Raw genomic sequence first — 144,179 nt, forward strand, 5'->3', positions numbered from 1 at the left:
TTTTTACTTCAAAAATACTTTAATCGTATAAACGTTTTCGGGGTTACCTCCATCCTCAGACACATCAACAAAACACAACTTATCACCATTATATGTGCTCATCCCACACCTGTGTTCACAGATCTGCCCACATCCGGAAAAGTCTACGGCAAATACGCATGTGCAAGTGGTGTCATGGAGGTCCCTATGGGGCAATTGTCAAAATGCAAAACATAAAAACATATCTAAATCTATGCAGCTCATTGGGAATCCATCATATCACTGAGGTACAAAAATTCCACTTCTACATTATTGGAAACTCAATCAAGTATATCTAATAACCTTCTCAATGGCACACACAAAGCCATTTGACCTTAAACTGTGATCAGCTGTGGGCATATTGATTAGCTCAGCATGAAAATAGCTTTCCTGGAGCATCTCAGTCCATGGTAGTGCAACTGAATCAAACAATCAACTATGGGTGGAATGGCACTGTCAAAAGATCTCTGGGATAATGTTGTGGACAGGCACAAGTTAGGAGATTTATACAATACAATATCAAAGGTTTTATCAATGCTTAGAAGCACAGTGAATTGAATTCTATTATAAAGAAGTGTAAGGTATTTGGAACAACACAGACCCTCTCTGGATCAGGACATAGCTCCAAACTGGATGAAAGAGCCAGGAGGAAACTGGTCAGAGAGGCTACGAAGAGGCCAACAGCAACTCTGAAGCAGTTGCAGGAATTTATGACAAAGAGTGGTCATTGTGTGCATGTGACAACAATATCACAAATTCTCCACAAATGTGGCTTGTATGAGAGGGTTGCAAGATAAAAGCCACTCCTCAAGAAAGGCCACATGCAGTCACGACTGAACTTTGTCATAACACACCTAGGAGATTCTGAGGCCACTTAGAAAAAGGTGCTATGGTCAGATGAGACTAAAATTTAATTATATGGCCTTAAAACCAAACAATATGTCTGGAGGAAATCCAATACAGCTCACCATCCAAATAACACCATACCTACAGTAAAGCATGGAGGTGGTAATGTCCTGTTATGGGGGTGTTTCTCTGCAGCAGGCACTGGAGCACATGTCAGGATAGAAGGAATATTGGATAGGACAAAATACCATCACATTTTGGCAAAATCTGCTACCCTCTGCCAGGAAGTTGTCAATGGGAAGAAGGTTTACCTTCCAACATGACAATGACCCAAACCACACAGCAAAAATTACCACACAGTGGTTAAAGGAGAAAAAGGTGAATGTCCTTGCATGGCCTAGTCAGAGCCCAGACTTAAACCCCATTGAATATCTATGGCATGACTTGAAAACTGCAATCCACAAACGGTCACCATCAAATGTAACGGAACTGGAGCAGTTCTGCAAAGAAGATCGGGCAAATATTGCACAGTATAGATGTGCAAAGTTAGTAGAGACATATCACAACAGACTAAAGGCTGTAATTAAAGCAAAAGATGGTTCAACAAAATACTGACACCAGGGGATGATCCTTTTTGCAACTCAGTGATTATGTTTTTGAATTGTCTTTATTTTTGCCTGACATGTTGGTGTTATGTATTTCACTTGGATGTTATAAGTTGCACTGAGTAATTACAACTGGATAAACAAAAACTGTGTCTGTCTTTATTTCAGGCTGCAAAGCAACAAAATGTGATTATTTTCAAGGTGGTTGATTCTTTTCAATACTCACTGTATCACTTAAAGGGACACTAAACCCATTTTTTTTTTCTTTCATGATTCAGATAGAGCATGCAATTTTAAGCAACTTTGTAAATTACTTCTATTATCAAATTTTCTTTGTTCTCTTGCTATCTTTATTTGAAAAAGAAGGCATCCAAGCTAAGGAGCCAGCAAATTTTTGGTTCAGATCTCTGGACAGCAATTTTTATTGGTTCTGTCCAATCAGCAAGGACAACCCAGGTTGTTCACCAAAAAGGGGCCGGCATCTAAACTTACATTCTTGCTTTTCAAATAAACATACCAAGAGAATGAACAAAATTTGAAAATAGGAGTAAATTAGAAAGTTGCTTAAAATTGCATGCACTATCTGAATCATGAAAGAAAAAATGTGGGTTCAGTGTCCCTTTCACTAATTCCTACTATATCTCACAATAGGGATTTCATTCAACAATTTAATAATGAATTCTAATCTCATCTTTCATAGATAGCATTGAAGTTCTAGGGCTAGATTACAAGTGGAGCAATAATTTATCGGAAGCCTGTGGCTGGTTATTGCTACCACAAGCTTCTGGTAGTAATGAGCGCTTATAAAATTAACCAGAGATCAGATCTCTGTTTAATTTTGTAACTGTGCGCAAATGCCCCCAAACTACAGTTTAGTGTATTTTATTAAAAAAAATAAAGATAGTAGCATTTTTATTTTTTAATAAAAAAACTGCACAAGGTAATATTTTGTGGTAAAGTTAATGGGAGTGGGGTGTCACTGCACGACTTACCCCCTACACTGCGCTAGGTCTTATGCCATGTCCATTGGCATTAGAATGAGGCCCCCATTCGAGCCTATGGAAGCCAGCTCTCGTGCACTGGTGAAGCATGTGCGCTGGTATTACTCAGAGGAGAGCAAATACCACTTTCAAAAAAGTTATATTTAGCACTCCACTTGTAATCTGGCCCCTAATTGGGTATTTCATCCTTTAGGGACTAGTGTATCAAGGAAATAGATGCACTTACTCTCCCTCTGCAATAACATTTCCCCCCTATCTCCAGTAACTTTGATGTAAATACTGGAGCGTGCTTACTGAATTTAGAGTATATACAGTATATGTACAGTATATATCATGGGTTTAAAATTATCTCATAATACTACTAGTTCACGTTTACTAGTGCACTAAAAATTTTGAAGTCACTATATTGTAAACTTTTATAGAATTAATATTTTTTTTGGGGGGGGGGGGGGTTGTGATAAAATGAATGTTTTTATCCAGTCTCCTACTTTATAAATGAAAATAGAGGGAGCATATACATTTATTCATTTATTTTGAGCCATATTACAAGTGTAGTGCTATTTAACTTTAACTGCACTAGAAGTAAGTTTTTTGCACGTTCGTATTACAAGTTGAAAGTAAGCTGTTTGAGCTCACGCGCTAACTCGATGAGCGTAAATAGCTGAACTTAGAATATTGAACTTGCGATAACCTATTCCCCCATAAAAGTCAATAGAGCAAAAACAGTGGGAAAAAACTAACACCCTACTCATGCACAAACCCAATCATATATTCTCAAGTACTCTAACCCAACATGAAAATATTAATATTTCATCCTCCAAAGTTCTTCACGTAGAAAAATATGTTCTATTTATTCATAAATAGATATTTCTACAAATACAGTATCTGATATTATTTTGCTATAATATATATCTATACCTATATTTATAATTTTTATACATATATATATATATATATATATATATATATACTAGTCCTAAAGCCCGTTCACACGGGCCATTTTTTGCAGTACAGCAGTCCCACCTCTTGGGCTCTCTCCCTCCCCCTCTCTTTTGCTCTCTCTCTCCCCCTCTCTTTTGAGCTTTCTCTCTCCCCCCTCTCTTTTGCGCTCTCTCTCTCCCTCTCTCTTTTGCGCTCTCTCTCCCCCTCTCTTTTGCGTTCTCTCTCTCCCCCCTCTCTCTTTTGAGCTCTCTTCCCATTTCTTTTGAGCTCTCTCTCTCCCCCTTCTCTTTTGCGCTCTCTCTCTCCCCCCTCTCTTTTGCACTCTCTCTCTCCCCCTCTCTTTTGTGCTCTCTCTCCCCCTCTCTTTTGCGCCGTCTCTCCACCCCTCTCTTTTGCGCTCTCTCCACCCTCTCTTTTGCGCGCTCTCTCCCCTCTCTCTTTTGCGCTCTTCCCCCCCTCTCTTTTGCACTCTTCCCCCCTCTCTTTTGCGCGCTCTCTTCCCCCCTCTCTTTTGCGGTGTCTCCCCCCCTCTTTTGCGCTCTCTCCCCCTCTCTTTTGCTGTCTCTCTTCCCCTCTCTCTTTTGCTGTCTCTATCCCCCCTCTCTTTTGCTGTCTCTCCCCCCCTCTTTTTTGCTGTCTCTTCCCCCTCTCTTTTGCTGTCTCTCTCCCCCTCTCTCTTTTGCTGTCTCTCTCCCCCCTCTCTTTTGTGCTCTCTCCCCCCTCTCTTTTGCGCTCTTCCCCCCCTCTCTTTTGCGCTCTCTCTCCCCCCTCTCTTTTGTGCTCTTCCACCCCTCTCTTTTGCGCTCTCTCTCCCCCTCTCTTTTGCGCTCTCTCCCCCTCTCTTTTGCTGTCTCTCTCCCCCTCTCTTTTGCTGTCTCTCTCCCCCTCTCTCTTTTGCTGTCTTTATCCCCCTTTCTTTTGCTGTCTCTCTCCACCTCTCTATTTTGCTGTCTCTCTGCCCCTCTCTCTTTTGCTGTCTCTCTCCCCCCTCTCTTTTGCTGTCTCTCTCCCCCCTCTCTTTTGCTGTCTCTCTCCCCTTCTCTCTTTTGCTGTCTCTCTTCCCCCTCTCTTTTGCTGTCTCTCTCCCCCCTGTCTTTTGCTGTCTCTCTCCCCCTCTCTCTCTCCCCCCTCTCTATCTCTCTCCCCCTCTCTATCTCTCTCCCCTCTCTCTATCTCTCTCCCCTCTCTCTATCTCTCTCCCATCTTCCATCTATCACGCAACCGCGCCCAGCCACGCCCCCTTCACGCCCGTTCATGCCCCTTCGCGGCCATTCACTGCACAGCCACACCCCTTTCATGCCCCCCCACGCCCCACGCCATGTCCGGTCATGCCCACTTCTGCCGTGACGCAGATCTTCAGTTAGGGACTCAAAGGCCAGGTGTGTTTGTCCTCGTGCTGTCTCTACTGCGCATGACAGCTTTGGACAAACACACTTGGCCTTTTATTATATAGGATATACATAGATACATACATGATTATATATAGCTATAGATATTTACAGATATATATATATATATATATATACATATCTATTTATAAACACATATGTACAGAACATTGGAATGTGAAATATTTATAGTAAATAAACAGTATAACACTTTATTAAATATATATTGCATTAAATGTATTTTTACAATGTAAGTTTTCATCAACTTAACTGCAAAGGGCTTCAATGCATTACAAGGTGCATGCAAACATTTTAAAAGGTGTATAGAAATACTATCAAGGACTATGCGCCAAACATATGAAGGGTAATGTCTAGTCGGTAAACATATCTGGGATCTATGTCGTCCTGTAAGTATCTATAAATATATTCAAGGTACAAATATAAAGGCTTCAAGGGAACAGCATATGTAAACTCGCCACACCCCCACTGTAGCAAACACCACATCCACAAGGGATATGGTCCCTGTCTTCTCTGTACATTCAGGGATCTATGCAGGACTACAGCAGTGTCTTGTTACAATCAAGATACACATATAAAATAAACAGCATATAAAATAAGACCGTGTCCTAAAGTCCTCTACATAAATCAAAGGGAAATCATGATGATGAAGAAGAGGCCGTTTTCCATACTCTGCACAGTTAAAGAACCCACAGTCATATATGTGTATTAATTTAGTAGCAATACTTCCTCACTTCCTATATTAATGGTTATTCATTCGGTATTGTAACAAGAGTTTATACAAAGTTTCCAGAAAATATTTCCAATAATTCTTTGCCATAAATCACCATGCGACCAAAAAGTTACCATAAAGTGAACACTTTGAAGCAACCGTTGCACCTTGTATTGCAGAGATACCAGAAATCTTAGCATTCATTCAACATGCACCTCAAAGGCACTTGTAGGGTGATACAAAATCAACTGATGATGTGCATTTCACCCCGCAATAGGAGTCACTTTGGGCTTCTTCCCTGTCTTTTACGCAGTGTGTGTGTGTTGTGTTTTACACTGAGGGCCTTCTCCTTTCTATTGGAGTATTGATTTGGATAATAATGTGTTTATAAGGGTCTGCTCTTTAATGAATATATAAGATTAGAAATGAATAATATATTATATATGAAATTAAAAGGTATATTGCTAATCTTCACATAGAGACATAGGGGGGTAGTTATCAAGCCGTCTACTTTACCTGCCTTCGCCGGTTCAATACGCCCGCCTAAGCTCGCCTACCATCGCCACCGCGGACCTGCAAAATTTCGCCTAAGTTATCAAAAAAGCTGTCAAAAAGCCGTGCACCAAGTACGGGGCGATGAGCAGCGGACTGTGAGAGTTATCACTCATCCGATCTCGCTGCTCTTCGGCTTTTTGACAGCTTTATTGTTAGCCTGTCACTAAGCACCCACACTAAACTACACTGTTCTACCCCCTATACCAGCGCCCCCGGAGCCCCCCGCAACTCAATAAAGTTATTAACCCCTAATCCGCCGATCCTAGACCCCGCCGCAACTCTTATAAATGTATTAACCCCTAAACCGCCGCTCCCGGACACCGCCGCCACCTACATTATACCTAGTAACCCCTATCCTGCCCCCCCATACCACCGCACTCTATAATAAAGTTATTAACCCCTATCCTGCTGATCCTGGACCTCTCCGCAACTAAATAAATAGTTTAACCCCTAAACCGCCACTCCCGGACCCCCCCGCAACCTATATTAAACTTATTAACCCCTAATCTGCCCCCCCTACACCGTCGCCACCTATAATAAATTTATTAACCCCTATCCTGCCCCCCCTATACCGCCGCCCTCTATAATAAAGTTATTAACCCCCTATCCTGCTGATCCCGGACCTCGGCGCAACCTATATTAAACTTATTAACCCCTAATCTGCCCTCCCTACACCGTCGCCACCTATAATAAATTTATGAACCCCCATCCTGCCCCCCACTACACTGCCGCCACTGTAATAAAATTATTAACCCCTAAACCTAAGTCTAACACTAACCCTAACACCCCCTAACTTAAATATTAATTAAATAAATCTAAATAATATTTCTCTTATTAACTAAATTAATCCTATTTAAAACTAAATACTTACCTTTAAAATAAACCCTAATATAGCTACAATATAAATAATAATTATATTGTAGCTATCTTAGGATTTATTTTTATTTTACAGGCATCTTTCAATTTATTTTAACTAGGTACAATAGCTATTAAATAGTTATTAACTATTTAATAGCTACCTAGCTAAAATAAAGAGAAATTTACCTGTAAAATAAAAACTATCCTAAGTTACAATTACACCTAACACTACACTATACTTTAATAAATTATTCCTATTTAAAACTAAATACTTATCTGTAAAATAAACCCTAAGATAGCTACAATGTAATTAATAATTACATTGTAGCTATTTTAGGATTTATATTTATTTTACAGGTAACTTTGTATTTATTTTAGCTAGTTAGAATAGTTTTAAAATGTATATTTAATAACTACCTAGCTAAAAGAAATACAAAATTACCTGTAAAATAAATCCTAACCTAAGTTACAATTAAACCTAACACTACACTATCATTAAATTAATTAAATAAATTAGCTACAAATAACTACAATTAAATACAATTAAATAAACTAACTAAAGTGCAAAAAATAAAAAAAGCTAAGTTACAAAAAATAAAAAAAATAAGTTACAAACATTTAAAAAATATTACAACAATTTTAAGCTACTTACACCTACTCTAAGCCCCCTAATAAAATAACAAAGCCCCCCAGAATAAAAAAATGCCCTACCCTATTCTAAATTAAAAAAGTTCAAAGCTCTTTTACCTTACCAACCCTTAAAAGGGCCTTTTGCGGGGCATGCCCCAAAGAATTCTGCTCTTTTGCCTGTATAAGAAAAATACAACACCCCCCAACATTAAAACCCACCACCCAAATACCCCTAATCTAACCCAAACCCCCCTTAAATAAACCTAACACTACCCCCCTGAAGATCATCCTACCTTGAGTCGTCTTCAGCCAGCCGATCACCGATGGAACCGAAGAGGAGATCCGGAGCGGCAGAAGTCATCATCCATGGCGCGCTGAAGAAGTCTTCCATCCGATGAAGTCATCATCCAGGCGGCGCTGAAGAAGTCTTCCATCCGGGAGATGTCATCTTCCAAGCGGCGTCTTCAATCTTCTTTCTTCCGGATCCATCTTCATCCCGCCGACGCGGAACATCCTTCTTCCCCGACGGCCGATGACTGAATGAAGGTTCCTTTAAGGGACGTCATCCAAGATGGCGTCCCTTCAATTTCGATTGGCTGATAGGATTCTATCAGCCAATCGGAATTAGGGTAGGAAAAATCTGATTGGCTGATTGAATCAGCCAATCAGATTGAGCTCGCATTTTATTGGCTGTTCCGATCAGCCAATAGAATGCGAGCTCAATCTGATTGGCTGATTGGATCAGCCAATCGGATTGAACTTCAATCTGATTGGCTGATTCAATCAGCCAATCAGATTTTTCCTACCTTAAGTCCGATTGGTTGATAGAATCCTATCAGCCAACCAGAATTGAAGGGACGCCATCTTGGATGACGTCCCTTAAAGGAACCTTCATTCAGTCGTCGGCCGCCGGGGAAGAAGGATGTTCCGCGTCAGCAGGATGAAGATGGATCCGGAAGAAAGAAGATTGAAGACACCGCTTGGAAGATGACATCGCCCGGATGGAAGACTTCTTCAGCGCCGCCTGGATGATGACTTCATCGGATGGAAGACTTCTAAGACTTCTAAAATAAATCCTAAGATAGCTAAAATATAATTATTATTTATATTGTAGCTATCTTACGGCTAGATTTAGAGTTTTGTCGGTAACGATCCCCGTAGCTAACGCTGGCTTTTTTTCCCCCGCACCTTTTAATTACCGCTGGTATTTAGAGTACACAGAAGGGCTGCGTTAGGCTCCAAAAAGGGAGCGTAGAGCATAATTTACCGCCACTGCAACTCTCAATACCAGCGGTGCTTACGGACGCGGCCAGCTTCAAAAACGTGCTCGTGCACGATTCCCCCATAGGAAACAATGGGGCAGTTTGAGCTGAAAAAAAACCTAACACCTGCAAAAAGCAGCGTTCAGCTCCTAACGCAGCCCCATTGTTTCCTATGGGGAAACACTTCCTATGTCTGCACCTAACACCCTAACATGTACCCTGAGTCTAAACACCCCTAACCTTACACTTATTAACCCCTAATCTGCCGCCCCCGCTATCGCTGACACCTGCATTATACAATTAACCCCTAATCTGCCACTCCATACACAGCCGAAACCTACGTTATCCCTATGAACCCCTAATCTGCTGCCCCTAACACCGCCGACCACTATATTATATTTATTAACCCCTAATCTGCCGCCCCCAACGTCGCCTCCACCTACCTACAATTATTAACCCCTAATCTGCCGACCGGACCTCGCCGATACTATAATAAAGTTATTAACCCCTAAAGCTAAGTCTAACCCTAACCCTAACACCCCCCTAAGTTAAATATAATTTAAATCTAACGAAATAAATTAACTCTTATTAAATAAATTATTCCTATTTAAAGCTAAATACTTACCTGTAAAATAAATCCTAATATAGCTACAATATAAATTATAATTATATTGTAGCTATTTTAGGATTAATATTTATTTTACAGGCAACTTTGTATTTATTTTAACCAGGTACAATAGCTATTAAATAGTTAATAACTGACTATACAGTAAGCCGGCAGTGGGTAGGCCCTGAACTGATTTCACGAGGAAGGGGCCGATTGACTATAACATTTCTAGGAGCATGGAAGGGCTACTTGAGACACTGCAAAATTGGATGGCTGATTTTGAGGACAGGATGAGCCAAAGATTTGACTGCCTCCTATCTGTTATGGCGGATACACATGCAGGGGTTACCATTGAGGACCCGACGGTGACATCATGTGCAACTCTGTGCGCAAAGTGCAGTGATGTACCGGAGGATACAATTCCACCTCCGGCTGTCCTGGCGCACATCACAGACTCGGCGACTGGTGGAATCCCTGTGGCCCTGAACGGGACAGCTTTCTTGGTCCTCATGACTCGCGGGAGCTCCTACTGCTATGACGTTGGGTTCAGGGTGCCTCAGGAGACTGCACGTCAGAGTCCAATCGATCCCTATGTGAATGGCAGCTTGGGGCTAAACCCGGTGGAAACCATATACCAGAGGTCACTGGATCCCTCTGTTCCCTCGGTGAGACTGCATCGTGTGAAAGTTGGTGTGGGCTGAGTGTACATACTGAAGATGAGGGAGCACGAGATGCGCCCTCTCCCCAGCAACCGCTAAATTCAACAACCTGACTTTGCCCTGTAGCTGCACTCCCACATGATGACCGTAAGGTCTGAGTTGATAGTTGTAGCCTTACGACCATTCTGTTCTATGGCTTACTCCCGGTGTGTACTAGCAAAAAGGTGATGAGGGACTCTCTCTCTTGTAAGACTATTTGCCTACCTCTGGATCTAAATAGATCACTGTACAGTCTTCACTTCATTTGGATAACTGCCACTGCTACCCCCTAACTTCCCTTGTTATTTTCTGTTACATTATGCAGTATTCCAAGCTCGAGCAAAGCCTCAAGGAAAAATGGATATTCCTAGCCCGACAAATTAATGTGTGTTTGTGGGGGGGTCTGTGGAGTCACACATCAAGTTTCAGTTAGGGACTTGCAATACATGAATTCTTAGATATGTGACCAACTCAAAAGCAGTTAGCTGCACGCGATGATGCTTCAAGCATTGCTATGTTTTCATTTCAGGTGGAAATTTACTGTTGTGTGCCCCTTGACCCCCCTTGTTTGTTATTTATTATTAGGCTGAAGTATTATGATAGCTTCTAAGTATTTACCTGCTTCACTGCTTTCCATGTATAATTCTATTGTATGTGTGTGATTACATGTCATTCTAGACCGTGTCATTTTAAACCTCTCTACTGCATTTGCCCTCAACAGTCATAACACATAATGAAGATCCCAAGATAATAGAGGTAATTGCTTAAACGCTTTTATACTGTGCTGTACTGCTATTTGTTCCTGTTTTGCATTATGAATTTGCTGTAGAAGGCTATTTACTATATCGCCTATACTATAGTGCCCTGCTTCAGGTTAATCTGGAGCCGCTTAACTCAGTAGATATATAAAGTAGTAACAGAAGGACACATGATTCCCGGTTTACCCTCCGCCCCCCATTACTCTTGTGCAGGCAGGAGTAAGTCCCCTCTTCTGCACACTCTTTGACAGAGTTTGGTAGCCTCTGTCCTACCCGCAGAGCCATGTCTTGGTATTTCCCTGCAATTTTGAAAAATGGCTCTCGGGGTTCTAATACAGGAATCTTAATTCTGTTTATAAATCCCAGTCTATCTGCAGTATTTCAAAGATAATAGTCTTAATAATGTTTATATCTTTATCAATGTTTAGTGTTAATGGATATTATTGTTTAACATAGCAGCTGGGGAAAGTTTTGCACCTGATTTTTGCCAACCGTCGGGCTATACAGAGCTACATGGGTGCCCTCCTTATACCTCTTTACTTTGTTACTGAGAGTTTGTCCCGGAGTTGTATTTTCCCCACATACACTGAACTGTAACTTCTACTATTATCATTATTACCATGCCCTCAATTGTTTTGAGTGATTTCTGGTCCCTTGACTGGACCTGTTCGACTGAGGACATTGCGAAGCCGTATAATTTAAAAATGAGGTGTCTAAACCGCCATGCCATGTCAGTATAATGCATATGGAGTTATGTAACCTGTTGATGAGACTGTTGTGTATATGATGTTATAACCTCAATAAAAAAATTAATATATAAAAAAAAAAAAAAAAAAAATAGTTAATAACTATTTAATAGTTACCTAGTTATAATAATTACAAAATTACCTGTAAAATAAATCCTAACCGAAGTTACAATTAAACCTAACACTACACTATCAATAAATTAATGAAATAAAATACCTACAAATAAATAAACTAACTAAAGTACAAAAAATAAAAAAGAACTAAGTTACAAAAAATAAAAAAATAATTTACAAACATTAGAAAAATATTACAACAATTTTAAGCTAATTACACCTACTCTAAGCCCCCTAATAAAATAACATAGCCCCCCAAAATAAAAAAATGCCCTACCCTATTCTAAAATAAAAATAGAAAAGCTCTTTTACCTTACCAGCCCATAAAAGGGCCTTTTGCGGGGCATGCCCCAAAGAATTCTTCTCTTTTGCCTGGAAAAAAAAAACATACAATACCCCCCCAACATTACAACCCACCACCCACATACCCCTAATCTAACCCAAACCCCCCTTAAATAAACCTAACACTAAGCCCCTGAAGATCTTCCTACCTTATCTTCACCACACCGGGTATCACCGATCGGTCCAGGCTCCGATGTCTTGATTCAAGCCCAAGCAGGGGCTGAAGACGTCCATCCTCCGGCTGAAGTCTTGATCCAAGCCCAAGCGGGGGCTGAAGACGTCCATCCTCCGGCTGAAGTCTTGATCCAAGCCCAAGCGGGGGCTGAAGATGTCCATCCTCCAGCTGAAGTCTTGATCCAAGCAGCGGCTGAAGAAGTCCATCATCAGGCAGAAGTCTTCATCCTATCCGGGCAGAAGAGGAGATCCGGACCAGTAGACATCTTCATCCAAGCGGCATCTTCTATCTTCTTCCATCCGACGACGAGCGGCTCCATCTTCAAGACCTCCGGCGCGGATCCATCCTCTTCTTCCGACGACTAGACGACGAATGAAGGTTCCTTTAAAGGGACACTGTACCCAAAAAAATTATTTTGTGATTCAGATAGCTCATGCAATTTTAAGCAACTTTCTAATTTACTCCTATTATCAATTTTTCTTTGTTCTCTTGCTATCTTTATATGAAAAAGAAGGCATCTAAGCTTTTTTCTTGGTTCAGCACTCTGGACAGCAGTTTTTGATTGGTGGATGAATTTATCCACCAATCAGCAAGGACAACCTAGGTTGTTCACCAAAAATGGGCCGGCATCTAAACTTACATTCTTGCATTTCAAATAAAGATACCAAGAGAATAAAGAAGATTTGATAATAGGAGTAAATTAGAAAGTTGCTTAAAATTGCATGCTCTATCTGAATCATGAAAGAAAATTTTTGGGTACAGTGTCCCTTTAAGGGACATCATCCAAGATGGCGTCCCTTGAATTCCGATTGGCTGATTGGCTTAATCGGAATTAAGGTAGGAAAATTCTGATTGGCTGATGGAATCAGCCAATCAGATTCAAGTTCAATCCGATTGGCTGATCCAATCAGCCAATCAGATTGAGCTCGCATTCTATTGGCTGTTCCGATCAGCCAATAGAATGCAAGCTCAATCTGATTGGATCAGCCAATCAGATTGAGCTTGCATTCTATTGGCTGATCGGAACAGCCAATAGAATGCGAGCTCAATCTGATTGGCTGATTGGATCAGCCAATCGGATTGAACTTGAATCTGATTGGCTGATTCCATCAGCCAATCAGAATTTTCCTACCTTAATTCCGATTGACTGATAGAATCCTATCAGCCAATCGGAATTCGAGGGACATCATCTTGGATGACGTCCCTTAAAGGAACCTTCATTCATCGTCTAGTTGTCGGAAGAAGAGGATGGATCCGCGCCGGAGGTCTTGAAGATGGAGCCTCTCGTCTTTGGATGGAAGAAGATAGAAGATGCCGCTTGGATGAAGATGTCTACCGGTCCAGATCTCCTCTTCTGCTCGGATAGGATGAAGACTTCTGCCCGATGATGGACTTCTTCAGCCGCCGCTTGGATCAAGACTTCAGCCGGAGGATGGACGTCTTCAGCCCCCGCTTGGGCTTGGATCAAGACTTCAGCCAGAGGATGGACGTCTTCAGCCCCCGCTTGGGCTTGGATCAAGACATCGGAGCATGGACCGATCGGTGATACCTGGCGTGGTGAAGATAAGGTAGGAAGATCTTCAGGGGCTTAGTGTTAGGTTTATTTAAGGGGGGTTTGGGTTAGATTAGGGGTATGTGGGTGGTGGGTTGTAATGTTGGGGGGAGGGTATTGTATGTTTTTTTTCCAGGCAAAAGAGCTGAATTCTTTGGGGCATGCCCCGCAAAAGGCCCTTTTAAGGGCTGGTAAGGTAAAAGAGCTTTTCTATTTTTATTTTAGAATAGGGTAGGGGATTTTTTTTATTTTGGGGGGCTTTGTTATTTTATTAGGGGGCTTAGAGTAGGTGTAATTAGCTTAAAATTGTTGTAATATTTTTCTAATGTTTGTAAATATTTTTTTTTTTTGTAACTTAGTTCTTTTTTATTTTTTGTACTTTAGTTAGTTTATTTAATTGTATTTATTTGTAGGTATTGTATTTAATTAATTTATTGATAGTGTAGTATTAGGTTTAATTGTAGATAATTGTAGGTATTTGTATGTAATTAATTTATTGATAGTGTAGTGTTAAGTTTAATTGTAACTTAGGTTAGGATTTATTTTACAGGTAATTTTGTAATTATTTTAACTAGGTAGCTATTAAATAGTTATTAACTATTTAATAGCTATTGTACCTGGCTAAAATAAATACAAAGGTGCCTGTAAAATAAATATTAATCCTAAAATAGCTACAATATAATTATTATTTATATTGTATCTATATAAGGGTTTATTTTACAGGTAAGTATTTAGCTTTAAATAGGAATAATTTATTTAATAAGAGTTAATTTATTTCGTTATATTTAAATTATATTTAATTTAGGGGGGTGTTAGGGTTAGGGTTAGACTTAGCTTTAGGGGTTAATAACTTTATTATAGTAGCGGTGAGGTCCGGTCGGCAGATTAGGGGTTAATAATTGTAGGTAGGTAGCGGCGACGTTGGGGGCGGCAGATTAGGGGTTAATAAATATAATATAGGGGTCGGCGGTGTTAGGGGCAGCAGATTAGGGGTACATAGGGATAACGTAGGTTGCGGTGGTGTGCGGTCGGCAGATTAGGGGTTAAAAAATTTTAATAGAGTGGCGGCGATGTAGGGGGACCTCGGTTTAGAGGTACATAGGTAGTTTATGGGTGTTAGTGTACTTTAGAGCACAGTAGTTAAGAGCTTTATGAACCGGCGTTAGCCCAGAAATCTCTTAACTCCTGGCTTTTTTCTGCGGCTGGAGTTTTGTCGTTAGATTTCTAACGCTCACTTCAGCCATGACTCTAAATACCGGCATTAGAAAGATCCCATTGAAAAGATAGGATACGCAAATGGCGTAGAGTGATCTGCGGTATGGAAAAGTCGCGGCTGGAAAGTGAGCGTTAGACCCTTTCCTGACTGACTCTAAATACCAGCGGTAGCCCAAAACCAGCGTTAGGAGCCTCTAACGCTGGTTTTGACGGCTAACGCCAAACTCTAAATCTAGGCGTTAGGGTTTATTTTAAAGGTAAATATTTAGTTTTAAATAGGATTAATTTATTTAATAAGATAAATATTATTTAGATTTATTTAATTAATATTTAAGTCAGGGTTAGTGTTAGACTTAGGTTTAGGGGTTAATAATTTATTACAGTGGCGGCGGTGTAGGGGGGCAGGATAGGGGTTAATAAACTTATTATAGGTGGCGACGGTGTAGGAGGGGCAGGATAGGGGTTAATAAACTTATTATAGGTGGCGACAGTGTAGGGGGGCAGATTAGGGGTTAATTAGTTTAATATAGGTTGCGGCGGGGTCCGGGAGCGGCGGTTTAGGGGTTAAACTATTTATTTAGTTGCGGCGAGGTCCGGGATCGGCAGGATAGGGGTTAATAACTTTATTATAGGTGGTGACGGTATAGGGAGGGCAGGATAGGAGTTAATACGTATAATGTAGGTGGCGGCTGGGTCTGGGAGCGGCGGTTTAGGGGTTAATACAAATATTATAGTTGCGGCGGGGACCGGGAGCGGTGGTTTAGGGGTTAACATATTTATTATAGCTTGCGGTGGGCTCCGGGAGCGGCGGTTTAGGGAATAATACATTTATTTAGTTGCGGCGGTGTATGGGGGGACAGATTAGGGGTGTTTAGACTCGGGGTACATGTTAGGGTGTTAGGTGTAGAAACTACCATAGGAATCAATGGGATATCTGGCAGCAGTGAACATGAACTTTCGCTATGGTCAGACTCCCATTGATTCCTATGGGATCCGCCGCCTCCAGGGCGACGGTTTGAAAACCAGGTACGCTGGGCCGGAAAAGTGCCGAGCGTACCTGCTAGTTTATTGATAACTAGCAAAAAAAGTAGTCAGATTGTGCCGCACTTGTGTGCGGAACATCTGGAGTGACGTAAGAATCGATCTGTGTCGGACTGAGTCCGGCAGATCGAAGCTTACGTCACAAAATTCTACTTTTGCCGGTATCTAGGGCTTGATAACTAAGGCGAATCAGCCTCGCCACAAATACGCTGTGGAATTCCAGCGTATTTGAGGTTATAGAGAATAATATATATATATATATATATATATATATGAACATACACACAGATACATTTTTAGACATGTATATGTATCTCTGTGTTAAAGCCCTTTGTCTAACGTTTTTTTCCTAACACCTGAGACTTTTTTTTAAAAATATTTTTTTATCAGAAGGTGTTATTATGAGTGTAAATGTACTTTTCAATATATTTTTTATGTGTTTTGTGACACTTTTGTGTTTCGTGAAACAGTTAACCAGAGCTCTGAGAATGCTCCTCCATTTTTTCTTCTTCCAAGAGTCATGCTTGGATCAAACAGGAGTCAGCTTCCTTAATATTGTTTGCTCCAGCCTGGCCCCACAGAATGTCCTCATCTACTCCATGGCTCCTTCCACCGAGACAAGACCTGTTGTCATATTGACCTCTTTTACATCAGGATCTCATATCTTTAAGTTTAACGGCATCGAGATTGAATGCCTAGTTTTGAGACATAGAGGTATATCAGGCATGAAATCCTGTGACACAGAAGATTTATCACAAAATTTGAAAAGCTTTTTTAAGTTGTGCTCTTCCAGAGGGTTTTCTTGGTACTCCTTTAGATTTGGAAAAATAAATAATAAGTGTTTCAGATTCTCAGCTGCATTTGTGTTGGTAATAACCATATACAGTATATAAATATTCCATAGTATACACACAGTCACTCTGTAGTCAGCATATAAGTTACAGCAAACAGATCCTTGTACTGAGGATACATATACACGGCACCACAGGCTTGCACCAACACTTCGGTAATGGTAAAAAAAAGAAAGGGAGAGACTTACTTTCCAGCATATCACATAATTCTGCGAAACTACCCGCTGCATATCACTAACTTGGAAGCATTCTCCATGAAGGTTTTCTTCCCAATTGCTCCCACCTTCCAAACCACTAAGCCTCGGATTCAGCCGTTTACCACTAACATGACCCAGGTTATCCAATGAAAAAGCTGTTTTCCTAGAATAGGTGACTGATTACTCAATGCTCTGCTGGGAAACTGGTAATCGTAGGCTACAAGTAGAAGAATATTCCAGCGATCATTCTTCTTAAAACATACAGCTAGATTACGAGTTGTGTGTTAAGGTAAAAAAGCAGCGTTAAGAGGTCCTAATGCTGCTTTTTTACGCCTGCTGGTATTACGAGTCTTGCAGGTTTAGGGGCACCGCACACTTCTTTAGCCTTACCGCAAAACGACTTACATAAACTTCGTAAAGTCTTTTTTCTATGGGACTTCCATAGCGCTGATATTACGAGTCTGTCCTGGGAGGCCAAAATGTGAGCGGTACACCCTACCCCGTCAATAGTCCTAATGCATTTAAAAGTCAGTAGTTAAGAGTTTTATGGTACAACGCCATAACATAAAACTCATAACTAAAGTGCTAAAAAGTACACTAACACCCATAAACTACCTATTAACACCTAAACCGAAGCCCCCCCCCCCCCCCGCATCGCAAACACTAAAATAAAAATTTTAACTCCTAATCTGCTGCTCAGGACATCGTCGCAACTATAATAAACATATTAACCCCTAAACCGCCGCACTCCCGCCTCGCAAACACAAGTTAACTATTATTAACCCCTAATCTGCCGTCCCTAACATCACCGCCACCTACCTACATTTATTAACCCCTAATCTGCTGCCCCCAACTTCGCCGCCACTATACTAAATGTATTAACCCTTAAACCTAAGTCTTACCCTAACCCTAACACCCCCTAACTTAAATAGAATTACAATAAATCTAAATAAAAATTACTATTATTACCTAAATAATTCATATTTAAAACTAAATACTTACCTATAAAATAAACCCTAAGCTAGCTACAATATAACTAATAGTTACATTGTAGCTAGCTAAGGGTTTATTTTTATTTTACAGGCAAGTTTGTATTTATTTTAACTAGGAAAAATAGTTATTAAATAGTTATTAACTATTTAATAACTACCTAGCTAAAATAAATACAAAAGTACCTGTAAAATAAAACCTAACCTAAGTTACAATAACACCTAACACTACACTATAATTAAATAAATTATCTAAATTAACAACAATTAAATACATTAAATTAAATTAGCTAAAGTACAAAAAAAACAACCAACTAAATTACAGAAAATAAAAAACAAATTACAGATCTTTAAACAAATTACACTTAATCTAATAGCCCTATCAAAATAAAAAAATAAAAAAAAATAAAAAAACCTTGCCTAAACTAAACTATCAATAGCCCTTAAAAGGGCCTTTTGCTGGGCATTGCCCCAAAGTAATCAGCTCTTTTACCTGTAAAAAAAAAATACAAACAACCCCCCAACAGTAAAACCCACCACCCACACAACAACCCCCCCAAATAAAATACTATCTAAAAAAAACTAAGCTCCCCATTGCCATGAAAAGGGCATTTGGATGGGCATTGCCCTTAAAATGGCAGTTAGCTCTTTTGCGGCCCGAACCCTAATCTAAAAAATAAAACCCACCCAATACACCCTTAAAAAAACCTAACACTAACCCCCTGAAGATCGACTTACTGTTCTGAAGATCCGACATACATATTCAAGGAAGTGGCAGAAGACTTCATCCAACCGGGCCGAAGTCCTCAACGAAGCTGGGAGGAGTCTTCATCCAAGCCGGGCGAAGTGGTTCTCCAAATGGGCAGAAGTCTTCATCCAGATGAAATCTTCTATCTTCATCCATCCGACGCGGAGCGGGTCCATCTTCAAGACATCCGACGCGGAGCATCCTCTTCAAGATGGTGTCCCTTAGATTCCGATTGGCTGATAGAATTCTATCAGCCAATCGGAATTAAGGTAGAAAAAATCCTATTGAAGTTCAATCTTATTGGGTGATCCAATCAGCCAATAGGATTGAGCTTGCATTCTATTGACTGTTCCAATCCAATTTAAGGGACACCATCTTGAAGAGGATGCTCCGCGTCGGATGTCTTGAAGATAGACCCGCTCTGCGTCGGATGGATGAAAATAGAAGATGCCGTCTGGATGAAGACTTCTGCCTGTCTGGAGGACCACTTCGCCCGGCTTGGATGAAGACTTCTCCCTGCTTCGTTGAGGATTTCAGCCCAGTTAGATGAAGACTGATGCCGCTTCCTTGAGGATGGATGTCGGATCTTCAGAACAGTAAGTCGATCTTCAGGGTGTTAGTGTTAGGTTTTTATAAGGGTGTGTTGGGTGGGTTTTATTTTTAGATTAGGGTTTGGGCCGCAAAAGAGCTAAATGCCCTTTTTCCTGGCAATGGGGATCTTAGATTTTTTTAATTAGTATTTTATTTGGGGGGTTGGTTGTGTGGGTGGTGTGTTTTACTGTTGGGGGGGTTATTTTGATAGGGCTATTAGATTAGGTGTAATTAGTTTAAATATCTTGTAATTTGTTTATTATTTTCTGTAATTTAGTGTTTGTTTTTTTTGTACTTTAGATAATTTTATTTATTTAATTGTTGTTATTTTAGTTAATTTATTTAATTATAGTGCAGTGTTAGGTGTTATTGTAACTTAGGTTAGGTTTTATTTTACAGGTACTTTTGTATTTATTTCATTTAGGTAGTTATTAAATAGTTAATAACTATTTAATAACTATTCTACGTAGTTAAAATAAATACAAACTTGCCTGTAAAATAAAAATAAAGCCTAAGCTATCTACAATGTAACTATTATTTATAATGTAGCTAGCTTAGGGTTTATTGTATAGGTAAGTATTTAGTTTTAAATAGGAATAATTTAGGTAATAATATTAATTTTTATTTAGATTTATTGTAATTCTATTTAAGTTAGGGGGTGTTAGGGTTAGGGTTAGACTTAGGTTTAGGGGTTAATACATTTAGTATAGTGTGGGCGACACTGGGGGCAGCAGATTAGGGGTTAATACATGTACAGTAGGTAGGTTGCGGCGATGTTAGGGATGGCAGATTAGGGGTTAATAACATTTAACTAATGTTTGCGAGGCGGGAGTGCAGCGGTTTAGGGGTTAATATGTTTATTATAGTGGCGGCAACGTTGGGGGCAGCAGATTAGGGGTTAATAAGTGTAGGTAGGTTGCGGCGACATTGGGGGCGGCAGATTAGGGGTTATTAAATATAATGTAGGTGTCGGCGATGTTGGGGGCAGCAGATTAGGGGTTCATAAGTATAAAGTAGGTGGCTGCGGTGTCCGGAGCGGCAGATTAGGGGTTAATAAATATAATGCAGGTGTCGGCGATGTCGGGGGCGGCAGATTATGGGTTAATAAGTGTAAGATTAGGGGTGTTTAGACTCGGGGTTCATGTTAGGGTGTTAGGTGTAGACATAAATTTTATTTCCCCATAGGAATCAATTGGGCTGCGTTACTGAGTTTTACGCTGCTTTTTTGCAGGTGTTAGACTTTTTCTCACCTGGCTCTCCCCGTTGATTCCTATGGGGAAATCGTGCACGAACACAAATGACCAGCTCACCGCTGACTTAAGCAGTGGTATTGGAGTGCGTTAAGGAGCAAAATTTTGCTCAACGCTCCCTTCTTGCCTTTTAACGCCGGGTTTGTAAAAACCTGTAATACCAGCGCTGTAGGTAAGTGAATGGTGAGAGAAAACTGCTCGTTAGCACCGCACAGCCTCTAATGCAAAATTCGTAATCTGGCCGATAGCTTTTATAAAAGTAAAACATTAAAAGGAAAAGTTAATGCAGAAAGTGATGATCATGATAAAAAAAAGCCTACGTGTTTCAGCTGAGAGCCGTAGTCATGGCTTATAGAAACTCTGTGCAACTCGCATTTCAAACAGGTTAAACATTGCCAATTAGTTTACAGTCATAACATCACAATATGTGTTAAAGAAACTATGTTCTGACAGAAAGAAAACAAATTAATTAAAATAGTGGCTTGTTAGACAGCAATGTATCATTACTAACAAATTGATGTGTTAAAGTATATACATATATCAACAAAGTGGAAACAAGTGTACATATTATTGGCAATTTAATAATAAACTCTTACTACTAACCATCAAATGTATTCCTAAATGTGATTTAAATCTTTTCAACACTATGCTAGACATTGATCATTTTATTAGAAATCTAACCTTGCCTAAACATTTTCCTTGGATGGATGAATAATGAAGTTATCACAAAAGGCAATTAGCTCATGTGTTTCTCTGTCCGAGCTTCCCTTTTATGAAGTATGTGATGTACAAACTTTAAACACCTTAGGACAAGAGGGAAATACTTATCCTGTATTCCGCCATATCAATAATGTTACAGGTTTTAAGAGACTTAGGGGCCTATTTAACAAATGTCTGTCCGACATGATCCGATCAGCGGATCATGTCCAACAGACATCGCTGAATGCAGAGAGCAATACGCTCTCCGCATTCAGCATTGCACTATCAGCTCTTGTGAACTGCTGGTGCAATAATGCCCCCTGCAGATTCGCGGCAAATTGGCCGCTAGCAGGGGGTGTCAATCAACCTGATCGTATTGGATCGGGTTGATTTCACGCGATCTCTGTCCGTAGCCTAAGACCAAGGAAGACAGGATATGGAGCAGCGGTCTTTAAACCGCTGCTTCATAATTGGTGTTTCTGGCGAGTCTGAAGGCTCGCCAGAACCACGGCCCTTCAAGCTCCATACATACTTGATAAATGCGCCCCATCTACCTTTTATCCCATTCAAAGTAGGTGTATGATATTGGAAACTTTTTTTCAAAAGAGTGAAATCTGATTTCATTAGTTTGAAACAACTCAGAGCCAATAAAGCTGACAATTTGTCAGAGATGAAAGAAGGTGCCTTGAAGTACTTCAAGAAAATATACAGATAGTCATTAAGGCAGATGATAAGGATGGCTCTGTAGTTGTTTAAAATTGTGAGACTATATAAATAAGGCTTTACGTCAATTGAATGACACTTACAATTATGAAAAACTCTAAAATAATCCTACTTTGAGATTTCAAGGAGAACTTGTGATGGGCTAGACAGGGGATTTATAGATAGGGAGACCATGGAATATTTGGTTATGGATTCTTCTATTACCCCTATTTTGCACCATCTTCCAAAGGTCTAAAAGTCCCTGCTATTCTATAGCCAATAGTTTTGATCCTTCCCAGCTATTTAAGGGAAACTAAGCATCTTTTGAATATTCTTCAGTCTCCAGAGTCCTGAAGAAGTGAGTATGTCTGGTTATCTATTGATGTTACCACCCTCTGTTCCTTGATACCCCATGAAAAGGGGATCCAGGCTATCCAATTCTTTCTGGTTGAGTTTTCAGACTACAATCCTGCCTTTCAGGACTTTGTGATTGAGGTCATGCATTTTCTTCTGACACACAATTATTTTGAATTTGAAGGGGTGTTTTATCTCCAGATGTGAGACAGTTATGGGGGCCAAGTTCGCCCCCTCCTATGCTAACCTAACATTTAGGTTGGTGGGAACTGTCCCACATATTTGCAGACAACAACCCCTTCAGACAGAATAATAGAGATTTATAGATTACCTTTTGTTGATTTGGATTGGCGGTGAGCATGAAGCACATGATTGTTCATTGGATTAATAATAATGTTTGCATTCTCAATTTTACTTTTTCTTTTCATGAAAGGGTGATTAGCTTCCTGGATGTGAATCTGACATGTTATACAACTGACAATATAATAACTGATGTATACAGAAAACCTATTTCTGGGAATACATTGCAACACATAGGAAGATGTCATCCTTCTCATGTTTCCTATGCTGTTGCCAAGGGACAATTAATTTGATTAAAATGAAATTGCTCTAATATTGACTTATAAACAAACCTCTCAAATTACCACACACCTCAGACACCAAGGCTATTTGAAAGAAAACATCTATAAAGCTAGAAGGGAAGTTGATCAAATGGATCGTAGGTCACTATTGCTAGATAAACCAAAAGATTCTAAATACTTTAAAGGAGTAACATTTGTTACTTATTATAGTGCCCATATGATATGGTATGAAATGTTCTAGGCAATATTTTGTCATCTTTAATCCTAAAACCCATTTCTCAGTCACAGAGTTCCTGGTTAAGATTTCAGGGTATGTACAGATATGGCCATACTAGATGCAGAGCATGTAATTATGTAGAGATTTCAACCACGTTTTAATTGATGATGATAACTGATGTTACCTATCCAATTAAAAGATGTTTGAACTGTACCTCCACATTTGTAATTTATCTTGTATCCTGTATACTTTGTAGGGTCCATTATGTGGGTCTCATGACCCGTGATGTAAAACCACGGTGCATTAGGGAACATTTTTCCTCCATCAATATTTGTACCCCTACCACTCCCCTTGTGCAACATTTTGCACAAAAACATAATAATAATGAGAAATATTTTTTAGATGGGAGGCAATTAAACAAGTTGTAAAAATTAAGAGAGGATGATATAAAAATAGAAGTCTGGGACTCAATTCTGAATATGATTTAATTAATCATTGGGAATGACTTATCAGTATGTCCCAGTATATCAGTTTTTTCATTATTTCAGGCAATCTTTAATAAATACAGAAATAGTTTGTACCACAAGGGTGAATTGTTAGTGGTAAGAGTTTAATATTAGATTGCCAGTAATATGTACATTTGTTTCCAATTTGTTGATATATGTATATACGTTAACACATCAATTTGTTAGTGATGATACCTTGTCAGTGTGAATAATTACATATCATTGTTGCTGTTTTTTAGCCTCACAGTAGTTGATTTGCCATCTTAAATTCTAATATTTAAAACTTCTCTTGCAAGCAACTATTTCAATCAATCACCTAGATTATGAGTTTTGCGTTAACAGGGGTGCGGTGCTAACGAGCAGTTTATGCTCACCGCTCACTTACAGACAGCGCTGGTATTACAGGTTTTTATAAACCCGGCGTTAACCGCAAAAAAGTGAGCGAAGAGCAAAATTTTGCTCCACATCTCGCCTCAATACCAGTGCTGCTTACGTTAGCAGTGAGCTGGTAAAAAGTGCTCATGCACGATTTCCCCATAGGAATCAATGGGGGAGAGCTGGCTGAAAAAAAAAACCTAACACCTGCAAAAAAGCAGCGTTTAGCTCCTAACACAGCCCCATTGATTCCTATGGGGAAAATACATTTTATGTCTACACCTAACACCCTAACATGAACCCCAAGTCTAAACACCCCTAATCTTACACTTATTAACCCCTAATCTGCTATCTCCGACATCGCCTACACCTGCATTATATTATTAGCCCCTAATTTGCCGCTCCGGACACCGCCGCCACCGCAATCAGCCAATAGGATTGAGCTTGCATTCTATTTGGCTGATTGGAACAGCAAATAGAATGCAAGCTCAATCCTATTGGCTGATTGGATCAGCCAATAGGATTGAACTCCAATCCTATTGGCTGATTGCATCACCCAGTAGGATTTTTCCTACCTTAATTCCGATTGGCTGATAGAATTCTATCAGCCAATCGGAATTGAAGGGGCGCCATCTTGGATGACATCACTTAAAGGACCCGTCATTGTTGAAGAAGACTCCGGATGAAGAGGATGCTCCGCATCGGATGTCTTGAAGATGGACCCGCTCTGCGCCGGATGGATGAAGATAGAATATGCCGTCTGGATGAAGACTTCTGCCCGTCTGGAGGACCACTTCTGCCCAGCTTGGATGAAGAATTCTGCCCATCTGGAGGACCACTTCTGCCCGGTTGGGTGAAGACGTCTCACGGTAGGGTGATCTTCAGGGGGTTAGTGTTAGGTTTTTTTAAGGGGGATTGGGTGGGTTTTAGAGTAGGGTTGGTTGTGTGGGTGATGGGTTTTAATGTTGGGGGGGATTTGTACTTTTTTTTACAGGTAAAAGAGCTGATTACTTTGGGGCAATGCCCCGCAAAAGGCCCTTTTAAGGGCTATTTGTAATTTAGTTTAGGGTAGGGCTTTTTTATTTTGGGGGGCTTTATTATTTTGTTAGGGGGATTAGATTAGGTGTAATTAGTTTAAAAATCTTGTAATTATTTTATTATTTTCTGTAATTTAGTGTTTGCTTGTTTTTTGTACTTTAGATAATTTTATTTAATTGTGATTAATTGTATTTAATTTAGGTAATTATTTTAATTGTAGTGTAGTGTTAGGTATAATTGTAGCTAGGTAGTTATAAAATAGTTAATAACTATTTAATAACTATTGTACCTAGTTAAAATAAATACAAAGTTGCCTGTAAAATAAAAATAAACCCTAAGATAGATACAATGTAACTATTAGTTATATTGTAGCTAGCTTAGGGTTTTTTTTATAGGTAAGTATTTAGTTTTAAATAGGAATCATTTAGTTAATTGTAGTAATTTTATTTAGATATATTGTAATTATATTTAAGTTAGAGGGGGTTAGGGTTAGACTTAGGTTTAGGGGTTAATACATTTAATATAGTGGCGGCGACATTGGGGGTGGCAGATTAGGGGTTAATTAATGTAGGTAGGTGTCGGCGATGTTAGGGACGGCAGATTAGGGGTTAATAATATTTAACTAATGTTTGCGATGCGGGAGTGAGGCGGTTTAGGGGTTAATATATTTATTATAGTGGCGGCGATGTCCGGTTCGGCAGATTAGGGGTAAAACAAATATTTTAGTGTTTGCGATGTGGGGGGCCTCGGTTTAAGGGTTAATAGGTAGTTTATGGGTGTTAGTGTACTTTTTAGCAACACTGCTTTTTAACCCTAACGCAAGACTCGTAATCTAGCCGAATTTGTTTACTTTCTGGCATTTTAATGACTATAAACCAATTGGCAACGTTTTAACCTGTTTTAAATGTGAGTTGCACAGAGTTTCTATAAGCCATGAGTACGGCTCTCAGCCAAAACATGTAAGCTTTTTTATCATGATCATAACTTTCTGCATTAACTTCTCCTTTTAATGTTTTGCTTTAATAAAAGCTAAGTTTTAAGAAGAACCCTCGTTGGAATATTCTTCTACTTGATTCCATTAGGATTCCAAGAATCCTTCAGTTTTTACAGAATGGCCTTGATAAGGATTTGTCTGCTAGCTCCCTAAAAGGTTAAATTTCTGCTGTATCTGTTCTTTTTCATAGGAAGTTAGCTAAACTTTCTGATGTTCATTCATTTGTCTAGGCCTTGTATAGCATGAGGGCAATTGTGAGACCTATTTCACCACCCTGGAGGTTGAATCTAGTGCTTTTGGTATTACAAGGTCCTCCTTTAGAGCTGATGCATTCCGCTGATATAAAAAATTTATGCTATAAAGTAATTTTCCTAGTAGCAATCTCCTCAGCTAGGAGAGTTTATGAGTTGTCAACCTTATACTGTGATTCTCCATTTTTAATTATTTACAAGGATAAGGCTGTTTTTCATACTAAATATGGTTTTCTTTCTAAGATTGTTTCATCTGTAAACATCAATCAGGAAATTGTTGTTCCTGATTGAGGAATATCTATTATTATATTTGTACACATTTTAGTTGTTGACAATAAATATGTCTTTTAAAGTCATGTTTCTAATATCAGTTTATAATATACACTTAATAGAGTGGCATCCGGTACAGCTCCAATCGCAGTGGAATGGATCAGGATACTGTGTCCCAAAAAAATATTTCTTGCACCATATGAGGTGGTAGTGGTGATAAATGATGATATAGCAGCAAGGGGTAAGTTAAAAACTTACTTTAATAAAATCAATTAAAAACAGCAATGCGTTTCTCCACCAACCAATGGCTGTTTCATCAGGCTGCAATTGGTTAGCTGAGAAACACGTTGGTGTTTTTATTTGATTTTATTAAAGTAAGTTTTGAACTTTCCCCTTGCTGCTATATCATCATTTATCATCACTACCACCTCATATGGTGCAAGAAATCTTTTTTTGGGACACAGCATCCTGATCCATTCCACTGCGGTTGGAGCTGTGCCAGAGGCCAGTCTGCTGGGTGACTGATTCCAGCCTGCACTATTTGCACCAAGAGGGGTGCTTAATTAAATGTGAGTGAAACATTTCATGTACATCTTCACACAAGTACATACAATACTAGGCCATGTGGCGCTACTGTTTCCTTTCATCTTCTACAGATTACTGATCCCTTGACCTTGGCCCTTGATTCACTCACAGACAGCTGCCTGGACCTGGACTTAACCCACACATTCTGGTTGCTTATTATAATATACCCTCAATTGATATATGGGACTTTCACATCGATTTATATACTTTTTTCTTTTTCTTTATCTCGTCTAGATTACGAGTCTTGTGTTAGGGTTAAAAAGCAGCGTTGAGAGGTCCCAACGCTGCTTTTTAACGCCCGCTGGTATTACGAGTCTGGCAGGTACAGGTGTACCGCTCACTTTTAATCCGCTACTCGAGCATACCGCAAATCCCCTTACGTTAATTGTCTATCCTATCTTTTTAATGTGATTTTCCTAATGCTGGTATTACGAGTCTTGGAGAAAGTGAGCGGTACAGCCTCTCCTGTCAAGACTCCTACCGCATTTAAAAGTCAGTAGTTAAGAGTTTTATGGGCTAACGCCGTAACATAAAACTCTTAACTAAAGTGCTAAAAAGTACACTAACACCCATAAACTACCTATTAACCCCTAAGCCGAGGCCCTCCCCCACATCGCAAACACTTAACTAAAGTTTTTAACCCCTAATCTGCCGACCGGACATCGCCGCCACTTAAATAAATGGATTAACCCCTAAACCACCGCAATCCCGCCTCGCAAACACTAGTTAAATTTTATTAACCCCTAATCTGCCGTCCCTAACATCGCTGACACCTACCTACATTTATTAACCCCTAATCTGCCGCCCCCAACATCGCCGCTACTATACTAAATTTATTAACCCCTAAACCTACGTCTAACCCTAACACCCCCTAACTTCAATATAATTTAAATAAAACGTAATAAAATAACTACAATTAACTAAATTATTCCTATTTAAAACTAAGTTTTACCTATAAAATAAACCCTAAGCTAGCTACAATATAACTAATAGTTACATTGTAGCTAGCTTAGGATTTATTTTTATTTTACAGGCAAGTTTGTATTTATTTTAACTAGGTACACTAGTTATTAAATAGTTATTAACTATTTAATAACTACCTAGCTAAAATAAATACAAAAGTACCTTTAAAATAAAACCTAATCCAAGTTACAATTACACCTAACACTAATTACATTTATAATATATTTATAAATACATTTATAAATAAACTAAATTACGGAAAAAACCCCCACTAAATTACAGAAAATAAAAAAAAATTACAAGAATTTTAAACTAATTACATCTACTCTAATCCCCCTAATAAAATAAAAAATACCCCCAAAATAATAAAATTCCCTACCCTATACTAAATTACAAATAGCCCTTAAAAGGGCCTTTTGCAGGGCATTGCCCCAAAGTAATCAGCTCTTTTACCTGTAAAAAAAAATACAATACCCCCCCAACATTAAAACCCACCACCCACACACCCAACCCTACTCTAAAACCCACCCAATCCCCCCTTAATAAAACCTAACACTAACCCCTTGAAGATCACCCTACCTTGAGATGTCTTCACCCAGCCGGGCACAAGTGGACCTCCAGAGGGGCAGAAGTCTTCATCTGATCCGGGCAGAAGAGGACATCCAGACGGGCAGAAGTCTTCATCTAGGCGGCATCTTCTATCTTCACCCATCCGGAGTGGAGTCACTTGCTGCATGGTGATAGAATGGGCGTATTGTGTTTTCAATATGCTACACAGACATACACCTGAGCTGCAGGTGATTGTAATTAGTTGATGGTCCAATAAGGAGTTAGTACCACATGTATACATAGCAAGCATTGTAGGCAAAATGTATAAGCCTGATGAAACATTACTGTTAGATGGCTGAGATATGTGACGCTGTATTTTAACAATAAATATGATTTTATTTATTTGCTTGCTTGAGACACCTTTTATATCAAACTTTCTGGTGTACTAGCTGTATCATAAACACATATTTTGCTGAATTTTGCCTGTGGATTGCTGGTTCCTGATATACACGTGGACCAGCTAGCTGGACAGCTATGAAGTCCCAGACTGCACATACAGCACCTGGAGGAGCACTTCTAAAGTAAGTTTTATTCTTTATACCATATTGAAGGTTACAAGACTGTGCTAGGCCATGTGGCACCCTTGTCCTTGTTCTAGTGAGGTATTACTTGTTCTAGTGAGGTAAACTAACACCTGTTCCAAGGAGTAGCCTTGAAAAACACATGTTGAAGACTATCAACCAATAATAAGACTTTATTTTAATTGTTTTGTTTCAGATTATTTGTATTTTATAGTTTTCTATTGGACATTTTTTTGGGGCGAGTGCCCCCTATCAATATACACACAGGTGCTTGATGTATATTTTGTAAACTTTTTACTTTCAACTTGTAATACGTGTGTTACCCGACATGCGCAAAATGTTTACATCTAACGAAGTTAACGCGTAAACAGGAGTGCTTATTTGTGGTCCTCACATAATAAAGCCCTTAATTTGACAATCTCCTTTCATACCTTGAACAGGATATAATATGTTTCTCATCGCTTTCAGTTTGCACATTCTCAAATCTCTCTCCCCTTTCTATGTCTTAAATTTATGTGTCTCCTCTTTTGCCTTCACGCCTTTACTCTTTTTCTTCTCTCAATATCTGCCTCTCTCCACTCTCTCCTCTCTCTCTACACACTCCTATCTCTTTATTCTCTTTCTCTTCTCACTCTCCACATCTCCTCTCCTCTCTTCCCTTTCTCTATCTCTATACTCAAGGTCTCTCTCTATAACACCCTCTATCTGCCCACTGTTTGTCCACGCTATCTCTCTCTTCACTCACTATCTATTTGTCTCTCCTTCTATCTCTTCACTTTTTCATTGGCGAGACTTTACAATGTGAGGCAGGTAGTATAGAATCAGTGACATATGGTTATACAGGCATTATTTGAAGTGTTCCTACACAGAAACCATTTTTGGTTTCAGTGTGTGCTCTGACTGTGTTGTGTAGGAACACTTCAAATATGCCCCCATTCTCTAAAATCACCAAGTGGAGATGTCAGTGGAGTTGAGCAGAAGCCACAATCCATATTATTTCCAATAAGAGACACATCGCTACTCGCGTTGCGGGTCTACCCCTTTTATTAGAATATATCAACAGACCGATGGACTGCGAGCCTAGCAAACCCAAGTAGGCAGGTGTCCATTGGTCTGTCAATGTTTTAAATATTGGGGCCTCTGTCTTTACTTTATATTTCTGCCTCTCTCTTTCTTCATCATTATTGAAACATGTGGTGCACAGGAACTCCAAAATATAAATTATAATCTAAATTAAAAAAGCCATAGTCAAATACACAGCCAGGCATATAATACTGGATGTATTTGTCCATCTTCTGCCTTCTTCCACTTGAATTATATGTCACACATTTATCTGCTGTCATTTTAACTGTGTCTTTAACTACTGAGCAACAAAAAACGGCTAGATTACGAGTTTTGCGTTATACTGAAAAAGCAGCATTATCAGGTTATAACGCTGCTTTTTCACTACCGCTGGTATTACGAGTCTTGCAGATTTAGTGGCACCGCACACTTTTTTGGCCTTACCGCAAATCAACTTACGCAAATTGCGTATAGTCTTTTTTATATGGGACTTCCATAGCGCCGGTATTATGAGCTTGTCCTGGGAGGCCAAAAAGTGAGCGGTACACCCTATCCTGTCAAGATTCATACCGCATTCTAAAGTCAGTAGTTATGAGTTTTACACTACAAAGCCGTAGCATAAAACTCATAACTAAAGTGTTAAAAATTACACAAACACCCATAAACTACCTATTAACCCCTAAACCGAGGCCCCCCACATTGCAAACACTATAATAAAATTATTAGCCCCTAATCTGCCGCTCCGGACATCGCCGCCACTATAATAAATATATTAACCCCTAAACCGCCGCACTCCCACCTCGCAAACAATAGTTAAATATTATTAACCCCTAATCTGCTGTCTCTAACATCGCCACCACCTACCTACATTTATTTACCCCTAATCTGCTGCCCCCAACGTCGCCGCCACTATACTAAAGTTATTAACCCCTAACCCTAAGTCTAACCCTAACCCCCCTAACTTAAATATAATTAAAATAAATCTTAATAAAATCTACAATTAATAACTAAATATTTCCTATTTAAAAATAAATACTTACCTATAAAATGAACCCTGAGCTAGCTACAATATAACTAATAGTTACATTGCATCTAGTTTAGGGTTTATTTTTATTTTACAGTTAAGTTTGTATTTATTTTAACTAGGTAGAATAGTTACTAAATAGTTATTAACTATTTACTAACTACCTAGATAAAATAAATACAAATTTACCTGTAAAATAAAACCTAACCTAAGTTACACTAACACCTAACCTTACACTACAATTAAACAAATTACCTAAATTAAATACAATTAAATAAATTAAATACAATTACCTAAATTACAAAAAAAAAACCCACTAAATAACTGAAAATAAAAAACAAATTACAATATCTTTAAACTAATTACACCTAATCTAATAGCCCTATAAAAATAAAAAAAGCCCCCCCAAAATAAAAAAAAACCTAGCCTAAATAAACTACTAAAACTATTAAAAGGGCCTTTTGCAGGGAATTGCCCCAAAGTAATCAGCTCTTTTACCTGTAAAAAAAATACAAACAACCCCCCCTAACATTAAAACCCACCACCCACACACCCAACCCTACTCTAAAACCCACCCAATCCCCCCTTAATAAAACCTAACACTAACCACTTGAAGATCACCCTATTTTTTATTTTCTGTAATTTAGTGGTTTTTTTTTTCGTAATTTAGTTTATTTAATTTAATTGTATTTAATTGTAGTTAGTTTAGGGAATTAATGTAATTATAGTGTAATGTTAGGTGTAATTGTAACTTAGGTTAGGTTTTATTTTACAGGTACTTTTGTATTTATTTTAGCTAGGTAGTTATCAGCTCTTTTACCTGAAAAAAAAAATAGAAACAACCCCCCCCAACAGTAAAACCCACCTCCCACACAACCAACCCCCCCCCAATAAAACCCTAACTAAAACAAACTAAGCTCCCTATTGCCCTGAAAAGGGCATTTGGATGGGCATTGCCCTTAAAAGGGCATTTAGCTCTATTGCGGCCAAAAGCCCTAACCTAAAAATAAAACCCACCCAATAAACCCTTAAAAAAACCTAACACTAACCCCTGAAGATCCACTTACAGTTTTGAAGATCTGACATCCATCCTCAATGAAGCCGGGAGAAAGTCCTCATCGAAGCGGCAAGAAGTCCTCAACGAAGCCAGGAGAAGTCTTCATCCAAGCCAGGAGAAGTGGTCCTCCAGACGGCCAGAAGTCTTCATCCAGACGGCATCTTCTATCTTCATCCATCCGGCACGGAACGGCTCCATCTTCAAGACATCTGACGCGGAGCATCCTCTTCTTTCCGATGGCTAACAACAAATGAAGGTTCCTTTAAATGATGTCATCCAAGATGGTGTCCCTTAGGGGGTGTTATGGTTAGGGTTAGACTTAGGTTTAGGGGTTAATAAATTTAGGATAGTGGCGGCGATGTTGGGTGTGGCAGATTAGGGGTTAATAAATGCAGGTAGGTTATGGCGACATTGGGGGAGGGAGATTAGGGGTTAATAAATATAATGTAGGTGTCAGTGATATTGGGGGCAGCAAATTAGGGGTTAATAAGTATAATGTAGGTGGCGGCGATGTCCGGAGCGGCAGATTAGGGGTTAATACATATAATGTAGGTGTCGGCGATGTTGTGGGCAGCAAATAAGGGGTTAATAAGTATAATGTAAGTGGCGGCAATGTCCAGAGCGGCAGATTAGGGGTTAATAAATATAATGTAGGTGGCGGCGATGTCGGGGGAGGCAGATTAGGGGTTAATAAGTGTAAGATTAGGGGTGTTTAGACTCAGGGTTCATGTTAGGGTGTTAGGTGTAAACATAAAATGTGTTTCCCCATAGGAATCAATGGGGCTGCGTTACTGAGCTAAACGCTGCTTTTTTGCAGGTGTTAGACTTTTTCTCAGCGGGCTCTCCCCATTGATGTCTATGGGGAAATCGTGCACGAGCAAGTATAACCAGCTAACTTAAGCAGCGCTGGTATTTGAGTACGGTATGGAGCACAATTTTGCTCTACGCTCACTTCTTGTCTTTTAACGCCGGGTTTATGAAAACCTGTAATACCAGCGCTGCAGGAAAGTGAGCGGTGAAAATAAAGTGCAAGTTAGTACCGTACCCCTCATAACGCAAAACTTGTAATCCGGCCGAAAGTTATTATTACCTACATTTTACGGATTTTAATTAAACTAATAAAAAAACTAATGTAGTGTTCCAACATATATATTTATTTTAAGTAATAGATATGAATTAGCATATATATACAGTTTCTTGGGACAGAGAAAATAGTTTTTTTCCTTGCATAAAATAATTAAGTTTCCACTCAAGGATGGAAGGATGTGACACATAGTTACTGAGCCCTATTTAAAGGGCATTTGTACACATACAGAGCATACAAGCCTGAGGAAACGGGGTGTCCCCGAGAAACACGTCGCTGCTATACTCTGCACTTTATTAGGAGATCTATCTTCACACACCCAGCTTTTAATTTTGTTATATCTTTGGTATTTTTATTTTGTATAAATAAAAAACTGATTTTAACTTGTATATGTCTGGTAATTGTTGTGATAGAGTCCTTATCAGTAACCTAAGGGTACCATAGCCCTTCTCCCTATATCCATCCTCCAGCTCCAGCCTTTGCGAGCCATTGCCATTGGGATTGATGTTCTGGTGATTCGGTACCATTGGACTCCAGTGCTGTCTGTATCTGGTGGAGATCCCTTTGTATCAGCCAGCTGGTTTGCTGCAGAATACCATCCCGCCTCTACAGGCACAACAGAGTGCCATCGCCTTTGTGAGTACCCTGTGTTCGTGTATATTTGGATATTATGGGTATCTATTGATCTACACATGTGGCGCCTTTGTCCTTGTATTTGTCTTTTTATCACAGAAGTATATCATCCATTCGGGTGAAGACAAAGAGCTGCCAATCAAGTTCTTGGACATTTGAGGAAACCTGTTGGACTTTATCTACACTTCCTTTGGCTGGTTATTATATAAGTGCATTTTTTTTATATCATACAATTTTTTAATATATATTCTGTGTTTACATATATATATATATATATATATATATATATATATATATATATACAGGGAGTGCAGAATTATTAGGCAAGTTGTATTTTTGAGGATTAATTTTATTATTGAACAACAACCATGTTCTCAATGAACCCAAAAAACTCATTAATATCAAAGCTGAATAGTTTTGGAAGTAGTTTTTAGTTTGTTTTTAGTTATAGCTATTTTAGGGGGATATCTGTGTGTGCAGGTGACTATTACTGTGCATAATTATTAGGCAACTTAACAAAAAACAAATATATACCCATTTCAATTATTTATTTTTACCAGTGAAACCAATATAACATCTCAACATTCACAAATATACATTTCTGACATTCAAAAACAAAACAAAAACAAATCAGTGACCAATATAGCCACCTTTCTTTGCAAGGACACTCAAAAGCCTGCCATCCATGGATTCTGTCAGTGTTTTGATCTGTTCACCATCAACATTGCGTGCAGCAGCAACCACAGCCTCCCAGACACTGTTCAGAGAGGTGTACTGTTTTCCCTCCTTGTAAATCTCACATTTGATGATGGACCACAGGTTCTCAATGGGGTTCAGATCAGGTGAACAAGGAGGCCATGTCATTAGATTATCTTCTTTTATACCCTTTCTTGCCAGCCACGCTGTGGAGTACTTGGACGCGTGTGATGGAGCATTGTCCTGCATGAAAATCATGTTTTTCTTGAAGGATGCAGACTTCTTCCTGTACCACTGCTTGAAGAAGGTGTCTTCCAGAAACTGGCAGTAGGACTGGGAGTTGAGCTTGACTCCATCCTCAACCCGAAAAGGCCCCACAAGCTCATCTTTGATGATACCAGCCCAAACCAGTACTCCACCTCCACCTTGCTGGCGTCTGAGTCGGACTGGAGCTCTCTGCCCTTTACCAATCCAGCCACGGGCCCATCCATCTGGCCCATCAAGACTCACTCTCATTTCATCAGTCCATAAAACCTTAGAAAAATCAGTCTTGAGATATTTCTTGGCCCAGTCTTGACGTTTCAGCTTGTGTGTCTTGTTCAGTGGTGGTCGTCTTTCAGCCTTTCTTACCTTGGCCATGTCTCTGAGTATTACACACCTTGTGCTTTTGGGCACTCCAGTGATGTTGCAGCTCTGAAATATGGCCAAACTGGTGGCAAGTGGCATCTTGGCAGCTGCACGCTTGACTTTTCTCAGTTCATGGGCAGTTATTTTGCACCTTGGTTTTTCCACACGCTTCTTGCGACCCTGTTGACTATTTTGAATGAAACGCTTGATTGTTCGATGATCACGCTTCAGAAGCTTTGCAATTTTAAGAGTGCTGCATCCCTCTGCAAGATATCTCACTATTTTTGACTTTTCTGAGCCTGTCAAGTCCTTCTTTTGACCCATTTTGCCAAAGGAAAGGAAGTTGCCTAATAATTATGCACACCTGATATAGGGTGTTGATTTCATTAGACCACACCCCTTCTCATTACAGAGATGCACATCACCTAATATGCTTAATTGGTAGTAGGCTTTCGAGCCTATACAGCTTGGAGTAAGACAACATACATAAAGAGGATGATGTGGTCAAAATACTCATTTGTCTAATAATTCTGCACTCCCTGTATATATATATATATATATATATATATATATATATAACAGAAGTAAATGCACTCTCAGGGCTTCCACAAATTTCTTTATTGGAACGTTTTCGGGGTTCACAACCCCTTCATCAGCATAAACACATAGGCAAAACTCAAACAATTTATAGTGATCCAAATATCACTCACCAAACAAGTGTTACTCCAAAGTGCGCCAAATCTCGAGTGTGGAACGCATCTTGTGTTCCACAGTGCTGATGCCTACCGGAAGTGATATTATCTCACTTCCGGTTTCGCTGCATCGTAATACTAAACATACAAGCTGTGTTATGTATTTCATCAACATACCATAACTCATACACAGTAGTGTGTAATGTGTAATAAATAAGCAAGTGCTAATATAAACTTAGGTATGATAAATAAACTTCATTAGATCGCCGTAATAATATCCCTAATCGGCTGATCAAGTGCCACTGTGTATACAGATCTCCATGGCAACTGTAGTCATGGTTAATAATGTAATTCTCCTTCATTGAGTGGTCCTTTAAGTTTAGCAAGCAGAATTTGTCCCCATCCATCCATTATGCATGTCTTCAGCTGCTCACCTGTACAGGCCCTTTGTTGCCCTTTTTTGTGCATTATAATGCGCCACATATTCTCAATTGGAGACAGGTCAGGACTGCAGGGAGGCCATGCTAGCACCCAGACTTTCTGCTAATGCAACCATGCACTTGTAATCCAGAGAGAATGTGGTTTGGCTTAGTCCTGCTGGAAAATGCAGGGACGTCCCTGGAAAAGACGATGTCAGGATGACAGCATATGTTGCTCCAAAATCTATACATATCTTTCTGCAATAATGGTGACCTCCCAGATGTGCAAGTTACCCATGCCATGGGTGCTGACACATCCCCATACCATGACAGATGCTGGTTTTGGACCTGACGCTGATAACAGCTTTTGCCCGGAGAACATGAGGCTGTTTTTCCCAAAAACTATTTAAAATGTTGTCTCATCGGACCACAAAACACGATTCCATTGTGATACTATCCATCTAAGATGAGACAGAGCCCAGAGAAAATGGTGGCACTCCTGGACAGTGTTGATGTATGGCTTCTGCTTTGCATAGTAAAGCCTTAACTTGCATCTGTGGTTGCAGCGGCAAATGGTGTTAGCTGACAAAGGTTTACCAAAGCATTCCCAAGCCCATATCAGGATATACATTACAGACTCATGACGGTTTTTGAGACAGTGATATCTGATGGATCGGAAATCATGCACATTCAGAAGTATTTTTTGGCCTTGCCCTTTATTTACAGAGATTTGACCAGATTCCTTGAACCTTTTAATTATATTGTGCACTGTAGAAAGTGAAATGCCCAAAATCCTATAAATTTCTCTTTGGGGAATGTTGTTCTCTAAGAGTTGTATTATTAGCTGACGCATCTGTTTGCAGATTGGAGAGCCTCGACCCATCCTTGCACTCGAATGACTAGGACTTTTTTTGAGGCTCCTTATATACTATGATTACACGATTGCCTCACCTGTTTCACATCACGTTCTTATTTTAACTTGTCACATCACTATTACTCCTAAATCACCGCTGTAAAACATCAAATAATGTGTTGATAATGTGTTTTCAATATAGTACAGGGTAAATTGAATTTTCAAATTACTCTTTTTATTAGATTTTTGCATTTTCCATACTGTCCCAACTTTTTCAGGATTGGGGTTGTATATCAACATATGTATTTAGAATAAAAATTATATTATCCTGTAAGTGAAGAACATTGGAATGTGAAATATACACGTATATGTATCTATCTCTGTTAAAGCCCTCTGCAATCTTTTTTGTCTAACACCTGAGACCTCATATCTTTAAACTCCCTAATAACTTTTTAATGCAGTATTTTATTAAAATATTTTTTTTATCAGTTATTTTGAGAATAACTGTACTTTTAAATGTATTTTTGATGTGTTTTGTGCATTTTTTTGTCTCGCGATACAGTTAACCAGAGCCTTGAATTTGCTCTAACCTCAAGCATGTTACATTTGATTGCTCTTCAGTGAACGCACTTATTTTCAGCTCGTAATACGCTCACTATTTCCATCTTGTGCAAAGAAATGCAGAATAACCTATATTAATTGCTCGCTAAAGTTTTTTGTTATCTGTTCTTTTCAATCAAAATCTTTAAAAAGACTTTAACCCCTTGAGTGCTAATGATGGCTCTGAACTGTCGCAAAGTTTCCCTCTCAGGTGCTAACAACGTTCTGGGGACCTCCATCTGCTCCCACCTTGGCGATCTGGCCTGCATAGTGACAGGTATCACCTGGGCTTCATGTTTCGTGCAGTGACATCACTCGCAATGACGTGATGACATCACTGCGCAACTTTATTAAAAACTGACACTTGTCAGTTATAGGGAGATGGGGCATGTTGCTTAGAAGCCTGTATCTCAGGCATCTAAGCAGCTACAGACCCCTAAGACCCACTGTTGGAAAGGTAATCATCTAACCATTCCAATGGTATAAAGTATGTGGCATTTAAAAAAATAAAATAAAAAACTTATAAAAATAAATGTAAAAAAAAGTAAAAAAAATATGTGGGGGTCTTTAGGGGCTCATAAATAAATATCAAAACTGCCTAGAGACCCCAAAATATATTTTCTAAAAATAAACTAGTATATCTTTAAAAAAAATATATTGGTTTATGTATTCTAGCTAAATGATCACTGTAGTAATCAGTGTAAATGCAGTAATCACTTAGCTATAAAATGTAACATTCCCTTTTCCAATATGACTCCTGATATTATATTTGTAATCCCATGATCACCTAGGTCATGTGGTTACAAATTACCATGCTTTTTATGAAAAAACTAATAATAGTTTTATTATCAGTCTTTTGGCCTGTTTGTTAGGTGAGGAAGCATCCTCTTTGCTCAGCTCTCCCCATAATCTAAAATCCTGTAATTTTTGCGGCAAAAAACTTAATTTTGCAGTAAAATGTATATCTTTTATTTCTAGCAGCATCATTTCTTTGAAAATATCTTTATTTTTGTAAAGAGAATTATGGCTAAGCGTCTGATGAGTGCTGACGAAGCAGCTGAGATTCATATTAACTCAGACTCTGATTCCTTTTCTAATAACACATCTTCTGCAGAAGATTCTGGCAGCAACTTTTGTCCCTGGGCTGTCATCATATAGTGACAGTTCAAGTAAAACAGATGAACTTTCTGAGCCACGGTGTGGCTGCAGACAGTTCAGAGCTGTCAGTTCCTGTGGCAGAGGGATGGCAACAACATCCGCAATGGCCCCACAGCATACTGTTGGAGTCATGGGAGCTGTTACAACAACATCTGTAGTGGCCCCACAGTATACTGTGGGAGTCATGGACAGGTCTGTTCCAAGCTACAACTGGACCTCCCCTAATATGGTTCAGCCAGTGTTCTGGCCTCTTGGTGGGCACTGCAAATTTTGAACCCATCAACTACTTTCAGTTGTTTGTGGATGATGAGTTTATAGAATTTATTGTTCAGCAGATAAATCTGTATGCTGAGCAATGTTTTCAAAATACTGGCGCAGAATTGAGCCGCCATGCCAGAGCACATCGGTGGAATGTAACCAATTTGCAAGAGATGAGGAAATTCTGGGGCCTCACTCTGCTAATGGGGATTGTGCAAAAGCCAAACATAGCCTGATATTGATCAAAGCAGTCTACTCAGATGACCCCTATCTTCCCTGCTACAATAAGCAGGGACAGATATATGTTACTGCTCAAGTTAATAATAATAATAATGCAAATGCTCTACCATGGGACAACCCAGAACATGACTGATTGTTTAAAATAAGGCCTGTTCTTGACCATTTATTGGCAAGATTTCAAGAGTGCTATACTCCAGGCCAGAACATATTGGTCGATGAATTCTTGATCTTATATAAGGGACGTATAGTTTTTAAACAATGCATTCCTTCTAAGAGAGCTCACTATGGGATCAAGCTGTATAAGCTGTGCGAGAGCTTTAGTGGATACCCCTAACACCTATCGTTTTAGGGTATACACTGGCAAAGATTCTGTTCTAGCACCCCCTGGCTGTCCATCCTCCCTTGCTGCCAGTGAAAAAATAATGTGAGAAGTTACTTCACCCAATATTGAATAATGGTTACCATGTATATGTAGATAACTTTTACACTGGTGTGCTATTATTTAAATTGCTATATAACAAGGGCACTGCTGCGTGCTGCACGGTCCGTGCCAATTGCAAAGGCTTTCAAACTCACATGTTCAGAAAGCAAAAGAGAGGAGAGACCACAGCTTTGCACTCTGATGAGCTGCTAGCTGTGAAATTCACAAACAAAAAGGATGTGCATCTTCTCACAACTATACATGATGAGAGCACATCACCTGTCTATGTCAGGGGGCAGAACACGCCAACTATGAAACCCATATGTGTCCTGGATTTCAATCGGCATATGTCACTGTTTAATGAGTTTGTCCAGTATCAGGCTACCCAAGGAAGAAGGCTACGTTTCCTGACATTTCAGGAATCTGTTATTAAAAATCTTCTCTCGTCAGGGGATATTCCAGTAACTGGGCCAAGTGAGGAGAATTGAAGGTTGCATGGCCATCACTTTGCTGAGTATATACCATCTACTGATAAAAAAAACTTTCCCTAGTAGAAGGTGTAGAGTATGCAGTCAGCATGGACGTCGTAAATAAACCTGTTACTACTGTCCAGACTGCCTCTCTAAACCAGGGCTATGCATGCCAGAATGCTTCTATATTTATCATACTATGGAAAAATACTAGCTGCATACCCTCACAACCCTAGGAGGCTCAAGATTCTGAAATTCAGATACATGGCCCTGGTTGAGGCTTACGCCTGGCCAGCCCAGTGCCCTGGTTGAGGCTTATGCCTGACCAGCCCAGTGCCCTGGTTGAGGCTTACGTCTTACCAGCCCAGTGCCCTGGTTGAGGCTTACGCCTGAGCAGCACAGTGCCCTAGTTGAGGCTTATGCCTGACCAGCCCAGTGCCCTGGTTGAGGCTTATGCCTGACCAGTCCGGTGATTGAGTTGCCCCTAGAAAAAGGTACGTATGAAGGGAGATATGAAAGGTGTGTAATTGGCCAGTGGTAGGGGTTGTGTTTGTGTGAGTAAATAAAGATACAAAAGGTGTGTGTATGGTCAGTAGTAGGGATGAAAGTCTTGATGTATGTAGGGGGTGGGTGCTTCTGTGAGTGAATCAGACATGAAAGGTGTGCAAATGTTCAGTAGCAAGGGTTGAAGCCTTGACGAGGCGTTACTGCTCACATGGGTATCCATGTGCTAATTAAACCAATTTTTTTAAAACATAAAATAAAATCATTTAGAATTAGGTTAGTCAATTAATGAGGTAGATAAAACTGTTTAATTGCAGATATAACCCCTAAATTCAAGGTAGCCATGTCTGCAGTTTAACAGCTGCAGCCACCTGGGAATTAGAGATACATTATACAAGGTACACCGTTTTGGAAAGTACAACCCTTGATGCATCAAATGAGGGGCTGCATGTATTGCTAGCACAAATTTGGAGTGTGTAAGACATAAATGAACATGTCACTTTGGGGGTGTACTGTCTACAAATGTGTACTTTATGTACCCTAATTTAACTTCCCAGGTGACTAGTGCTGTTTAACTGCAGATATGGCAACCTTAAAAATCTTATTTAAAAATTGTCTTTAAACATTTGAGGTGATGTCTACAATTAGACAGCTGTAGCCAATTGTGAATTTAAGATACCACATACAAGGTACACAGTTTTGGAAAGTACACCCCTTGGTGCATCAAATGAGGGGCTGCATGTATTGCTAGCACACATTTGGAATGCATAAGATATAAATGAACATGTCACTTTGTTTATTTATTTTTTGTTACAAGTGTGATATTCGCTTATGTGTTGCACACTTCAGATAAGTGATACAAATACAAATAAGACATCATTTCATGTAGCTGGGGTTGTAGTTTCTAAAATATATATAGTTTTGTTGTCATATCTTAGCTTCCCAGGCAGCTAAAGCTGTTTAATTGCTAGCAACAATACATTATTTTAAAGGTGCTTTTTGTTAAAGGGACACTGTACCCAATTTTTTTTCTTTTGTGATTCAGATAGAGCATGCAATTTTAAGCAACTTTCTAATGTACTCCTATTATCAAATTTTCTTCATTCTCTTGGTATGTATATTTGAAAAGCAAGAATTTAAGTTTAGATCCCGGCCCATTTTTGGTGAACAACCTGGGTTGTCCTTGCTGATTGGACAGCACCAATAAACAAATGCTGTCCATGGTACTGAACCACAAATTTGCTGGCTCCTTAGCTTAGATGCCATCTTTTTCAAATAAAGATATCAAGAGAATGAAGAAAAAATGATAACAGAAGTAAATTAGAAAGTTGCTTAAAATTGTATGTTCTATCCGAATCATGAAAGAAAAAATTTGGGTTCAGTATCCCTTTAAGGTCTATCAAATTGACAAGTCGGCATTTAAACAGTAGAAAAACACAGTGACATGTTCTCAGTTTCTGCTTATTTTAGACAGGTTACCTACTGCAAATATTTAGCAACACAGGGGCGCGATCCGATATAGATCGTAGTTTGCGGCGCAAGTGAGGGAACCCCCGCCGCCCGTAGTTTCAGCTCGCAACTCAAGCTATTCCATATACAGCGCCATCAGATGCTAAAGTGCCGTAAGTCGGATAAACCAGCGATGTCCAGAAATTTGCGTAAGTACAAATTTCTGGAGTCGCCAGTGACTTACGGCACTTTAGAAACTGCCGGTGCCTAGAAAAACCTGACGAAGTTATGAAATCACCCATACTGTCTAACACGCCTCCCAAACATAGCCCGACACGTCTAACCCTCTATCCGTTATCCCCCCTCACACTCCTAATAATAAATGCATTAACCCCTAAACCGCTGCTCCCAGACCCCGCCGCCACCTAATAAAGTTATTAACCCCTAAACCGCCTCTCCCGGATCCCGCCGCCACCTACATTAACTACCCCCTAATGTGAGTTCCTACCCCGCCGCCACCTACATTAACTACCCCCTAATGTGAGCCCCTATACCACCGCCAGCTATATTACCTACCCCCTAATGTGAGCTCCTACCCCGCCGCCAGCTATATTAAAATTATTAACCCCTAATCTAATCCCCCTACTCCGCCGCCAGCTATATTAAATTAATTAACCCCTAATCTAATCCACCTACACCGCCGCCATCTATATTAAATTAATTAACCCCTAAAATACTAAACTATCCCTACCACTAAACCTAAGTCTAACCCTACAAATAGCCCTGAAAAGGGCTTTTTGCGTGGCATTACCCCAAAGTAAACAGCACTATTGCCAGCCCTTAAAAGGGCTTTTTGCGGGGCATGCCCCAAAGAAATCAGCTCTTTTACCAGCCCTTAAAAGGGTTTTTGGCAGTGCATTGTCACAAAGAAATCAGCTCTTTTGCCTATAATCTAAATCCCCCTATAAAGCCGCCACCTATAATAAATGTATTACCCCCTAATCTAATCCCCCTACACCGCCGCCACTTATATTAAATACATTAACTCCTAATCTAATCCCCCTACACTGCCGCCACCTATATTAACTATATTAACCCTAATTATATTAGGGTTAATATAGTTAATATCATTATTATGTTATATATATATTAAGTATAATAACCCTATCTAACTCTAACACCCCTAACTAAATTCTTATTAAATTAAATCTAATTAATATTAATATTATTAATTAAAATATACCTATTTAAATCTAAATTCTTACCTATAAAATAAACCCTTAAATAGCTACAATTTAATTAATAATTAAATTGTAGCTATTTTAGGGTTTATATTTATTTTACAGATAACTTGGTATTTATTTTAACTAGGTACAATAGCTATTAAATAGTTAATAACTATTTAATAGCTACCTAGTTAAAATTATTACCAATTTACCTGTAAAATAAATCCTAACCTAAGTTACAAATACACCTACACTATCAATAAATTAAATAAACTACAAATATCTAAACTAAAATACAATTAAATAGACTAAACTAAATTACAAAAAAAACAAGCACTAAATTACAAAAAATAAAAAAAGATTACAATAATTTTAAGCTAATTACACCTATTCTAAGCCCCCTAATAAAATAACAAAGCCTCCCAAAATAAAAAAAATTCCCTACCCTAATCTAAATTAAAAAAGTTAACAGATCTATTACCTTACCAGCCCTTAAAAGGGCTTTTTGCGGGGCATGCCCCAAATAAATCAGCTCTTTTGCCTGTAAAAAACCCCCCACAATACCACCCCCCAACATTACAACCCACCACCCACATACCCCTACTCTAACCCAAACCACCCTTAAATAAACCTAACACTACCCCCCTGAAGATCTCCCTACCTTGTCTTCACCCAGCCGGGCTGAACTCTTCATCCGATCCAGGCGATGTCTTCAATCAAGCGGCAGAGAAGAAGTCTTCCATCCGGGCGATGTCTTCAATCAAGCGGCAAAGAAGAAGTCTTCCATCCGGGCGATGTCTTCAATCAAGCGGCAGAGCAGAAGTCTTCCATCCGGGCTATGTCTTCAATCAAGCGGCATCTTCAATCTTCTTTCTTCGCTCCTCCAACGCGGAACATCCATCCGGCACGACGACTTCCAGACGAATGAGGTTCCTTTAAATGACGTCATCCAAGATGGCGTCCGTCGAATTCCGATTGGCTGATAGGATTCTATCAGCCAATCGGAATTAAGGTAGGAAAAAGTTCAATCCGATTGACTGAACCTCATTCGTCGGGAAGTCGTCGTGCCGGATGGATGTTCCGCGTCGGAGGAGCAAAGAAAGAAGATTGAAGATGCCGCTTGATTGAAGACATAGCCCGGATGGAAGACTTCTGCTCTGCCGCTTGATTGAAGACATCGCCCGGATGGAAGACTTCTTCTTTGCCGCTTGATTGAAGACATCGCCCGGATGGATGACTTCTTCTCTGCCGCTTGATTGAAGACATCGCCCGGATCGGATGAAGAGTTCGGCCCGGCTGGGTGAAGACAAGGTAGGGAGATCTTCAGGGGGTAGTGTTAGGTTTATTTAAGGGGGGTTTGGGTTAGCGTAGGGGTATGTGGGTGGTGGGTTGTAATGTTGGGGGGTGGTATTGTGTTTTTTTTTACAGGCAAAAGAGCTGATTTCTTTGGGGCATGCCCCGCAAAAAGCCCTTTTAAGGGCTGGTAAGGTAATAGAGCTGTTAACTTTTTTAATTTAGATTAGGGTAGGGTATTTTTTTTATTTTGGTGTTATTTTATTAGGGGGCTTAGAATAGGTGTAATTAGCTTAAAATTCTTGTAATCTTTTTTATTTTTTGTAATTTAGTTTAGTTTATTTAATTGTATTTTAGTTTAGATATTTGTAGTTTATTTAATTTATTGATAGTGTAGGTGTATTTGTAACTTAGGTTAGGATTTATTTTACAGGTAAATTGGTAATTATTTTAACTAGGTAGCTATTAAATAGTTATTAACTATTTAATAGCTATTGTACCTAGTTCAAATAAAAACCAAGTTACCTGTAAAATAAATATAAACCCTAAAATAGCTACAATGAAATTATTAATTACATTGTAGCTATCTTAGGGTTTATTTTATAGGTAAGTATTTAGATTTAAATAGGAATATTTTAATTAATCATATTAATATTAATTAGATTTATTTTAATAAGAATTTAGTTAGGGATGTTAGAGTTAGATAGGGTTATTATACTTAATATATATATATATATATATATAATATAATAACGATATTAACTATATTAACCCTAATATAATTAGGGTTAATATAGTTAATATATGTAATATAATAACTATATTAACTATATTAACCCTAATATAATTAGGGTTAATATAGTTAATATAGCTGGCGGCGGGGTAGGGGGATTAGATTAGGGGTTAATCTATTTAATATAAGTCGCGGCAGTGTAGGGGGATTAGATTAGGAGTTAATCTATTAAATATAGGTGGCGGGGGTGTAGGGGGATTAGATTAGGGGGTAATACATTTATTATAGGTGGCGGCGGTGTAGGGGGATTTAGATTAGATGCAAAAGAGCTGATTACTTTGTGACAATGCCCCGCAAAAAGCCCTTTTAAGGGCTGGTAAAAGAGCTGATTTCTTTGGGGCATGCCCCGCAAAAAGCCCTTTTAAGGGCTGGCAATAGAGCTGTTACTTTGGGGCAATGTCACGCAAAAGGCCCTTTTAAGGGCTGGTAATAGAGGTGACTACTTTAGGGGGATTAGATTAGGGGTTAATGTATTTAATATAGCTGGCGACGGTGTAGGGGGATTAAATTAGGGGTTAATTAATTTAATATAGCTGGCGGCGGTGTAGGGGGATTAGATTAGGGGTTAATAATTTAATATAGCTGGCGGCAGTGTAGGGGGATTAAATTAGGGGTTAATTAATTTAATATAGCTGGCGGCGGTGTAGGGGGATTAAATTAGGGGTTAATTAATTTAATATAGCTGGCGGCGGTGTAGGGGGATTAGATTAGGGGTTAATAATTTTAATATAGCTGGCGGCAGGGTAGGGGGATTAAATTAGGGGTTAATAATTTTAATATAGCTGGCGGCAGGGTAGGGGGATTAGATTAGGGGTTAATAATTTTAATATAGCTGGCGGCGGGGTAGGGGGATTAGATTAGGGGTTAATAATGTTAATATAGCTGGCGGCGGGGTAGGAGCTCACATTAGGGGGTATGTAATGTAGCTGGTGACGGTGTAGGGGGATCACATTAGGGGGTTATACTTTTAATGTAGGTGGCGGCGGGGTCCGGGAGTGGCGGTTTAGGGGTTAAGGGGATCGTGGTTGACAGGTAGATAGACATTGCGCATGCGTTAGGTGTTAGGTTTTATTTAGCAGTTCGCGGTTGACAGGTAGATAGACATTGCGCATGCGTTAGGTGTTAGGTTTCATTTGGCAGGTAGTTTAGGGAGTTACGGGGCTCCAATACACAGCGTAAGGCTTACTACAGCTGCAATTTGTGGCGAGGTGAAAATGGAGTAAGATTTCTCCATTTTCGCCACATAAGTCCTTACGCTGTATATTGGATACCAAACTGCGCGGGTTTGGTATACCTGTCTATGGCCCAAAAAACTACGGGCGAAGGCAGAAATATACGAGCGTAACTTCTAGGTTACGCCGTATATAGGATACCAAACCCGCGCAAATTTTGTCGTCGCCGGCTTCTGCGGGCAACGCTGTATATCGGATCGAGGCCCAGGTTCTGATGATAGAATTTAGAAAAATAAAATTACAAACTAATTTTTATTGAGTGTGGAGTAAAAAAATACACCCTTTTCAAATTGTATGCTTTATTTTTAAAACCTTTTGAGAAATACACATAAAATAATGGTATATTTGGAATCTGCTAGGTCTGCTGGAAAAAAACAATATATAGTTTGTATAGTTTATTCACACAAACTTTACTTCTAAAAGTGTTTAAACATGAACTGCAACACAAAGCTCAAAACTAGCTTAGCACCCATAGGAAATGGCTTAGCAGCCAAAGGGTTAAACACCTCTTGCTTGTGTGTAAGAATTATGCTTTCTCCCACGCTCCCTAGTCAGCCCAAAAAACTGCAAAAGCTACAAATCAAAAAGCTTCTTTAAGCAATTTGCAACATTAAAAAAAAACAAGATACAGATTTTGCTTTTTTGCATCTCCTGGGAGCATTGTTAAATTTTACTTCCATATCACTTTAATACCAGTTGGGAACTCATAAACTGAAATACTTTTTTGTTTTGTGTTAATCAAATGCAGAATTTACTTGCAAACACTCAGCCTAATGCGTCCTGAGTTTTTTTTATAAAAAGTAAATAACAACAAATCTTGGAAATATATGATTCTTGTATAAAACATTACTCCTGATAAAATTAACACGGCTCAGACTAATGGACAGGAAGCCTTGCAAATTATTTTCTAATCAGATACAAACACAAAGGTCATGCTATCTTGCTTGCTGTGTTTTAATCAGTTGTTCAGTTCACTGAATTCTCTGTGTGTCGATATATAAAGGCCTGGAACAGATGCATGGACAGAAAAAGCATTGTCCTAAATAGTAAATTATAACAGTGAGATTCTGAACTCAATGGCACAGGAAGAAATTTAAATGTCATTCTGAAAATGAAATAATGCTAAAAATGCCAGTGAGAATTCATTTGATATGTCAATGTCAACATCTGCTGTTTCTAATGAGCTTCATTAAATTATCCTGGTGATATTTCTGTTCTGAAGACTTCATGTGTTTTAGGTTAAAAGTGAATAAAACTTTGAGTAAAAGCTGATTTGTTAAGCAATAACTTTATTTGACAATTATATGTAAAACTTGATTCTTGCCATACTATACTTATAATTAATATTCATAATATTTTGCTAAAAATGTCTTGTAAATAAAACATAAATTTGAAAAAGATATGAAGTTCTATGATTTTATCTTGCTATGAAAAAGCAACAATTAAATATTTAAAATATTTTTGAATCTAAAGGTAAAAGCATTTAAATTCATATTAAAATGTATTATTGTGCACAACAGTTCGATTGGTCAACAGGGACACACCTCCACAGCAATCAAAAGAAAAGTAGTTTTCATGACAAGAGCATCTATTTTTAAAAGAACTATAATACATCTGCGGTGTCGATGCTGATTATATGTGATGTGACAAGCAACTTGAGTTAGAGTTTTTAAAAATATTTGTCTAAACTAAATTAAAATAATGCATTGAAATATCTGGCAGCTTTCCCCCTTGTAATAGCCTAGAAGCCTGTTACCTAAAATTACGATGGCGGGAGCTAAAAGCCTAATAGAAGCCCTGCGCTGCATGCTTGCGGAACATCATACTGCTCTGGAACAATCGCTCTGCAGGGCATTTAAGTGCAGCGACGACTGTACACTTCAATTAGACTTACACCCTGAACTGGCTCTGGCAGATGCTTTTGGTGGTCGCGTTGTGGATCCCCAGTGCCCAAGCATTCCAATTCCAACAGATTTGTTTCCTGCTGTTTTGGAGCCTAATGTGCCGGACGTAGACCTTGTGACCACAAGTACAGCTTTACATAGGCTTACCAGAAGTCCCAGTTTGACTGGGATTGTCCCTGTTTGGAGGCGCTGTCCCAGTGTCCCACCCGGTTGTTCATTCTTTCCCAGTAGGGTTGCCACCTCCAGGTTTCGAATCATGTGTCCAGGTTTCAGACCGCCTGAGACCCGGACACATTATTCAAAATGAGTTTCTGGCTGTGGCTCTCCAGCATAGTTGGATGCGGATACTTTGTTACATTCAGCCCTGCTTAGCTTAACGTTGGTGCCCTTCAAACTTCACATTTAGTAATACAGGCTGAGTGAGCAGCATAGGGTTTTTTAATTTTGTAGTTCCATTTTTGTTTATTTTTCTTGTAATTTAACACTCCCCTGACCCCTGGTGACATCACCGGTGATACACGTTTAGGGGAATCATGTGGATATGACCAGGAAGTGCAGACAGGCAGGATTGTTGGCGTGGATCTTTCTTTTCTTCATGCAGTTTAGCATTTTGGCTGTAATCTTCCTGCATTATGGTATAGCAGTGCCTCTTAAACAGCTTTAGCAGATAAGTGTTTCATTTCTCTTGTTAAGTGTATCCAGTCCACGGATCATCCATTACTTATGGGATATTAACTCCTCCCCAACAGGAAGTGCAAGAGGATTGACCCAGCAGAGCTGCTATATAGCTCCTCCCCTAACTGCCATTACCAGTCATTCTCTTGCACCCAACGAATAGATAGGATGTGTGAGAGGACTGTGGTGATTATACTTAGTTTCATACCTTCAATCAAAAGTTTGTTATTTTATAATAGCACCGGAGTGTGTTATTCCTTCTCTGGTAGAATTTGAAGAAGAATCTACCTGAGTTTTTCTATGATTTTAGCCGGAGTAGTTAAGATCATATTGCTGTTTCTCGGCCATCTGAGGAGAGGTAAACTTCAGATCAGGGGACAGCGGGCAGATTAATCTGCAAAGAGGTATGTAGCAGCTTATTATTTTCTGACAATGGAATTGATGAGAAAATTCTGCCATACCGATATAATGTAAACTCAGCCTTAAATGCAGTAGCAGCAACTGGTATCAGGCTGTCATGTATGTATATTTTACACTTCAGTATTCTGGGGAATGGCACTTCACTGGAATTATACTGTATGCATAAAACTTTAGCCTAATTTGCAGGGACTAGCAACAGGCTTTTTAATAACACTCAATTTATTAATGTTAAACGTTTTTTGCTGGCATGTAAAATCGTTTAATTTTCTGAGGTACTGGGTGAAAAAATGTTTTGGGCACTATTTTATTCCACTTGGCAGTCGTTTTATTTAATTTATGACAGTTTACTGATCTCTCTCACTGTTATGTGTGAGGGGGAGGGGCCTTTTTTGGCGCTTTTGCTACGCATCAAAAAATTCAGTCAGAAGTTTATTGTCTTCCCTGCATGATCCGGTTCATCTCTACAGAACTCAGGGGTCTTCAAAACTTGTTTTGAGGGAGGTAATCACTCACAGCAGAGCTGTGAGATTGTAGTTGACTGTGATAAAAAAACGTTTATTTCTGTATTTTTTTTTTTTATTTTTTTTTCTGCTATCAGGGTTAGTTATCCTTTGCTAATGGGAGCAATCCTTTGCTAAAATTGTGTTTTTTACAAAGATTTGATGCTATAACTTTTCAGTTTATTAATTTTCAACTGTCATAACTTTTTCTGTGCTTCTTATAGGCACAGTACGTTTTCATATTATAGTAAATTACTTGAAAAGTATTTCCAAGTTGCTAGTTTATTTGCTAGTGTGTTAAACATGTCTGATTCAGAGGAAGATATCTGTGCTATATGTGCTAAAGCCAAAGTGGAGCCCAATAGAAATTTATGTACTAACTGTATTGATGCTACTTTAAATAAAAGTCAATCTGTACAAATTGAACATATTTCACCAAACAACGAGGGGAGAGTTATGCCGACTAACTCGCCTCACGTGTCAGTACCTGCATCTCCCGCTCGGGAGGTGCGTGATATTGTAGCGCCGAGTACATCTGGGCGGCCATTACAAATCATATTACAGGATATGGCTACTGTTATGACTGAAGTTTTGGCTAAATTACCAGAACTAAGAGGTAAGCGTGATCACTCTGGGGTGAGAACAGAGTGCGCTGATAATATTAGGGCCATGTCAGACACTGCGTCACAATTTGCAGAACATGAGGACGGAGAGCTTCATTCTGCGGGTGACGGTTCTGATCCAAACAAACTGGATTCAGATATTTCAAATTTTAAATTTAAGCTGGAAAACCTCCGTGTATTACTAGGGGAGGTGTTAGCGGCTCTGAATGATTGTAACACAGTTGCAATACCAGAGAAAATGTGTAGGTTGGATAAATATTTTGCGGTACCGGCGAGTACTGACGTTTTTCCTATACCTAAGAGACTTACTGAAATTGTTACTAAGGAGTGGGATAGACCCGGTGTGCCGTTCTCACCCCCTCCAATATTTAGAAAGATGTTTCCAATAGACGCCACCACACGGGACTTATGGCAAACGGTCCCTAAGGTGGAGGGAGCAGTTTCTACTTTAGCTAAGCGTACCACTATCCCGGTGGAGGATAGCTGTGCCTTTTCAGATCCAATGGATAAAAAGTTAGAGGGTTACCTTAAGAAAATGTTTGTTCAACAAGGTTTTATATTGCAACCTCTTGCATGCATTGCGCCTGTCACGGCTGCAGCAGCATTTTGGTTTGAGTCTCTGGAAGAGACACTTGAATCAGCTCCATTAGATGAGATTACACACAAGCTTAAAGCCCTTAAGTTAGCTAACTCATTTATTTCAGATGCCGTAGTACATTTAACTAAACTTACGGCTAAGAATTCCGGATTCACCATTCAGGCACGCAGAGCACTGTGGCTAAAATCCTGGTCAGCTGACGTTACTTCTAAATCTAAATTGCTTAATATACCTTTCAAAGGGCAGACCTTATTCGGGCCCGGGTTGAAAGAAATTATCGCTGACATTACAGGAGGTAAAGGCCATGCCCTGCCTCAAGACAGAGCCAAACCTAAGGCTAGACAGTCTAATTTTCGTTCCTTTCGTAATTTCAAAGCAGGAGCAGCATCAACTTCCTCTGCACCAAAACAGGAAGGAGCTGTTGCTCGCTACAGACAAGGCTGGAGACCTAACCAGTCCTGGAACAAGGGCAAGCAGGCCAGGAAACCTGCTGCTGCCCCTAAGACAGCATGAATCGAGGGCCCCCGATCCGGGAACGGATCTAGTGGGGGGCAGACTTTCTCTCTTCGCCCAGGCTTGGGCAAGAGATGTCCAGGATCCCTGGGCATTAGAGATCATATCTCAGGGATACCTTCTAGACTTCAAATTCTCTCCCCCAAGAGGGAGATTTCATCTGTCAAGGTTGTCAACAAACCAAATAAAGAAAGAGGCGTTTCTACGTTGCGTACAAGATTTTTTATTAATGGGAGTGATCCATCCGGTTCCGCGGTCGGAACAAGGACAAGGGTTTTACTCAAATCTGTTTGTGGTTCCCAAAAAAGAGGGAACTTTCAGGCCAATCTTGGATTTAAAGATCCTAAACAAATTCCTAAGAGTTCCATCGTTCAAAATGGAAACTATTCGGACAATTTTACCCATGATCCAAAAGGGTCAGTACATGACCACAGTGGATTTAAAGGATGCTTACCTTCACATACCGATTCACAAAGATCATTACCGGTATCTAAGGTTTGCCTTTCTAGACAGGCATTACCAGTTTGTAGCTCTTCCATTCGGATTGGCTACGGCTCCGAGAATCTTCACAAAGGTTCTGGGTGCTCTTCTGGTGGTACTAAGACCGCGAGGAATTGCGGTAGCTCCGTACCTAGACGACATTCTGATACAAGCTTCAAGCTTTCAAACTGCCAAGTCTCATACAGAGTTAGTACTGGCATTTCTAAGGTCGCATGGATGGAAGGTGAACGAAAAGAAGAGTTCTCTCTTTCCACTCACAAGAGTTCCCTTCTTGGGGACTCTTATAGATTCTGTAGAAATGAAGATTTACCTGACAGAAGACAGGTTAACAAAGCTTCAAAATGCATGCCGTGTCCTTCATTCCATTCAACACCCGTCAGTAGCTCAATGCATGGAGGTGATCGGCTTAATGGTAGCAGCAATGGACATAGTACCCTTTGCACGCCTACATCTCAGACCGCTGCAATTGTGCATGCTAAGTCAGTGGAATGGGGATTACTCAGACTTGTCCCCTACTCTGAATCTGGATCAAAAGACCAGAAATTCTCTTCTATGGTGGCTTTCTCGGCCACATCTGTCCAGGGGGATGCCATTCAGCAGGCCGGACTGGACAATTGTAACAACAGACGCCAGCCTACTAGGTTGGGGCGCTGTCTGGAATTCTCTGAAGGCTCAGGGACAATGGAATCAGGAGGAGAGTCTCCTACCAATAAACATTCTGGAATTGAGAGCAGTTCTCAATGCCCTTCTGGCTTGGCCCCAGTTAACAACTCGGGGGTTCATCAGGTTTCAGTCGGACAACATCACGACTGTAGCTTACATCAACCATCAGGGAGGGACAAGAAGCTCCCTAGCAATGATGGAAGTATCAAAGATAATTCGCTGGGCAGAGTCTCACTCTTGCCACCTGTCAGCAATCCACATCCCGGGAGTGGAGAACTGGGAGGCGGATTTCTTAAGTCGTCAGACTTTTCATCCGGGGGAGTGGGAACTTCATCCGGAGGTCTTTGCCCAAATACTTCGACGTTGGGGCAAACCAGAGATAGATCTCATGGCGTCTCGACAGAACGCCAAGCTTCCTCGTTACGGGTCCAGATCCAGGGATCCGGGAGCGGTTCTGATAGATGCTTTGACAGCACCTTGGACCTTCGGGATGGCTTATGTGTTTCCACCCTTCCCGATGCTTCCTCGATTGATTGCCAGAATCAAACAAGAGAGAGCATCAGTGATTCTAATAGCGCCTGCATGGCCACGCAGGACTTGGTATGCAGATCTAGTGGACATGTCATCCTGTCCACCTTGGTCGCTACCTCTGAAACAGGACCTTCTGATCCAGGGTCCCTTCAAACATCAAAATCTAATTTCTCTGAAGCTGACTGCTTGGAAATTGAACGCTTGATTTTATCAAAACGTGGTTTTTCTGAGTCAGTTATTGATACCTTAATACAGGCTAGGAAGCCTGTTACCAGAAAGATTTACCATAAGATATGGCGCAAATACTTATATTGGTGCGAATCCAAGAGTTACTCATGGAGTAAGGTTAGGATTCCAAGGATATTGTCTTTTATACAAGAAGGTTTAGAAAAGGGTTTATCCGCTAGTTCCTTAAAGGGACAGATTTCAGCTCTGTCCATTCTTTTACACAAACGTCTGTCAGAAGTTCCGGACGTTCAAGCTTTTTGTCAGGCTTTAGCTAGGATCAAGCCTGTGTTTAAAACTGTTGCTCCACCATGGAGTTTGAACTTAGTTCTTAATGTTTTACAGGGGGTTCCGTTTGTACCCCTTCATTCCATTGATATCAAGTTGTTATCTTGGAAAGTTCTGTTTTTAATGGCGATTTCCTCGGCTCGAAGAGTCTCTGAGTTATCTGCCTTACATTGTGATTCTCCTTATCTGATTTTTCATTCAGACAAGGTAGTTCTGCGTACTAAACCTGGGTTCCTACCTAAGGTGGTCACTAACAGGAATATCAATCAAGAGATTGTGGTTCCATCTTTGTGTCCTAATCCTTCTTCGAAAAAGGAACGTCTGCTACACAATCTAGATGTAGTCCGTGCCCTGAAATTTTATCTACAGGCAACTAAGGATTTTCGACAAACGTCTTCCCTGTTTGTCGTTTATTCTGGTCAGAGGAGAGGTCAAAAAGCTTCGGCTACCTCTCTCTCCTTTTGGCTTCGTAGCATAATACGGTTAGCCTATGAGACTGCTGGACAGCAGCCTCCTGAAAGAATTACAGCACATTCTACTAGAGCTGTGGCTTCCACTTGGGCTTTTAAGAATGAGGCTTCTGTTGAACAGATTTGCAAGGCTGCAACTTGGTCTTCTCTTCATACTTTTTCCAAATTTTACAAATTTGACACTTTTGCTTCTTCGGAGGCTGTTTTTGGGAGAAAGGTTCTTCAGGCAGTGGTTCCTTCCGTATAAAGAGCCTGCCTGTCCCTCCCGTCATCCGTGTACTTTAGCTTTGGTATTGGTATCCCATAAGTAATGGATGATCCGTGGACTGGATACACTTAACAAGAGAAAACATAATTTATGCTTACCTGATAAATTTATTTCTCTTGTAGTGTATCCAGTCCACGGCCCGCCCTGTCACTTTAAGGTAGGTAATTTTTCCATTAAACTACAGTCACCACTGCACCCTATGGTTTTCCTTTCTCTGCATGTTTTCGGTCGAATGACTGGTAATGGCAGTTAGGGGAGGAGCTATATAGCAGCTCTGTTGGGTGAATCCTCTTGCACTTCCTGTTGGGGAGGAGTTAATATCCCATAAGTAATGGATGATCCGTGGACTGGATACACTACAAGAGAAATAAATTTATCAGGTAAGCATAAATTATGTTTTTTACTTATTTCATTCAATGTTGTATTTATGCCTTATCAGTATCCAGTTCTCTTCCTTAATTAGACAGATAAAACACATATTACACTGCAGTTTTTCACTATTTTATGAAATTGGTAATTATGCTTGATGTTTGGCATTGTTTAGAATCTGAGATTTAGATGAATGATTTATTTGCTCATGTTGTGTATGGGTTGCCATGACAACATAATGGTGCCTTTTTCACTAGGGGGTGGTGTTATGGTCTATTTGAACTGTGTGATTCACTTGTTGTTTGACTGAGGAAGGGTAGAGTATCCACAAAACATTATGCCCATAAAAACTACTACTTTAAAAGGACCGGTAATCGCCACGCCAACTTGAACACGCCCCTGACCACACCCCAACTGGCACCACGCCAGGTGGTCCCAGTTTCACCTCTAAAAATTATGGTAAGCCTAGCTTTACACAACACTGATCTACTGAGGTACAGAGAAATTGGCGATGCCGTTGAACAGCTGGTCCCTACATTGGGCCCAGAAGGAGGAGCCCAAGCACCTAAGAGAATTTCAGCTGCAGCTCTTTTTCGAGACCAGAGGGAGACAGAGCCGCATTTGCAGCTGACTATGCGGTCTACAAATATTTCTTCCAGCCCAGAACTACTGAAGTTCAATTATGGATCTGATTGTGCCCACAAAATGGATCTATGTGAGGACTTCTGGTCCATAGTGCAGTCTGACATGGAGCTCTTAGTACATAGTTTTAGCTATATTACTCTGCAACCCGCTAAGCATACCAGGTATTACCGCTATATACATATATTGACACCAAAGTGGGACCCTGGAGGCTTAATTTTCATAGACTCTAATTGTTTGGCCCCTTTTGGGAAAGTGCTCTCCAAGCGAAGTGTGGGCTAAATTGCGCACAGACTTCAAATCTCCCTATCCGCCGGCTGGGAAGAACCTTCATTACTGTGCTCTTTAATATGTAACATTGCAAGCATTTGTATAATGTGCACCAAGCTAGTTTATATGTTACATGCTAGCTAAATATGACCGTCTCATAACTGGACAGCCTTTGCTGAGATAACGATGCATGTGAACTCTGGGGCTAGATAAAAATATGACTGCGTCTCTAGCATAGGGCCATACTATTTTATTTACATGGCTCAGTCTTGTGTTGAAAATTCTGTTTTATTTGCACCCAGTGGGATGTTAATGGAATTTAAATTTAATACTATCTATACATGCTCACATGTTTAATTCAGTAGGGCTAGATTACCACCTCTCTAGTTATTTATCAGTTTTAAAGATGATTCTCATGTATTACGTTTATTCTCAGGGTCTTGATATAGCTTCTAATTAGGACACACTACTGCCAGCGGCCGGGGCAGTGTGACGCCTATGTTATACAAATATAGGGCCCTGTGGAAGAGTTTAAGATTTAGCTTTACATCACAACGAAAATTAATTTCTTTAAGCAATATTTCTATTTTAAGTTAAGGCTTTGAGCATGTTGTTGTCAATACCTTATGTATGGCTGCTGAGCTGTCATGGCAAGTTCATACGTCTCTCATACTAACATTCTCTATGTCTGACTAGCTGTCGTATCATAAGCTCTCATTCTCATAGAGGTGCCATGCAAAGCTCTTTAGTTTTGCTTGTAGAGTTGGAAAGGTCCTGAGTAATTGATAGGAGTTCCCTAGTTTATACATCCTTAAGGTCAAAATATTTTTAGTTCACCAATCTGCTATTAACACATATTATTATCTGATATAGCTTGTCTTAGAGCAACCTAGGAAAACTGCTTATAACTGTTATAATTATACAAGAGGTTACTTGTGCACAATAGATCTTCATATTTTTTTATTCTTTTTTTTTTCTGTATGTGTTAAGGCAGCCGCATACCTTATCTTTAGACTGTTTCCAATTCCTATTAACACTCATACCCACTATAGTAACCCACATAGGCCGTTTATTCATAGAGCCCAGTCTAACATTTAATATCTATAATGCCACAATTATTAACACAAAAGGGAAAGATAGAGAAATAAATAAAACATTTCCCCATTTACTTTGAGAATCTAAGCTACCACCTCCCCCCCATATAATGAACCTCCTGGATGAGGAGGGCTAAATATGCAGCTCTTCTTGCCTATGCCGCAACCTTAAATACCCCCCTAGCATCTACTTTTCCATATTATCGCATTATTGACTCTAACTACTACACTCTTCTCAGCAGGACTGATTAACATAATTTGCTAGATGAGTCTTTAATTGTATCATCATGTTATTTCTATTTAAAGAAATCCTCCTCTATAGTATTTAAAATCTTGCAGGGTCCATGAGTGACCATACCTGTTATTGGAGGAAATCACATTTACTATAAAAAGAGGTTTTACCTTTATATTGTACTATTGTATTCCTGCTGTTCCATGTTCTTTAATGTTAAGTATTGTTATTGTCTCTGTGCGAGAATAATTGGCACACTGTCATTCCTACTTTGATGTACATGAGCATATTATTGTACCTGTTGAAAACCTCAATAAAAAATATAAAATTAAAAAATAAAAAATATCTGGCAGCTTGCTCAGAGTAGGTATTGTTTTCGTACTGTAATTGTTTCTCCTTTAATGTATCCCAGTGATCAATCTTACCTCCTGGAGTATATTACATTGTTTACAAACAGCTCCTTAATCTTTAATTTGCCATGTGAAGTAACTAATTTTGCCACCTATACAGAAAATTTAAGTACAGAAGTACTGGTTCTGGAAACACTATGACCTAGATTTGGAGTTTGGCGTTAGCCGTGAAAACCAGCGTTAGAGGCTCCTAACGCTGGTTTTAGGCTACCGCCGGTATTTGGAGTCACTCAAAATAGGGTCTAACGCTCACTTTTCATCCGCGACTTTTCCATACCGCAGATCCCCTTACGTAAATTGCGTATCCTATCTTTTCAATGGGATCTTTCTAACTCCGGTATTTAGAGTCGTTTCTGAAGTGAGCGTTAGACATCTAACGACAAAACTCCAGCCGCAGGAAAAAAGTCAGTAGTTAAGAGCTTTCTGGGCTAACGCCGGTTCATAAAGCTCTTAACTACTGTGCTCTAAAGTACACTAACACCCATAAACTACCTATGTACCCCTAAACCGAGGCCTCCCCACATCGCCGACACTCGAATAAATTTTTTTAACCCCTAATCTGCCGACCGCCACCTACGTTATCCTTATGTACCCCTAATCTGCTGCCCCTAACACCGCCGACCCCTGTATTATATTTATTAACCCCTAATCTGCCCCCCACAACGTCGCCTCCACCTGCCTACACTTATTAACCCCTAATCTGCCGACCGGAGCTCACCGCTATTCTAATAAATGTATTAACCCCTAAAGCTAAGTCTAACCCTAACACTAACACCCCCCTAAGTTAAATATAATTTACATCTAACGAAATTAATTAACTCTTATTAAATAAATTATTCCTATTTAAAGATAAATACTTACCTGTAAAATAAATCCTAATATAGCTACAATATAAATTATAATTATATTATAGCTATTTTAGGATTTATATTTATTTTACAGGTAACTTTGTATTTATTTTAACCAGGTACAATAGCTATTAAATAGTTAAGAACTATTTAATAGCTAAAATAGTTAAAATAATTACAAATTTACCTGTAAAATAAATCCTAACCTGTTACAATTAAACCTAACACTACACTATCAATAAATTAATTAAATAAACTACCTACAATTACCTACAATTAAACTAACACTACACTATCAATATATTAATTAAATACAATTCCTACAAATAAATACAATTAAATAAACTAGCTAAAGTACAAAAAATAAAAAAGAACTAAGTTACAAAAAATAAAAAAATATTTACAAACATAAAAAAAATATTACAACAATTTTAAACTAATTACACCTACTCTAAGCCCCCTAATAAAATAACAAAGACCCCCAAAATAACAAAATGCCCTACCCTATTCTAAATTACTAAAGTTCAAAGCTCTTTTACCTTACCAGCCCTGAACAGGGCCCTTTGCGGGGCATGCCCCAAGAAGTTCAGCTCTTTTGCCTGTAAAAAAAACATACAATACCCCCCCTCAACATTACAACCCACCACCCACATACCCCTAATCTAACCCAAACCCCCCTTAAATAAACCTAACACTAAGCCCCTGAAGATCATCCTACCTTGTCTTCACCTCACCAGGTATCACCGATCCGTCCAGGCTCCAAAATCTTCATCCAACCCAAGCGGGGGCTGGCGATCCATCATCCGGTGGCTGAAGAGGTCCAGAAGAGGCTCCAAAGTCTTCATCCTATCCGGGAAGAAGAGTAGATCCGGACCGGCAAGCGGCATCTTCTATCTTCATCCGATGAGGACCGGCTCCATCCTGAAGACCTCCGACGCGGACCCATCTTCATCCAGGGACGTCCAACTGAAGAATGAAGGTTCCTTTAAGGGACGTCATCCAAGATGGCGTCCCTCGAATTCCGATTGGCTGATAGGATTCTATCAGCCAATCGGAACTAAGGTAGGAATATTCTGATTGGCTGATGGAATCAGCCAATCAGAATCAAGTTCAATCCGATTGGCTGATCCAATCAGCCAATCAGATTGAGCTCGCATTCTATTGGCTGATCGAAACAGCCAATAGAATGCGAGCTCAATCTGATTGGCTGATTGGATCAGCCAATCGGATTGAACTTGATTCTGATTGGCTGATTCCATCAGCCAATCAGAATATTCCTACCTTAATTCCGATTGTCTGATATAATCCTATCAGCCAATCGGAATTCGAGGGACGCCATCTTGGATGACGTCCCTTAAAGGAACCGTCATTCGGCTAGTAGGCGTCGGGAGAAGAGGATGTTCCGCGCCGGAGGTCTGCAAGATGGATCCGGAAGAAAGAAGATTGAAGATGCCGTTGATAGAAGACTTCATCCGGATCATGGACCTCTTCAGCTCCCGCTTGGATGAAGACTTCAGCCGGATCATGGACCTCTTCAGCTCCCGCTTGGATGAAGACTTCAGCCGGATCATGGACCTCTTCAGCCCCCCGCTTGGGCTTGGATCAGGACATCGGAGGAGCTCTTCAGGACGGATCGGTGAACCTGGCAGGGTGAAGATAAGGTAGGAAGATCTTCAGGGGCTTAGTGTTAGGTTTATTTAAGGGGGGTTTGGGTTAGATTAGGGGTATGTGGGTGGTGGGTTGTAATGTGGGGGGGGTATTGTATGTTTTTTTTTACAGGCAAAAGAGCTGAATTCTTTGGGGCATGCCCCGCAAAGGGCCCTGTTCAGGGCTGGTAAGGTAAAAGAGCTTTGAACTTTTGTAATTTAGAATAGGGTAGGGCATTTTTTTATTTTGGGGGACTTTTGTTATTTTATTAGGGGGCTTAGAGTAGGTGTAATTAGTTTAAAATTGTTGTAATATTTTTCTTATGTTTGTAAATATTTTTTTATTTTTTGTAACTTAGTTCTTTTTTATTTTTTGTACTTTAGCTAGTTTATTTAATTGTATTTATTTGTAGGAATTGTATTTAATTAATTTATTGATAGTGTAGTGTTAGGTTAATTGTAGGTAATTGTAGGTAGTTTATTTAATTAATTTATTGATAGTGTAGTGTTAGGTGTAATTGTAACTTAGGTTAGGATTTATTTTACAGGTAAATTTGTAATTATTTTAACTATTTTAGCTATTAAATAGTTCTTAACTATTTAATAGCTATTGTACCTGGTTAAAATAATTACAAAGTTACCTGTAAAATAAATATAAATCCTAAAATAGCTATAATATAATTATAATTTATATTGTAGCTATATTAGGATTTATTTTACAGGTAAGTATTTATCTTTAAATAGGAATAATTTATTTAATAAGAGTTAATTAATTTCGTTAGATGTAAATTATATTTAATTTAGGGGGGTGTTAGTGTTAGGGTTAGACTTAGCTTTAGGGGTTAATACATTTATTAGAATAGCGGTGAGCTCCAGTAGGCAGATTAGGGGTTAATAATGGAAGTTAGGTGTCGGCGATGTTAGGGAGGGCAGATTAGGGGTTAATACTATTTATTATAGGGTTAGTGAGGCGGATTAGGGGTTAATAACTTTATTATAGTAGCGCTCAGGTCCGCTCGGCAGATTAGGGGTTAATAAGTGTAGGCAGGTGGAGGCGACTTTGTGGGGGGCAGATTAGGGGTTAATAAATATAATATAGGGGTCGGCGATGTTAGGGAAGCAGATTAAGGGTACATAGGGATAATGTAAGTAGCGGCGGTTTACGGAGCGGCAGATTAGGGGTTAATAATAATATGCAGGGGTCAGCGATAGCGGGGGCGGCAGATTAGGGGTTAATAAGTGTAAGGTTAGGGGTGTTTAGACTCGGGGTACATGTTAGAGTGTTAAGTGCAGACGTAGGAAGGGTTACCGCATAGCAAACAATGGGGCTGCGTTAGGAGCTGAACGCGGCTTTTTTGCAGGTGTTTGGGTTTTTTTCAGCTCAAACAGCCCCATTGTTTCCTATGGGGGAATCGTGCACGAGCACGTTTTTGAGGCTGGCCGCTTGCGTAAGCAACTCTGGTATCGAGAGTTGAAGCTGCGTTAAAAATGCTCTACGCTCCTTTTTTGGAGCCTAACGCAGCCATTCTGTGGACTCTCAATACCAGAGTTATTTTTATGGTGCGGCCAGAAAAAAGCCGGCGTTAGTTTTTCGGGTCGTTACCGACAAAACTCCAAATCTAGCCGTTAGTAAACAAAAATCAGCAGAAGAAATCACACACAGTGGGAGGTACTAAAATGCTAATTTTCAATTACTCTCTATATATATTAGTCTGTGTAAACAGTGATCGATAAGATTAGGAAGAGTTTGAGTATATATAGAAATAATGAGGTCTGGCCTCCCTGTAAGTTCAGCCAATTTGATATAAGTAATTTGAAACACATTAAGGGGACCATTTTTACAGTACTCTCTCTCTTTAAGATTTAGATGTTAACTCTTCTGAAATTTTGTTTTGTTGTTTTTTTTCCTTTCCGCTGCTGTATAAACCACATGAAAAAAATAAATTGTTTTAAATGCCCATATAAATATAATTACAATCCCAAATAAGAGCTTAAAATAAAATACTTTTAATTCTGGAAAAAAGCCTTTTGGGTCCAAGGAGACTACTTAGCAATATCTCTTTTGGAAACAATTCATATGTTTATTCCATATAAACAAAAAAACAAAACAAAAAAAGTGCTTTTTGCCTGTATGGAATAAATATATGAATTGCTAAAGAAAACCGAGTATATAGATATACATACAAATATATACAAATGTAAAAACATGTACTGTATGCATACATATTGTACATACAAATACACACACACAGCTATCATCTATCTATCTATCTGAACAATTTAGCCCTTTCCAGTCAAACACCTTGACATATCACTTTAAAACATGTTTTATACATTTATTTTAATATTAAATCTATATTTTACATTTAATATGTATGAATATGAGTGTAATGCTTTATTTAATTTTTTAACATGTTTCATATACTTTTATTTTAGCTCTAACACTGTATTTCAGGATTTAAGTAACACTACATTTTTTAGTGCTGTTATGTGTTGCAGTCATGCACAACCCATAGTTCGCAACTTGTAATAGGAGCAATGTTTAGCATGGGAACATTATCTATTGAAAGTATAGGGCATGCTATGAAGATGAAGGCTGTGCTAAACATTTTCTGGTAATTCTATTTTACTATTGATTTGCAATACCAGAACCACAATATTTATAGTGTAACCTGTGCTGTCAATAGTGCTCCACTTGTAATCTGGGCCATAGTGTCCAAACATTTCACTGTGCAAGCAATGCATCTGCATTTAAGTCTTAGGGGTCGATTTATGAAGCAGCGGATTTATTCCGCTTCAGGTCCATCTGAAGTGGAAGTTAAGAAGAAGCGGTCGAAAGACAGCTGCTCCTCAACTCGTCCAACACCTCTGAGGCGTTTTTAGACATGATCCACTACAGCAGATCATATCTGCCCGCACAATAGTAAATCGGCCCCTTAGGGTCATTTTAGCTCTCAATATATTAATATTTATAACATTTATTTATATATTCATAAAGTATTGGCATGATGACAGTCAGATATTCATGATATTAAAGGGCCATAATACCCAAATGTTTAAACACTTGAAAGTGATGCAGCATAGCTGTAAAAAGCTGACTAGAAAATATCTCCTGAACATCTCTATGTAAAAAAGAAAGATATTTTACCTCAAAAGTTCCTCAGTAGCCACCTCCCATTGTAAAGGATTTCTAAGCAGCATTTTAGTGTGTCTGTCCTAGGACAGCTTAGGGGATGAGCCTCGTGAACTCTCATATTATTTCACCAATCAGGTAAAGGAAGCTTACTATGAAATCTCATGAGAGTTAAGTCAAATCTCATGAGATCACAGTAAGAGTTCATGACCTCAGCACTGCTGATGCTGATTGGCTGCTGTTCATTTCTTCATTTTATTTTTATTTTTACCTGCAGCTGGGAGCAGCTGAGTATAACTTTTTACACAGAACTTACTCTGCTGGGCTGAGGAGATTGTGAGGTAAAATATCTTCCTTTTTTACATAGAGATGCTCAGGTGATATTTTCCTGTCAGCTTTTTACAGTTATACTGCATCAGTTTCAAGTGATTTAGCATGAGTATTATGTCCCTTTAACAAAATATTTTTATTGAATTATTTGCCTTACTTTGAAAATGTTTTATTTGTTTTCAAATCTTTTAAACTCACTATTGAGACCTGCTGCATTGAATTACTTTTTCTCCACATTGTTACTTTGGCAGTGACTGGGTTGTTATTAGAGCCCAGTTTAACCGGAAATGTATAAGCCCTAGTTGCTGTTATTAGTACCTGGAGGTGCTTTTGTTTTGTAAGTTATTTTTATTTTTATCTGTCTAGAATATATTACACTATGCATATGTAGTTCCTGTGTTTAAGCTTGCTACCTTACAGACATCTGATTCAGTGATAACAGCATTATATGTGCTAAAACTGCTATAATTCCAATACTTGATTCAGTGTTACAAGCAGTGTGTTTGCACATACTTCAGTACTACTCCTATTTAAAGGGACATGAAACCCAAAATGTTTCCTTCATGATTCAGAAAGAGCATTTATTGTAAACAGTTTTCCAAATTACTTCTATTATCCAATTTGACTCACTCTCCTTTGTTGAAGAAGCAACAATGAACTACTAGCCATTAACTGAACACATCAGTTGAGCCATAACAACAAAGTATAGGTGTCCAGCCACCAAGCAGCAGATAGCTCCCAGAAGTTCATTGCTGGTACTGAGCCTATCTAGGTATGCTTTTCAACAAAGTATACCAAGAGAGGAAAGCCAATTATATAATAGAAGTACATTGGAACATTGTTTAAAATTATATGTTTTAACTGAGCCATGAAAGAAACATTTTGGGTTTCATGTCCCTTATTATGTAAAGACTCCATTCCAGCGCAAATTGCTGTCTCCATTGCAGCTGCCAGTTTCAGTGCAGTCTTTGCTTCTGGTGCTTTATTCATTCTCTATATCCGTCATGTATTTAATTTGATCCCATCAGGCTCAACTATATACCTTATAAATAAAATAAGTATCTTGTAGTGAGCACTAAGTATAAAAATATTAAAAGGTCTTACTACAACTGGTAGGAGTAATATTAAGAAAAAAAGATGCTGTAGAATTCCTTTCCTTTTTCTCATTTTACTGATAAAAACTCAGAAAATAAAGAAAAAACTAGTAGAGAAGAAATATTTTTGTAGGCACAGAATATCAGTCAAATTTTAGATCTAATAATTTGAGAATTCTAGGCAAAGGAAAGGATTGGATTACAAAGTAGTCAAAATGAATGAGAAAAGGACCTCAAAATATAGAACACAAGTTTATTTTACATAATTGTGCACAAGATGTAAAATGTCTAGAGGGTGGTTTTCCCACCATCTTCACAAAGGCTAAATATGATCTGAGGTCATTGAATAGCAATTTGAAATCTATTCATTAACTATGTTTAATTTGTCTGTACAAATGTAACAGATGCACAAATAAAAGGGACATTAAACTGCTGGGTACAACTAAAGTTACACGGTTACTACTCACTATACTCCTGTACCTGCAGCTGTCTTTAAAGTAATTCTCTTAATCTAACCCATTATAGAATCCAGCTGCTAAAGCTCTGCATGTTATATTGGGTGTTGCCATCTGTAACACACATATTGTTGCATCATGTGACAGAAGCAGTGGACTTTCACAGATCTGTAACGTTACTGGCTTTTTGAAAGCTGTACCTTGCGCTTCAGTTTCGCTCACATAATAGAGACTGGACGCATTACATTTTTGAAGTTTTGTTGCACAGTTTAACAAATATTATTTCCAAGATGGCCGCACCCAGTGTAAAGATGCAGAGATTCACTAACAGATAATTGTATGAGGGTTAAAATAAGAGAACTCAAATTATGTTCCATTTTGAAAATCCAAACGTTTCTTGGCTCAGGGTTACCCCAATTTATTAATTAATAGAACTTATAAGGTCAAACATAAGAACAGGAGGGAGGGAGCTGCAGGGACCGGAGGACAAATAATGGAATGGTGAGCAGTAACCCTGCTAGTGAAGTTGTACTTAGGGTTGCCAGCTGTCATCCACAAAAATACTGATGCATCAGTCTGTGACTGGGAGTGATTGTAGCTGGGGTCACAAAATACTCAATCAAAATCTCTACCTTAGCTTCTGCTCTTGATCCCACATGTATATTTTTCACAACTGAGCAGCCATTTTATCCCTTAGTTGCCAGTTTGGCTGGGGCTAACAAACATAAACAAAAATGATTTTACCCCCTTGACTGCCCTTTATTTATTTGTCCTCCATATTTGTATTTCATTTTGAAAATGATGCATTTTTACATTTAGCTAACTCACTGGGCTGTCTGATTAGAAACTGAACACCTGGCAACTCTAGTTGTACTCAGCAGTTTAATGGCTATTTACTTATTTCTTATAGCTTGAAGTTTGATCCCACACAAGTATTTATATTTGTTCAATGATTAGCCTGTTTTGAATATGTTTTGGGGCCCTTACTTTCAAACATCATATTGTTCATTTGGATATATGCAAAATTCTGTGTTCTGTTTGCATTGAGTGATTTGGAAACACTAGAGGAATTTAGGCGACATGTGGAATACAGATTTGTTTCTATAACTATAACTATCTAAATATCATGCAGTGAAGTTGTTAAGAGAAAATTATAGTGAACAAAATGATGATGAAGTGCAGTGACAGAGGGAAACATGTCAGTTAAGTGCTGTGTGGTAAGTTGAGGCAGTCTTTAATATGTCAAAATAAAGGATTTAAAGTCCTTGTTCACTTAAGCACTTTTTTGCTAAATAATTTTTACATATGTTTAATATATTAAATATATATCAAACCTAAACATAAAAGAAAAAGGTCTGGAGAATGGATTTGTTGGCAAATCCTATGATTTCTTTATATTAAAGGGACATTGCAGCCAAAACTAGAATGCACATGGGTGCATTTCCGTTTTCAATAGAAGCATTTCTGCAATATACAAGTATTAGCAAAAATGCTTCTAGTAAAAGCTATAGTTGTTTCAAAAGTTTATTTAAGTATGCACCATGCACCAGCATTTTAATCACAGCACTTGCTTAGAGAGCAAGTTTTGCTTATATCATCTAGTAATAACTACATTTATTACTTGCTGACATGGTACAATCCCCACTGGTGCTCTGAGCAGCTGCAGTATTTAAAATGTTTGTACACTTATAATATCTAGCTATGTTTCACATCATGTGCAGAGAAAATTTTAACACTTACAGTGATACATTTTACTAGAAGCATTTTTGCCAATACATGTATACTGCAAATATGTTTTTATATTTTTATCGTAATGTTCCTTTAAATATTCAAGGACTACAATATTCCACCATTTAACCATAGTACACACATATTTACAAATAATAAGGGGACATCCAATAGTCTCCATCACTAACTCCCTTAGCAGCCTATGTTTGAAGTTGTAGATTCCCTTTTACATCTTTTGGTTCATACTCTATCAAGTTAGCTTAGGGACACTAATCATTTACTTATATTGGCTGATAGTGCATGTTATCCTTATATTCCTTATGTTGAGAACTCCACTAGAATTAAGCTTTTCGCACATGATGGGTTGCACAGGTATTACAAGTTGAAAGTAAGCTGTTTTTGCTCTAGCAGTTACACGACTAGTGCAAAAATCAGAAATTAGAATAGTTAGGTTGCAGCGACGTTGGTGGCGGCAGAGTAGTTCTTTAATTAATATAATGTAGGTGTCAGCGATGTTGGGGGCAGCAGATTAGGGGTTCATTAGTATAATGTAGGTGGCGGCGGTGTCCGGAGCGGCAGATTAGGTGTTAATAATATAAAGCAGGTATAGGCGATGTCGGGGGAGGCAGATTAGGGGTTAATAAGTGTAAGATTAGGGGTGTTTAGACTCAGGGTTCATGTTAGGGTGTTAGGTGTAGACATAAAAAGTATTTCCCCATAGGAAACAATGGGGCTGCTTTAGGAGCTGAACTCTGCTTTTTTGCAGGTGTTAGGTTTTTTCAGTCAGCTCAGCCCCATTGTTTCCTATGGGGAAATCGTGCACTAGCACGTTTAGCCAGCTCACCGCTTACTTAAGCAATTCTGGTATTGAGGTGAGATGTGGAGCTAAATTTTGCTCTCCGCTCACTTTTTAGAGGCTAACGCCGGGTTGAAAAAAAGCTGTAATACCGGCGTTGTCTTAAGTGAGCGGTGAGAAAAAATGGCTCGTTAGCACCGCAAAAACTCGTAATCTAGCCGATATTGTTCTTTTAATTGACTTTGAGCTATTATGGTTTTTAGTTTTCTATTTTTCCTAAATATGCAGTTAGGTTTTGGTTTTATCTTTTCTTGTAGGAGATCATCCTTTCTCAAGATGTCCCAATGTTTTGCAAGAATCTGTTTAACTCCCTCAGAGCCCTCACTATATGTAGAGATAAAACTAATATTGTTCTTTCTAGGTGGTTTGCCCAAATTATTTACTTTTTTCTTTTCCATTTCTGGTTTATCCCTATTTATATTTTTATTTTTGATTTTATCATATGCTGATTCTTTCCATATCTTTTTTATATAATTTCTCCAAGATTTTTTTCTTCAGATCATTGGATTCTTTTTCAAAGTCATTTGGATTTGTACAATTCCTTTTTATTCTCTCAAATTGGCCAACAGGTATATTTTTTATCCAGGTGGGATGATCACCACTAGAAGCATTTATATATCCATTGCTGTATGTTTATTTTATATATAGTCAGTCTTTATCTCACCATTTTGATGGAACAGAACTAGATCTAAAAATTATATTTCCGTTTTACTCCATTTCTCAGTGAATCTCAAATTCATATCATTGTTGTTTAGATATAGAATCAAATCCTTTAATTTTTCTTCCTCACCTTTCCAGATTAGAATAGTATAATCTATATACCTGACGCAAGTTATGATGTTCTCTGTATATGGATTGTTTTGCCAAATACTTCTTTCCTCCCAGTATCCCATATACAGGTGGGCGTAGCTAAGGGCTAACTTAGTGCCTATAGCTGTACCGCCAACCTGTAGATAGAATTAGTTCTCAAACAAGAAAAAAATATTTTCCAAAATAAAACCAATAGCCTCCAGGAGGAATTCTTGTTTCCTGTGAGTAAGATCAGTCACAGATTTTAACCGAAAGTCTATGGCTTTTATACCTAAGACATGTGGAATGTTGGTGTATAATGCCGTCACATCCACTGTGACCCAAAAGTAACTATCATCCCATTTTAGAATAGTCATTTTTACTATAGTGTCCAGGGAAACTTTAGTATACAATTTCATCATAGGTACAATGGGCTGTAGGAAATAGTACACATATTCTGAGAGGGGAGAGGTCAGAGATTCTACCTTGGGGATTAACAATATCTTTATGTACCTTTGGAAGGTGGTAAAGGATAGCTGTTTTTGGATCTTTCCTATTCAAAAACAGGAATTCATTATCATTTATAATGCCCTCATGTTTTGCTGTATCTAACAGATCGATATACTGTGGGTGGGATATATTAATAGGATTTTTAGATAATTTCTGTAAATTGTACTACCATCAAGAAGTCTTTTAGCTTCTTTATATGCTTCTCTGACAACTATATTTACATCCTTTTTTAGACAATCCAAATCTATTTTCTCCTTTTTACTCAGATTATCGTGTTTTATTTTGTAATTTTTTACAATACTCATCTAGCTCTTGTGTAACTAGATGTTCAAATACTGGAATAAAATTGCCTTTTGAGGAAACCGGATAAAAAGTGGAATTAGGTTTTAAAGTAGTATATTTCCTTTATTTTATTTCCTTTTCTTCCCTATTCAATTCTCCCATATTGATATCAGTATTTGCCCCCAATTCTTCTATAGTTATTAGGGTCTCCAGATCATCATCTGTTAAGGTATTTGTTTCAATACTCTTTAGTACTCCCTTTTTAGCTTTTTCAAAATGTCTATCTAAAGTGAGCTTTCTTACAAATTTATGTAAGTCTTAAAAGAGAGTAAACGGATTAGGTCCCATGGTGAATGCAAAAGACAAACCTTTCCTAAATAAATCCATTGTGTTTTCCGAGAATTGTTTATCTGTTAAATTAAAAATGTTTACACTTTTCAATAATCCCAATTTGTCTTTGTTCTTTTCTTTTTTGTATTTTTATTTTGAATGAGCCGTCCGGTTCTACATCCCCTATATTTCTTACTAATCTTCTTTTTTGATTGTGTCTTCTCCATTGTGGAGTTTGGGGCTGGCTTCGATATCTGTTTTGTATTTGTAAAATGTATTCTCTTATCTGAAACCCTAAAAAAGACTGTTGGCCATTCTCATATTGCCCATCCATATTTATGTTTCTATTTTTCTCAAAATGTTGATGTCTTTTTTTGTTTCTGATTATTCATATGCCCCTGTAATCTAAAGTAATTAATTCCATTATTAGAATACATAGCCTGTGTATTAGGGATCCTATTTGATGGAAATCTATTTTTATTTTTGGAGGGACCTCCTTGTTTATCTATCTTCCTTTTATTTTGATTGTAATTTTTCTCCTTATTTTTACTCTTGTTGGTACTTTCCCTTCTTATTGTTCCATCTTCCCTATAGTCTGAGGAATAGATATCAAGCCAATCTGAATTAGACCTTCCTTCTCTAGGGGTATCTAACCCTTCATCCCAAATTTCCTGAAAAACATGGTCATTAAACTCCCCAAGTTCTACTGCCCATCTGGATTATTTGTATTCTCTCCCCTATTCATATTAGTATATATATATATTTAGAGAGAGAGAGATGATTATATATAGGTATATAAATATTCAGATATAAATAGGAATTATCTATTTTAAAATACAAAGAACATACTCTGCTATGTGCAGAACATTGGAATGTAAAGTATTTACAGCATACACAATAAATACTTTATGAACTATGATTATTTCATAAATATGATTTTACATGTTTTCATCTACTGAACGGCAAAAGGCTCTAATGCACTTATATTCAGGTATGTATATTTATACATATATTTTTATGTTTTTATACATGTATGTACATCTGTAAATACATATATATATATATATATATATATATATATATACATTTAAATACATAAATACATATATATATATATATATGTACAGTATATACTGTATATACTGTATATACTGTATATATATATATATATATATAAATATATACATATATGTGTATGTGTGTGTGCAAAAAAACATCATATAGATAGATAGATAGATAGAATTCTACTGATGCTGGGAGGACGGCTTGATGCCGCTTCTGTGTTCACATTATGCCATATTATGGCATGTTGTCTAGATAAAGGCTCGACTTGTGGCCGAAACATCAACATTGACTTTTAAGGAATTTCTCCACTAAAGCTTGAATTATTTTACTTAATTTCCTGTGAGTGCCCATTCTTACAAGACTATACTTTGAACCACTTTTGGTTTGTACCCAGGTAATCTAAGGAATACTAAAGGTGGAGTGCTAGGTGATCAATATATATATATAAATAAATAAATAGAACATATTTTTCTATGTTAAGAACACTGGAATGTGAAAAATGTATAATTTTTTTTAAAAAATTTTTAAATATGAGAAATTTATATTTTTATGTCAGGTTAGAGCACTTGAAAATACGTAATCGGGTTTGCGCGCTAGTAGGATGCTAGGTTTTTTCAGCTTTTTTTTCTCCATTGACTTCTATGAGGGAAATTGGCTATCACTAGTGCTATTTTGTAAGTTTGTTTTTTTATCTCATATGAGCGATATCTTTTCACTTTCAACTTGTAATACAAGCACAAAAACTTACTTTTAGCACAGTTAACACTCAAGATGGAGTATTAAATAGTGATTCACTTGTAATCTAGCCCTTAGTAATATGCAAAAAGTTGTCAGATTACTACTACTAGTACAGTATAGTTGTTTACTAGAGAATTATATCAGTGTGGAAGTAGTGGGTGTGTTTTCTTTGATCATGTACTTGTGGTATGTTTTAGCTTTACCAAAACAGATGTGGTCTATTTAATCTATTACGTATTATGATCACTACAGGATGTTGACATGACCACATACAACTCCAAAGCCAGATTCCTGTTCGCTTAAATTATATTACTAGAGATAACCCATGTTATATGTTAGCTGAACATTTCATTTTTGTTTAGGAACATGATATGCCTTCTATTAAAGGAATATAAAAAAAATCAATAATAAAATGATAAATTTATTACTGCACTATTCTTTATAGAGTCTATGGGGTCAATCACAATGTATAAGCTTATTTGTTTTCAGTAAAAAAAAATACACTTTTTGTTGTGAGGCTATTACAATTCCAGGTCTTTGATTGTTTCTCAGAGCCAAGAACGTACTTACAGCTTGCTAAAAAAAAGCCCTATATTTAACATAGAGCAAAAAAGGTTTTGGGTAATTACAATCCAATCCAATCAATACTTTTCAACAGGTTTTCAAAACCATTTTAGACATTACATTTGACACCTTACGGCACTTGATAAAATCCAAAATGGCCTTTTTAAGAATTTGTAAGTATTCTAAGACTGATTTGGAATAATTCTACTATTTTGCTTGTGTGCAAGATACTCTGGTCACAACCACAATTGTAGTGTTGTTTTTTTTTTTTTTTTTTTTAATTTTTTTATTGAGGTTAAATATAAATGTCAAACATGAGAAAAAGAAAAAAAATATAACAATCAAGTTGTCACAAAATAAACAGATCTGTTACATCACAGTTATACCAAGAATATTATAAATAAACCTCATATTTTCTATTTTTTGTTACATAGCGAAGGAAAACTTTGAACCTCTCTTTTTCAACATACAGATGAGAAAAGAAAAAAGACACAAAGGTTATAACAAAAATATACAACAAACTAGATTATTATTAGCTATACATTCCAAACCTAAGTATTTCTTATCGAGTAGCTAACAAAACATAATGTGGTTTTGTGTTCCTACAATATATATCTAAAATCGTGAACCATAATCTTATTTCATTAATGCACTTTCCTAAATTTTCCTTCTCAGGTTCCTTCCCTCACCATCCCTCTCTCTCTTTTCCTTCATTCTCACCTCCATAATAACATAAATAGGAACTAACTAAAAACAGGAGGTAGATGAAGGAACAAACAAACAGAATAATCGACAACAAAAACAAACAAACAAACAAACAAAAAAAAACTACATACACCTTGGTATTTCTCTCTCAATCCCCATCCCCGCCACCACCCCGCCCCCCCAGAACGCCACCGACTAGGACTCCCTCATGGTACCATCAATCCATATATGTTGAAAAATATTAAGTAGCGTTAATTCCGCAAAGGTAACTGAGGAAAGAAAAGGAGAAAGAATCCTCTTTTGCAAGGAATATGGATAAGACAGAATAACTGGCGTCCATTTCCAGAAAAACGTCTTGATCCTTTTCTCAGATGCTTCATGAAGATGAAATGATTCGAAAACAATTTGATCTTGTAGAGATCTGAAGACCATAGCTAGTCCCGGTATCCGCCTAGCTTTCCAATTTTTGAGTATACAATATCTAACCGTAAGAATGATAGTATTTAGGCTATTTATAGTATTCACATTAAGAGCCTCTTGTGGAGGGCATAAAAAATGATATCCTCCGCAGATAAAGCACTTGATATTTTATATAATTTGTTAAACCAGAATATAATCTTTAACCACAATTGTCTTACCATAGGGCATGTCCAAAACATATGAAGCACATCAGCTCTGTCATGTGAACAACGAGGACATAAACTAACCAAAGACGGGTAAAATCTAGAGATTTTCCATGGTGAGAGGTAAAAATTATTAATCAACTTCATGTGAGATTCGTTCCAAGATATCGGGACTTTACACTTACGTAAAGAGTCAAAACTCTGAGTGATCTTATCATGGTTTACCAAAGGAATTAACGGAAGCCAGGACTTACAAATATTGTCCTTAAATAGGAGACTCTGTTTGGTCAACATGATATCATACATCAAGGATATAGAGGAGTTTCCTACCACAAATTTTTGTATAAAAAGCTTAATATCCGTCCAGTCAGAGAATGAAGAAGGAAGCCAGCTTTGTGATAAGACAAAGTGGCAAATTTGAAAATAAGCAAATAGATTGGATCTAGCTAGATCATATTTATTAAAAATAATATCCGCTCCTAATAATTGATCATTCTCATCAAATAACTGTTTTACGTAATGTAATCCTTTATCGGACCAGACTTTAAAAACTTTTTGATAGAGACCTGGCAAAAAATTTGGATTATTTAATATTGGAAGCCATTCAGAGAACGAGTAATCTATATCTAGTATTGCACAAAACTTTTGCCAGGTCAAGACTATATTTCTGATAGTAATGAGACAGCTGACATTCTGAGGCAATTTCTGGACAGCGATATGTAGTATAGCCTTTAACATAAATGGGGTAATCAAATGATTTTCTACTTCTGCTGATGAGACTAAATTAGTACCAGCAAGCCAATCTACTGCCGTTTTAACCATCACAGCCAAGTTATACAATTTGAGATTAGGAAGCGCCAAACCCGCCGAACCGCAATTTTGCATTAGTCTAGCCAGCGCGATTCGGGGCCTTTTATTATTCCAAATAAATTTAGAGACTTGAGCATTAAAAAGCTTTAAATCTTTATTCAATACAAATAAAGGCAGATTCTGAAGGTAGTGCTGTATTTGTATATATGGTCTACTTACAGCGTGAGAACATTGAAAAATCGATCTAGATTTCTTCTAACAGAAACTAACTTCCCATCCTGTTCTTGATTTCCGATGTAAATCTTGCAAATCAGAAAACAATGCTGTCTCAATCAATGATTGGAAATAAATACTTTTAATTTACTAAAAGTGTAAATATAATAATTGAACAAACATGGCACGTATACCTATCATGCCCATAAACAAATTGAATTTATATTCATACGTTGATCATGATGGATAAATATTACTCTAGCTTAATCTCACACATATAAATAGTGATTTCCACACTAAACAAATGGGTTTATTCAAAACAACTATAATGTAAACATAATAGGTGTGAAACAGCAATTGCATATATCAGTTTTGCTTGGTTCCTAGTTTTGGTTCAGAGAAACAGTACTTAACAAAATAAAAAACATTTTCGAGAACTTTTCAAGGGAAAACTAATTTACAGCTGTGGGCTTTTAGTTTCCAAACCCATTTTGGATTGTATTCATAAGATAAATACTCTTTCAATATCATCCAAAACTAAAATCTTATTATCGGAAACATATATAAGAAAGATTGTGATCAAGGCCTTTGTGTTTAGGTGTTAAATACATAGTTAAAACTAGGTATCAAGCTGCAATACAGTAGTGTATTAGAGCTTAATATTGTTTTTGCGCCAATCATGGTTGGTATGTGTGTGTAGGTTTTAATCACTGGGTTTGTTTGGATCAAGATCAGCCATGCATTGCTGCAGGGGTTAAAATCACTGTTCTCTGCAAGAAATAGGGCCAAATAGAATAATGTAGCATGCTAGAGCTTGCATTATAGATATTTAATGTACTTTTTAGTGGATTAAAATTGTGTGACTTTAAATTGTAAGGTGTAAGGTGAAAATCCTCTTCAAGGACCCAATATACAAAACACTGTCAGACCAATGAGAAATTGCTTGTTTGGGTTCACCAGGCTTGCAGTCCATTGGTCTGGTGATCTATTCAAAAAAGTGAGCTGAACCTTGCTGTGCTGATGAGTGGTGATTTGTCTCCCATAGAATATAAAGGAAATCCTAACTTTAGCAAAAGTCTTAAACAACACAAGTGAGGTAAGTTGCACTCTAATTAATCATACGAAATTCAAAACTATACAGGTGCACTGGGGACTGGGGATGTGGTACAGCACATGAAATATGTATTTCTATTGTTTAATTTTACTTTATTTTTAACAAGACATACATTTGTACAATCCAGAATACAAGCATAAAGTAAATAATATCTCTGAATTACAATTTTTGTGTCCATACAACATCAAAAAGCTTGTCATATTCCTTTAAAATAATACGTCACAAATAGTAGAATAATACATCCTACATTTCCCATCACTATTTTTAAAGGCTTCTTACACAATAGGCAGTATTTTCCATATGTTTCCATAATATGATCTTATTTTGTTGTATTAGGCATAAAATAAAATTCAATAAATCTCTACTATACAACATAAATGAAAAGAATCATTATCCCTTATATAACATAAGTAGTTTATAGATCTATGTTATTCGGCAACATATATCCTCCCTTTCCCATTTTCTTTCCCACGTCTTTCTCTCCTTCCCCAGTGTCATAATCATAAAACAAGAACAAAATATTCTAATTCTAAATATAAACACTTCACTCCTCATTCCAATAGGAGAAAAAAATAATAGAAAGAAGCTCTCTTCCTCCACCCCCACTCCATGAGGGGCAGAAAAGCTGTTCCCCCTTTACCTACATTTACTCATATTTTCATATTTTTTAATTAGTTGCTTTTGTGCATCAAGATCTAGAGTCTCAATCCAATATTTCCATTTCTCAAAGAATATTTCAATATTAAAGGTTTACTAAACCAACATTTTTTCTTTCATTATTCAGATAGAGCATGCAGTTTTAAGCCGGACCATTTTTGGTTCCGCTTGCTGATTGGTGGATAAATGTAGCCACCAATCAGCTAATGCTATCCAGGGTGCTGAAGAAAAAATGGGATGGCTCCTTAGCAGGTGTGTCTGCATTTTGCCAACCCTTCAAAATAAGGTTCCTATCTATTAAAATAGCCATATTAAGAAAGGTTTTTAATTTGCACATGGTTTTAAGAAGTAAAATAGAAAAAAAATATATGTTCTGCTTGAAACATCATATAAGTATTAAATATATAATTAACCAAAAAAATTACCATTCTCCAAAATTCTTGTATATTTGGGCATGTCCAAAAGCAATGTAGATCCTTCTGTATCACCTCCCCATTTAGAAATAATTTCTGGTGTTTAAATATGTCATCCAGATTATTTTAATTACCTTGTTTCTAAGCCTCTGCAGACTACCCCCTTATTTCAGTTCATTTGATTTAGCTGATACAATGGCTAAACAAGGTGCCCTAGAGGGGGAAATTTTTGACATTGAACACCTTCTTGGTGTATGTCAAATTGCATTGGTAACCCATCAGCAAATAAAGAAGGATCAAGAACTACCTGCAGTGCAATGGAGTCAGGATGCACCTAACGAAGATTTGATTACCAGTCAACCAGTCAAAAATGTGGGTAAATTTTACCTTTTTAAGGAGAATCCTACAGTGTATCAAATCCAGGAGAAAGATTGCACTGGAAATGAGGACCATAGGATTTTATTTAAGTATAAGTCTAAATTTAGTCTTAAAGATGGTTTGTTAGTTCGGACAACTAATAATGGATCTATACAGTAGGTTGTTCCTACTTCTTTTAGACTTCTTATGCTGCAGCATGCCCTTGATGCACTAACATCAGGTCATCATGGGGAGAGAATTACTTATGAAGTATTGCGTGATTATGCATATTGGCCACATATGATGAAAGATGTCCAGACTTATTGTCTGGGGTGTTTGGTTTGTTCACAGTTTCAACCAAATTCTCCAACCCACAGGACACCTTTACAAAAAAGAGGTATGTCTCTCACATGGTCCAATTTACAAATTGACTTTGAAGGACCACTTATAAAGACATCACGGGGCAATCAATACATGTTAACTGTTACATGTATGTTTACCAAATGGGTGGAGTGTTTTCCATCCCCAAATTGTAGGACTGAAACAGCTGCTGCTTTATTAATCAATCATGTTTTCTCTAGGTTTGGACTTCCTCAGAGAATTGAGTCTGATAGAGGTACTCATTTCACAAGTGAAGTGATGAGAATAATGAGGTCTATTCTGGGTGTGAAAAGGAAATTACATACTTCCTACCGTGCTGCCTCAAGTGGTGGAGTTGAACGGTATAATCAGTCAGTTGTAAATATTCTGAAAAAGTTTGTGAAGGAATCAGGGAAAGATTGGGATATTAAGTTGCCTCTGGTATTGATGGCTATTAGATCCACTCCTAGTACTGCAACAAAAATGTCTCCTTTAGAACTAATGACAGGTAGAAGGATGGTACTTCCACAGCATTTGTTGTATCGTACTAAGGATCAGAGTCTGATCAATGCAACAACAACCTATCAATATGTTGAGAATTTAAGAAAACATTTGCAACAAGCATTTGCATTTGCTTAGAAAAATCTTGAGAAAGCCGTAATATGTGCAAAAACATATTATGACATGAAAACCACAAAGAAAGAATATGAGGTGAATAATCAAGTTTATCTTTACAATTTCCTTAGATATCAAGTTAGAGAAAAGACATTTCTCCCATCATGGAAAGGACCGTATGTCATTGTTGATAAGCTTTCACCTGTGGCATATAAGATTCTGATTCCTACAAGTGGGAAGTCAATAGAATAGTGGGTACACATTAACCAATTGCGTGCTTGTCACCCTAGGTCAAAGTTTAAACTAGAGGGGGCAAATTATCCATATTCAGAAGAATCATTTTCTATGATTATTGATTACTTTTTAATAAAATTTGTATTTTGTTCTTAATATGTTTTTTTTCCTCCTCCCTATTACAGATAAATAACACCTACCAGTTGGGTTTGGGTTGATGGGATCCAGGATGTTGGCAATTATCTGGATCATCCTGTTCCTGTTCCAGGGTGTCTCGATTGAGATTCATGTACAGCCTGTGATAGAACCTGGTCCATCTTCTGGGATCATGCTTGAGGAATCACCTGGTTTCCTTATTACCAACCGGAAAGATTTTTCCCAAAAGATATTCATCAGTCTGGATCCTAAAGTTGCTATTGGAAAATATTTTGATGTTTCCAAAGTTGAATCATCAGAAATAAAATTTTGGTATCAAGAAAATGGTAAAATGACCCATTCTACTACTAAGGAAATGTTGGGGCAGTTGCAGAAGTCTTTTCCTGGTGGATCTTACAATGTGCAATTGCGTACCAAATGTTCACCTGGAGTTATCAGTTTTTCAGCTGTTACTGCCGTGGCTGTGTCTAGTTCTATTTCCATCAGTAAATTTGAAGTATTAAATGTCAATTTTCTGTAAACAGATGGTAACCATGATGGAGATTGTTAATGATACTGTTGTGACCATTAATTTGCATTCAGGTCTTTCTGTCCAAGCTATAAAGGTTTAATATAAGCATGAACTAATTCAGAATTAACTGTTAAGTTTTTTGGACCCAGTAGTGTATTTTACAAGAAACTGGTTACAAGAGAACCAAAGTGGAATTGAGAGTCTTGTTGAGGGACGTATTCCATTATATTTTGTCAACAAGGACATTATAAGAACAATGCTCTTAAGAGCTTATGGAAAGGATGTTGATGAAATGCAAATAAACATTGCTTTTGATGCTGGTTCTGCTTTGACACTCTACATTGAACCCAAAAACTTGAAACTTTGTTTTCTAATGAAGGTGCCACATATGTCATTTAATGATATTTATCAGTTGAAAGTTGTACATAACGTGGGTACTTGGAAAAATACTATACGTGTCCATTTTTGATATATTAATTGTAATTTGGAATTGTGGGTTAATGATTCTATGGTATAAGAATTTCAAGAGGGGAAAATATCCTCCTCCTCTTAGTCTTCGGATGGTTGACCATAACGATCGCCCATATAAAACAGTGATCTAGACTAATCTCAACCATCCTAGTCAGGGTAAGATAGTCTAGATGATGGGGAATATGTCATGAATTTTTCATGACACAACAGACTCCATGTTGTTTTTTTATTTAAGCCTAACCAGGGCTCATCTATTATAACATTGAATTTTTGTTTTCCTCAGTCTTGCTGACTGAGAAGTTTTATATCAATATTTTTTCCATGATTCAAGGTAGTTTACTTGCTTAGGCCCCAGCTAGTCACTTATTTCTGTAAATAAGTGCAATTTATAACCTTGACTGTAGTTTAGGAATGTTGGGGTAATCATAAATAAAATCAGTATTTTCTTTGAATTTTTACCCTATATGCGGGAGCCATCATAATTTTTCATTTAATTAATTTTATGTTAATTAATGATTAAAATATTATAATTAATGACTCCTCCTAGATGAGAGAATGGAAATATATAGGGTCTAGCCCAATAGGAGGGGGTCGTTTTCCTGTGTTTTGGAACTGGTCACATAATGTATGGAGTTGGTAATTTGCTAATCAACTACAGAGGTCCAAGATTATTGGATTATAACTGCTGAGGCTAGTTTAGCCTACTCGGACAGACCTACGAACTGACAGTTTGATTCCTGTCTGCAAAGGGGGAATTTATTTACTTTGGTGATATATGAAATTAAGTCACTTTTAATGTTAATGTCATTAAGATTTACACTTTACATTTATGTAAAATACCTGTGTCTATTTTAGCAGGTAAATTAATTAATTGTTTTATAGCTTTGTGTTTTCCTTTTAAAAATTCCTACCACCTGGTCTTATTTGTCGACAATAACACAGGGTGAATCAGGAATTATGATAAATTATTATCTGACGGTTTGTCATAATTATTAATTTACCTGATTCTCTGCAATTATCTTAAAGGGTTTATAATCAAATATTTTGTTCCTATCATCATGCCAATTTTTGTGTTATTTTGAAAATATTATTTAATTATCTTTATAGTTTTATCTCTGCATTATTCTGTTTTTCTTGCTATTTGGAGTTATTATGTTATCACTTTAATTGATTATTATAGGACTGTAGTTTATTTCTCTGTAATATTTTGATTGCCTAAGTTACTATTAAATGCTAATTATTTTTCCAATCGAAATCTTTTAATAAAGCTAATTTTTGTTATTCATCTGGTGTTGGTATAAATAATAGACTGATAGCAACCAAAAGGATTCAGGTTTTGTTTATTATCTTTAATAAGTTATAAGAAAGTGTGTCATTAAAATTACACGCATTTCTCCTATCACATAATATACTTTTATAGATAAAGGTAATATTCATAACAGGTGGATTTATTAAACCCCGGGTGGACATGATTTGCTATAGTGAATCATATCTGCCCTGCATCGCTAAATGCCAACACCATACGCTGTTGGCATTTAACATTGCACAAGCATTTCTTGTGAAATGCGTATGCAATGCAGCCACCGGCACATTCACAGCCAATCAGCTGCTAGCAGAGGGAGTCAATCATCCCGATTGTATCTGATTGGGATGATTGCAGTCTGCCACCTAAGAGGTGGCGGACAAGTTAAGGAGCAGCGGTCTAACGACTGCTGCTTCTTAACTTACGTTTCCGGTGAAACGGAAACTATGGGAGTATATTGCAGCATCCACTGCTTAGTAAATCTACCCCTAAGGGTTCTGAAATCTGAAGCACACCACTATTCTTTAAAATGGATGGTAGAAATATTTTGGTACAAATTTCTTTTAAAACTCAGCCCACTCTAAAAAATTAAAAGAATTTAAGATACAGAGGAAACAGTTAATTTAAAACTGCATTGAAGATTTAGGGCCACATTTAACATAAGATCTATTGACAAGGTTCCCAGCGGGGAACATGTCCCCTTATCTTTGTGGTCAGTGGATACTGTTTGTCTGCTGCCTGAATTCATCATTGCACATAAATAATTCTTATGTAGCACCGCCTGTCACTCACCCTGTATAAACAAGTTTAGTATTTATCTATGCCATCAGTGCTTCTAACTTGTGGCAAGCAACCTCATCTGTACCACAATTGCTCCAAAGTAGCTTCTTCTGCTTAAAAAAACATAGCCCTTTATTATTAAAGAAGCTTAATTAATTAAGGACCCTTGTCAATCTCATATACCTTATAACCATCTACAAAGCCTCCATTGTCCATGTTATTCTTTGTCATTCACTAAAAGGACTAGTGTCTCTGCCAGAAGATTATTTCAATTATTTCTACCATTATTATATTTCTGTTGTACTTAAAGGGACAGTCTAGTCCAAAATAAACTTTCATGATTCAGATAGGGCATGTAACGTTAAACAATTTTCCAATTTACTTTTATCACCAATTTTGCTTTGTTCTCTTGGTATTCTTAGTTGAAAGCTTAACCTAGGAGGTTCATATGCTAATTTCTAAGACCTTGAAGGCCGCCTCTTAAGAATGCATTTTAACAGGTTTTTCACCACTAGAGGGTGTTAGTTCATAAATTTCATATAGATAACACTGTGCTCATGCACATGAAGTTACCTGGGAGCTATTACTGATTGGCTAAACTGCAAGTCTGTCAAAAGAACTGAAAAAAGGGGCAGTTTGCAGAGGCTCATATACAAGATAATTACAGAGGTAAAAAATATATAAATATAACTGTGTTGGTTATGCAAAACTGGGGAATGGGTAAAAAAGGGATTATCTATCTTTTAAAACAATAACAATTCTGGTGTAGACTGTCCCTTTAATACAGTTTTATTATTGATATTCAATGCTAAATAGTTAATAAGCTTTACATTGGGCAAATTGTGGGGAAAAAAAGGAACATATGTCTCCATGTACAATGGTTCACATTAGATGCACAACCAAATTCTCAGCATTTTTCCCTAAATAGGCCATTTGTTCTTAACAAAAATTGCAGCAAAATGAAAAAAATATAATACTTTCTAAATATACTTTTATTAATGATGCAACTGATGAAAAATTTAGAAGATAACATTTTTTTCTTGAAACAATAAAGACATTTTAGTTTTCGTAATAAGACAAATATGTCAATAAATCTTGCATTTTATAATTCCAGTTTTTAAAGTTCACAAACAGATGTCTTTTCAGTTGATGTTGCCTAGTTTCTAACTAGTTCTAGTTAAATTATTTCAAGTTTTAAATAGATATTGCTTCAGTTTTCCAAAGTGTTCCCAGCAATTCCCAGTATTATCACTAATAGTACATGTGTGACAGAAAGCTAATTATATTCATTATTTATATATAATTACTTTAGTTTTGTTTGCAGTCATTAGCATGAAAGAGATGTGTTAAGAAGGAATTAGCAATGCTCCATTATGATTTATAAATGTTAAAATACAATATTAACCTTTTAGTCTATCTGTGTAAATGAAATAATATACTCTTGACCAGGATTATAATGTTGTTTTGTGTTATTAAAATTGTGTGCTTTTTTGCTGTATTAAAATTTGATTCAAAACGTCTTTTTTTTGTTTTATCTTTTATTTACTCTGCTAATCCTTTTAAGCTTAAAATGCTTTAATATTTTTCTGTGAACAGTAATATAGTATGTGAACAATAAAACACAGTACATATAAAACTATGTTTCTTAAAAGTGATTATTTTATTATGAGATGTGTGCTACCTTGAAAACAGCATTTTAGGAGGTTTGTAGACTTTCTCTGTAATGTAGACAGTTGGTAAAATTGACTAAAAACCATCTCCAATTTCCAGCTTCACTGCGTAAACCATTTTTCTGTGCGTTTGATTCATTAGCACTCATCCATCTTTCCATTTTTTAAATAAATAAACTGCATAAAATAATATAGCAATTGATAAAATGGGACAGGATCAAGAGACTGTATATAGGTTTTCATGAATTCTGTTTAATGACTCAAAACCTGCAATATTACCATATCTATGGCTTGTAATTTATTTCGATCTGTGCATGTAATTATAAGATCTTGTCATCAGGTAAGATTCTTAATTTCCAAGAAATTTATATTCAGACATGATTTATTTACTTTATTTTTTTTTTATTTCAAATAATGATTAAAGTGTAAACTAGCATAGGAAATTAACATTTTTTTTTTTTTTAAATATAATTAGACAGTGGGTCGCTTTATGTTTAAGCCATAAACTGACATCTTAAAATACTACATACCTAATATACAGGGAGTGCAGAATTATTAGGTAAGTTGTATTTTTGAGGATTAATGTTATTATTGAACAACAACCATGTTCTCAATGAACCCAAAAAACTCATTAATATCAAAGCTGAATAGTTTTGGAAGTAGTTTTTAGTTTGTTTTAAGTTATAGCTATTTTAGGGGGATATCTGTGTGTGCAGGTGACTATTACTGTGCATAATTATTAGGCAACTTAACAAAAAAAACAAATATATACCCATTTCATTTATTTATTTTTACCAGTGAAACCAATATAACATCTCAACATTCACAAATATACATTTCTGACATTCAAAAACAAAACAAAAACAAATCAGTGACCAATATAGCCACCTTTCTTTGCAAGGACACTCAAAAGCCTGCCATCCATGGATTCTGTCAGTGTTTTGATCTGTTCACCATCAACATTGTGTGCAGCAGCAACCACAGCCTCCCAGACACTGTTCAGAGAGGTGTACTGTTTTCCCTCCTTGTAAATCTCACATTTGATGATGGACCACAGGTTCTCAATGGGATCAGGTGAACAAGGAGGCCATGTCATTAGATTTTCTTCTTTTATACCCTTTCTTGCCAGCCACGCTGTGGAGTACTTGGACGCGTGTGATGGAGCATTGTCCTGCATGAAAATCATGTTTTTCTTGAAGGATGCAGACTTCTTCCTGTACCACTGCTTGAAGAAGGTTTCTTCCAGAAACTGGCAGTAGGACTGGGAGTTGAGCTTGACTCCATCCTCAACCCGAAAAGGCCCCACAAGCTCATCTTTGAAGATACCAGCCCAAACCAGTACTCCACCTCCACCTTGCTGGCGTCTGAGTCGGACTGGAGCTCTCTGCCCTTTACCAATCCAGCCACGGGCCCATCCATCTGGCCCATCAAGACTCACTCTCATTTCATCAGTCCATAAAACCTTAGAAAAATCAGTCTTGAGATATTTCTTGGCCCAGTCTTGACGTTTCAGCTTGTGTGTCTTGTTCAGTGGTGGTCGTCTTTCAGCCTTTCTTACCTTGGCCATGTCTCTGAGTATTGCACACCTTGTGCTTTTGGGCACTCCAGTGATGTTGCAGCTCTGAAATATGGCCAAACTGGTGGCAAGTGGCATCTTGGCAGCTACACGCTTGACTTTTCTCAGTTCATGGGCAGTTATTTTGCGCCTTGGTTTTTCCACACGCTTCTTGCGACCCTGTTGACTATTTTGAATGAAACGCTTGATTGTTCGATGATCACGCTTCAGAAGCTTTGCAATTTTAAGAGTGCTGCATCCCTCTGCAAGATATCTCACTATTTTTTACTTTTCTGAGCCTGTCAAGTCCTTCTTTTGACCCATTTTGCCAAAGGAAAGGAAGTTGCCTAATAATTATGCACACCTGATATAGGGTGTTGATGTCATTAGACCACACCCCTTCTCATTACAGAGATGCACATCACCTAATATGCTTAATTGGTAGTAGGCTTTCGAGCCTATACAGCTTGGAGTAAGACAACATGCATAAAGAGGATGATGTGGTCAAAATACTCATTTGCCTAATAATTCTGCACTCCCTGTATAAATCAAAAAATAGATGGCACTCTCACCACTGCCAGCCTAAATAAGTATATAAAAAGAATGCCAAACAGAAAATAAGATATATAGGTTGCATGTAAAGATGTTTATTAATAACAGAGATAATAGCGGCAGCTATTATTTTTATTCATTATTTACTTTAAATCAAAATGAAATGCTACAACCAAAAACCTAGCCTATTAATTAATCCTTTGCTTTTTAGTGTGTTGTGTGACCTCAATGAAGTGTCCCTTTTTTACTTAGATCTGGTCATCATATTATATATATAAAATACAGTGGCTTGGGATGTGTACCCACTCGAGTTTGAGAGTGCTGTCCACTTCTAAACTTTTTGTGTGTTTAGGGGATGTTACAGACAGTTGTGACCACCTTGGGAGTTCTCAATCAGGTTTGAAGAGAATGTGAAGTGGTTTCTGGGCGTATCACCATTTGGATCACAGTAGATGAAAGTGTAGTACAGCATCTCCCTCCTGTGCAGGCTGACAAAGGGTTAACCCTTCTACAACATCTCACATATAGCAAAGTCCAGCAGCACTAAATGTTTCCTAAAAGACTTTTATTCTTTACATTAGGGTCATGCCATATACTAATGGGAAGAATAAAAGTCTTTTATTAAACATTCAGTGCTGCTGGACTTTGCTATATGTGAGATCTTCACTTATTATCCTTTATTAAATGTAAAAAATACCATAGTTTAAATTTAATACCACAGTTTAGGTTCTTACAAAAAAAAATCTGGGTTTAATTATTGGACTTATTTATGGTCCTTGTAATAGATCCTAAATAAAAAACATGTTTTATTTTAATGAATTTTCAATTATATTTAAACCAACTATATTTTATGTACGTAAAGAACATAAGCTTTGAAAAATATTTTTCATAAATGTATTTGAAAGAAAATGAATGTATATATGACATCAATAATGTGATGCACATGCGGTAAATTACTCCTGTACTTTATTGTGAGGGATGCATTATCATAAGTCCTGAGAAACAAGGTCAGATTTCATTGTAGTCATGGAACTCTTATAATATCCTGAGGCATGTATTAAGTATTAAGAGTTATTGCTTGCTATTGTGCACTTAAATACATAAAAGTTGTATAGCAGAGATTTTACCAAAACTCCTATACCTGAGCAGAAATTTTCCACTCCATTGGCTTTGCATTACATGAACTTTAAAGGGGACACCCAAGTCAAAATTATACTTTCATGATTCACTTAGAGCATACAATTTTAAACAACTTTCCAATTGACTTCCATTAACAAAATTTGTAGTCTTTTTGTATTTATACTTTTTGAGTCACCAGCTCATACTAAGCATCTGCAAGAATTAACAGAATGTACGTATATGCATTTGTGATTGGCTGATGGCTGTCACATGATACAGGGAGATTGGAAAGAGACATAACTGAAATTATTCAGAAATAAAATATACTTCTCATTTGAAGTTCAGACTAAGGAGCATATTTATCAAACTCCGTACGGAGCTTGATGCCCCTTGTTTCCAGGGAGCCTTTAGGCTCGCCAGAAACAGAAGTTATGAAGCAGCGGTCTAAAGACCGCAGCTCCATAACTTCTCCTGGTTGATCGGGTTAATTGACACCCCCTGCTAGCGGCCGATTGGCCTGTGAATCTGCAGGGAGTGGCATTGCATAAGCAGTTCACAAGAACTGCTGGTGCAATGATAAATGCCGACAGCGTATGCTGTCAGCATTTATCGATGTGCAGCGGACATGATACGCTACTTCGTATCATGTCCGCTCGCACATTGATAAATATACCCCAATGTGCTATTGCCTTGTCTATTTATCATGCATTTGTTGATTATGAAAATCTACTGTATTAACTGGTATACACTTGAGCTATCCCACATGATAGCTGTATAGTATCCACTATAGTATCATGTGCAAAATAAATATTAACCAGTTACTTGTAATACCAGCTGAAAAATACAAGCTGTATGGATTGTGCTCCAGTTTTTTTATGGTCCTTAATGCTTGTATTTTTGAACTCCACTTGTTATCTTGTACATGGTTGTAAAATGTTCGGTAATACTTGCAAAATATGTCATGGTTAAGTTTAACGAATTATAAGTGAATAACTTAAGCTTGCTTAGGTATTTTATTCTAAATCCCAAGTCTTAGATGTTTATATATATGGGTGCATTGATGAACAATTTAGGCCAAGTTCATCCAACAATCTACACATTTTTCAAATGTTGTAAGAGTTAAATCTAAGGCAAATCATTCAAATCAAGGGGCTACACAAAGAAAAATTGTAGACTCCATTTATATTATACTTGACCCTTATTACAGCTTCTAGTAAAATTAACCCTAACCATAAGCAATGCATGTTAATTAATGACAATAAATCTGTCAGTTTACATATTAATTAACCCTAACCACAAATCCCCTGACACCACCAAAAAGAATTACCTGACCTCATTGCAAAATAAATAAAGAAAAGGTGACCACCACCATTTTAATTCACCCCTTACAAATATACGGCTAGATTACTAGTTTTGCATTATGAGCAACACTGTGCTAACTTGCAAGTTATTGTCACCACTCACCTCCCTACAACTCTGGTATTACAGGTTTACAAAAACCCGGCGTTAGCAGGCAATATTGCAGCGTAAAGCAAAATTGAGCTCCATATTGCACTCCAATACCAGAGCTGCGGTGAGCTGTGGTGAGCTGGTTTTATGTGCTCGTGCACGATTTCCCCATAGGCATCAATGGGGAGAGCTGGCTGAAAAAAAGCCTAACACCTGCAATAAAGCAGCGTAAAGCTCCGTAACGCAGCACCATTAAAGTCTATGGGGAAACAAAACGTATGTTTACACCTAACACCCTAACATAAACCCGAGTCTAAACACCCCTAATCTGCTGCTCCCGACATCGCCGACACCTACAGTATACTTATTAACCCCTAATCTGCCGCCCCCAACGTCGCCGCCACCCACCTACACTTATTAACTCCTAATCTGCCGCCCCCGTCATTGCCGCCACCTACCTACACTTATTAAACCATAATTTGCTGCCCCCAATGTCGTTGCCACCTACCTACACTTATTAACCCCTAATCTGCCACCCCCAATGTCGCCGCCACCTACCTACATTTATTAACCCCTAATCTTCCGCCCCAATGTTGCCGCCACTATACTAATGTTATTAACCCCTAAGTCTAACACTAACACCCCTAACTTTAATGTAATTAAAATAAATCCAAATAAAACCTACTATTAATAACTAAATAATTCCTATTTAAAACTAAATACTTACCTGTAAAATAAACCCTAAGCTAGCTACAATATAACTAATAGTTATATTGCAGCTATCTTAGGTTTTATTTTTTTTCACAGCTAAGTTTTTATTTATTTTAACTAGGTAGACTAGTTAGTAAATAGTTATTAACTATTTACTAACTACCTAGTTAAAATAAATACAAAGTTACCTGTAAAATAAAGCCTAACCTGAGTTACACTAACACCTAACCTTACATTACAATTAAATAAATTACATTAATTAAATACAATTAACTAAATTACAAAAACAAACAAATACTAAATTACACAAAATCAAAAAAAAAAGATAAAATATTTTTAAACTAATTACACCTAATCTAATAGCCCTATCAAAATAAAAAAAATAAATAAAAAAAAAAAAAACATAGCCTAAACTAAACTGCCTATAGCCCTTAAAAGGGCCTTTTGCGAGGCATTGCCAAAAATAAATCAGCTCTTTTACCTGTAAAAAAAAAATTACAAACAACCCCCAACAGTAAAACCCACCACCCACACAACCAAACCCCCCAAATAAAATCCTAACTAAAAAAAACCTAAGCTCCCCATTGCCCTGAAAAGGGCATTTGGGTGGACATTGGCCTTAAAAGGGCATTTAGCTCTTTTTCAGCCCAAAACCCTAAGCTAAAAATAATACCCACCCAATAAACCCTTAAAAAAAACTAACACTAACCCCCAAAGAATTCCGATTGGCTGATAGAATTCTATCAGCCAATCGGAATTAAAGGTGAAAAAATACTATTGGCTGATTAAATCAGCCAATAGGATTGAGCTTGCATTCTATTGGATGATTGGAACAGCCAATAGAATGCGAGCTCAATCCTATTGGCTGATTTCATCAGCCAATAGGATTTTTTCACCTTTAATTCCGATTGGCTGATAGAATTCTATCTGCCAATCAGAATTCAAGGGATGCCATTTTGGATGATGTCATTTAAAGGAACCTTCATTCTGCAGTGACTAAGAAGTGGATGCTCCGCGCCGGATGTCTTGAAGATGGAGTAGCTCCGCGTTGGATGGATGAAGATAGAAGATGCCGTCTGGATGAAGACTTCTCCAGGCTTCGTTGAGGACTTCTTGCCATTTGGATGAAGACTTCTCCCGGCTTTGTTGAGGACTTCTTGCCGCTTGGATGAAGACTTCTGTCGCTTTGTTGAGGATGGATATCGGGTCTTCAAAAACTGTAAGTGGATCTTCGGGGGTTAGTGTTAGGTTTTTTTAAGGGTTTATTGGGTGGGTTTTATTTTTAGCTTAGGGTTTTGGGCTGAAAAAGAGCTAAATGCCCTTTTAAGGGCAATGCCCATCCAAATGCCCTTTTCAGGGCAATGGGGAGCTTAGGTTTTTTTTAGTTAGGATTTTATTTGGGGGGTTTGGTTGTGTGGGAGGTGGGTTTTACTGTTGGGTGGTGTTTGTATTTTTTTTTACAGGTAAAAGAGCTGATTTCTTTGGGGCAATGCCCCGCAAAAGACGCCTTTAATGGCTATCGGCAGTTTAGTTTAGGCTAGAGGTTTTTTTTATTTTGGGGGGACTTTTTTTAATTTTAATAGGGCTATTAGATTAGGTGTAATGAGCTTAAATATTAGAAAATTTCTTTTTTATTTTGTGTAATTTAGTGGTTTGTTTTTGTAATTTAGTTAATAGTATTTACTTAATGTAATTTATTTAATTGTAGTGTAAGGTTAGGTGTTCGTGTAAGACAGGTTATGTTTTATTTTACAGGTAAATTTGTATTTATTTTAGCTAGGTAGTTAGTAAATAATTAATAGCTATTTACTAACTATTCCACCTAGTTAAAATAAATACAAACTTGCCTGTAAAATAAAAATAAAACCTAAGCTAGATACAATGTAACTATTAGTTATATTGTAGCTAGTTTAGGGTTTATTTTATAGGTAAGTATTTAGTTTTAAATAGGAATTATTTAGTTAATGATAGTAATTTTTAATTATATTTATTTTAATTATATTAAAGTATAGGGGTTTATAACTTTAGTATAGTAGCGGCGACGTTGGGGGCGGTAGATTAGGGGTTATTAACAGTAATGTAGGTTGCGGCGATGTTAGAGACAGCAGATTAGGGGTTAATAATATTTAACTATTGTTTGCGATGCGGGAGTGCGGCAGTTTAGGGTTTAATATGTTTATTATAGTGGCAGCGATGTCCGGAGCGGCAGATAAGGGGTTAATAATTTTATTTCATTATTTGCGATGCGGGAGGACCTCAGTTTAGGGGTTAATAGGTAGTTTATGGGTGTTAGTGTACTTTTTAGCATTTTAGTTGTGAGTTTTATGTTACAGACTTGTAGCGCAAAACCCATAACTACTGACTTTCAGTTTACGTTATGGATCTTGACGGTATTGGCTGTACCGCTCACTTTTTGGCCTCCCAGGCAAACTCGTAATACCGGCACTAAGGAAGTCCCATTGAAAAAGGACTTTTTGAAAGCTGCAGTAGTTACGCTGGGTTACGGCCAAAAAAGTGTGCGGTACAGAAATACCTGCAAGACTCGTAATACCAGCGGTAGTGAAAAAGAGCCATAACGCTGCTTTTTCACCCATAACACAAAACTTGTAATCAAGCCGATAGATAGGTGCTATTTATTTACGGCTAGATTTAGAGTTCTGCGGCCAAAGGGGTGCGTTAGCTACGCTGGCTTTTTTTCTCCCGCACCTTTTAAATACCGTTGGTATTTAGAGTTCACAGAAGGGCTGCGTTAGGCTCCAAAAAGGGAGCGTAAAGCATATTTACCGCCACTGCAACTCTCGATACCAGCGGTGCTTACGGACGCGGCCAGCTTCAAAAACGTGCTCGTGCACGATTTCCCCATTGGAAACAATGGGACTGTTTGAGCTGAAAAAAACCCAAACACCTGCAAAAAAGCAGCGTTCAGCTCCTAACGCAGCCCCATTGTTACCTATGGGGAAACACTTCCTATGTCTGCACCTAACACCCTAACATGTACCCCGAGTCTAAACACCCCTAGCCTTACACTTATTAACCCCTAATCTGCCGCCCCCGCTATCGCTGACCCCTGCATATTATTATTAACCCCTAATCTGCCGCTCCGTACACCGCCGCAACCTACGTTATCCCTATATACCCCTAATCTGCTGCCCCTAACACCGCCGACCCCTATATTATATTTATTAACCCCTAATCTGCCGCCCCCAACGTCGCCTCCACCTACCTACAATTATTAACCCCTAATCTGCCGACCGGATCTCACCGCTACTCTAATAAATGTATTAACCCCTAATCCGCCTCACTCCCGCCTCAATAACCCTATAATAAATAGTATTAACCCCTAATCTGCCCTCCCTAACATCGCCGACACCTAACTTCAAGCATTAACCCCTAATCTGCCGACCGGAGCTCACCGCTACTCTAATACATTTTTTAACCCCTAAAGCTAATTCTAACCCTAACCCTAACACCCCCCTAAGTTAAATATAATTTTTATCTAAGGAAATAAATTAAGTCTTATTAACCCCTTAAGGACCAGTGACGTACCCTGTATGTCACTGGCCATTTTTTGGACTTGATTGTTTTATATCGCGGTCTTGCCACCAGCGTTGCGACTGCTCTATTCCACAAAGCCTACTGGAGGGAGTGCATTAATAGCGTGTTCTTGTTAGACTTGTGCTATTATGTCCTGAAAAAAACCTTAACGACCAGTGACATACAGGGTACATTGTGGTCATTAAGGAGTTAAATAAATTATTCCTATTTAAATCTAAATACTTACCTGTAAAATAAACCCTAATATAGCTACAATATAAATAATAATTATATTGTAGCTATTTTAGGATTAATATTTATTTTACAGGCAACTTTGTAATTATTTTAACCAGGTACAATAGCTATTAAATAGTTAATAACTATTTAATAGCTACCTAGTTAAAAGAATTACAAAATTACCTGTAAAATAAATCCAAACCTAAGTTGCAATTAAACCTAACACTACACTATCAATAAATAAATTAAATAAACTACCTACAATTATCTACAATTAAACCTAACACTACACTATCAATAAATTAATTAAATACAATACCTACAAATAAATACAATTAAATAAACTAACTAAAGTACAAAAAATAAAAACGAACTATTTATATATTTACAAACATTAGAAAAATATTACAACAATTTTAAACTAATTACACCTACTCTAAGCCCCCTAATAAAATAACAAAGACCCCCAAAATAAAAAAATGCCCTACCCTATTCTAAAATAAAAAAGTACAAAGCTCTTTTACCTTACCAGCCCTGAAAAGGGCCCTTTGCGGGGCATGCCCCAAAGAATTCAGCTCTTTTGCCTGTAAAAAAAAACATACAATACCCCCCCAACATTACAACCCACCACCCACATACCCCTAATCTAACCCAAACCCCCCTTAAATAAACCTAACACTAAGCCCCTGAAGATCTTCCTACCTTATCTTCACCTCGCCGGTATCAGTGATCCATCCAGGCTCCGATGTCTTGATCCAAGCCCAAGCAGGGGGCTGAAGACATCCATCCTCCGGCTGAAGTCTTGATCCAAGCGGGCAGAAGAGGACATCCGCACCGGCAAACATCTTCATCCAGGAGGCATCTTCTATGTTCTTCCAACCGATGACGACCGGCTCCATCTTGAAGACCTCCACCGCGGATCCATCCTCTTCTTCCGACGACTAGACGACGAATGAAGGTTCCTTTAAGGGACGTCATCCAAGATGGCGTCCCTCGAATTCCGATTGGCTGATAGGATTCTATCAGCCAATCGGAATTAAGGTAGGAAAATTCTGATTGGCTGATGGAATCAGCCAATCAGATTCAAGTTCAATCCGATTGGCTGATCCAATCAGCCAATCAGAGGGAGCTCGCATTCTATTGGCTGTTCCGATCAGCCAATAGAATGCGAGCTCAATCTGATTGGCTGATCGGATCAACCAATTGGATTGAACTTGATTCTGATTGGCTGATTCCATCAGCCAATCAGAATTTTCCTACCTTAATTCTGTCGGCGATGTTGGGGAGGGCAGATTAGGGGTTAATACTATTTATTTTAGGGTTATTGAGGCGGGAGTGAGGCGGATTAGGGGTTAATACATTTATTATAGTAGCGGTGCGGTCCGGTCGGCAGATTAGGGGTTAATAAGTGTAGGTAGGTAGCGGCGACGTTGGGGGCGGCAGATTAGGGGTTAATAAATATTATGTAGGTGTCGGCGGTGTTAGGGGCAGCAGATTAGGGGTACATAGGGATAATGTAGGTTGCGGCGCTGTGCGGTCGGCAGATTAGGGGTTAAAAATTTTAATAGAGTGGCGGCGATGTGGGGGGGGCCTCGGTTTAGGGGTACATAGGTAGTTTATGGGTGTTAGTGTACTTTAGAGCACAGTAGTTAAGAGCTTTATAAACCGGCGTTAGCCCAGAAAGCTCTTAACTACTGACTTTTTTCTGCAGCTGGAGTTTTGTCGTTAGAGTTCTAACGCTCACTTCAGCCACGACTCTAAATACCGGCGTTAGAAAGATCCCATTGAAAAGATAGGATACGCAAATGGCGTAGGGGGATCTGCGGTATGGAAACGTCGCGGCTGGAAAGTGAGCGTTAGACCCTTTCCTGGCTGACTCCAAATACCAGCGGGCGGCCAAAACCAGCGTTAGGAGCCTCTAACGCTGGTTTTGACAGCTACCGCCCAACTCTAAATCTAGCCGTTAGAAATTAGAAAAGGTTGTTACCTGTTACAAACTATCGCTACCTGGCTGTCACTACCATTTGTAGCTTGCAGTTCCTTGAAGATACAACTCATATACACTCATATAAAACTATTTGTCCAATGAGCAACCAGCATGGAATCAAGCCTTATATAATTGAATGAATAAACAATTTTGGAGATTTCCTATCTCTATAAATCCAAAGAAATGAAATTACAATACATTTTTAAGTTATTAACATGTACAAACTTACAATTTTGCTTAGAATGATCATTTTTAGGCAAAACAAGTGCTCCAATCTTTGTTAAATTTGGCAGAGAGATGAATCTAATGGAGTAGCATAGTTTATTGAAACTAGTTTCACTTATAAGATCCAGAGCAAGTTCAACTTTGCTGTATGATGTTCTTATCCAGACATACACAAAAACAAAATGACAGGGAAAGTGGGCAAAAAAAAAGAAAGAAAAATAAATGCTCATTTTTGTTACTGTGCAAAATTAAACATTTTGGGTCAGATTATGAGTGGCACATGAACAGTTAAGCATGAGCGATAAGGGGTTTATTGCGGCTGTTTGCTCGTGTTGGGTTTTCCGCTTGTATTACAAGTTCAAAGTAAATGTGACTGCTTGGGTGCAAACACGATTTACTCTAGAATGATTACTGTGTCCTTAGAGCTATGGGTAACTGTTTCGTGAAACAAAAAAGTATCTCAAAACACATCAAAAATAATTTACAAAGTACAGTTATACACATAGTAACACCATCTGATAAAATTATTTTAAAAAAAATTGCACAAAAAAGTTATAAGGGCTCAAAGATATGAGTTTTCGGGTGTAAAAATAAAAGTCAGGAAAAGGGCTTTAACATAGACATATATACATATACCATAAATGTTTAAAGATGGACATGTATGTATGTGTATATATATATATATATATATATATATATATAATTTTATTCCATGAATCCACCACCCATTTTGTAAAAAAATGATTCCTCACATTTCTCCTGAACCTGCTACCCTATTGCTTAAGATTGTGAACCCTTGTTTTAGTATTCCTATTTTTTTGTGGAAAATGCTTTCAGCTTTCACTTTATTAAGACGTTTCATACATTTGAAGTTCTCCTGAACTGTAAAAAATATTCAAGAGGAGCTCAACACTATGTCACTACAGGGGTCATGTGCCCCCCCCCCCCACTGAGCTGTGAAGTTTGCTCCTCGTTTAGCTACTTGATCATCATTATTTGCTAACTGAGAGGAAGGAGCTTGGACAGGAGTGTGGAGGTGGGATTGAATGAGCTGCCCGCTGAGCTGAGAGGACCGAAGTGGTGTTATAAGCAAGAAGGGAGGAAAGAGATGGTTAGGAGTGAGGACAATGACAGGTGGAAGTAGAAGTTACGGGGCACCTGACAGTACAAGAAAAAAAAGTGGCAGCTGAAGTAGAACCATCTTCTCCTGGTTTGAAACATATTTATTAGTGCTCTTTCCAGGTTTCAGAGGTGAAGCATTTCTTAGAAGGCTTAGTGACTGTACCAAATTATTTGTAAAACTAGAAAAAAATCACTTGTGCTAACATAGCCCACTGAGACAATGGGCTTTCCACTCTCTTCTGTCCCCTCCCCTTTTCTTTTCTCTCACGCGGTGCTGAAAATATTTCCTGTGCTGTGAGGAAGCATACTACACACACATGGTTAAGGCAGGAGGTCAGAAATAAACTGAGCCAGATAGGGTAAGAAAGGGGGGCAAAGGGCATCTGTGTTTAAGAGGTGCCAATTGTCATCTGATATTGTGGGTAACTGGCTTTTATATCTGCTTCATGCATCGTTAAACAAGTAGGCTCCATGCTTCAACCTCCCCCATCTCTGACCAGCTACTGAGCCTCTCCTCTGTTAGATAGAGTGTCCAGAAGCTTTCAACAATTTTTCTTTCCCTCCAGCATTTCTTTAACTCCTTCCTGATACACACTCTCTGTAATACACAAACACACAAATTTCACACACAAAAACACAGACAGGCACTCTATAAATATAATATGCAATCATCAGAAAAAAAAAAACACTTTGTATGTGTTAATGTATATATATATATATATATATATATATATATTATATATATATATATATAATATACATACAAATTAACTCATTAAGGGGCCTATTTATCAAAGTGTGCAACTGAAAATACGCTGGAGTTCCGCATCGTATTTGTCATGAGATTGATCCGCCGTAGTTATCAAAGCGTCAAGATCGGCAAATGTTGAAATTTGTAACGTAAAATACGATCCCGCGATCTCAATCCGATGATGCGAGTTGAAAACAGTAGTATTCGAGCGGAATTCTGTTCATTCACCCTCCTAATCGACAATATTTGAGCCTCTCACTAAGTTTTCAAAAATTCGACATTTACGATTGCGTCTTTTCTGACTTTGCATACCTGGTTTTCAATCCGCTACCCTTGAGGTGGCGGATGCCATAGAACTCAATGGGAGTAGGAAAACACAGAAAGCTTATGTTCGATGCTGCAAGAGAATGAAGCATATGACATAATAATACAAGTAAATTAGAAACTTTATTATAATTGTAAACCCTTTCTAAATCAAACAATATTATTGCTCCACATTTGGTGCACTAGTAGATATAGGGATAAAAATGAAAAATACATTACTACTTATGGATTATGTTACAACTTTGTCTCTCATTACAAAGCAAGGGGACAATATTATTTCTACAAATTTGGTGCAAAGTTTTGCCCCTAACTTGTCGCACTAATAGATATAGAGATAAACATGAAATAAATACAGAACATAATATAGCTAACTTAATTTTCATTTTTTGTAAAATTCTATGTGCATCATGTTTAAGCCATGTAATACAAGTCCCATTCTGCACTTCATGCCATATTTGACTCAACACTTTTCTCACCAATTATGACGCAAACTCCTAAACAACCCACACACTAGTGAATTTTTCAACTAATTTTGATTTGAATATGCATAATCACATGATTTATAACATCAGCCAATCTGATTAAAATACACATTATAAACTATCACTAACGAATCAAATTGCTCGATACTTGTGTCACTTATCACTCATCAGAACTTGTAAGTGCCATGTGTTACATTGTGTAATGTTACATTGTGTATTATACTTTGAAAGTATGTATATGTGAAATTAGTATTAAAGATAAACATTGATGCTGACATTAGGACACCCAGTGTAAATGATTGCGTATGATTCTACAGCAGGTGTAGGCATAAATATGGACTATAACAATCAACATAGTATTTTTCTATTTTTCTATTTCAGCCTGGACTACATTTACTATTACTGAATATTTTATTAAAAAAGATAAAAAAAAAAAAAAAAGAGAGTATAAATTCAAAATGCTTCCATGTATTGACCACTTGCTGATCTGCCCTACAGTGTATAAAATTAGCATGATTGGGATTCTAAAAGTGTGTGAAAAAAACAATAAAGTAAAAATTACACATTCATGATTTAAACAGAGCATGTAGTTTTAAACAACTTTCCAGTTTAATACTATTATCTAATTTTCTTCCTTCCATTGTTATCCTTTGTTGAAAAGCAGATCTAGGCAGGCTCAGGAGTAGCAAAGCACTACTGGTTGCTATTTGCTCATTGGTGGCTACACATATATTCCTCTTGTCATTGGTTCATCCAATGTGTTCAGCTAGCTCACAGTAGTGCATTGTCACTCCTTTGATAAAGGATACCAAGAAAATAAAGCACATTTGATAATAGAAGAACATTGGAAAGCTTTTTAAAAATAGATGCTCTATCTGAATCATTAAAGAAAAATATTGGGTCCCTTTAAAAGGATACTTACAGGGCTTATACAACAGGGTGGTTCAGGAACCTGTGTCTGGCTACCATGTTGTTTTTTTTTCTTTATTTTTTAAATAAAGCTTTGCCAGATGATGACCATTATAAGTTAATCTTACATGGCACAGTGCAGAGTTTTAGTAGGTACCGTAATAAATATATATGATTTAGTGGTGAAAATTATTAGTGCCCCCCAGTTTTGACTGTGGTATCTTATGTGCCCCCCCCATATTGTTCCTAGAGTCGCCACTGCATAAGAACCTTACTATTTCTGCAGTTAATACCTCCCCCATTGCAACTGAATATTCTACTGGCCTTACCAGCTGCACTGCTGCAATGTTTACCAAATGTTAAATTATCTGAAATAATAATTGCCATGCCACACTACTCTTTAGATACAGCCAGTAATGTATCATTGATATTGTTATTGACCCTTGGGTTTTTGGATCAATATGCATAATTTTGCTATTGGTAATTTTACATTTTAGATCCAACTTATTTTATCAGTCCTTATTTTTTTTTTAATATCACTGCTTATTTGATCAACCCCTCCTGGAACATCAACTCTTTTAGAAAAATTGAATAATTAGCAAACAAGCATTACATAGAGCTAACTACCGATATCACAAATAAACATGTTAAACAAAACAGGCCAAAGGACTGATCCTTGGAGAACATCACTAGTAAATTACCTATCATTTCAATGTACTCCAAGGCAATACATTTAGGCCTAGATTTAGAGTTTGGCGTTAGCCGTGAAAACCAGCGTTAGAGGCTCCTAACGCTGGTTTTAGGCTACCTCCGGTATTTGGAGTCACTCAAAAAAGGGTCTAACGCTCACTTTTCAGCCGCAACTTTTCCATACCGCAGATCCCCTTACGTAAATTGCGTATCCTATCTTTTCAATGGGATTTTTCTAACTCCGGTATTTAGAGTCGTGTCTGAAGTGAGCGTTAGACATCTAACGACAAAACTCCAGCCGCAGGAAAAAAGTCAGTAGTTAAGAGCTTTCTGGGCTAACGCCGGTTCATAAAGCTCTTAACTACTGTACTCTAAAGTACACTAACACCCATAAACTACCTATGTACCCCTAAACCGAGCCCCCCCCCACATCGCCGCAACTCGATTACATTTTTTTAACCCCTAATATGCCGACCGCCACCTACGTTATCCTTATGTACCCCTAATCTGCTGCCCCTAACACCGCCGACCCCTATATTATATTTATTAACCCTAATCTGCCCCCCACAACGTCGCCGCCAGCTACCTACACTTATTAACCCCTAATCTGCCGTCCGCACGCCGCCGCCAGCTACATTATAGCTATGTACCCATAATCTGCTGCCCTAACATCGCCGACCCCTATATTATATTTATTAACCCCTAACCTGCCCCCCACAACGTCGCCGCCACCTACCTACAATAATTAACCCCTAATCTGCCGAACGCAAAGAGCCGCCAGCTACATTATAGCTATGTACCCCTAATCTGCTGCCCCTAACACCGCCGACCCCTATATTATATTTATTAACCCCTAACCTGCCCTCCCTAACATCGCCGACACCTAACTTCAATTATTAACCCCTAATCTGCCGACCAAATCTCGCCGCTATTCTTATAAATGTATTAACCCCTAAAGCTAAGTCTAACCCTAACACTAACACCCCCCTAAATTAAATATAATTTTAATCTAATGAAATTAATTCACTCTTATTAAATAAATTATTCCTATTTAAAGCTAAATACTTACCTGTAAAATAAATCCTAATATAGCTACAATATAAATTATAATTATATTATAGCTATTTTAGGATTAATATTTATTTTACAGGTAACTTTGTATTTATTTTAACCAGGTACAATAGCTATTAAATAGTTAAGAACTATTTAATAGCTAAAATAGTTTAAATAATTACAAATTTACCTGTAAAATAAATCCTAACCTAAGTTACAATTAAACCTAACACTACACTATCAATACATTAATTAAATACAATACCTACAAATAACTACAATGAAATAAACTAACTAAAGTACAAAAAATAAAAAAGAACTAAGTTACAAAAAATAAAAAAATATTTACAAACATAAGAAAAATATTACAACAATTTTAAACTAATTACACCTACTCTAAGCCCCCTAATAAAATAACAAAGCCCCCCAAAATAAAAAAATGCCCTACCCTATTCTAAATTACTAAAGTTCAAAGCTCTTTTACCTTACCAGCCCTGAACAGGGCCCTTTGCGGGGCATGACCCAAGAAGTTCAGCTCTTTTGCCTGTAAAAAAAAACATACAATACCCCCCCCCCAACATTACAACCCACCACCCACATACCCCTAATCTAACCCAAACCCCCTTAAATAAACATTAAGCCCGTGAAGATCATCCTACCTTGTCTTCACCATACCAGGTTCACCGATCCGTCCTGGCTCCAAAATCTTCATCCAACCCAAGCAGGGACTGGCGATCCATCTTCCGGCGGCTGAAGAGGTCCAGAAGAGGCTCCAAAGTCTTCATCCTATCCGGGAAGAAGAGTAGATCCGGACCGGCAACCATCATCTTCCAAGCGGCATCTTCTATCTTCATCCGATGAGGACCGGCTCCATCCTGAAGACCTCCACCGCGGACCCATCTTCATCCGGCGACGTCCAACTGAAGAATGACGGTTCCTTTAAGGGACGTCATCCAAGATGGCGTCCCTTGAATTCCGATTGGCTGATAGGATTCTATCAGCCAATCGGAATTAAGGTAGGAATATTCTGATTGGCTGATGGAATCAGCCAATCAGAATCAAGATCAATCCGATTGGCTGATCCAATCAGCCAATCAGATTGAGCTCGCATTCTATTGGCTGTTCCGATCAGCCAATAGAATGCAAGCTCAATCTGATTGGCTGATTGGATCAGCCAATCGGATTGAACTTGATTCTGATTGGCTGATTCCATCAGCCAATCAGAATATTCCTACCTTAATGTCTAGCCCCCTCTTGGGTTGGATGAAGATATCGGAGCCAGGACGGATCGGTGTGATACCCGGTGAGGTTAAGACAAGGTAGGAAGATCTTCAGGGGCTTAGTGTTAGGTTTATTTAAGGGGGGTTTGGGTTAGATTAGGGGTATGTGGGTGGTGGGTTGTAATGTTGGGGGGGGGTATTGTATGTTTTTTTTTTACAGGCAAAAGAGCTGAATTCTTTGGGGCATGCCCCGCAAAGGGCCCTGTTCAGGGCTGGTAAGGTAAAAGAGCTTTGAACTTTAGTAATTTAGAATAGGGTAGGGCATTTTTTATTTTGGGGGGCTTTGTTATTTTATTAGGGGGCTTAGAGTAGGTGTAATTAGTTTAAAATTAAGATTTTCCTTATGTTTGTAAATATTTTTTTATTTTTTGTAACTTAGTTCTTTTTTATTTTTTGTACTTTAGTTAGTTTATTTCATTGTAGTTATTTGTAGATATTGTATTTAATTAATGTATTGATAGTGTAGTGTTAGGTTTAATTGTAGGTAATTGTAGATATTTTATTTAATTAATTTAATGATAGTGTAGTGTTAGGTTTAATTTTAACTTAGGTTAGGATTTATTTTACAGGTAATTTTGTTATTATTTTAACTAGGTAACTATTAAATAGTTCTTAACTATTTAATAGCTATTGTACCTGGTTAAAATAATTACAACGTGGGGGGCGGAGCTAACTGCCGAAGCGACTAGAAGCATAATACAGGAGCTCCTGCTTTCAATTTTGATTACTGGGGTTTTATAGTTGAAATATTCAGTATATTTTTATCTATCACCCAGACCCCTGACTAAGGGCACATATTGAAGACTCAGAAGCACCAAAGATAAACTCTAAAGTTTTTGATCGGGCATTTACAGAGTATTGATTGAGAGGCAGCAGACGCTAGCATGGAGGACGCTAATCTGATTGCAGAGTACTCTTTCTGTCATTCTCTCCTACCGATAACGAGTGTGGGAACACTAGAAGACAGACTATGTGACTTGGTGAGAGATCACTTGTTTGGTCTACGGACTTTGCTCATACAGTGGTCTGAAAAATTTCAAATGCGACATGCCTCCCAAGATGGCGCAGGGTCACGGATGAACAATATTACCCCTATGGAACAAGGTGCTGTAATTGCTGGCAATGGGATCTTGGGGGAAGACACCAAGAGTACTAACAGCGCTGACGCATTGGATATGTATGTACCAAGAGAGCACTGGCAGCCTGGACAGACCCACTATCCGAAGCTTGCACCGCCAGACGCTACAAAAGTTCTCAACACCATATCCCAAACTGGCAAAGTGAAGCTTGATGGAGATATCGAGACAGCTACTAAGGGAATGACTATCCCTATTTACCTGCCCGGTGCAGAAGCGGTGAGTGTGAAGGGTGCTTGCGACTATGTGAATGTGGTTGTGGGGAAACTGAGCACAGCAATTGACTGGAGGGATCGCTCCCGAGTCCTGGGGGGGTTCTACTCCCAATATGTGAAGTCATCCCGTCTCAGTATTTTTTTAGACCCACGCGGCAATAGCAAACTTCCCCCACCTATTCATGCCCACAGACTGTTGTTGGAAGCTGAGGATTCTTTGCGCTGGAGAGTGCTGCAACAAACGGAGATTAATGAAGGAAGGATTATTCATGAGCAGCAAGACCTTACACTGTTTGATTGGCAGAAATCACAGAATTGCAGTAAGCTAAAGACTGGAATGGGATAACCTGTTAATTAGCCCCTATAAAAGCAAACAAGTTGTTTTGCAGGACGGTATTAATATTACCAGTGTGTTACTTTTGCCGGACATTGAACTTTTTGTCTTATCCCTTTTGTACCAGTTTAGTTTTATGTACGAGGTATTGTGTTCTTCCTACTCTTCATCTATATTATGCCACATTTTAACTGTGATCTCAAGCGGTACAACTGTCATTATATAATTGCTTTCACTACCACTTATACTTACACTGATGGACATTTTTCTGGCTTTCAGAAGCTGATCAATGGGGAGTTATTTTTTATAGTTAAACATTTGATTAATGTTTTTTTTTATTTTGATGGGAATGTACATACTCGTTGTAATTAACCTGTTTACTTTAATATAACATTCACGGAAGGATGATGTAATTACCACTTTACACCACTAGAGGGGAGTCATGGCTTATTTATGACTTGTACACCACATGTCTCTATGTTTTATCGCTTTATTACCTCTGCCTCCCTTGAGATTCTTAGCCCTTTATGTTTGCTGAGCTCCATGTCACTGACAGACTATTAACCTAAGCACACTCTGCTGTAGAATAGCCTTTCTCAATATTTTAATCCCTATTCTTATGTTAGCTAGGCAATATTGATTGCATACTTATATATAGTCAGGCTATAGGTTTGCTAATAGACCTAATTTACTATTTCTTCTTGGTTGACATTATGTTACTGTGTTGAATTTTAATATAAGATGTGAGATTGGTTCTGCAGATTACAGTTCTGATACCAGGTCTGATGACTGTCACAGATATATATATATATGTTAAATGTACCTATAGGGTTTATTCTCCCATGCATATTCCTATAGTAATTCCCATACATGGTCTACAAACCTAATCTATATTATTAACAGTGTCCTTAATCTTACTGTCTACCCTATTCTTCAGATAGTCCATAAGCTAAGAAGTTTTATATATAGCTGCATTGTTTTTCACTATTCACAATAACCTGACACTGGGCCCATGTTTTTGTGCTGCCTGCGGCCGAGGTGGCGTGAAGGCTTGGCGCTAAATGTGGTTCAACATAATTAAGTAAGAACTCCTAGTTGAGGTTTGATATTTTTAAGTGAGGATGTGATCCATTTCACATAAAATTAGCATTTTCAAAAGGGATACTACTGGTACTAGGTTATGTCACAGACATACTGTGTCTGTAAACTACAGATAGCACTAAGATAGTTAAGATAGTCTACCTGATTTGTTTTATACATGTGTTTATTTAAACTATACTCAAATGTGAGTGTTTCAGGCACATTCTACCCATAGCCTTTCCTTTATGGGAAAAATATTGTTCCTATTAGTTTACTATACTTATGCCGATTTATAGGTTTTATTTTTCTATAATATCCCCTGGTATCTGGTTTAGAGAGTCCTCTGCTCCCATAATATGTCCATGCCGACTGTATTTCCCCTCACCCTTTCCCGCTCTACAGTTGTGAGCGGGTCATATCCACTACCCTTTTTCCGTCGGGGTCCAGTGGGGACAATATCCCTGAGGGGAGATACTGCATAAATGCTACATAGGTCTCCTTACCAGAGTAATTCAACGGTGATATGTTCCCTTACCAATCCAAACTTAAACTTGCATGAAGCTGGGAACACAACATCCCCATATTAAGGGAAGGTACTGTCTGTTTGATTTTTATTTATATTTTCTCTGGCTCCGCTTCCCACCCCCCCTAGGGGTTTTCCCCTTAGGTTCAGTTTATTAAATTAGGCGTGTATACTATAGCTTTGTACATAGACACGTGCCTATATTTGTGGAGACAGGAGTATAACGCTTGGCCATAGGTCTACATAATCCCAGACGTACTACTGCAGAGATATATTTTTTATCAAAGCTGATTGCCCTAGCGTTGACATCATGCTCCTACATAGCTGACATTGGCTATGAGTACCTTGCTGGATGTGCCATTGTCCAGAAATAGACAGATACTTGCGCTTCATCATATTAGATTTATCACCAATGGAGTTAGGACAGGCTTGTCAACTTATCAATGTAAAATAATTTTATTAACTGTAGTTTGGCTATAATATTGCTTACCTTTGATATAACTGTTTAATATGTATGCATAACACTTTCTGAATCCATAAAATGTTACTGTTCTTTTTCTTTTTCTTTTTTTATTTTTATTGCCCCCTTCATCTGAGTTTATAGATATAGTATATTATCGGTTTAAAAACAAATTAATTGTTTAACGCTACTCTCCTGTCCCCTGAGTTATGTTAGAGATTGCAATATTGCGCAATCTCCCAAATAGATGCTTGAGCTGCAGCTGCAGTTTCAATTGCAAATTCTATGTTGCAAGAATTGCATACCAGATTTTAGGTCATGCCCGGATACGGCTGATGACATCAGTTTATTTTATTTTGCTCATATTCTATATTACTTGGCTCCGCCCCCCCCTTTTTGGAGCTTATTCATTAAGCTAAGGGACACAGATCCCATCGAAGACCCCCTAAAAAAATACATAAGAGTCCATCATAGTTATGGTTGATAAACCTTTCTGTGATATAAGTATATGTTTATAGTCAGGAGGACCCAAAAAGGGCCCTATATAATAATCCCTCCCCCCATACTCTATTCACTCATCTTTGTATTATTTTAGCAACAAGGGCTTATATTTAACCCTATATGTTATTGAATTTAATAAGAAGATACAGATGTGAGGACCTAAAAAAGGGTCCTATATACCAAAAATTTTAAAATCTGAGGTTGATTCACAGGTTCATTAACCACTTAGATTACATTACATTTCTTGGAATTGCTAATGGTTATTAGTTTCTTATTGTCTGAAATGTTTGCATGCCTTCTATTATTGTTGTAACGCTCTATGTATAAACAGTGATGTCTACTTTTCTAAACCGCCCCCACTGGCTGGAGGCCTATGTATGTGGTTACTATGTACTACTTTATCTTTCACCTCAATAAAAATATTTAAAAAAAAAAAAAAAAAAAAAAAAAAAATAATTACAACGTTACCTGTAAAATAAATATTAATCCTAAAATAGCTATAATATAATTATAATTTATATTGTAGCTATATTAGGTTTTATTTTACAGGTAAGTATTTAGCTTTAAAAAGGAATAATTTATTTAATAAGAGATAATTAATTTCGTTAGATTAAAATTATATTTAACTTAGGGGGGTGTTAGTGTTAGGGTTAGACTTAGCTTTAGGGGTTAATACATTTATTAGAATAGCGGTGAGCTCCAGTGGGCAGATTAGGGGTTAATAATTGAAGTTAAGTGTCGGCGATGTTAGGGAGGGGAGATTAGGGGTTAATACTATTTATTATAGGGTTAGTGAGGCGGATTAGGGGTTAATAACTTTATTATAGTAGCGCTCAGGTCCGCTCGGCAGATTAGGGGTTAATAAGTGTAGGTAGGTGGAGGCGACGTTGTGGGGGGCAGATTAGGGGTTAATAAATATAATATAGGGGTCGGCGATGTTAGGGCAGCAGATTGGGGTACATAGGGATAATGTAAGTAGCGGCGGTTTACGGAGCGGCAGATTAGGGGTTAATAATAATATGCAGGGGTCAGCGATAGCGGGGGCGGCAGATTAGGGGTTAATAAGTGTAAGGTTAGGGGTGTTTAGACTCGGGGTACATGTTAGAGTGTTAGGTGCAGACGTAGGAAGTGTTTCCGCATAGCAAACAATGGGGCTGCGTTAGGAGCTGAACGCAGCTTTTTTGCAGGTGTTAGGTTTTTTTTCAGCTCAAACAGACCCATTGTTTTCTATGGGGGAATCGTGCACGAGCACGTTTTGAGGCTGGCCGCTTGTGTAATCAACTCTGGTATCGAGAGTTGAAGCTGCGTTAAATATGCTCTACGCTCCTTTTTTGGAGCCTAACGCAGCCTTTATGTGGACTCTCAATACCAGAGTTATTTTTATGGTGCGGCCAGAAAAAAGCCGGCGTTAGCTACGCGGGTCCTTACCGACAAAACTCTAAATCTAGCCGTTAGTAAATAATATTTTTTTTGTGTGTGGGACAGTGTCAAATTATTTGCTAAAGTATAGGTGCTCTACAACTACAGCTCCTCCCTGGTCTATTATTTTAGTTAAATGGTCAAAGAAATCAGATCTTCTAACAGTGAAACCATGCTGTTCTTTTCTTCTAAGCGTGTCTGAAGGTAAGACACAAGTTTTCCATTAAAAGATTTTCCATCAATTTTCTTGCAACTGAGGTCAATCTGACTGGCCTATAGTTATCAGAGTTTTCCCTGCTACCATTTTTATGAAGAAGAACTACATTAACAATTTTTATCCAATACAACTCCTATTAACAGTGACTGATTAAATAAATTAGCTAATAGAACAACTATCACATATCAAAGTTCCCTTAGAACCCTTGGGTAATTACTATTTGGACCCTAAGACCTTTATTTTGAAAAAAACGCATTATAAGCTCTCCCTCTGCACAAAGAACAGTAGTGCCCATCATTTTACAAAATATAATTTCACGTTATTTACAATATGTTGTGAAGGCAAAAGTAATCATTTAGACAGTTTGATATTTTTTTCTCCTTATACTACTCTATCATCATCAGTCTTGACTCTTACTATCCCTCCCTTAATACATGATACCATAGTACTTGTATTTGAAAGTTATTGTTTTTTGAGCCAAGATAAATTATATGGTATCTTGCTAATGCACAATGTTAAAGGTTATATTTAAATGAACTTAAAACACAGTTTATTACTTTTATGATTTATAAAGAGGATGCAATTTTAATCAACTTTCCAATTTACTTTCTTTTTTTTTTTTTTTTATTGAGGGTAATAGAAGTACCAAACACACAGTTTGCTCGATTAGACAGAAACATACATAATCTCATGCATCAAGTATATACATCTCTAAGTACAGTAAACAATTTGGAGAGCAAACCTAAAAACCACCCTCTATTTTTGTCCCTCATAAGTAAAGGCCACTTTTGGACCTCAAATTGCACAACACACTAACTTAGGGCCTTGGGCGTGCCCCCCCAAAAAACTATAATTTCAGAGGAGGGCAAATGGGTTTTGAGCTCTTAACTATCATTTGAAAACTTATACAGAAAATGGGAACTATTTGAATAACTAATGTCATTTAGAAAACTAAATATATGAATGGAAGTATCTTGTTTAGGAGGATAATATAGCAGGATAACTAAGACGTGAACATATCGAAGCTTATAATTGGGCTGTAATTGAGGTGCTACATGACATTATTTTTTTTTTTAAATATTTGGATAGGGCAAAACATTCCATACTATAGAATATATATATAAGTCACTTCTGGCTGGATAATAAGATTGAAAACAATCATTTCTGGACTCAGATAAAACTATCATTGGGTAGCCTCACTTTTATACAGGGTAAAATAGGGCTTTAAAATTACCGGGGCCACTCCTGGGCGTCTAGTTGGAAATAATAAAAAAAAGGGGGCATAGGTTCCATTCAGACTTTTACATAAAGCTAAAACAAGCGTTCTGGGTACTATGCATGATAGGTACAGAATCCATACATCCCATTATATACAGTATATGCTCATATATGAAAGAGTAAACTATACTATAACCCACTATTCAGAATCAGAACATTCTATATGTGAAAAAACATGTAGAAACATTTTGATTATTAGAGATAATGTCTGTGAACCTGCATAGTCCCACTAATGAAAAATTTGCAGAAATTGTCGTGAATGCACATCCCTAAACTGCAAATATACCACTTACATGTGCTTTTAGCTGCAAGCATTTTATACACAACACTAATCTGAGTAAACCACTATGTCAGAAACAACAGTAAAAAATAGAAAAAAAATAGAGAAAAACCCTGAATACAAGAGATAATATACCCAGCATATAAGCAGATCTATACAGCACATGTCTCTTATATGTTCAGAAATAAAACAAGCAGAGCAAAAAATGTATTACGAATACTTAGTGTCGGTGGTATTTTCAAGTGCAAGTCTTTCGTATAGTCCAACACAAGAGGGGGAAAAAAGAAAGAAAAAACAAAAACATCTGAGCTTGTATATTCTGCATCAAGGTAATTTGGAGCAATTTACATTTACCGGAAAATTCGGCAAATTCAGAGATTCGGATCGAACAGAATTTCCAAATTAAAATACTGCCGAATTTTTCCGAATAAATCCGAATTAGTTCGGATTTATTCAGTAAATTTGGATGGCCATGGATTACACTAGTATTGTACAGTATATTAGGTTATATCACTCTGCTATGGGTTACACCTAATATACAGTACATAATACTAGTCTAATCCCACCTAACACTTACCGAAATTCCGAATTTCCGAACCAAATCGAGCCAAATCCAGCCGAATTTCTTTGAATCTGAATGAATCCAAAACGAATCCGAAACAAATCGATTCAAAATTTTCCAAATTTAAATCGATCCGAACTGAAATTCGAAAAATTCTGAATCGATCCGAACCGAACCAAACCGAACCAAATTTTTTCGCCATGCACATATCTAATAGGATGATATATCAACCTTGTGAAAAAGGGGGCAGGGCTTGAATGAACTTACAAACAAGATATAGTATGACAGTTAGTCATGTCAGCATATGCATGACATAGGGAGCAATAAAAACTAAGCACTAACACTCATTCAATGTATTAACATTAAAGATATGAGCAGAGGTGTTGATTGATGTGTAAAGCTAATAATACACTACACAATATAACCGACTATCATTACTTAAATGTATACTATATCTATTGTGTCATATATAAGGGGGATGTTTACAAAAGTGAACGTATCAATATATTAATAGTCACTAAATTGCCTAAGGAAAATAGAAAACTAAACAGTGTTGCGAAGAGTCTGATCAGTTGTGTGAAGGATATGAGTGAAATAACTATAATAGTAGTAGTGAGGGGATGTGTGATGTGTGACAGAATAATCTATAAGGCATTATATGAAAGAATATGTAGGATGATTACAATAAGACGACATATTCATTATATCTAGCTAATTAGTTTAGTATATGAAAGGCTACATATGACTATAATAAACAGTCTACATATGTCTCTAGGTGTTCATATGTGATGGATAGTGTGAAATAATCCGAATATGACAATAGGATATCAAATCAGTGATAGCCTGATAATAAATATATTATATAAACTAGGTGTCCTCTTATAAACTATAAATGTTCTAGTGAGTAGTGTGAATGTTGTGTTGTGATGAACTAGTGTGAAAATGACAACAAACTGAATGTGTCTAGCTAATAAAAATGACAATTTATGAAGACGGCCATATCATATTACTATATAATAATGGAAAGAACTATAAGTAATATTAAAAAATGTGTTGTTTAAGAATAAGAGCCTCTAGGATAAAGACGTGTGTGTTAGTGATGTCAAAGATAATGATTAAATGTAAGATATAATCGTGTCAGATTTAGAGGTAATCATATTATTGTTGATTAAGTGTAAAACTTAGCTTCATAAATTGAAAGCTGACAAATCCACACATTTGTTCAAACCATCTGGAACTAAAGTGTGTAATTTGTGTATCCAATAGGTTTCTCTACGGCGAAGATTTAACAAAGGATTGTGACTATTTCTTGATATCTGTTAAATAGGCAAAATGGAAATTGTTTTTGAGCTTCCTATGTGTGCATACGCACAATGTCTTGATAGACTATGTTTCATAAACTTCCTTTTTATATTATATATGTGTTCGCTCCATTGTCTTTTGATGGTACGACTAGTGCGTCCTACATATTGAACCCCACAAGAACATCCAATTAGGTATACCACATAGGTGGATTCACAAGAAAGTCTTTTTGTTATTCTAAATTGTTCTCCTGTGTGGTTAGACTGGAAGATATTTGTCCCACTTTCACCATATTACACATACTGCATCTGGATTTCAGGCACTTAAATACCCAATTTAGAGGCATGAAATGACCCAGAAAGGTCCTATTGATTTTTACATTCAAATTGTTACAGTTTATTTTGTCTCTAACAATTTTACTGGGAGCTAATTTGTTCTTAAGCGTGGGCGCACTTCTAAAAACTATTCTTGGTTTGGAAGAAATATAGTTCTTAAGGTATGGGTCATCACAAATTATTGGCCAATGATTTGATACAATTCGTTTGATCTCACAATGTTGGGTACTATACCCTATGATAAATAAAGGTGTTTGAAAGTCATCCTTTGATTGTTGTTTCCTATTTTTATTTTTGTCTTGCGACAAATAAACAGTCCTATCTTCATGCAAAGCTCTAGGGCTCCGCGGCTACACGGTAAAGTGCTCAATCAAAGCAGACATCTTCTATAAGTTAGGTTATGAAGATCCAGATCCTTGAAGATTCCCAATACTGTAGATCTTTTTAAAAATATCTCACATGCTAAGAGCAGCTCAAAATATGCGACTGAAGATGGCCGCTGCCCGGACGTTCCCCCTCCAATTTACTTTTATTATCTAATTTCCTTCATTCTCTTGATATTCTTTGTTGAAAAGCATATGTAAATAGTCTCAGTATCTGCTGATTGGTGGCTTCACATAGATGCCTCATGTGATTATCTTACCCATATGCATTGCTACTTCTTTAACAAAGGATACCTAAAGAATGGAGCAAATTAGATAAAAAAAAGTAAATTGGAATGTTGTTTAAAATTGTATTCATTATCTGAATCGTGAAAGAAAAATTTGGGGTTTCATGTCCTTCTAATTAAAGCTTATTGTTAATGCCCCTATATAATTATAAAACATGATAGCTCTTACAGTCTGTTGTGAGTTTTGTTATTTTGTGCCTGGGTAGCAATGTTTGGCCGCACATTGCCAGGTTAAAGACCCTACTAGATACCAATACTTTGACCTTCCAACATACAGGTTAATTCACAACATATTTTACTATTAACCTGCACCACTGTGTGACTGTTACTGCCTTAAAGGGACAGTGTACTGTAAAATCGTTTCCACTAATAGGCTAAATTACAATTGGCGTTAATGTTAGCATGGGACACAGCAAGCAATAATGCAGCCATGCTAACTAGCATGCATATTACAAATTGAAAGTAAACAGTTGTATTTGTACGCATACAAAATTTGTACTCAGCATAATAGTATGCCTGAAGACCGAGCATACAGTGTAAGGGTTAAAAAAATGCTCACCAAACACATCAAAAACACATTTAAAGAAACTATTGCACTTTATATACACTTTTTAAATTAAATATATTGCATTTAAATATTAATAAAAATAGTTTTTACAGTTAAAAGGGATATGGGATATGGCAAAGTATTTGACTCTAAGGGGCCAAATTATCAAACTCCGAATGGAGCTTGATGCCCCTGTTTCCACGAGAGCCTTCAGGTTCACCAAAAACAGAATTTATGAAGCAGCGGTCTAAAGACTGCTGCTCCATAACTTGTCCGTCTGCTCTGAGGCTGAAGAAAATCAACCCAATCTTATATAATCGGGTTGATTGACACCACTGCTAACGACTGATTGGCCTCGAATCTGCAGGGGGCAGCATTGCACAAGCAGTTTACAAGAACTGCTTGTGTAATGATTATATTTGTTATTTATCGATGTGCGGCGATGTGCGGCGGACATTATACCCTACATCGTATCATGTCCACTTGAACTATGATAAATTGGCCCCTCAAGGACTAAATATGTGTATGTGTGTATATATATATATATATATATATATATATGTGTGTGTGTGTGTGTGTGTGTGTGTAAATGTGTGTGTATATATATGTGTATTTATGTTTAAATATCAATACACATACACTTCCTTACATGTCGCTCTTCAACTGCTGCACCTCTCTGCCAATCCCTTCACTGGCTTCCTCTTGCCTCTAGGATCAAACACAAAATTCTCACTCTGACATACAAAGCCCTCAACTGCACTGCTCCCCCCTATATCTCAGACCTTGTCTCTAGATACTCTCCCTCCCGTCCCCTTCACTCTGCTCATGACCTTCTACTCTCCTCCTCTCTTGTTACCTCATCACATTCCCATTTACAGGACTTCTCCAGACTGGCTCCCATCTTGTGGAACTTTCTGCCTCGCTCCACAAGACTCTCCCCTAGTTTTGAAAGCTTCAAGCGCTCCCTAAAGACTCTACTGTTCAGGGATGCATACAACTTACACTAACCTTTCTTTATACCAGTTCCTCTCCTCCATCGCTATCCCCTGAACCCCCTTAGCATGTAAGCCTAAGAGTCCATCTGTTTGTAGATTACCTTCTTAAGAGCTGACTACAACAGTGCAACTCTTGGCAGCGCCCTCTATCCATTTGATCCATATAATTGTTTTGTTGTACTCCGCATTTGTTTATAGCGCTGCAGATTCTGTTGGCGCTCTACAAACAACCGATAATAATAATACGCATACACAGAGCCTCAGAGCTGGCGGACAAGTTATGGAGCAGCGGTCATTAGACTGCTGCTTCATAACTTCTGTTTCCGGCGAGCCTGAAGGCTCGTGCAGAAACAGGGGCATTAAGCTCCATACGGAGCCTGATAAATCGGCCCTATACAGTCAAATGAAACAGAAAGTACCCCCTCTTTGAATTCTATGGTTTTATGTATCAGGACATAATAAAAATCATCTGCTCCTTAGCAGGTCTCAAAATTAGGTAAATAAAACCTCAGATGAACAACAACACATATTACACTGTGTCATGATTTATTTAACAAAAATAAAGCCAAAATGGAGAAGCCACGTGTTAAAATCTAAATAAAAGCTGCAGTTTTAACAGTTTGCTGTAGAAAGAAATGTACAGAAATGCTAGATCTTAAAACAAACAAATCTGATACAAAATGACAAAGAACTAATACTCTCCTAAGACAGTGGACCGCTGCCTTCTTGCAGTCTCTCCCAAAGGACTGAATAATGGAAACTTGGTAAAATGTAGATGGCGCAGGTTCTGAAAGGTCACTTCAGATATGTAGATATCTCTGCTAAACAGAGGAAATGGGCTTGAAGTGTATATATGAGCCAAATTATAAGAGTGCTGTATACTCACTCCATAAGATTTGGAATTTCAGCCGTTCTGAAAAGGAGCCTCTTTGTGAGGATGATCCAGCCAAACTTGGATACAATTTAACTAGAAGGCTGTTCCATGCAGGATTCGGCTTAGATTGATAGATGTGTAAGTTTTAAAAAACTCTCTTCTTTCTATCCTATCCACAGCAGAGGTCCCCTTATCGAGAAATTCAAGTTGCAGTTTTCAATCTTCAATCTCTGCTCAGGGGGTTAGCGCCCTTGACCCTCAGTGCTATTAATGTTATGATCCTGTAACTACTTCTCGCTCCACATGGGTTGGGATTAAGAGACCTAAGACTTGGTATCTGCTGTGGATGGGATAGAAAGAAGAGGGTTTTTTTTAAACCTACACATCTATCAATATCAGTCAAATCCTGCATGGAACAGCTTTCCAGTGCAATTTTATCCAAGTTTGGCTGGATTCCACACCAAGAGGCTCATTTTCAGAATGGCTGACATTACAGATTTTATGGAGTGAGTATACTACACTCTTATAATTTGACTCTTATATACACATCAAGCCCATTTCCTTTGTTTAGCAGATATATCTACATATCTGAAATGACCTTTCAGGACCTGCGCCATCTACATTTTACCAAGTTAACAGTTTGCTGGTCTGGAGCATTCAGGTGTGTGTTACCACAATGCCAAGGAGGAAAGACATCATCAATGATCTTAGAGAATCAATTGTTGCTGTTCATCAATCTGGGGAGGGTTATAAGGCCATTTCCAAACAAGTCCATCATTCTACAGTGAGAAAGATTATTCACAAGTGGAACACATTCAAGACAGTTGACAATCTTCCCAGAAATGGATGTCCCAGCAAATTCACGCCAAAAGTCAGACCGTGCAATGCTTAGAGAAATTGCAAAAAATCCAAGAGTTACATCTCAGACTCTACAGGCCTCAGTTAGCATGTTAAATGTTAAAGTTCATAACAGTACAATTAAAAATAGACTGAACAAATATGGATTGTATGGAAGGGTTTCTAGGAGAAAGCCTCTTCTCTATAAAAAGAACATGGCATCATGGCTTAGGTTTGCAAAGTTGCATCTGAGCAAACCACCTTTGGACAGACAAGACCATAGTGGAGATGTTTTGGCATAATGCACAGCACCACATTTGGCGAAAACCAAACACAGCATATCAGCACAAACACCTCAAAAAAACTGTTAAGCACAGTGGTGGAGGGGTGATGATTTGTGCTTAATTTGCAGCCACAGGACCTGAGCACCTTGCAGTCATTGGGACCGATTCATTATGGCCCAAATCCATGCAATCCTTCAGGTTCACCGGAAACAGGAGTTAAGAAGCCTCTGAGGCTGTGGACATCAATGCGCCTAATCTTATACGATCGGGTTGATTGACACCCCCAGCTAGCAGCTGATTGGCCGTGTATTTGCAGGGGGCAGCATTGCACAAGCAGTTCACCAGAACTGCTTGTGCAATGATAAATGTAGACAGCATATGCTGTCGGCATTTATCGATGTCTGGCGGACATGATCGCTACATCGAATCATGTCCGCCAGATATTTGATAAATTGGCCCCATTGAGTCGACCGTGAACTCTTCTGTATACCAAAGTATTCTAGAGTCAAATGTGAGGCCATCTATCCGACAGCTAAAGCTTGGCCGAAATTGGTTTATGCAACAGGACAAAGATCCCAAGCACACCTGCAAATCTAAAAAAGAATGGCTGAAAAAGAAAATAATCATAGTATTGAAATGACCCAGTCAAAATGCTGTGGCAGGACCTTAAGAGAGCTTTGCATAAATGAATACCCACAAACCTCAATGAACTGAAGCAACATTGTAATGAAGAGTGGGCTAAAATTTACACAACAATGTGAGACTGACACATACAGAAAACAATTACTTCAAGTCAATGCTGCTAAAGTTGGTTTCACAAGCTATTGAATCATAAGGTGTACTTCACACATGACTTCTCTATTTTGGCTTTATTTTTGTTAAATAAATGACACGGTTTAATATGTCATGTTTTGTTGTTCATCTGAGGTTGTATTAACCTAATTTTAAAACCTGCAAAGGATATGTAAAACCATAGAATTCAAAGAGGGTGTATTTTCTTTTTAACATGACTGTAATTGTCTATATATGTGTACATATGTATTTATTTGTTTATATGTGTATATACACATATACAGATATAAATACATAAACACATGTGTACACACACACACATATATATATATATATATATATATATATATATATATGTATATATAAACATACCAAAACATATTTAGACATGTATATGTATGTATCTCTATGTTAATGCCCTTTTCAGCCTTTTATTTTCTAACACCTGAGACCTTATATCTTTGAGCCCTTATAACTTTTTGTGCAATATTTTTTTAAATATTTTTTTTATGAAATAGTGTTAATATGAGTGTAACTGTACTTTGTTATGTATTTTTGACACTTTTTTGTTTTGCGAAACAGTTAACCAGAGCTCTGAGGATGCAGTAATCCTGCTAGCGTAAATCGAGATTGTGCTCAAACTACACATTTTCTTTCAACTTGTAAAATGAGCGGTAAAACCGATGCTCTCAAACACCTATGATAAACCCCTTTTTGCTCATGTGTAACTGTTAGCACACCACTTGTAATCTGGCCCTAAATTGGAAACTTTTTTAAAAATGTATTCTCTGTCTTAATCATGAAAGAAAAAAAAATTGCCTTTCATGTATACAGGTATATATATATATATATATATATATATATATATATATATATATATATATATATATATATATATGGGATATAAAAAAGAAAGAACAAGTAGTACAAATATGACTACCTGAATAAAGACAGGGAACTCGCATATAGAAAAAAGTCAATATTTATTAAATACAAAATTGCTATTGTGGATACACAGTGTTGGAAGAATAAATGTCACATATAGAAAATATGTCACATAAAGAAACTAACACACAACAAATAATAAAATATAACAACAGTTATAGTAAGGACCAGTCCTGTGATAACAAAGCTTACCTGTGTCTTAAAACAACACAGCAAAGACACAGCAAGGGATGATGAAGTAAAATAATGGAGTAAGAGATATGGTCAGACCAACTACACCCACTAAGCACTCAGAACCCCCAAGAAGGGACATGGAGGTATAACCAGATGATGATAAGGGAGCTAAGTTGTCTAAGCATAACAGCCCGTATAATAAAAGTACACAATATCAAACGTAAACAACCATCAATAAAATCTGTTAGTAGTGCTAGGTTGCAAACAGGACACTTAGGAAAATGTTAACATAACTGCATAAGTATATACCAAGTCCGGAATAAATCAGATGATATTTGCACAGATCATAACAACATACAGAAATAATTGTTAAAGTTGATGTCCCATCCTACAAAGCAGCGGCTTAGGCAATCAATGCAAATTTGAAAGATTTTAATGTACAGTTGTACAGAGCAAATTCGAAAAATAATAAACAAAATTATCCAAAATAATACAAATTAAGCCTAATCTAACAGCCCTAAACAAACAAAAAAGCCATCCAAAAATAAAAACACCCCCTAACCTTTCAATAAACTATGTATAGCCCTTTAAAGTTAAACAGCTCTTTTACCTAAAATAATTAAAAAGTCCCCCCCTAAAAGTAACCCCCCCACCCAACCAACTCTCCAAAATAAAAAAAACCTAAGTCTAAAAAAAACCTAAGCTATACATTTGAACAGCCAATAGGATTTAAGCAGCTCTCATTCTATTGGCTGATTTGAACTTTTCAGCCAATAGGACTGCAACGGTACCCCAATATATAAGCATTCAATCCTCAGTGTGCAGCAACGATCGTACGAAGAGGATCTGTCACCCTTGATGTCTCCGCCTTCGCCCTGAATGAAGATGGAAGATGTCCCAATGCTGGATGAAGAAGTCGCCGCCTGGAAGAAGACCTTCATCGCCTGTAAGAAGACCTTCTCCGCCGGACTTCAGGAACGGTGAGTACCTATTTGGGGGTTAGATTTATTTATTTTATTTGTTTTTTTCTTTGTGTTTTTTTTTTTAGATTAGGGCTTTTTTATTTTTATTGGTGAAAAAGAGCTGAATGCCTTTTTAAGGGCAATACCCATACAAATGCCCCTTCAGGGGTAATGGATAGCTTAAGTTTTTTTTAGACTTAGGCTTTTTATTTTGGGGGGTTGGTTGGGCAGGGAGGTTACTTTTAGGGGTACTTTGTAATTATTTTATGTAAAAGGTTTAACTTTAAAGGGTTATTAGTAGTTTATTGATAGGTTAGGAGGTGTTTTTATTTTGGGGTGGCTTTTTTGTATTTATAGGGCTATTAGATTAGGTTTCATTTTTATTATTTTGGAAAATTTCATTTAATTTTTTTTAATCTTAGATTTTTTTTATTTTTCGTAATGTTAGTGTTTTTTTTTTTTTAGTAATGTTAGACTTTATTTTTTCATATTGTTAGTTTTTTTAATTTTTAATGTTATTTATTTTAAGATAATTATATTATAAATTTATTTTAAATTTAGGTGTTAGGTTTAGGGGTTAATAGTTTAATTTAGTGATATGTGATGTTGGGGGCCGGCGGTTTAGTGGTTAATATGTTTTGTTTAGTATTAGCTATGTGGGGGGGGGGGCAGAGGATTAGGGATTAATATGTTTTATATAGTAGTTGTGATGTGGGGCCCGACAGTTTAGGGGTTAATATGTTTAGTTTAGTATTATCAATGTGGGGAACCGGCAATTTAGGGGTTAATATTTTTAGTTTATTTAGTGTTGGCGATGTAGGTGGGCAGTGGATTAGGGGATAATAGGTTAAATATAGAATTTGCGATGCGGGGGGATGGTGGTTTAGAGGTTATTGGGTAGTTTAGGGATGTTAGTGTACTTTGTAACATTTTAGTTATGAGTTTAATTAAACATTTTTGTTTCGCAAAATCCATAACTACTGTTCTCAGATTGCGGAAAGGATGGCGGTGGTATTAACCATAACACAAGCATTTTATCTGTACCGCACAACCTATAATACAGGCGCTATCCCACACTCAAAAGCCATTTTTTGAGTGTTGAATGGAGAGTTGTGTAAAGGCTAAAATGTTTGCGGTATAGCTGTACTGCAGTGACTTGTAATACAGAAGACCTGCATATTCCGCGTGCAAAGGTACATTTTTCAGCGGTATAGCTGTACCGCACCATACTGCAAAACTTGTCATCTACAGTAGGTCTACATTTGCAGAAAAAGTTGACTTTATCTCTCACTGTATACACAGTGAGAACAATGGTTAGAGATCAATAGATAATTAACATTGCAGTGTCTCTCTGTTCCACCTCCTCACTGGTAGCATGATTTATTATAAACCTTCTTGTTTGCATACCAAAATTTATTTAAATAAGCTGTTTGTAAGCAATTTAACACAGTCCAGCAGGTCAAATGGATCTTTAGTGACATATTAAAGTGGATAAAAAAAAATCTCAGTACACTGTCCCTTTAAGAATATTTGTATTACTTAGAGAGTTATTATGGTTTGATTTATTATATGAGTTATATTTTTTAAATTGTATAAAGCGTTTGTTACCTTGACTGACACAGAAGAGTTACCAGGACTATAGAGTTGGAACTTAAAGGGACAGTCTAGGCCAAAATAAACTTTCATGATTCAGATAGGGCATTCAATTTTAAACAATTTTCCAATTTACTTTTATCACCAATTTTGCTTTGTTCTCTTTGTATTCTTAGTTAAAAGCTTAAACTAGGAGGTTCATATGCTAATTTCTTAGACCTGAAGGCCACCTCTTTTCAGAATGCATTTTAACAGTTTTTCACCACTAGAGGGTGTTAGTTCACGTATTTCATATAGATAACACTGTGCTTGTGCATGTGAAGTTATCTGGGAGCAGGCACTGATTGGCTAAACTGCTAGTCTTTCAAAAGAACTGAAAAAAGGGGCAGTTTGCAGAGGCTTCGATACAAGATACTCAAAGTGGTTAAAAGTATATTAATATAACTGTGTTGGTTATGCAAACCTGGGGAATGGGTAATAAAGGGATTATCTATCTTTTAAAACAATAACAATTCTGGTGTAGACTGTCCCTTTAACTCTGTATCTTGTATGTAGTTTTTAGAGACAGCTTTTATCATTAAAACATTTTTCATTATACTTTTGTGATCTATTCAAGATATTATATTAATATTTAGATAGAGTCAATGATTTGTTTGACAATTCGTATTATCCATACATTGATGCATTCAGGGATATTCTTGATATTTATTTTTGAAATTTATTTCAAATTTAGGCATAAACAACTATTGTTACGTCTATTATTATGTGTATTTTGACTCTAACTTCAGATATATATATTTTGCATAAGAATTTATGGTGAGTGCCTCAGCATTTATTTGTTACCCTCACTCTGGCTAATATAAAATATGAAACCAGTACTTTTGTTGAAACACTTTCACATATTTAGCCCCTATACATCTGTTAGTCTCCATGAATTCAATACTTGTTTATATACAAATATACATGTTTATCTGCATATCGTTATGTTCTTTTAGTTGATTACATTTTGGTTGTAATGTATGCCTGTAGATTGTTCAATCTGCTATGTGCATATTGCTTTGGATGGAATACATAATTAGTATGATTGACACAATCAGTTAACTTTTTATTATACATAAGTGTTGCCTAGGCGATGTAACATGGCAAGACTCATGGGTTACCATAGCGTTAGAATTTTCATGGGCATGCAGTTCCTTATTATTGACATTTTCTTATTCCTTATCAAAATTTCCATTACTTTATTGCAAATATTAAAGGCTACCATGACATCAAGATTTTATTCTAGTGAGCAATTTTTAGATGCTCATTGTTAACACCTACTTATTTAAAATTGTTGAGACATTCGGGTTCATATTGTTGGTACAGTTGGTTGTCATGACAAGGGGTTTACACTGGTGAGCATGACTTATTGTTACACTGTATGTATTGGTGTTTTACAGTTTGATTGTTTTTTTAATATCTAGCTTTATGAAAATGGCATATAATTATGCTTATACGTTTGTAATTAACCCTCATTTATATGAGATAGATAGATAGATAGATAGATACAATATGTAGATATTTCTTTATATTTACAAGCACATCCACACACTTTCCAGCTATATAAAAGCAATTACTTAGTTTATAGTGCTTTATTTACAGGCTATGGATTTAATTAACTATATTGTTTCACAAACACTAAATGTGCCCAGTACATTGAATATACTAGCAAGCTATAAAGTTTATTGACCTTTTGTTTTATTGGTCAGAAATGAAACACACTGGGAAAAAAAGCATGACAGAAGGGAGAAATAGTTGTGACGGCAATTGGACTTCATTTGACAGTTAATAAAACCCATCGAGTGTACATTATGTTAGATTACTAAGATCTGGATTCCATATGACAACTCATTATTATTAAAGGCAAATGGAGGGTATTTTCAAATACACCCTGGAGTGATGCATGCTAAAATATGTATGGCAAACTCTTGAATGTCAAGGACACTTTGTGCTACATGTAATGGAAAAAAATGCATGCATTGTGCAGTTTGAAAACTGTTTTATACACCTCCAAGGACCTGAAGCATCACAATGAATGTTTATTGAAATCTGTCATTCTCTAGTGTAAGTCCAACTGTTCGGTAAATATTTATGAACAATCAGTTGAAATGCAAGAAAGTGAATGTATAAAATAATAAACCTAGCATATTCTTTCTTATCTTAAGAAAAAACAAAGAAATCAGTTTAATAAGGATAATTGTTTACGGGTTAGATTACACTTTGAGCGTAAATGGGCAAATGTGCTTGTTTGCGGGCGTGCAATAAATAACCAGCTATTACAAGTGGTTGGTTACTGCTACAGCGAGCTTGTGGTAGCAATTAGTGCTTATAAAATTAACCAGAGATCAGATCTCTGGTTAATTTTATAAATGTGCTCCAAATGCCCCCAAAATACAGTCTAGTGTATTTTATAAAAAAATATAACATATACATATATATATTTACAATTTGCTGCCATCTATGTGCGATTTATCCCCTTCGCTGCGCTATTTCTCATGCTATTTTAGAGGTTCAATATGTTATCAAGAAATGTATGCCAAGTATAGATAATATTTTGATCTGATCTACTGTATATCACTCATACTAATGTTATGCAAGAAAGTAGCAAAATTGAATTGTCTCTGCAAACATCCAAATTATAGAATGCTCATTTAGAAAATAGCTTTATACAATAAAAAGCAGGCTGAAATACTACCACCAGATAAACCTATCTACACTTTCTCCTGACGCCTCACCCCTTTGTAGAAAGATTTAAAGGGACAGTTTAGTCCAAAATAAACTTTCATGATTCAGATGGGTCATGTAATTTTAAACAACTTTCCAATTTACTTTTATAACCAATTTTGCTTTGTTCTCTTGGTATCCCTAGTTGAAAGCTAAACCTAGGAGGTCCATATGCTAATTTCTTAGACATTGAAGGTCACCTCTTATCTGAAGGCATTTTGACAGTTTTCACCACTAGAGGGTGTTAGTTCATGTGTGTCATATAGATAACACTGTGGAGTTACCTAGGAGTCAACACTGATTGGATAAAATGCAAGTCTGTCAAAATAACTGAAAGTTTGCAAAGGCTTAGATACAAGGTAATAAATAGGTAAAAAAGTGTATTTATAAAACTGTGTTGTTTATGCAAAACTAGGGAATTGGTAATAACGGTATTATCTATCTTTAAATCAATAATAACTCTGTAGAACCACAAAACGCAGTAGTATAGCATAATCAGTAAATGCAAAAAAATAAAAAGATAATGAAATAGCACTTGGTTTGAGTTTCATATGAGTAGAAGATTTCTTTTTAACACTTTTTAAAGTTAGTTCTATTTTCCCTCCCACTGCATCATGCAACAGTCATCAGCCAATACCCAAAATGCATATATGTATATTCTTTGAATCCTGCACATACTCAGTAGGTGCTGGTGCCTCAGAAAGAATGCAAATAAAAAGATTGTGTGAAAGTGTTTAAAAGGTGTGGTCTTTCTGAATCATGAACGTTTAATTTTGATTTGTGTGTGTCTTTAATTTGTCCTAGATGTTATATTAGGATGGGTTGCATAGAATCTACGTCTTAATATTTAGGTAGACAATGCAATTCCAAGAGTAAATTAACAATTATTTAGCCATTATTTTTTTAAACATTAAACATTAACTATTCAGAATGAGTGTACATCATATTTCAATATATGTAAGAATAGCAAGCAACCAGATTAAGATGGTAATTGTTAACATACCAAATTGCAGACATGTAGCATATCGAGGGCTAGATTGCTAGTGGAGCGCTAACTGGGTTAGTGTGACTTCATAGCTCTGGTTAACTGTTACACAATACAAATAAGTGGCACAAAAAACATCAAAAATAAATTTAATAGTACAGTTACACTCACAATTACAAGCTGCTAAAATTATTTTAAAAAAAATATTGCATTAAAAAGTTATAAGGGCTCAAAGTCTCAAGTGTTAGGAAAAACAAAATGCTGCAAAGGGCTTAAACATAGAGATACGTACATATACATGTCTAAATAATACATGATTGTATGTTTATATGTGTTCATATGTAATTATTTTTTTATGTGTTTTACTGTATATTTACTGTACATATTTAATATTTCATAAGGGATTAAAGGACCAATGTCGAGTGGGTGCAGCATAACAACTTACTTAACTCTAAATTCAAGAAATAAAGACACAACAACCAGATGGAGGTAAGATTGTGTAGGTCGTTTATTAAATAAGAGGCACTCCTTGACTAGTTTTATTATAAAAATCAAGGCCTTCCTATAACTTCTAACTATAACTCATTTACCTGGGTACAAGTAAATGCATATAAACTCGTAAACATTAACTATTATTAACTATTACGCGGCAATGTTTACCTACGGAAACCCATATGAAGCGAGAAACAAAGCGGAGCCCGGCTACAACGCGATACCAGAGAAAGGATGAAACTCGAGTTGTTTGGACTGCCGCAAGCCTAGAGGTGTTTTCCCCAGGCACGCGCCTGAGTACATCACGCCCCTGCAATGGCCGTCAATCCTCCCTGCTTTCCATTTGCAGCCTGGGATGCTACCGCCCGTCCTTTAGGGTGTAACACCGCTCAAACCTTATTGGACCCCCAGACCGGCCAGGCGAACATCAAGCTGGTACTGAGGGGAGCTGAAAATCATTACAACCCTGGACTGATCCAAAGATCGTAGGTTGACTAACCCTGTCCGGAGCCAGGGGAAACTAACCTTAATATTCCAAATACTAGTTTGCTGCTCTAAAGGGTGGGTGAAGATCGGTGATGTTCCGGAACAGAAAGAGGGCCTCAAACTCCCAGGAACCCCTTCTTAACTGTGAGTAGAAACTCCTCCCTTAGATCTGCAACAATGTTGCAGATCTAACTCTCAGCTCCACACACACACCTCCTCCCTGAATCCTTAATCCTTAAGCCATTTCAGGCTAATCTGGAGCCCTACACTTTCATAAGGGATTAAAGGACCAATGCCGAGCGGATGCAGTATAACAACTTACTTAACTCTAAATTTAAGAGTGAGAAGCAAACGGAAACAAAGCGGAGCCCGGCTACAACGCGATACCAAATAGAAGGATGAAACTTGAGCTGTTTGGCCCACCGCAAGCCAGGATACGTTTTCCCCAGGCACGCGCCTAAATACGTCATGCCCCCTGCAATGGCTATCACTCCTCCCCGCTTTCCATTTGCCGCCTGGGATGCTACCGCCCGCCACAAGAAGATAATCTGCCCTGACAGATTCTTGCCCCCAACCTATCAGTCAATAACAACATATTTTTATTTTTTTTAAATATTAAACTATCACTGTTAGGGCCCTTTTAATGTTGACGTTAAACCTATCCAGGCCAACTTATGTCAAGTGAACTCCATCTTTTCTGTAAAGACTTTTATCCCCGGCAGAGATGTCGGAGTGCCTCACTACAACACCTCCCAACTCTGAAACCATCTTGCCAATGTCAATATTTATCTTCTTGCTGACCCCAAATGCTGCCTTGTGACTTGCCATGTGCCTCCAATTTAACCTGGGGATCATATATGACCACTCTACACTCACACCAGGCAGCCACGCATGCAACTACCTGATATCAGCCCCCATGATACTAATCAAATCAAGGGTAGGCAATGCACCTAAGTCATTGCCCCCTAGATGTATTACTAAGATGTTGGGACAACCCCACCTCTGGTGAGCCTCCTGGATTAACGCTGGTAGTTTGTGCCAGCAAAGCCCTCTGCGCCGTAGCCACCTGATGGACGCCCGGGAGGGGTGAAAGCCAAGCCGGCTCCCATCTGGGACTGCTAGAGCTCTGATGGAGGTCCAATGCATGAAAGAATGGCCGACAATCCAGACCTTTTGTGGGGTACTGCCTCTACCTGTAAAACACAGAACCATGTTACCAACCAAACAACAAATTACAGCCCCAACCATGACACTGTCCCCAAGCATTCCCCCCCTTTCTCATCGATAGGCTGGGTCCTCGGTAGGCCTAACATAGGTTTTATAGCGCTGCGATATCCACCACCCCAGCAGCTTAATCCTGTCCGCTAACCACCCTAAAGCTATTGCACTAGTCGCTGCGCCCAGCCTAAAGGAATGGGGGGGGGGTATGTGCGAAGAGTCAAGCCCTGCCTTTTTTTCTGCTTTAGCCAGCATCCTAATGAATTGAAACTTGGTTAGCCCTAATCCGTTCTGATGAATTAGATATGGGCCCCCCGCTGGACGCTGAGCTGCAAACGCATTCAGTAGTGCCACCGGGCATGCCCTGCCATCCTCCGATTTCAGAAGATGCAACCACACTCCCTTCTGCTTGCTTGTCTGAACTCGAGGGAGGGACCAGTTCACTAATTCGCATGGCCCCATGAAAGGCTAGCGCAAAAGACGCTCTAAACAGCAAGACCTCATATTGATTTTGGCAAATGTCCCCCAATACTTGCATTAATCTAAACAAGCGTCGCATGGTAATAGGCTCCCGGATGTCCCTTCTCTGTAACTCTCTGCGGCCCCATCCCTTACAGACTGCCTTACCAGAAAAGTTCCCGTAAAGTCTCTTAACTGAAAGATCTTATTAAAGAAGGACAATGCTGCTAATTTTCCCTGTATCACTGATTTCCTATAATCGCCCTATTTTGCAATTAAACCAGCCACTCTAAAAGTGTTACCTGCGAAGCCTGGTGACATGAAATCTGTTTGCTCTCACAGAATGCTTACCACTAGCTCCAATGCCTCACATAAGCCCTCCAAGTCGCCTGAGCCAATGATGCTTGAACTAGGGGAAAGACGTATTCCCAGGGTGACCGAGCTGCCAGAGATAAAGCGGGCAAGGCTTGCTATGAGTAGATGCTCTTGGAGCAACCTTTCTGAATTCAACCCATTTCCCCCTAGACAGTGCATCCACCATCACATTCTTTACCCCTGCCACATAGAATATTATGCTGCAGGCAACACAGCACTAAATGCCTAAGAAGCCTGACCATTCCTGGAGATGTTGCAGACAGGCGATTAATAGAATAAACTACGCTCTGGTTATCACACCAGAAAATCACTGCTCTATTTTCTAATTTGCCCGCCCACAGCCCTACTGCCACAATTATTGGGAACAGCTCTAGGAAGCACAAGTTCCTAGTCAGACCTGCCTGTATCCAATCTGGAAGCCATGCTTCTGTGCTCCATTCTTCACCCAGCATCACCCCATACCCCCCAGAACCTCCTGCATCCGTTAACAGGTGTAGCAATTGATTCAATTCTGCGGGTGCTTGCCAAATGCAGATTCTGTTGAACTCTGCCAGAAATATCCCCCATACCCCCAGGTCATCCCTCATCTCCTCTGAGATGCATATTATCACCCTTTGGGGCTTATAGCCTCCTAGATGCGCTTCCAATCTTTGATTAAAAATCCACCCCATGGGAATAACTCTGCCGGCGAAGTTCAACAGCCCTAGCAGGGATTGAAGTTCTCGGACCAACATAAACTGGGCTCTCCTAATACCACCCACCTTGTCCAGCAACCTTATCAGCTTGTCCTCGGGTAAGCGGCAGAGCTCAGCCACTGAGTCTATCTCTATCCCCAAGAAAGTCAGTCATGTACATGGGCCCTCTGATTTGTCTGCCGCAAGAGGCACCCTGAACCTACTCATGAGGGCAGTCATACCTTAAATTAGCATTGAGCATTGGGTGGAATTTGGAGCCCACACTAACAGGAAATCATCCAGATAATGGGCGATGTTATCTGAACCTGTAAACTGAGCAACTGCCCAATGCAGGAATGAACTATGAAATCGAGCAGCCAATAGGGAGGCACATGTCCACATTATTAATTAATAGGGAGAAGACTAAAAGTCGATTCGATGTCCAGCTTTGCCATCAAAGCCCCTACGCCTGCCTTTCGCACGATATCCACCGCTGACTCGAACAACTGATATTGCCCCAAACTCAGTTTGGGCACTATCGCATTGTTAACCAAATTACCTTTTGGAAACAAAAGGTGCTGAATTAGGAAAAATAACGGGGACACCACCAAGCCTTCTAAGGGGGGGGAGTGTAAAAGGTCCTGCCATAAGACCCAAACCCACTTCTTTGTTCAACTAATCCCTTACCGTGTGTGGAAACTGATAGGCCTACTTTAAGTTTCTATGCATTCGCGATCCTGTCACCCAACCTCCCACTGGAATAAGGAAGCCCTCCCTTATCCTGGACAGCAGCAATCCTGCTTCCACCTGGTCTGCATACCATGCTAGCCACATTTCAAGGATGTCCGCCTTCAGCGGGGTGGCTGCCCTTCCCAGACGGCTCTGATTTTCCACCCCGCATTCACTGGGCGCGTCTTGCTTCTTGCCACATTCGACTCCAGGCTGACCGCCGCAGTATCAGCAAACATGACGAAAGGAACAGGCGGCTCCCTTCTCACACATTTTGTCCTGGTACTTCCAACAATCCCACCCTTTTCTATTGGCTTGAAGCCCTGCCCAAAAGGGCTGAGTGCCCATGGCTGGAGGAGGAGCTGTCACCACCTCCGGTCCTAGCTTTGACCATAATGACATCTCAATGGCACCAAATGATAGATCTGGGTTTGCCGCCATTTTCCTGCAATACCCCATGTCATAGTCCCTCCATGCACCTTCCTTGTGACCTTTATAAACCCTCTCAATTGTGTCTTGGTATTTAAGGATGCCCGTCCCTTGATCTGGCCACCTAGCTAAGTAGCAGGAAGCCAGCACCCTAAAACAGCTCACCCACTCCTCATAGGAGTCTGGCCTTTTAACCTTTTTGGGCCCTGTCCCATCTTCTGCTATTTTTTTTTTTGAGCCTCCCCCGAGAGCTCAAATATGTTAACGTACTTCCTGCTCTGTATTTTCTTTACCATCTTAGATTTTAGGTGTTCAAATAGCGAATGCATGGTAAAGAAAAATGAATCCCCCTCTAAAGCCGACTTCCTCTTATTTGCCTGCAGGACTAGTCCCTCCGCTGGTGCTGCACTAGCTGCCACTATAGTATTCTCCCTTGCAACCGTGTAACCCTGACTGCACACTTTCTTCCTATCAGACACCAATGTTCTAAGCATCCTATACATTCTCTTCTTCCCTTTTTTAAGTAAACCTAAGGCACTATCGCTCTCTGAGCTAGACCCAGGTGAGCTAGAATCCCCCTCATCTTGTGACCCCGTTTCCAATGTTAGCTCACCAGACACCGTGTGCTGCTGTCCCGCCGAAGCTGAAGTCCGAGCCACTTCTCCGTCTGACAATGATGCTCTTGCCGCTATTGCGGTTGAAGTAGCTGCTGCCTCGTGGGGTCCTGGGCAGGTAACCTCCTGACAATCCATCTGTGGAAACATAGAAAGGAGACGAGTACCGGCCGACAGAGGAATGGAGGAATCATGCACGCTTCCCATACACACTCCATATGTTGCACCACTAGTCCCCTCATGCTCACCTGATTGCCTGAACTGCTGCCCCCTAACACCTAAATCAATGCTTGGCCCCCATGGATTCCCTCCATAATCATATTGTCTGCTCAATTTGTTAATATAAACTGCCTGTACAGCTGGCATCTCACTGTGTAACCTGCACTCCAAGCCCTGCTTGTGCCAAATTGCCCTTGCGTCCCTTAGGCCATAAGGCCCAGGGCTCATAATGCCAGCCACCCTTCCCAAATGCATATTCAGTAATGATCCACTGCACCTGTGCATTTGCTGCTCGCTGCGCCTCCATACACTCAGCCCCTGCCCCTCCGCTCCTTGGCTGGCACACCCTCCTACCATGAGGAGGCGGGGATGTGGAGAGAGCACTTCTCTTTGCTACTCTCTGGCCAACTGAGTGCATCCTCTGCCTTGGCCCCGACCAGAAGTCCCACCCACCGGAAGAATGGAAGTGGGCGGGGCCATGGCTGAGACCAGTGAGGAGGCCCTTGCCGCATCGGCGGCAGCTCTAGGTAATGGGCTCACAAGTTGATGCCCAGAGTTAGCGGGATGTGGCTGGGAGAGTGGGCGGGAGGGGGTCCTCCAACATCTGGCATACGGTGGTAGCCTCCGGTGCTGCCTGTAGCGCTGGGCCACGTGCAGGCCCAACGCTAGAGGCAAGCACCATATGGAAAGCAGATGAGGATTGCTCCCTGCTATCAGCAAGCCTTATAGCGGGGGCAAGGTGGGCTAAGGATATCATAGGACCCACTGCAGAGGACCCACTGCAGGCCCATAGTCACAAGCAGGACCAGGGCCGGATGCAGGCCAGGGCATGCAAAAATGGGGCCCAACATTGCAGAAAGGGATTGAACTAGCAACCACACGGTCACCAGTTGTCCCTGCTGCAGAGCCCTCAAATCCAAAGGGGGTTAATTTAAAACTGGGGCCAAAGCATCTGTACCATTGAGGCCTCCCATGTAGGCCTGAGAGGTGTCCTGCTTGCCAGTAGGCCCGGGGATAACAAACATGCCCTCATCTCTCACTGTTGTGCCACTGGGGGGCCTAGAATCACTATCCTGGGGACCCATAACCCCTGCAGAGGCCTCTGCTGGGTGTCTTACCCCCCTGGTATCACTAATGGGCAGATGAGACTGCAGAGACCGATGGCCTATCCTAAGGGAAGGCCCTTGGGCCCTGGGGGAAGGGAGTATAATATTCTGGTTACTCATCTCTCTCTCGCTAGGTGTCCTGCATCCAGACAATGAAGCCTCATCCCTGAACCGGAGTGGAGGAAGAGAAGATCTGCGGGACCTATCCATGGCGATGGATCGGTGGTGTTCTGGAACAGAAAGAGGGCCTCAAACTCCTGGGAACCTCTTCTTAACTGTGAGTAGAGACCCCTCCCTTAGATCTGCAACAATGTTGCAGATCTAACACTCAGCTTTACACACACTACTTCTACCTGAATCCTTCAATATATACAGGGAGTGCAGAATTATTAGGCAAGTTGTATTTTTGAGGATTAATTTTATTATTGAACAACAACCATGTTCTCAATGAACCCAAAAAACTCATTAATATCAAAGCTGAATATTTTTGGAAGTAGTTTTTAGTTTGTTTTTAGTTTTAGCTATTTTAGGGGGATATCTGTGTGTGCAGGTGACTATTACTGTGCATAATTATTAGGCAACTTAACAAAAAACAAATATATACCCATTTCAATTATTTATTTTCACCAGTGAAACCAATATAACATCTCAACATTCACAAATATACATTTCTGACATTCAAAAACAAAACAAAAACAAATCAGTGACCAATATAGCCACCTTTCTTTGCAAGGATACTCAAAAGCCTGCCATCCATGGATTCTGTCAGTGTTTTGATCTGTTCACCATCAACATTGCGTGCAGTAGCAACCACAGCCTCCCAGACACTGTTCAGAGAGGTGTACTGTTTTCCCTCCTTGTAAATCTCACATTTGATGATGGACCACAGGTTCTCAATGGGGTTCAGATCAGGTGAACAAGGAGGCCATGTCATTAGATTTTCTTCTTTTATACCCTTTCTTGCCAGCCACGCTGTGGAGTACTTGGACGCGTGTGATGGAGCATTGTCCTGCATGAAAATCATGTTTTTCTTGAAGGATGCAGACTTCTTCCTGTACCACTGCTTGAAGAAGGTGTCTTCCAGAAACTGGCAGTTGGACTGGGAGTTGAGCTTGACTCCATCCTCAACCCGAAAAGGCCCCACAAGCTCATCTTTGATGATACCAGCCCAAACCAGTACTCCACCTCCACCTTGCTGGCGTCTGAGTCGGACTGGAGCTCTCTGCCCTTTACCAATCCTGCCACGGGCCCATCCATCTGGCCCATCAAGACTCACTCTCATTTCATCAGTCCATAAAACCTTAGAAAAATCAGTCTTGAGATATTTCTTGGCCCAGTCTTGACATTTCAGCTTGTGTGTCTTGTTCAGTGGTGGTCGTCTTTCAGCCTTTCTTACCTTGGCCATGTCTCTGAGTATTGCACACCTTGTGCTTTTGGGCACTCCAGTGATGTTGCAGCTCTGAAATATGGCCAAACTGGTGGCAAGTGGCATCTTGGCAGCTGCACGCTTGACTTTTCTCATTTGATGGGCAGTTATTTTGCGCCTTGGTTTTTCCACACGCTTCTTGCGACCTTGTTGACTATTTTGAATGAAACGCTGGATTGTTTGATGATCACGCTTCAGAAGCTTTGCAATTTTAAGAGTGCTGCATCCCTCTGCAAGATATCTCACTATTTTTGACTTTTCTGAGCCTGTCAAGTCCTTCTTTTGACCCATTTTGCCAAAGGAAAGGAAGTTGCCTAATAATTATGCACACCTGATATAGGGTGTTGATGTCATTAGACCACACCCCTTCTCATTACAGAGATGTACATCACCTAATATGCTTAATTGGTAGTAGGCTTTCGAGAGTATACAGCTTGGAGTAAGACAACATGCATAAAGAGGTTGATGTGGTCAAAATACTCATTTGCCTAATAATTCTGCACTCCCTGTATATATATATATATATATATATATATATATATACAGAATCAAATGGTAAAGCACTCTCAATTGTAATCCGGGGTGCCCAGCAAAAGTACAAACAGTCCCAAAAAATAAGCAGGCACTCTCCGTTAAAGTTTTCAAAAAGATGATTTACTACGTGACGTTTCGGGGTTTCACCCCCGTCCTCAGACTTACAACAACAGTGAACAAAAGCAAAGACATACTTATACCCTCCCAGCACCAATTATGTATTCAATAAACCAATAATGCAATAAACAGATACATTCACCTAAACTCCATCATGTTCCGGCTCTCAGCGGTGCACACCCGGCGCTTCAATTGCGTCATCTGCAAGGAGACACCGCACACTAATGGGTTACACCCCCGGAAGCCGCCAACCACCTACCCGTGCCAACCACAGCAAATATACGTCATCAGAGACGTTGTATGTGGCTGGAGGCTCAATTCCCAGTGATCGTATAGCCAACAATTACATTCTGTGTAAAAAAACTGTGAAATTCTGTGTGAGAAAAAACATTGTAAAATACATAATTAATATACACTATAATACACGATTAAAAACAAGCAACATTTCACCATCAACTTCTAATTCTATTAGGATAATACATAGTCTCTACATTACTAAGTATGCAGTTATTCTATTCTGAAACCTATATGGCCAAACAAAAGTATAGACAATAGCTGACATATGGGTATAGTTAGGATCCTCTGACTTAATTCAGTTTCGCCCTTTCATAGTACTATTCTGCACTCTAGGGTAAAATCTACTTTATTGGAGGTAAACACATAGGTAAAGCTAAACTTAAAGAGCAACCATACCCGAAAGATAAAACCAGAAAGGTAAAAGGTAAAATAAATACTAGATGATACTATAGGAATGGAGTGAACTAGATTCCCCATGGCAGCTAGAAAAAAAAAATTCAAAAAATTATATGAAAAATATTAGAAAAAACACTGCCAGTCCAGCTTCACATTCAGGCCCTTAGGGGTCAAGGTGTCCAATTCGTATGTCCATCTGGATTCTTTCTGTAGTAGAATGTTGCCCCTGTCTCCACCTCTTCTCAGTGCAGGAACATGATCTATCAGTGTATATCTTAAATCACAGAAATTATGCCCACTTTCCAGGAAGTGGCGAGCAACCGGTTGATCCGACTCACCCTTCTTGATGGCCCTTCTAATTGAGCTCTTGTGATTAGCCATACGTATTCGTAGGTTGTCATTAGTTTTACCCACGTAAAATAAACTACATGGGCAATGCAGTAGGTAGACCACATGACTGGTTGTACATGTCATCCTGTGCCTATGTGTATACCTTTTTCTGTTTCTTGGGTGGTGGAAGAATTTACCTGTTATTAGCCCATTACAGGTGGTGCAACCACTGCATCTATAACAACCTGGCTTAACATCCTCCAACCATGTTTTGTTGGTATAGCAGTGAACCGGATCCGTGAGTAGTAGTTTATTTTACGTGGGTAAAACTAATGACAACCTACGAATACATATGGCTAATCACAAGAGCTCAATTAGAAGGGCCATCAAGAAGGGTGAGTCGGGTCAACCGGTTGCTCGCCACTTCCTGGAAAGTGGGCATAATGTCTGTGATTTAAGATATACACTGATAGATCATGTTCCTGCACTGAGAAGAGGTGGAGACAGGGGCAACATTCTACTACAGAAAGAATCCAGATGGACATACGAATTGGACACCTTGACCCCTAAGGGCCTGAATGTGAAGCTGGACTGGCAGTGTTTTTTCTAATATTTTTCATATAATTTTTTGAAAAAATTTTTTCTAGTTGCCATGGGGAATCTAGTTCACTCCATTCCTATAGTATCATCTAGTATTTATTTTACCTTTTACCTTTCTGGTTTTATCTTTCGGGTATGGTTGCTCTTTAAGTTTAGCTTTACCTATGTGTTTACCTCCAATAAAGTAGATTTTACCCTAGAGTGCAGAATAGTACTATGAAAGGGCAAAACTGAATTAAGTCAGAGGATCCTAACTATACCCATATGTCAGCTATTGTCTATACTTTTGTTTGGCCATATAGGTTTCAGAATAGAATAACTGCATACTTAGTAATGTAGAGACTATGTATTATCCTAATAGAATTAGAAGTTGATGGTGAAATGTTGCTTGTTTTTAATCGTGTATTATAGTGTATATTAATTATGTATTTTACAATGTTTTTTCTCACACAGAATTTCACTGTTTTTTTACACAGAATGTCATTGTTGGCTATACGATCACTGGGAATTGAGCCTCCAGCCACATACAACATCTCTGATGACGTATATTTGCTGTGGTTGGCACAGGTAGGTGGTTGGCGGCTTCCGGGGGTGTGACCCATTAGTGTGCGGTGTCTCCTTGCAGATGACGCAATTCAAGCGCCGGGTGTGCACCGCTGAGAGACGGAACATGATGGAGTTTAGGTGAATGTATCTGTTTATTGCATTATTGGTTTATTGAATACATAATTGGTGCTGGGAGGGTATAAGTATGTCTTTGCATTTGTTCACTGTTGTTGTAAGTCTGAGGACGGGGGTGAAACCCCGAAACGTCACGTAGTAAATCATCTTTTTGAAAACTTTAACGGAGAGTGCCTGCTTCTTTTTTGGGACTGTATATATATATATATATATATATATATATATATATATATATATATATATATGCATATATAGGTATAAATATGTATTTTATATGAACAGTATCAGATATACATATAGAAATATATATTTTAAATAGATAAAAGTACATTATTTTCTATGTAAAGAACATAGGAATATAAAATCTGCATCAGGTTAGCGTAAATGAAAGCTTAGTTATCTTAAAAATATTTTTATTACTAAACATATATTTTTATATATATCTGATACTGTTCATGTAAAATACATATCTATACCTATATATCTATAGGAATAAATATATAGAATATATAGGTATAGGTGTGTATATATATATATATATATATATATATATATATATATATATATATGTATAAACACACACACTCACCAGCTGCTTTATTAGATACAGCTGTTCTATTGGCTGTTCCGATCAGCCAATAGAATGCAAGCTCAATCTGATTGGCTGATTGGATCAGCCAATCCGATTGAACTTGAATCTGATTGGCTGATTCAATCAGCAAATCAGATTTTTCCTACCTTAATTCCAATTGGCTGATAGAATCCTAGAAGAAGATAGAAGATGCCGCCTGGATGAAAACTTCGGACCCTCTGGAGGACCTCTTCTGGCCGGATAGGATGAAGACTTCGGACCCTCTTCTGGACAGATCGGATGGTACCCGGCTGGGTGAAGACAAGGTAGGAAGATCTTCAGGGGCTTAGTGTTAGGTTTTTTAAGGGGGGTTTGGGTGGGTTACATTAGGGGTATGTGGGTGGTGGGTTGTAATGTTGGGGGGTATTGTATGTTTTTTTTACAGGCAAAAGAGCTGATTTCTTTGGGGCATGCCCCGCAAAAAGCCCTTTTAAGGGCTGGTAAGGTAATAGAGCTTTTAACTTTTTATTTTAGAATAGGGTAGGGCATTTTTTTATTTTGGGGGGCTTTGTTATTTTTTTAGGGGGCTTAGAGTAGGTATAATTAGTTTAAAATTATTGTAATCTTTTTTTTTTTGTAATTTAGTGGGTTGTTTTTTTTGTAATTTAGTTTAGTTGATTTAATTGTAGGTAATTGTAGGTAGTTTAGTTAATTAATTTATTGATAGTGAAGTGTTAGGTTTAATTGTAACTTAGGTTAGGATTTATTTTACAGGTAATTTTGTAATTATTTTAACTAGGTAGCTATTAAATAGTAAATAACTATTTAATAGCTATTGTACCTAGTTAAAATAAATACAAAGTTGCCTGTAAAATAAATATAAATCCAAAAATAGCTACAATGTAATTATTATTTATATTGTAGCTATATTAGGGTTTATTTTACAGGTAAGTATTTAGCTTTAAATAGGATTAATTTTTTTAATAAGATTTAATTTATTTAGTTAGAATAAAATTATATTTAACTTAGGGGGGTGTTAGGGTTAGGGTTAGACTTAGTTTTAGGGGTTAATACATTTATTAGAGTAGCGGCGAGGTCGGCAGATTAGGGGTTAATACTTGAAGTTAGGTGTTGCAGATGTTAGGGAGGGCAGATTAGGGGTTAATACTATTTATTATAGGGTTTGCGAGGCGGGAGTGCGGCTGTTTAGGGGTTAGTACATTTATTATAGTGGCGACAAGGTCCGGTCGGCAGATTAGGGGTTAATAAGTGTAGGTAAGGTAGCGGCGACGTTGGGGCGGCAGATTAGGGGTTAATAAATATAATATAGGGGTCGGCGATGTTGTGGGCAGCAGATTAGGGGTACATAGGTATAATGTAGGTTGTGGCGGCAGCAGATTAGGGGTTAATAATAAAATGCAGGGGTCAGCGATAGTGGGGGCAGCAGATTAGGGGTTAATAAGTGTAAGGTTAGGGGTGTTTAGACTCGGGGTACATGTTAGAGTGTTAGGTGCAGACTTAGAAACTGTTTCCCTATAGGAAACAATGGGGCTGCGTAGGAGCTGAACGCTGCTTTTTTGCAGGTGCTAGGTTTTTTTTCAGCCCAAACTGCCCCATTGTTTCCTATGGGGGAATCGTGCATAAGCACGTTTTTCCAGCTAGCCGCTAACGTAAGCAACGCTGGTATTGAGAGTTGAAGTGGCGGTAAATATGCCTGTACGCTCCCTTTTTGGAGCCTAACGCAGCCCTTCAGAGAACTCTCAATACCATCCTTATTTAAAAGGTGGGGGGGAAAAAAAACATGCGTAGCTAATGCACCCCTTTGGCCGCAAAACTCTAAATCTAGCCGATAGTTCCTATTACTAGAAATAACTGTAAAATAATTATTTTTTAGAAGCATACAAGATATTTTAAAAGATACAGTTAATGGACAACACCTTCAGTCTGCCTACATTGTGATAGAGAATTGTGAGCAGATTTGTTTTGTTTCGTAGCATTCTAACCTGTCAAACAGTTTTGCTTATTAGAGTCATTCAGATAGTTTATATATGTCATACAATATTTAGCTACACTTTAGTACAACATTGTGACATCCATTAAAAAATAGTTATGCTATACATTTATTTATAGAAGCTGTAATATAGCAATAAATGCTACATTTTATTTATTCTTTATTCATAAATTTTGCAACCAATGTCAAATACCCTCGTCAATCAATTTCATATTTGCAAACATGTAACAGGATGATATTATCTCAATAAAAAAAAAACTGTCTTCAGAATCTGTGATAGACATTATGAATATATAGACATGTTATTACAACTGGACTGGTGCTGCACTTTGCAAATGAGATTTTCGCTTACATGCTTGAAAAATCCATAGTTGTCTTCCTCCATGAAATTGTAATCTTCTCTTCTAATCCTTTACAACACCAGCTGCAAGTCAAGTTTGGCAGAAGCTCAGTAAAAAGCGATGGATGAATTAGAATCAGTGATTTAAGTAAAGCTCACAATAATTATTAACAGTGTTTTTAGTAAGTTTAGTGTGGGTAAAGTCATCATATTATCAAGAGAGTTTAACAGTTACACTACTTATGTTAATTAATATTATTATTGTTGTTATTATTGTTTATTTATAAACCACAAACATATTAGACAGGACTATAACATTTAGTATACAGTGACGGAGTACAATAATCAGAAGGCATTTACATAAATCATATGGTAGAGGTCCCTGTCCTTGAGTTACTGTAAACCATGTTTACATTAAATGATCAACAGGTCAGGTGAACTTGTGAGCTTACATTCAAATTGAAGTACATGGGAAATTTGCGGGAGAGAGAAACATAAGTATTATAGATATCTTAAATTAAGTTGCGTGTATCCTTGAAAATATAGGTTTTTAAGGAACACTTTAAGTTTTTGAGTCTAGAGGAAAGTCTGACTGAGTGAGGCAAGGAGTTCCATATTATAGGTGCAATTCTAGAAAAGTCTTGCAGACGAGAGTGTGAGGAAGCAATGAGAGATTATGAGAGAAGCAGGTCTTGGGCAGAGTGAAGGGGTGAGTTGAGGAGTATTTGTCGGCAAGGGAAGAAATATAGGAGGGTGTATTGTTGGTGAGGGCTTTAAATGTTAGGGTCAAATTTTAGAATTCTATTCTTCAGATTAAAGGAAGCCAGTAGATGTGTTGGCAAAAAGGTGCAGCAGATGTGGGGCAATGCTTATGGAAAATGATTCTGGCAGTGGTATTCATGATGTATTGCTGTAGAGACAGGTGGAAGCTTGGGGGACCAGAGCACACATAATTGCAGTAGTCAAGGTGGAAATGATAAGAGAGTGGATAAGAATCTTAGATGTGTCTTGAGTGTGGATGTAATGAATTTTAGAGGTATTTTTAAGGTAGTAGCAGCAGGAGTTAGCTAAGGACTTAATGTGGTGAGCAAAAGAAAGTTCTTAGTCAAGTGTGACCCCAAGGCAGTGGGCCTGAGTGATAGAGGTAATGCCAGAGTTGTTCATAGTGAGTGAGATTTGGGGAATGGGGAGGAAATAGAGAGTGAAGTTTTAGAGAGGTTCAGCTTTAGGTAGTGAGAAGCCATCCAGGATGAGATATTAGCTAGGGAGCTGGTGACACTAGTCAGCAGGGAAAAGGAAATGTATGTGCGGAAAGGTAGATTTGGATGTTGTCAGCATAAATATGGTACTGAAACCCTCAGGACTTGATTAAACAACCTAAAAGATGATGTGAAGCCTGAGAAAAGAAGGGGACCTAGAACTGAGCCAGAGAAGGACACACTGAAGGTATGGTTAGACAGAGAAGAAAAGAGCCACAGTAGAGCTATGTCACAAATACCTATGGATTGAGGGTTCTGAAGCAACAATAGATGGTCAACAGTGTCAAAGGCTGGGGATAATTCTAAAAGGATTAGCAGGAAGTAGTGACCTTTAGACTTGGCAGTAAGCAGGACATGTGTCACCTTGGTAATCACAGTTTTGTTAGAGTGTTGGGGGCAAAAGTCAGATTGCAAATGGTTAAGAAGATGGTTAGATGAGAAAAGTGTGAAAAATGTTTATAAACAATCCATTGAAGAAGATTAGAGGCCAGGGGAGGAAGATAGATTGGGTGATAGTTGAAAGGCAATGCTGGATCGAGTGACTTTAAAAAAAAAAAAACAAGGTGTAATTAGAACATGTTTAAGAGATGATGGAAATGTACCAGATTTAAAGAGAGAGGCTTTGTGTGTGAAGATGGGTGTAAGAGTAGGGGAAAGGGAAGGTAGAAGTTGTGAGGGAATAGTATTAAGGTGACAAGTAGTAAGATGGTAGGATGAAAGGAGAGCAGAAATCTTCTCCTCTGGAAAAGAAATGAGAACACAGAGTTTTTGAGTAGACTTAGTATGAAAGTTTGCAATGATTTTTGAGGAGCAGATATTATTGTTGTGGTAGGAGGTTATTTATGTTGGATGAAGTCAATTTCAGTTTTGAAATGCATTGAAAAGCCATGTGCTGTGAGAGAAATGATAATGGGAGAAGAGGGAGGGCACAGGAGGGTATTACAAGTGGAGAAAATATGCTTTTTCTGTGATTTAGGCCTGTTATACTCTTATACAATACCATAGCTGCCAACAACAACAACAAACTGTACACAATATGCACAAAATGCTAAATATTGTGTATTTGATCAAATTATGTAAATTGTAGTACTGTATATTCACATATACCAGATCATCAGATTCGCTGTATTCTTTCAAAAGTGCAGTAGAGTCAGATGTCACAGTATGTAAACAAACATTTACATAAGACCATCAAAGACCTAATGGGATCCATTTATTAAGCAGCGGATGCTGCTTCGGAGCCCCATCATTTCAGGTCCAGCTGAAATGGAAGTTAAGATAGAAGCACCTTTTAAGTGGCGGACTGAAGTCATCCTGATCCGATACAATCGGAATGATTGACGGCCCCTGCTAGCGGCCGATTGGCGCCAGTGAGCAGGGAGTGGCATTGCACAAGCATTAAATCAGAAATGCTTGTGCAATGTTAAATCCCAACAGCGTATGCTGTCAGCATTTAGTGAGGTCAAGCGGACATGATTTGCTACAGTGAATCATATCCACTCAACCTTTGTTAAATCAACCTCTATGTCTTTTTCACAGATTTAGGCATTCATGATGAGTCCATACTTCGGGGCAGAAACTGGGACTGGCCTGTAAAATTTGGGAGAATTGACAAGTATGCAAAATATTAAATGAAAAGGAGTTTATATTTTAGTTGCAGTCTCACATTAATCTTTAATAATTAACATCAGCATTAAAGTTTTTGGTAAACATAAAAAAAGTATGCAATGTGTCTTTGGGAAAGATATTACAAAATAATAGTAGTTTCTTTCCAAGTGCTAATTGCTGCCACCCTGCCATAAAATATTCCTCACTTTATTACTAAGTTGTGATTATTATAGTATACAGAACCCTCCTAGGAAATATCAGAAGTACAATTGAAATCCATTGCTTTTCTAACCTTTAATGGATAAGAACGTCAAAATTAAACTTGCATGATTCAGATAGATAATATAATTTGAAGACACTTTTAAATTAACTTCTATAGTCAAATTTACTTTGTTCTCTTTGTATCCTTTGTTGAGAGAGAATATGTACATATCCTACACTACAGGAAGCTAGCTGGTGATTGGTGGTTACACACAATTGTCTATTTCCATTAACTGACTAGATGTGTTCATTTAGTTCTCATTAGTGCATGTACTCTGCTGCTAATCTAACAAGTGATTGGAAGCACATTAAGGGAAAAACAATTTTACAGTAAAATGTCCCTTTAATTTGCACGTGGAGTTTAATGTTCTTATACCTTCATGATAGTGAAAATCAGGTACGTCAAATAAAAATATCACTAATAAACTATCTTTTAGAGTTTGATTCATGTGTCAGATAAAGATGTTTTTTGCATTTAATTTAAGGATATTTCACATTTAAATGAAAATTGCAATTATAGATTTACAAAAAAATGTTATTTGTAAGTCAATCGGATAATTTCAGCAGCAGTTCCAGCTCCTGCATCATTGAGTTTATGGAAAATGAAAATGTTTTATTTTTCAACAAAAATTGCTGCAAAAAACAAATTTGTTTCCGGATAAATACATCTCATACTATTTCTGTTTTCTTTAATGAAACAATAACCATTGTGCTAATGAATGAAATGTGCTAGTCTTATACAGTATCTGTCATTTTGACTGCTACATTTGCTGTAAACCAAGATTTCCCTTTATTTAATCCAACAATTTGAAAGCCATACAATTCGTTCAAGCTTTCCTATTTTCCAGATGAGCAGTCTTACCAAAATGATAACTGCTTTTATTCAGATGATAAAACCTTGCATAAAAAGATCACAATTCAATGTTCTGAGATTTACTATGGAACAATGATAGAAATTGTTTATATGGTTAAAAATGATAATCGTGGCTCTCAATACGTATTTCTGCTTCAGTGTATAACCCTCATTTGAGTGTTTCTATGCAGTGTCGCAGTTTTCTGTGCTTCCATTAAGTATCTTATTTCTACATGCTATTTATTCAGTGCTGACCTTTGTAATAAACCTCTTAAAATGAGAAATGTATCCTCCATTGAAATTAGACTGCTACTATTATATCTTTGAAACACTTCAGTTTTCATGTTTAGTGATTTTAAAGGGACACAAAGTCATTCTGATAGCCTTTTCTTATTAGTTTTCCAGTCATGCCACTTGTGTGAAAAGATCAGGAGATTTCAAGAGTATCTCCTTGAGAGGATAATATCTATTTTCTAATTTAGCTGCAGGCTTAACTCCTTAGTGTATTCTGCAACTAAAGTGTTCTAAGTGATAAATATAATCATATTTTGTGTTATTCAGCAGTTGATAAACTATTTTATTTTTATATACAGGATTGTATCGATATTATTCAGCATTAAAAAAGGATATTCACATGGGAGATCTTTATTAAATATGCATAGTTTAGGGCATGTAACACAACAAAAGATAATTTATGTAAAGGTTAGAGGAACGTTCTGATGTAAAAATCCCTGTTCTCAGGACACACTAACAGGGTATATTTTCAGGATATCTGAACTAGAGCACAGGTAAAATAATCAGCTAATCAGTAACCATGGTTATTAACCTGCTCCCAACCAAGTCAATCCTGAAAATATGGCCCATTATTGTTCCATGAACTGTAACTAAGAAACTGTGCTACATCATGACATATTTTGCATTATTGATCATAACCATGTATTACTCTTCTGCAAATGGGTTAAACACCACATTGTAGCTCCCAGCTAAGCATTTACATTTGTGTTTAACCCCTTTGCTGACGTTAAAAAGATAGGTGGGACCAGTAATACAAAAATTCAGACTCTAATCAAAATCATGCAATTTTTGTATTAGATTATCCCCTTAAAAATGGCTCAGGCCTGACCACATTGTGTGTTAATCTGGCTAATTTACCATTAATCTTGACCTTGAGATATATATTTTATGTTATTCTTAACCAAACCACTTCATAATTGTATGCATGTGATTATTATTGTTATTATTATTGGAGACACTCAGATCTACATTTACTAATTAAATTGAACTACTTTTAACTTTATTCAGTTTTTTAGCCACATGCAAATTTCCAAAGCACCTGCAACTGCTTTTAGATTATTAGATATCCTATTCTTTAATTTGTCCATCTGTTGTAACATCTTAAACAATAAAATCCAATCAATACGGTAGCAGCAAACATTTTGTGAAGTCTAATTTCAGCTGTAAGAGTTTGCAGATACATTTGCTTTTTTGTTCTTATTACTCCCTCTTTTATCACCCAGCTTGATTTGTCTGTAGTTTCAAATTACATTAATGCAGCAGACTTCTCCTCTTTAAACATGTGCGTATGTTGAATACACAACAGCATGAGACTGAGTATTCTTAATAAATATCAGTAAAATAGTGAAAAGAAGAAGAATACTTATATAAATACATATTTGTACCAAGCATTTTCAGATAACAATTAAAGGGACATTTTAGTGTAAAAATAAAATATTCTGATTATTGATACCGATCACTGAAATACCAAATGGGCTAAAGGGGTCAGTAGATTTCATGCCTGTGTAGGTAGTGCTTATTATCTCACTGGCTGACAGTAGCACATGCAATTTAAATATGACATTCCTGCCTTCCAGTTGCGTACTGATAATATTGCTGTTAACAAACAAGCATGTTTATTTTAATATGTTGATAAATAATAGTGTAGTGATAAAATCCCACCCTTGGCTGCTGATGAGCATACAGATAACAATTATATCCTATAATATAAAAGGCCAAGTGTGTTTGTCCAAAGCTGTAATGTGCAGTAGAGACAGCACGAGGACAAACACACCTAGCCTTACCTGAAATGCTGTTTGCGGCAGTGGGGTGAAAGTGGGTGTGACCGATGGGAGTGTGGGCATGGTCGGGGCGTGGTCACGCATGGTCGGTGCAAGAGAAAGGGAAGAGAAATAGAAAGAGAGGGGGAGAGACAAAAAGAGATAGTAAAGAGCTAAAGAGAGGGGGAAGAGCTAAAGAGAGGGGGAAGAGCAGAAGAGAGGGGGGAGAGAGAGCAAAATAGAGGGGAAAGAGCAAAAGAGAGGGAAGAGAGAGAG

The sequence above is a fragment of the Bombina bombina genome, chromosome 5 (genome assembly GCF_027579735.1).
Source record: "Bombina bombina isolate aBomBom1 chromosome 5, aBomBom1.pri, whole genome shotgun sequence".
In the NCBI taxonomy this organism is placed as follows: Eukaryota; Metazoa; Chordata; class Amphibia; order Anura; family Bombinatoridae; genus Bombina; species Bombina bombina.